Source organism: Nilaparvata lugens, chromosome 1, assembly GCF_014356525.2.
Source record: "Nilaparvata lugens isolate BPH chromosome 1, ASM1435652v1, whole genome shotgun sequence".
NCBI lineage: Eukaryota > Metazoa > Arthropoda > Insecta > Hemiptera > Delphacidae > Nilaparvata > Nilaparvata lugens.
This window is the reverse complement of record NC_052504.1, coordinates 89,492,922-89,619,106: the sequence shown is the minus strand read 5'-3', so window position 1 is coordinate 89,619,106 and position 126,185 is coordinate 89,492,922. Positions and strand designations below refer to the sequence as shown.

At 33.2% G+C, this 126,185-nt stretch overlaps 3 protein-coding genes across 5 annotated transcripts; 1 reads left to right on the top strand and 2 right to left on the bottom strand.

The window, feature by feature from the left end:
* The first annotated feature begins 5,255 nt into the window (after nucleotides 1-5,255).
* On the top strand, nucleotides 5,256-78,174 carry LOC111061484. Its single transcript, XM_039445013.1, has 21 exons — nucleotides 5,256-5,358; nucleotides 28,402-28,577; nucleotides 30,526-30,698; nucleotides 31,489-31,828; nucleotides 32,922-33,080; nucleotides 34,784-34,912; nucleotides 38,459-38,670; nucleotides 40,789-40,895; nucleotides 42,112-42,416; nucleotides 44,159-44,409; nucleotides 48,775-49,054; nucleotides 50,039-50,251; nucleotides 50,549-50,918; nucleotides 66,428-66,575; nucleotides 67,783-67,915; nucleotides 68,863-68,973; nucleotides 70,208-70,455; nucleotides 71,314-71,533; nucleotides 71,634-71,762; nucleotides 73,263-73,415; nucleotides 77,455-78,174. The coding sequence occupies exons 2-21, from the start codon at nucleotides 28,473-28,475 to the stop codon at nucleotides 78,172-78,174; spliced, it is 4,506 nt and encodes a 1,501-aa protein (XP_039300947.1). The 5' UTR covers nucleotides 5,256-5,358; nucleotides 28,402-28,472.
* An 11,084-nt stretch (nucleotides 78,175-89,258) lies between these two features.
* On the bottom strand, nucleotides 89,259-99,504 carry LOC111061482 (lipopolysaccharide-induced tumor necrosis factor-alpha factor). Of its 2 annotated transcripts, none has more exons than XM_039419557.1 (4): nucleotides 99,116-99,504; nucleotides 97,358-97,449; nucleotides 92,926-93,085; nucleotides 89,259-89,871 (listed from the first exon to the last, which is right to left on the bottom strand). In XM_039419557.1, the coding sequence occupies exons 2-4, from the start codon at nucleotides 97,434-97,436 to the stop codon at nucleotides 89,769-89,771; spliced, it is 342 nt and encodes a 113-aa protein (XP_039275491.1). In that variant the 5' UTR covers nucleotides 97,437-97,449; nucleotides 99,116-99,504; the 3' UTR covers nucleotides 89,259-89,768. The 2 variants fall into 2 exon arrangements, with proteins under 2 accessions (XP_039275491.1, XP_039275490.1); XM_039419556.1 differs by having other exon boundaries at nucleotides 98,919-99,494.
* Nucleotides 99,505-101,544: 2,040 nt separating this feature from the next.
* Nucleotides 101,545-116,451, bottom strand: LOC111047963 (gamma-interferon-inducible lysosomal thiol reductase). Of its 2 annotated transcripts, XM_022333803.2 has the most exons (6): nucleotides 116,293-116,418; nucleotides 111,952-112,161; nucleotides 108,457-108,589; nucleotides 104,923-105,084; nucleotides 102,927-103,073; nucleotides 101,545-101,752 (listed from the first exon to the last, which is right to left on the bottom strand). In XM_022333803.2, exons 3-6 carry the CDS (start codon nucleotides 108,457-108,459, stop codon nucleotides 101,672-101,674), a joined length of 393 nt encoding a protein of 130 aa, XP_022189495.2. In that variant the 5' UTR covers nucleotides 108,460-108,589; nucleotides 111,952-112,161; nucleotides 116,293-116,418; the 3' UTR covers nucleotides 101,545-101,671. The 2 variants fall into 2 exon arrangements, with proteins under 2 accessions (XP_022189495.2, XP_022189496.2); XM_022333804.2 differs by lacking the exon at nucleotides 111,952-112,161 and having other exon boundaries at nucleotides 116,293-116,451.
* Between the last annotated feature and the right edge of the window lie 9,734 nt (nucleotides 116,452-126,185).

Genomic DNA, 126,185 nt, shown 5'->3' with positions numbered 1-126,185 from the left:
CACCATGTGCAATCTCTGATAAACTCTTTCTAATTATCAATAAATCTGGGTTTTTTTTACAATTTCTTAGACTTTTTCATTCAATATGAATAATTACCACAATATCAACTTCTCAACTACACAAAAAATGATATTTCAAGTTGATTGTACAGAATCGAAACCAAACAGAGGGTCTGTATGGGGTGTGGGAGTCATCAGCCAGTAATGTTGCTGTCCTCCAGTAATGAAACAGATTTGTTGCTGCAGTCGTCATAGGGCAGCTAAGATTAATGAGCAGAAAATCTGCGGTAGAGAAAAGGCCGGTCGGTTAATCAGACGCGTTGCTCTGCTGACTGATGGAGAAGAAGGTTGGAGAAAAGGAGGTAGAAGAGAAGAAGGCAGAAGAGATGAAGGTGGGAGAGAAAAAGGAGAAGAAAAAGAAGAAGAAGAAGAAGAAGAAGAAAGAAGAAGGAGAGGAGAAGAAGAAGAAGGAAAAAAGGTGAAGGAAACAAAAGAAGAACAAACAGAAAATGAAAAAACAAAAGGATAACAAGAAAAAGAAGATGAAGAACGAGAAGCAGAACAAGAAAAATAAGGGAAGTCAGAGGAAGAAGTTGAGAAGTGGGTGAAAAAATAAAATTCATATTCTTATTTATTTTTAGGAAGAAAAAGGGAAATCATAAAAAACAAGTTGAATAACGAAAGAAGATATGAAGAAAACATAGAATAACAAGAAAAGAAAAAAAGAAGAAGATCAAGAAAAAAAAGGAAAACAGAAGAATAAGAAGAAGAAATTCAAATTTAGATTTTTATTTCTTTCAAGAAAAGAAGAAAAAGAGGAAGATTAAAATGAGAGCAAAAAAAGAATGATAAAAGCAACAAGAATATCAAGAACAAGAAGAACAAGAAAAAATTTGAACAAGAAGGATGATGAGGAGGAGTAGGAGTGAAAGATGAAGAAGGAGTAGAACAAGAACAAAGAGGAGAAAAAAAAAGAAGAAGAGAAGAAGAAGAAGAACAAGAAGAAAATAAGTGGAAGAAACAGAAAAACAAAAGGACTAGAGCAAGATTAAGATGAAGGCGAAAAAGAAGGAAAAAAGAACAAATTAAGAGGATTAAGAACAAGAAAACGAGAAGAAGTTAAGAAGAAGAAGAATGAGAAGGAGGAGGAGAAAGGAAAGAAAAAGTTGAAGAAGAAGAGAAAGTAGAAAAAGGAGGAAAAGATAAGAAGAAGAAAGAGAAGAAGAAAATAGAAGGAAAACAAGAATACAAGATATAAAACAAAAGAACAAGAATATCAAGAGCAAGAAGAACAAGCAAAAGATGAAGAAGAAGGAGAAGAAGAGAAGAAGAAGAAGAAGAAGAAGAAGAAGAAGAAGAAGAAGAAGAAGAAGAAGAAGAAGAAGAAGAAGAAGAAGAAGAAGGAAAAAAGGTGAAGGAAACAAAAGAAGAACAAACAGAAAATGAAAAAACAAAAGGATAACAAGAAAAAGAAGAAGATGAAGAACGAGAAGCAGAACAAGAAAAATAAGGGAAAGTCAGAGGAAGAAGTTGAGAAGTGGGGGAAAAAATCAAATTCATATTCTTATTTATTTTTAGGAAGGAGAAGAGGAAATCAATATAAAAACAAGTTGAATAACGAAAGAACATGATGAAGAAAACATAAGAATAACAAGAAAAGAAAAGAAAAAGAAGAAGATCAAGAAAAAAAGAAAAACAAGAAGAATAAGGAAGAGTCAGAGGAAGAAGAAATTTCAAATTGAGATTTTTATTTCTTTCAAGAAAAAGGAAAAAAAGAGAAAGATTGAAATGAGAGCAAGAAAAGGAATGATAAGAGCAACAAGAATATCAAGAACAAGGAAAAATATTGAACAAGAAGGAGGATGAGGAGGAGTAGGAGTGAAAGATGAAGAAGGAGTAGAACAAGAACGAAGAGGAGAAAAAGAAGAAGAAGAGGAAGAAGAAGGTGAAGAAGAAAAAGAAGTGGAAGAAACAAGAAAATCAAAAGTACTAGAGCTAGATGAAGATTAAGGCGAAAAAGAAGGAAAAATGAACAAATTAAGAGGATTAAGAACAAGAAGAATTTCAAGAACAAGAAGAAGTTAAAAAGAAGAAGAATGAGGAGGAGGTGGAGAAAGAAAAGGAAAAGTTGAAGGAGGAGTGTAAGTAGAACAAGGAGGAGAAGATAAGAAGAAGAGAAGGAGAAGAAGAAAACAGAAGGAAAATAAGAACAAAGATATGATACAAAAGAACAAGAATATCAAGAGCAAGAAGAAAAAGTGAAGAAGAAGAAGAAGAAGAAGAAGAAGAAGAAGAGGAAGAAGAAGAAGAAGAAGAAGAAGAAGAAGAAGAAGAAGAAGAAGAAGAAGAAGAAGAAGAAGAAGACGAAGAAGAAGAAGACAGTCGTGTACAGACTAGATGATGAATGGTTTGATGAGTGTTAGTTGTGAGGCAGCAATCTAACCTCTAACGAGCTGCAGCCTGTACACTATCTCCTAACACGGCCGCGTTTGTTTTGGAAGTGCATCGCACCGAAACGCGTTTGTCTCCGATTGCAGCCGCAGATGCCGCGGTTTTCCAGCGACGCGTGCAAACGCGACTCTGCAGCGACAAATATGCGACCCGAATTCATTAGTCAAGCTCAAGCCGACTGCAGACTGCAAACTGCAGCAGACAAACACGGACACCCGTCTTGACAAATTCTCATCAATATTATCGACCCGACCCCGGCGGTATAGTATGTTGTCAAAACTCTGAAAAAATGAATACTCCCTATCAGATGTGTCCTACATACGTCACGGTTTACGTTTGTTGTTATGAGTTCATTTTCGGAAGAGTTTGGAGGGCAGAGGTTCGAAAGGACCAGTTGAAGCTAGGCCCACTTCATTAAGCTAGCTGAAATCATTAGTTCATAATTAAGAAGTAGGCATTCAGAGAGGTGAATGCACAGAAGAACACTAGTGAGGTCCACGTTATAATGACAGTATTTGATCAACTTTGGTTTGCTATCCTGTCTATCATTCTACAAATGATAGTGGTACTATCCATTTCTAGGTCCAAAACGATGCCAATCATGTTTTCCAGTTACGTTGAAAAGTGGCCATTGCTGCATGATTACAGAACGCAAAGAATCACTTTTCCGCTCTAGGCGGGAAAAATTTTCTGCACTCCAGATTTGCAACATGGCAACGCAAAATACTTAGTAGGTTATAGGAGCAACAGTGCAGCAAAATCGAAATGAAGTTGGTAACAGTGACTGCTGTGGCTGCTATAGTGAGCAGAGGTGCAACCAAGCACAACGCGCACATTATTACATTAGATATTATAACCAAGGACAACATTTTTATTCAATTTGACAATAAATTAAGGTTTTTATCAATAATAAAATTACACAGAAAAACATTTGATGGATTTCAGGCAATTTTACCCATAATTACCCACTTTTCATATTCAATGGTAACTGTAGGAAAAACTTAATGTGAAATATGTGCGCAAAGTTCCTCTGCTGCACTCAAGAAACCAAGTAAACGTTTCTTTCGGTGCAGCAAACTGTCACTTTGCGCACTAGTTGCACAAATAACTATTTCAACAGTGTAGAAATATAATAAATTAATTCAGAGAATCGGCATCGCTATTTTTCTATCTTTATCCACTGCCATTATAACGTTGACCTCACTATAGAAAAAGTACTTTTTTACAACTGTGCGTAAAAAAAGAATTTACATACTCAATTCTCATCATAAAACAGCTTATTTCTGAGGATAATCTACTTTTTCGCTCGCTAACCATCCGCGCATGCGTAGTAAATTCTCTTTACACTCGCAAATCATTCGCGCATGCGCAGAAGAGTTTCTTTACGCTCGCCAATCAGCTGATGGTAAGCAGCTCGCCAAAAGGTCAGATCTTAACCTAAAAAGTCGGTAATTGTAACTCCGCCGATATAAGTAATTTAAAAGGTTTGGGCAGTTTGGGCAAATTTTGTATGTAATTCGCGCGTAATGCTTCTTTATCGCTTTTGCAAAATTATCACGCGACGCGAAGCGAAGCGAAATGTTCGCGAAGCGTCGCGTGGTAACTGTTTTGCGCGAGCGATGAAGTCGCGCATTACGCTCTTAATACATAAATAGCTATTTGCGTTTCCCCTTTGTAATAGTGTACAGAAAATCATTTCACTTGAATGGGCTACTATTATTAAAAACATGAAGTAACCTTCTATCTAAAATATTTCAAACAACTAGTTTCGTCAATTTTCAAGTTTAAATAAAAGAATAAACCAAAAAATTAGAATGGCCGAAGTAGGTTGAAACTAATTGTTTGAAATGTTTTAAAGTTTAAAATGTTCTAAATACAAATGTACCTACTTCATGTTTCTATACTGTTTTTAATAATTAGAGTACAGAGCTTTGGAATATGATGAATCTTCAGGAAGTTGCTCTCATCCCAACAATGATGATGATTGCCCACCTATCAAATTCACTTTCAAATATAAGTAAAGGTTTCAATGAGTACAGAATTGTTCGCAAGGGAGGAAACATTTAGTTCTCAGCTAACAGTGAACTCAGTTTCCCTATTAGATTACTAGAGAATTACGATATTTACGATAGAATGTAACGCTGAAAAAAACACAAAAAACATGTAATATTGTGAATACACAAGGGCACTCTCAGTATAAGTTGAGTCACTGATCGACAGAGTTCTTACTGTAAATCACTATCATTATGAAGAATCAGTGATCTTTAGAACCATAGGTCTAAGGCTGGGCATACACCGGTTAGTCAAGACAAGACTAGTCATGTTTAGTCACAATACTTTACATAGTTGCTTATGAAGACGTGTCTAATTGCAATGACTAATCAGTGTGAGTTGCGTCACAAGCAGCAATGTAAAGTATTTTGACTGAAAGTGTTTGATCATGTCTTGTCTTCACTAACTGGTGTGCACCCAGTTAGTCTAGACAAGACATGATCAGACACGTTTAGACACAATACTCCACATAGTTGCTTATGACTAATTTAAGACATGTCTAATTGCAATGACTAATCAGTGTGAGTTGCGTCATAAGCAACTATGTGAAGTATTGTGACTGAACGTGTCTTATCATGTCTTGCCTTGTCTTGACTAAAGTAACTGGTGTGCGCCTGTCCTAACACTTTGCAGTAACACTAGATGAGAATCACAGATGTGTTGTATCTACCTCCTTGATTTTAGCAATTTCTCAGCTGTCAAAAATAAGATATTTGTTTCAAAAGTTTATAATATTTGCTTGTGATGAGACGGTTTGTCAGTTTGCTAATTCTGTGAATGAGGAACTGTGTTTTGGTGACGAAAATTTGAAATACAAAATCGTTTTTAATATTTGAATACTTCATGCTCATCAAAGTAAGTGATTTAAATATTCTCATATTAGTTGATAAATGCTATGGAGTATAAATATACTGTTCCGTGTTCACAAGCATGATATAAGTTTTAGGTTAGGATTTGATTTGATTACTATTATTGAATTTATTGTATAGCTTCAATTTTATCTACTGAGTACTGACTAACTAATCCTAAAGGTCTCGATACAATGTCAATCAACTTCCACTTTTTCTCACCACTTTTCAAATTCTGAATTTATCGAGTTTCTTACATTTTTTTTACTGCACACTTATTTATTGTACATTGCACAATTATTTTCAGTGAAGTTTGTTAAAAATATAACCACTGATAACCACAATAGGCAATCTCATTCCTTTACTCTACCCACAAACGTCTATTTACGTTTCGCTCTTTTATTGTAGAGCGCTCTTGATCACATCGTAGTCGGCAATCGATATGTGGTATAGGTATAAGTTAGTTATTTTTGGGGTTATTTTTAAGTTAGTGTTTTTGGGTTCAAATTTTAATAAATTAACTTGATTGATTCAATATGAAGTGATAATTAAGTGTTATATTTAAATATAGTTTAGTGTTTTAATTTTTCTAAATTCAAAATGTTTAGCTTATATATACAGTATTTTTGGACGAAAATTGAACTTGAACGTTTTACAGTAGAAACATAACCGATTTTTTGGACATTTTATTAATTTATCAAAATTTGGGAATGGAATAGATTTGGGCCAAGCCTATTGTTCCTTCCTAATCATATTTATATGATTTGTGATTCTGTCCACGAATAAATAAATAATAATAATTTTCTAATGCATAATGTAATCTAACAAAGACTGATCATTCTCAAGGTCCAAAGTATCATGCATCAACCCTTCCATCATCCTACTCAAATTTATTTTTATTTCCTCCCAATTTTGTGCTGCTGCCCACTTTCACAGTTTACAATCGACGTTACTGGGTGTTCAGACATAAGCAATTATGATAAAAACCGGGAGTTAAATGGTGGGAAGGCCGATAGAAATGGCCTCTTGACGATTGCGTGCGGTTAAGTGCGGTCTGTCTTTTGTGTGCTGAAGGATGATGGGGAGGGTAGATGGAGGAGGGTAGAAGGTAGATTGAGGAGGGTGGAGGGTAGATGATAATATCGAGGCAGCCGTCACAGTCGACTACCCTTTTATTACGCAATGTAATCGTTGGTGGTAGGGCTGGAGACCCTCCTTCTTCATACGTCAATGGCCAATGGCCGATTCGACCGCCATTGAATTCCTTTTTCACCACCTATCCTGATATTGCTATAGCCTCATTTTCCTGAATACACAAACTAAATATACAGCTCTTTAGTCTACTCCTCGATACATGCATACATGAATAAAATTCATAAAACTTGACTGAGTATTGAGAATTTATACAAATACGTGAAGAGGTTTTTGATTTGATGGATGAATGGAGTGCTTATTTAGTATTTTAAATTCTTTATAGTTATTAAAAATTGTGGTAGCTTGATACTTCAGAATACTCACATTGATAAATTATTAGAATATAATTTCAGTTCAGACTGATATTATTCATCATCTCATCTTCACTTCAGGGATTAGGTTTATGATTAACCTGTTCCGGTACCCATCTCTTTCTTGGCCTCCCTAAATCTCTTTTTCCTGTAGGTCTATAGTTTTAGACTTCGAGGGGCATTCTTCCAGGTGGCATTCTATCCAAATGACTGCACCAGTTGCGTCTATTTGGAATAATTTATTTCATGCAGAGGAGCAACCGATAAAACCTGTCTCATATCAGTATTTCTGATTCTATCAACTCTAGTTCAGCCAAATACACTCCTTTGGAACCTCATTTCAGCAGCTTCAATTCGATATTAGAATTTCATTTTTCAATTAAATAAAATTAAATTTAGAACAATCAATCTGCCTTTATGGTTGTGAATATAATGCCAGTTCATAAAACTCTTGAGACTCCTGTATACAAGACAAATAACATTATTGATTAGTTCATCTCATAGTGCACTTCAATAATCGCCTAAAGCTCTTCCCAACATAGATGAATCCCATAAATTCAACTTATTAAACTATCCATAGATAGTTTGACATCTTGTGCTACCGTACTCCCGGTCATAAAAAATAAACATTCTAAATTGAAATGGATTTCATTCACCATGGTTTTCTCTTTGCTAGTATTGATAAACCTGCAACTGAGCTGTGTTGATATACCTGCAACCAGTTTGCTCGTATTGTCAAACCAGTAACGCAGTGAATTTCACCAAAATTTAAATACTGTATAGCAACAAACTACGATATTTATGTACTTTTGAGATGTGATAGTCTATCTTCTGCTACACGCAAACTGTCGCGACGCAATGTTCTCATTACGATTTCAGATCTTCTGTTGAAATGATATCAAACAAAATAATATTTTATCTTTGTGTTTGCATGACATATGGTTGAAGCGGTCAACGATCCGATGCCGGCAACAAAAGATGAAAAAGCTCTATGAATATAACGGGAGCTGAAAATCAATTAGTCAGACCTCACTAATACCACGCTGCTCTTATGACAAAGACAGAGAACAGAAAAAGATTGTGTTTTATATATGTGTTTAGAATAAAACATACCAAACATATGTGATATAGCAGGCCGGATGTTGCTTACAACTATGATATATTGGACTTTTCTCTCTTCCGGATCACACCTGGATCCCTGGATCCCCAGCCAACCGCAACAGATCATTGTGCCCCCACCTCCACAATCGATCATCAACCCCCCCCCCCACAGGGGAGTATCGTTCACAGCCGTCTGTTTGACACCCTTAATTGGAAATATTGCCCTGAAACTGCCCGCCAATAAATATCACAGGCCAAAGAGTGTCAGCTAGCACACTTCAAGTCGACCCCTTGACTAATAGTCAAACGTTCAATTTCAAGCGTCATAGACGAGATTAGGCAACATTTGTTTCCTCGTTCACTTGAGAGCCCAGTCCATTTTTTTTTGTTTCTAGTCTCTTTTTGGAACACAAATGTTTCATTCTGCCTCATGCTCGATTCTGTATGTTGGTGGCAAAACATAAACCTTGATTTCATTCCGGGAACATGTTTCTGGAAACGTTCCATATGACTTTTCAAGTTCAAACAATGAACATTACGAATTTGGTTTGAAGAAAAAAATGAAAGTTCACTTTGAGGATAGTTCTGTGGCTTGGTGCAAAAACAACCAATGTCAATTTTTTTTTTGAAAAATGAGTTTAATACTCTATACGTCACTAATATCAATTATTTTCAGTTCCAGAAGTGCCAATGTCCTATCTCAAAGAAATAAAAAGTTATAACATGTATACTACCAATGCCATGATTTATTTCACTTATTCACTTATCCACTTATTCCACTCTCAGAGTGCAAAATCTAATGAATACATATATTTTAGATTGTCATTCATGCCAGAACTCCATGCTCCGTGCCAGAACTACCAATGTCGACTTCTGCACTTCTAGCACTCGCATTTCCGTATCGAAATGCCGTAGTTCGAAAATACAAGGTGAACTTTCAAGCTGATTTGGGAGAAGGTTGTTATTTTGACATAGGCAGTTGTTGCACCAAGCCACAGAGATATTAAGGTATTTAGAATTTCTCATCTAAAACCTGATAAGTAGGTTACTGTTATGTAGTGACAAAGGTTGAAATAAAAGAAGACACTTTAATCGTATACAAATGTTTAAATATTAGAATGATTTCTATTTCATTATAACAAAAGGAGATTAACAACAATCAGCTTGTCAAAAAATAATCAATAATCGTTCCTTGGAATAGAATCTGTAATTGATTCATTTCATTCTCTCACCTCCAAAAATATTTCAAGTAATTGCGTGAAAGTCAATAAATTAACTACACGCATAGTTTCATCAGTACCTACTTATAACATCAGGCTCCAAACTAGAATAAGCACGTCATGGACAATCACTAATTTCTGTCATAATCATATTATGGTACATCATAATAACATGTACCGTTCATAATCAAGATATACTCATATTAATGACGTGAAATTTATGGGTGTCTATGGCGTCATTGTAATTGTGGGGCCTGATGTTACAACCATGGATAATGGTTCTATCATCTAACCCTGCATTGAGAAAATACTGTCCACTCATCTTAGGCTGGAGTTGAACTAAACGAGCTTAGAGCTAGAGCACAAATTCTGGGGTATGAAACTCGTGGAAACAACCCGATATAGGCCTATGAGAAGCATGATGAATAATGTCTCCAAAAGTGTATGAATCCGATGTTAGTTACATGGCTTCAGAGCTGTTAAACTGGATAATCCAGATTCTCAATAATTTTTGTTCAGAACATTCGATAATTTGGTCTAACCTCAGCCTTAGGCTAACTACACATACACATCGATTTCTGTTCGTACGGTATTTCGCCGTCCTTATAAATTCTATTAGATTGAACAGATGATTTCAAACAGATTATGTTTGTCAAGTTCCGTTTAATCTGATAGAATTCATAAGGGCGGCAAAATATCGTACGAACAAAAATCGATGTGTGTGTGTGTGCGGGGCTTAAAAGTAAAACATACGATCGTAGAGCTATAACCCTTAAAGAGCACGAACCCTATAGTACAGTATAAAACTCATAACAACCCGATATATGAAGAGTGTATGATTTAAAATGGCTGTATCCAGATTTGTATTAACTCAGTGGAAAAATTTAGAAGACTAGAAGAGTGTGATCAAAAAAGAAAAATAAGAGATCCAGTTCAGCAACGAAACCTAACAATTCATCCCAATACAATACGAGTTTTCTTGTTCTAACCAGCGTAGTATCTCTTTGAGTAGTCGCAGTGGAAGTAGGCCATCGTCTGTTCTTTTCTTTGCCGGGAAAATGATGGATTATGAAAGGAAAATAGGCGGTTTCTCAATGACTACAGCTGCGGCGGACCGAATCTGAAATCGGGTGGCTGTTGCAGTTGCGTCACTGCGTCAGTCGTCAACCGCTGCGGACTGCGGGCGACGTCATGACCAACTAACTATAACTATACTAACTGAAACTATAACTAAGTAGCGCTAAAATTCACTATATTCACTATAACTACATAAACTCACTGTAGGCTACTACACTTGTCTACTACGTTCACTATACTATACAAAACTATAGCTATTCTTTGCTATATCAACTAAAATAGACAAATCTAGTATCATACCTTCTAACATTCACTAATCATGGCCCAGAAGCTATATAACTACAAAGTATTCACTTTACTACACTCCATTACATTCACTAATCACTATAGCCCAGAAACTATACAGAGTGGGTGAAAAGTCCGATAACGGCTTAATATTTCATAGACAAAGGTTATTTGACGGTGGGTTTGATTGGGGGGGATCCTACTCAAATTGAAAATACTACTTTACTATGACTTCAAAAATCTGGTCCGCCATCTTGAGTCCATATTGAATGCAACTTTGATTTTTTAAATAGGAAGGTGGTCATGCGATACATGAATTCGATACGAAATTTTAAGAAAAAAATTGTGAAAACCGCACATCGATATTTCAAACCGTTCAAAAGATATTCATATTATTAATCAATACTGTTCAAAGCAGAAAAAAGAGAAAAAAGTCCGAGAACGACTCAGTATCTCATAAAAGATTGTGATTTCATGGTGGGTGTGATTGGGGATCCTACTCAAATTGAAAATACTACTTTACTATTACTTTAAAAATATGGTCCACCATCTTGGATCCGCCATATTGAATGCAACTTTATTTTTATAAATAGGAAGGTGGTCATGCGATACATAATTTCAAGAGAAAATGAATGGCGGAAATCGCATATCGATATCTCAAACCGCTCTGAGGATATTCACATTATTAATCAATACATGCATATCAGAAATGAAATACATGAGTGGTATTGATTAATAATGTGAATATCTTCTAAACGGTTTGTGATATCGATTTGCGGTTTTCGCCATTCATTTTTTCTTGAAATTCCGTATCGAAATCATGTATCGCATGACCACCTTCCTGTTCAAAAAAATGAAGTTGCATTCAAAATGGCGGATCCAAGATGGCGGACCAGGACCTGTATCAAACAATAATGCTAATAATAATTACAAGTGTGGATATTCTGCGGATGCTATGAGGTAGGAGCTAATTCTATAAATGAAGCCTTTAAACTATAAATGTCAGCATCATATAAAAATCAAAACATATCAATGATTGTGGAATTTATCACGTTGCTGACCAATGATAAGAAAATTCCTCTGTTAGGACAGATAGTATTATAGGCTTCAAAATAGGAACATCCACCTAGGAATTATTGTTTATAATGTGAGCTGTCAACAAGTCCAATAACTTTAGAGGAGAAGTAGTAAGTATTATTTTGCTGAGAAACACTTATCATCCTGAAAATATGCAAAGCCTCTTCTCAATGTGACATGCACGACTAAAATGCTTTGATGCCACTGTTACTCAGTGGACGTTTTTCTTTTTCAATGGCTTTCTTTCAAAAACTACTTGGTTAATCATTTAAAACTGAGATCAACAATAGAGTTTCAGCAATTTCCCATCCCGGATTGTTTGAAGTGTCACAAATATTGCATTGAAACAATACATAATTTCAGTAGGCTTCATTCATTAATCACGATGTCACTCAGTCTTTTTGTTAGCGTTATCAACAACAATACTGTTTTCGTAGTAATTTATCAACTTTGTGTCGAAAAATGTAGTTTAGGAACAAAACATAAGACCAGTAGTCCTTAGCTGCAGTTCATTACTCAATCTATCAACCCCAATTGTTAAAGTGTCGAAAATATTGTATTGAAACAAAACATGACTCCAGAAGGCCCAAACGACACTCCATTACTTACGGTGTTAGTGCCGTAATGTGTCTTTTTGGTAGCTCAATCTGAGAGAAAGGAAAAGAGAGAGAGTGTGAGATAGAGAGGAGTGCACAGAAGGGGTCCCAAGATGTTCCCACGAGGGATCCCGTCGCCGTTCCATTGAACAAAACAGAACAATAATTTACAACCACCCGGGAGATCGAATCATTGTTTTCTCCGTGTTAAATACATCCGCAAGAAGTGAACGAAATAAAAGTTTCCACAGCTCCCTGGGGCTTCTGGGCTCCTAGGCAACTTCCACTGAGAAGTCAGCAGTTAGCAGCCAATTGAGGAGAGCTCTTCACCTTTGACAAGACAATGTCTGTCCCGTGATTCTCGAGAATCACCGTCACCTCAGTCTCGCATCCGTTCCACTTTGTCGGCCGCTATTAATTATTATCCTTCGTGCCTTTCTAGGAAACAGGAAATTGAGTTCCATTGTAATAATTGGAAGTTGGATGATGAGAAACTTACAGTGTATTCGAAAACAGTGAACTATTCAACACTTCAAAAATGGGAAATTCCGTTGGAACAATATAGAGAGCGGGTGAGAATTGAGACATAAAAAGAATTTTAGATTACATAGAAAATGTTCATGAAATAAAATAGAAAACTTCAATAGATTTTCCATTTGAAGTTGTCGAATGAACAAGATATTGCCAGTTTCACAAAAATGTTTCTCAACTTCAGTATGGGAGAGTTCCACAACTTCTAGTGGTCTCTTGGGCTAGCTCCGTTAATAATCAGCTCCAAGCTTCATTATGCATGGTCAGGATGAAGCTACGGGTTGGATTTTGAACCCTACTAAAACTAGAATCAATGGCCCATATGAATAAAACCACAGCAAATGCTCATGAGCAAAAGCATAGAGCATAAGGTTTTGCTCATGAGCAAAAGGTAGAAGCAAAAGCATTTGCTCATTTTTATATGAATAAGCTTTACCTTATACTCTTACCTTATGCTCCTGAACTCTGGAGCAAATGCTCACGTATTTTAAAGATTTTTCATCAGCTGATTCTCTTTCGTAGCCTTAATTTGTATTTATAGCTCACGGAAGCGCTAAATATGCAAACAGGGGGCACCGCTTGTGATTGCGTCGTCTGCTCTGTTTTCTATTTTATGAATACAGTTTTAGGCTAGTTGAGTTTAGAACTTTGAAATAATAGCGTGAAAAAATGTCATCTCTATAATAATCTTCAGCATATTCTTATAATATCAATAGCCTTCTTATAATCGTCTACACTTCATATAAAATGCCTATTAAATGCCTATTTCCTATTTTGTGATGGCTATCTTTATAACAGGTGGCTTTTGTATTTATTCTTTTGTAGAAATAATGGTGATATATTTATAATGGTTGAATCTAAAAAGAGTTTTATAGTTCTACACTATTGGTTGTGATAGTATTTGGTATAGTTTCTTCTTCCTCATACGAATTAGTTGAGCCATTTTACTATGAGCAAAAGGTGATAAGCTGCTCTAGACTGGACTTAACTTTTTTGAAGCATTTGCTTCAAAAGTTGAGCAAATGCTCTAGTTTAATCATACAATTTTGAGCAAAAGCTTTTACTTTTTAGCAAATGCTCAAACTATTTTTTTGATGAGCATGAGCAAAAGGTTTTGCTCACGTTATTCATAGAAAATGAAGCAAATGCTCCATATTTTAGAAGTATGAGCAACTTTATTCATATGGCCTATTGTCATTGTCGTACAAAATATAGGGACTACTCAGTGAGGGCTCACTGAGGGCTACGTATGATCAGTCTCTGAAGATAACTTTTTAGACTCTCATCACTCATCTATACTCCGTACAAATCTTCTTCAGACTTGGAGGAAATTTGCGGCCCAGAGAAATGGAGGGAGATCAACCAATTGCAGTGATGGATTAAGTCATAGGTGGAAGCGTAGTTGTCAATTTGTCAAAAAGAGTCAGTCGAGTCTGTGATTGCAGAGAGGAAACTTCGTAAGTTTAACATGAGCGCTTGAATAACCACTGGAAATTAGAAAACGCTGGCCGGTACACAACGGCAACATAGCCGCCGTTGTATGCCTTCTCTGCTGCGCATGTCCATCCCAAGTCTGAAGTTAATTTGAACGGAGTATAGTATGAAGTTGGAACTCATCCATTCGAAATTTTATTATCTGAATAAGAAACGGTAAGATTGATATTCTCTGTCCGACGGATGAATTTGGTGGAAATTGCATATAGGAATCGAAAAAAAATCGAGGTTTTTGAAACACTCTCTACAGAACTTCAGGCTTAAAATGTCAAACATTTTGTATCAGAGTTATCCAATACTCTTCATGTAGTTTTGTTTGGAATTGATTAAAAAAAAACAGTCCTTTTTCATAAGCTAGTGAATTGTGACTATTTACCGTTTCCATGAACTGCGATGAACATAGAATAGAAAAGTTCAGGTTTAGAATGCCAACATTTTGTATTAGAGTTGTCCCTTACTCTGCAAAAAATGTAGTTAGTTTGAATTGATTCAAAAAACGGTCTTTTATCATGAGCTAGTGAATTGTGACTATTTACCGTTTCCATGTACTGCAAATGAATATAGAATGGAATAATATATTCATTACTTGAATTTCTTTACAATGATTACATAACATAATATGGCGAAGTTTGAACTGCAATATCGACTCCACTATTCAATCGCGATGCAGTGGAGTGAGAGAAAAGAATATAATAGGTCCATGTGCTAGGTGTTCTTGAAATTCGATTTGATGTTAACGTTATAGTAATTCCTCACTTTCTCTGTAGAGAAAATATAGAAAGAATACAATAGGCCTATGTAGCCTAAGTGCTGGGTCTTCTTGAAATTTGATTTGATGTCAACGTTGAAGTGATTCCTCACTTTCTCTGTTTGGCTAGAATCAATCCTAAACTCGATAACACCCCACTTTCTTGCGAATAGGAGCCAGCTTTTTTTGAGTGGTGGCATATTGGTTTTTTGTTGGACGGCATCTCCTCCTTACCTGGAATAGCTAAGTGCATTATCATCTCGACAATCATTAGCGTCATCATTGGACCAGAATGCCGATCACTTCCGCCAAACAGCCACAAAAAAGAGAAAGCCACGCTCATTATTCACGTAATGATAAGTTTTCTAGGTGAAAAAATAATTCGCTTTCCTCGAAAAACGGGTGGTGACAGACGTCTGACAAATGGATTGCACTAAATGTCAACTGGACATTTAACGGGGGAAATAAATGCTGTAGTAGCCAAGTAGCCAGTGGTATTGTTTGTTGAAAAATAGTCCAGTTGAGAAAAACAATGAATGCGCATCACTAGCTCCCCTTGGCTCCTTTCTTCGTATAAGACGCCCGTAGTGTGGAGTCAGAAGACAACGTGGGAACGTGGCCTTCCTCTTTTCAACGGGACAGTTACTCATTGTCCGATGATTGTATTGGTGCACTCCTGTGCGTCGTCAACTTATAATGCCTTACAGCCATGCTCTTTCAATTCTTTTTCTTTTCTTCCTGCGCACTTTGAGAATATTCTATGTGCTCCTTGTTAATCTCCGGTCCATTTTGGTTGGTATGTGTAGTGACATCAACTACGTCACTTGAAGCAACACACATTCGAAGAGTTTGGCTCCCTGCACACTCGTGTCGCTTTAGTTGTATTTTTTGTTAGAATAAGGAATTTCACACAGAATTCTACAAGAATAAATTATTAAATGTTTTGAAAACACAAATTTGAATTGTCAACCACTTTTTATTATTAAAAAGGACACAAATTTAAATTGTCAACCACTTATTATTAAAAAGTGATTGACAATTTAAATTCTTGTTTTCATGTTTTCATTATGGAAAAGTACCACAACATCACTCACAAAACACAACTGTACAGTAATAAATGTTTATTCCTCCCCCCAAAAAAACTGAAACTACTACATCAATTTCAGAAAATATAGATAGATTACAATTACATAACTGAAAAAGGAAAAGATATGTAACATACCTAAAAAAGAATGATCAAGAAATCAAAATAACGTTATTCATAGAAGAAAAAATTTTTTTTACAATACAATCAAATAAATGAAACGGAAATAAATTACGGTCTGAATCCTCCTTTGTTACAATTCAATATTATTTATTTATTATTCACAATGGAGACAACGGGTTTCCACAAATATGTCTCCTTGACAATAAAAATTGTACAGATACAAATGTAAAAAAGAAAAATAAAGATAAAAATAATATGAACTTATTCAATAATAACTAATACAAACAACAAAAATACCACCTAATTCAAAAATGGAAAATACAAAGATTTCAAATACTTATTAAAAAAGTAAGAATAAAACAAATTGAGAATTATTACATGGGGATGATAGTTATGTTTTTGAGTTAAGATATTGTTGAATTCACTTCACTTTGGGATATCGCTTATAAAGCGGGTTACAAGTTACACTGATGATTGGATAGTTGGAATTCAACGTTAAAATCTATATATATATAAAAGCGAAATGGCACTCACTCACTGACTGACTGACTGACTCACTCACTCACTCACTCACTCACTTACTCGCATAACTAAAAATCTACCGGACCAAAAACGTTCAAATTTGGTAGGTATGTTCAGTTGGCCCTTTAGAGGCGCACTAAGAAATCTTTTGGCAATATTCCAACTCTAAGGGTTGTTTTTAAGGGTTTAAAGTTCGTCTTTTAGCATGTATATTCTTCTTCTCCCAATCTCTTAATCATAATTGAAATTTCCATATCATATGTTACTATAGAACTATAATCTAGATAGAGTACCTCTTCGAAACAGTTGTTAACTGGCAACTAAATTAATAATTTTGTCAGGTTAGTATTCAGTTGAGTTGAATTGTTAGGTTGGCACCAAGTTGAAGATTTAAATGCATTTATCGCGGAAAAATAATTGATTGGGCACTGCTACTTCAATCCTGGGAATATTATATTACTAGCCGTCAGGCTCGCTTCGCTCGCCATATCCGTTTAGCCAGACGTTTAGTCTGAACCCCCGACTGGATTGTCCTAACATATGATAAAATGCTCAAATGAAAAAAGGAGGCGAGCGAAGCGAGCCTGCTGATATCATTCTTGGACGATCCAGTCGGGGGTCCAGGGGGCGGAGCCCCCTTGCTTGACGGATATGGCGAGCGAAGCGAGCCTGACGGCTAGTTCATCATAAATCAGCTGACAAGTGATTACACAGATGTGTGGAGAAGCCAGCCGAGCGAAGCGAGCCTGACGGCTAGTAACATATAATTATCCAATCAGTACTTTTCTAGAGTCTAAACTTTCAACGCTATTCCTAATTCATTGGATAGTTGGAATTCAACGTTGAAATAACATATATCCAATCAGAACTTTTCTAGAGTCTAAACTTTCAACGCTATTCCTAATTCATTCTATATGTGATTAATTTTCTGATTACTATACTTGAGTGTGAATTTCAATCATCAAGTAGGATTATTGTTTCTGCTGAACTAGATGTGTTGAATAGTACCGCCCATGAGTGTTGTCGTTTGTGAAGGACTACTATAACAATCTCGACTGGTACGTGAAGTTGAAAGGCCTGAAGGTAGTTACGTTCCAAACCACCGGAATTGCAATTCGTATTTACTATCATGGATTTCAGGTTCTTAGTACCATACTGTAATAATTGATTGAACGAGATTTCATGAACTATTCTTCAAAATTAACCAAACACAGCTTTGTAAAGCAATTATACTAATGTTATCGGGCAGCACGGAAAATGAAGTCAATTGTTGGATGACACAGTAAACGAATCTGTTGAATTCAAATTATATAAGCAGTATGTTAACTGTTTATAGTGAATGAATTGTGACTGAGGTATCAAACTGATTACTTGATTACTAATTCAATTGAATAAGTTACAAGTTTTAAATTATATCAGGGGTAACCATCACCCCTTTTCACAAGCCCATTGATGCACGCCCCTGAATTTAGAAAAAAATATTCAGCTTCATCTTCCCACGATAAAAAGTCGTCAGTAGTCGTTTTAGGATCAACTCACACTTACGCGACTTAGGTCGAGAAGAAACTCGACTTTAGTAGAGAGCATGTGTTTCCAAATGGTGACGTCGCGGAGACTAGAATCGACTGGTCTGAGTGTCACCATTTGGAAACACATGCTCTCGACTAGAGTCGAGTCTCTTCTCGACCTGAGTCGCGTAGATGTGAGCCTTAAACATTTCAATAATTGAAAGTTTCAAACATTTCATAGTCTCAACTTAGAGATAGATGGTCCTCGGAGTAAGTGAGTGAGGAAATGAGAGACCTCTACAATAACCCAGACATTGTAAGAGAAATAAAATGTAGGAGATTACAATGGGCCGGGCACGTGCTCAGGAGAGGAGAAGAGTCCAATTTGAGAAAAGTTTTAGCACCCAACCCTCGAGGAAGGAGACCCAGACAGAGATGGTGGTAACAGGTTAAGACTGTCATGGAGAGGCTTGGAGCGACAGAGAAAGATGCTGAGGAGCGAACTACGTGGAGATAGTTTGTTGGTGCGGCCAAATATCAACTATAACTGCAATGTCATAATTATATTATGAGTATAGTGTTTTATACAATGAACGAATAAATAAATGAATAACTGAACTATAACTAAATGTAAGTTAGTCAATTTAATTTTTTACAGTCGAGTCAGTGAAAATTTTTCAAGTTGATATCAGTTGTATAGGCTACAAATGGAAGCTTTATCCATGTTGAGTTATTAGATGGAAATCAAACAAGGACGATACAGGAACGCCATGAGAGTCGATTGCCTCCCCGCCTCGCCGCCCCGTCCGGCAAGGATTACAGAACAGGCGATGACCAGCGAGGTGTGAAGGTTTGTAACATGTATTCAATTCGAAATGGAGCCGGGCCTCTGGTTGGCTGGTTGTGTGCGTCTCCACTCGACGGACCTCCGTCGCCCGCAGCCGCATTCCCGCGCACGGGCCGTCACAGTCCAGTGACCGACGTCACAACCTGACAACGCTGCCTCCTGTATCACACAATTACACTACCAACAAAACAACGACAGAGAGGCGAGTGGGAAAACGCGAGTTTTTCATCGGTATACAACACTTTCATTCTCTTCAAAACCACCTCGCTTTTTGTCACATTTACTGAGAGAATCGATCGATCGACCCCCCCCCTCGACTAGATTCAACCTTCGTGTCGGTGGAAAAAATATCAAGGCTACATGCAGACCATGCCGATCAAGGTAAACTTGACAGACGAAAAAATTCAGTTCAATTTATTTGTTGTGCATTCGAATTAAATGGAACTGGGGTTTCTTTACAGGAAGTTATGTCTATTGATGGTAATATGAATCGACAGAAACGCAGCAGCTTGTGGAATAAAATGAAGAATCTACCTGAGATTGCGTTCTGATCTACCAGAAAGTGATAAGAATAATTGTGTAATTTGCTCTGCCAGCGCCACATTCTCGTCAAGTCACTTGCTAAGTCGCTCGCTGTTCATTGACCGAGCGAAGTGAGGTCTAAGATTCAAGACGACGGTTTTGCATTTCTCTTTATGTTTCTATATTTGTTTATATTTATGTTTATATGTTCCGCATTTACGGCGAAACGCGGCAATAGATTGTCATGAAATTTGACATGAATTTATATTCCTTTTTAAATTTCGCGTCGGCGTATATATAAGGTTTTTTGAAATTTTTCATTTTAATGGTAATACAAAAGGAGAAGGAGTCTCCTCCGAACGCCAATATTACTGTTAAATCAGACTATAGAATTATTCATCATAAATCAGCTGTCGAGTGGATTATTAATTGTATGCAATGACGCATGCAATAATTGATATCTCAATGTAACTTGATAAAAAGTCAGCTCCTGTGTGGAATATTAATTGCATACCTCATTGAATGCAATTTTTATGCACTAATAAATGAACTATTGATTGCATGAAATAGCGCATGCAATTGATAACTAAGATAACATAGTATTGTCTCTCGATCTTTCTCTGCTTTGAACTCGGCCTGACCTGTTGCCAGAATGTCTTTAGCTTTTGATGTTAGCATTTTTGATACACCAGCCCCAACAGACGTTTTCACACCGATATCTCGCCGACACGACATACAGACAGGATTTACTCTGATGGACAGTATAAGACGAGGCTTCGGTTTATAACTGCGCGAGGTCTACTGTTCACAGAACTACTAGGACGGATTGAAGGTGAGCGGTGGGATACTTGTAGCCATCCACACTCACGCGCTCGTCGACACTTGGCGAGAGTGTAGAAGCGGCATTACAGTTGCTGATTGGAGTGCAAAATCAGTATCAGCGACTGATGAAAAATGAATGAATGATGGAGGAGATTTTATTATGAGAGCCTGAATGGGATGACAACAGGTTATAAGATTTATCGAACATGACGCGACCCCGTCCACACACAATCCTGAGTGAGAAGTCAAATCTACTATTCTGAATCTACCAGACTAGAAGAATGACTAGAAGAAGAACATCTTCAAATCCTCTCCGTCCTTTGAGATAACCTTTCAGGCCATTGAGTATAATATCTCTCCTCTAATTGTTGAAAACTCGATAGACGTTATTTTGATCTCACTCATCACAAATCAGAAAAACTATCCATAAAATCCTTTGAGGGTAAAGATGTGAACAATTTAGCAGTCAGTTTCAACATAATCAAAGCAAAACACTTGAATAGTTCATTTATTCCAATTGAAGCATTTCTAATATTAGTCATTGCAAGTCTGCCAATGATTGATATGATGTAGGATAAACGATAAGAATCTGTTATCTGAGCATTGAGAGCGACAATTCACAAGAACTGTATACACGCCATTCAACAAATTCACATTCTGATTCATATTTTCTCATTTAAATTCACATTCACATTTCCAAGATGGAAATAGCTATTAGAACAATATAATATACAAAAGGTGTGAAGGCTATTTTCAAATAGTTTTCTCTTCCAAATCAATCGAGTGGTACCATAATGGCTATTAGACAAAATTTCAGCTCAGTTGAGGTCAGTGATGCCAACATTTGAGGAGCGATAACACACCACAGCCGAGACGAAGCGGGCAGGCCAGCCTGTGGACGCATGTGCAGCAAAAGCAACGAAAAGTGCCCCCGCTAAACGCCACCAAGCAGCGTGAGAGAACTAGAACAAATCAATGTGCGACACTAGTCAAAGCATCGTTCTATGCTAATAATTCGGCCTTATTACACCTTGCCGTTCCACACTTCACGGCTTCAACCTCCGAAATTGAGCGACCACTAACTACCTCGTACTCGTACTACTCAACGCCCTCCGCCTCATCTTCACCCGAGACCGCGAAAAGACCAAGTCGAAATCTTATTTAACCGGCATTACACGCGTGAAACAGCGTTGTCAACGCCTTATTTCCATCTTCTTGTCGGGTGTCATTCAACAACTGTGATAGCTCAATAACGTGGACGCTTAATCAGCCGTTAACTGACGGCTCATTAGCATAGAAACGCGGCACGAGCTTAGAAAATTCGGGTGGAGAGATGAAATTAAATGAAAATATCCTTTATTAACTTGAGAGATGAGATATGACAAAAGCGTGTGAAATTCATTGTTATCAGGAACAGTTTGATAGAGTTGTGGAAATTGCTGAAAAAATAGTTAATGAAGATTAATATAATAGAATACGATTTAGAATAGTATTCATTTTTATGAATCAGGTGATTATTCTTTTTAAAAAATTCGAATCAAAATTGAATCCCACTGTTGTCGTTGAACGAAGTTTGATTAAATTGTACCTTTATTCGGTACTGTGTCATTATTAACTGAATTCGGGAGAAACATAGCACAATGCCTGCCTTATTATTTATTTTATAATTTGATCTACTTATAAAATATGATTATATTATCCTTTCTCAAACTGATTAAAAATACAATATTTTTAATCTTCTATTTCATTAATTTCAAAAGAGGGTACTATAATTCTATTTTATAAATAAATATAAGTATCTTTGAATTCATATAATAATTTCATTCACATTTAGTGTAATTTGTACAATGAAAAAAGTCTGAGGAGGGGAAATGTGGCGATGAAGGCGAAAAACATAAAATTCATGAAGATACTTTCAATTTCAATTCAACATTACAAAAATGAAGAATTCAATAACAATTATTGGGAATTCTCCTACATACTATTATAGTTTTCAACACTTTTCAAACTTTAGAAACTTTACTTATTGCAGCTTTCAAACTGTGCCTGCACTGTACATTTTCGAAGTGATAATGTATATGAGAAACTGTGACATCCATAATTATGACACAAGAAATAAGAGTAAATTTTCTGCACAATACCATAGGACAGCTCAGTATGAGAGAAAGCCTTCTCATATGGGTATCAAATTTATAAGTAAACTACCGTCAGCTTTGAGAGAAAATGGGAATAAGGATATTTTCAAAAAGCTATTGAAAAAATATCTAGCAAGCGGGGTATACTACAGTATCCATAAATTTATGGATGGAGAAAATTTTTGGGAGCGTTAAATTAATATTGTCATGTACATTGTATAATGTGATGTATATAGAGGAGCTGGGTGCAAAAACGACCTAAGGCGGCTGAGGTCGTTTTTGCATCAAACGGTTAAAATCATTCTCCATCATTTCAAGCACATGCCATCAAAATCTCATCGCTGTATCTTGAAAACTGACCAAGTTATACGGAATTTTCTGTCAGCATGCTGGCAGACTCTTCATATAATCAGTGCTGAACGTCAAGTCGTTGACTCTGATGGCATCGCAGCACTGCACCTACGGTTTGCTAGGTTATGCTCCAGGTTATTATGAGTATCAATCTTAATAGTTGAATAGTTTATTATTCTAAACAATAGATCAATAAAACGTATTGAATATATTTGAGAGACATGACTTTCTGCCTTGAAACTGTTGATGGATGCAAAAAAGACCTCAGTGGACTTATTTTCTATGATAAATATAAAAGTAATAAAAACTATTTATTCATCATTTCAGTAGCAAAATATTGAATTTTCATTGATATAAACACTTCAAGAGATTGGGTGCGATAATATTGAGAAAAAGTATGAGAAAATCTTTACATGCAATTTTCTCAAAACTACGTTTTGTGACTGAGGTCATTTTTGCACCAAACTCCTCGTTTATTTTGTATTCTTCTATTTTTTTTTTGACAAGTAGTCCTTCTTGACAATAATTTCCTATACTATTTTAAGAGTCTCCGGGAAGAAAATTTAATCAAATCAATCAAAACTTTTCTGAAAAATTTTCATAAAAGGGTAACCTTTCTTGAAGAAAGTCAGTATTTCAATTATCTCAGAACTCTCCTCTGGTTAGACACGCACTTCAAATGGGCGTTGCGTAGTATGATGTGTTTGAAAGCGCAAATGTAATGGCATTCTATTCTAGGCAGTTAAGCAGCAGATATAAGAGTGGTGTGGATGAGCCAACGTCCCGGTAGGTCTGATCTGCTGCTGAAAAGAGAGGAAAAAGAGAAGAAAATGAATGAAAGAGTGAGAAGGGACGAGGGAAAACAGAAGAGGACGAAAGAGAGAGGTAGAAGGGAAGAGGGAGTAGAGGGTTGCGATTAGTTGCGGCTCTGATAAACGGGTGGTTGCTCTTTAGACAAATTGGTTCGTATACTTATTAATATCACCGCAATTTCACGCAGCACCTGACGGAGTTTTTCGTTTTGACTTGCCACAGCCTGGTGCCGTATCTACAAACCTCCCTGACTTATTCTGAATGTGTTTAAACGAAACACATCTATCGACACCACAATCAAAAATCGACACCACTATCGACATGTACGACACCACTATCGTTAAAAATCTGGTGTGGTACACTCAAACAACTTTCCTTGCTCATTGATCTATAAGCCTCATTATTAAACGAGTATAATTTAAGGGAATAACATTATGTCGATTGGCGGCTAAATAATTAGAACTACTATTGTTCTTGCTTTCAGAGTATACATTTTCAGTTGTTTGAATTATGAAATTTGAGGATTTTTTGAAAGTTGTCAAAACGGCTGTTCTACAAATAGAATATCGACATGTGTTCTTTTGAAGAAACTGCTCTACTACCTACCTACCTCACGCACGAGAAGGAGTTCACAAAGTAAGTTTCTCAAGGGTGGGGTGAAACCCATGTTAGTTTCCCAGGTGGGAGACTCATGCCAGTAAATAGAGCTCATATATAACCATACAGGGTATGAATTTGAAAAAAATCGGCCCAGTCATTTTCGAGAAAATCATGATAGAAATTTAACAAAATTCATTCTTCTCAGGAATATTACGGAGCTCCTGCAATTTCCCCAGAAATGAGACTCATGTCAGTTGATGAGGCTCATAAATAGCTATCTAGGGTATAAATTTGAATGAAATCGTTATAGCCGTTTTCGAGAAAACCATGAAAAATATGGTTTCTTAGCCATTATCCGCCATTTTGAATAGAGTTTTGTTGAATTTTTTATTGTCGGATCCTCATGGTATAAGGACCTTAAGTTGAAAGTCAATCGGTTAATTTGGAATGGAGTTATCGTGTTCACAGACACACACACACACACACCCACACAGACCAACACCCAAAAATCATGTTTTTGGACTAAGGGGACCTTGAAACGTATAAGAAACATGAAATTAGGGTACCTTAAATTTTTTTGGAAAGCAATACTTTCCTTACCTATGGTAATAGGGCAAGGAAAGTAAAAAACACTACTTGTCTCTGTGAGAACTTGTCTTTGTGAGAACTTGTCTCTGTGACACGTATCCAATTCATTTCAGAGCTGCTTGAAAAATGCACTTCACTACTTCAAGAATTAAGCTGCATTAGCGTTTTTAAGTTGAAGTTGAAGATTATAGTTAGCTTTGTTGAGGTTAAAGATTATAATTGTTTGATATGCCTATGAAGTTTTAAACCGAAAACGTTGTGTGCTGCTCGAGTATCGAGTCAAGTTTACTTGTTCAAGCAAACTTGAATGAACTCTCTTGTGAGCATGATTTCTTGATATTGTACTTGATTTCTAAAATCAAGTGTTGTTTTTAAGTGAAAATGGACTAATTTAAAAAAAAGTAAAGTTAAATAACCCTTTTTCGGAATTTTGAGATGTTATCTAAATTTGGGAGAGAAATAGTACATGGAGCATCCTTAGCTTTTCTTTCCCGATCAGTGCTTCATTGTAAAAATTATAAATGAATATAAAGTTGAAATTTTAATCAAGCTTGTTAGAATTTACGGCACTTTATTTATTCTGAAGACTCACCAACTAATAAGTGAGTACGACAAGTAAGTGCAACTACTCGATAGTACGGTAGTACAATCATCGAACATGGGTATTACAGGTGGGGGAGGGGGAAGAAGTTTGACAGAGAGGGCTTCATTGAAATTCTTGGTGGGAGGTGATCTCCAAAACAGATCTTGAGAGGGAGAGCTCCAAAAAAGTTCGGAAAAATGGAAAAGTATTCGAAGCTACGTTCAGACCTCTGCACCACGAACAAGCGCATTTCGCTTTCCATTAGCTACTGCAAGGCTCTTCATATCTTCTGTATTTGTACAGGAACAGTAAGATAAAGCCATGTATAATAATCATAGCATCAGCTAATGGAATGTGAAGTACGCGTGTTCGTGGCGCGGAAGTCTGTACGTACCTTATCATGCCACTTGACCTTTTATACAAGGATACGTAAAAATTTTCCAGGTTCTACTCTTTGTTTCTAGAAGTTATCTACTCAACTACATATCTATTTTCTGTTCTGAATACGTTAAATTTTCATCTTTTTCCATTCATATATAATTATAATGCAGTGTTAGTATGCAATGGGTCTTGCAAGACCTGGCAATACATTGCCATTTGTGATAAAGAATCAATTTTCGGGGATGTGCGTCATTGGCCAAGAAGGGAGGTTGTCAACCCTACATAAGAGTATCTTCCTACAACATATTTTTCTTTTGGTGTTTAAGAAAAGTAATAATATTGAGTACCAATGTAAGTCTATTTACATTCAAATCAAATCAAATCAAATGCATTTATTGCGAAAAAGAAAACAAACAATAATTTACTCATACACATACATACACGAGAAAAAATGAAAATAAATTGTTCATAATACAATATTACACATACATGAGAGCAGAAATACCCAATTATAAAATTTCTAGGCATCACCAGCAAAAAGAAAAATCTTTGCCCGTATTCAAATTGTATACTTTATTCTATAATATGAATATACCACGGTACAATTCACTCATAAACCTATATTTAGGGAAATAAGTACTCCTAGAAAGGTACAAATACTTTTTCATATTATACTGTTTTCAACGAAAGTTTCAATTTACATTCTTCGGAATAATATAGAGGTTTGTAATAACGGCACCCAGCCGCCAGCCGCGACTCAGGCACACTTCGACCCCCTTTCTGAAAGAGGGGTCTCCTCCTGTTCCCCCCCGTACCCTTCACCATTAACACTCGATTCGCTACACACCACCAGCCTCCTCCCCTCCTCCCCTCTTCTGTTCACCCTCACCTAACGCATAACAGACGACCACCAAATCTCTTTTAGACGTCGTCAAATAGCTCTAAAAACAATTTATTTATTGCCACTAAAATAATTACTGAAGAGCTCAGTATTATGGTTGGATAAACAAACATCCACTGGGAGATACTTTCTGGTAGAAAATGAGAGCAATGAATCACATCGAGAGTTGGAGACCAACGATATATGATATTTTTATGTTGATTGAAGTAGTTTCTTAGAATATATATGAAAGACTTCCTCTGCAGTATAACCATTTCCTGTTCTACTGAACGTCTAGTTCTTGCACTTACTAGGTGCGTGATCTTCTCATCACTGAAAAATTGCAACTCAGGAGTACCTGGACCAATGGTTGGTTGACTCACTCTCTCTCTCTCTCTCTCTCTCTCTCTCTCTCTCTCTCTCTCTCTCTCTCTCTCTTTTGGTAGAGAGTTAGTGAGAAGGATATTTTTAATATTCTTTCCGAAGAATGGACATTGATATGTCCAAAGCTCCGCCAATTTATGTAGATGCATAACAATATTATCTATAGTTATTCCAAATTGCTTTTTTCATATCATATATACAGTTCAATAATTATTTTCTCAGTCTATATTATGTAAATTCATGTATAATTTTGCTGTATTTTAAGTTGTTATATATAAGTGTATAAGCCAGTATATATTGTAATCTACATAAATAAAGTACTCAATCAATCAATCTCTCTGTGTGTAGTGGTAAAGCTAATATTGTGGTTATTTGTACGAGTATATTCAATGATTTTGAATCACCAAATCCACTCATTCATCAGTATGATAATTATCATCATCATAAAATACAAATACTAATCCATCAACTTATACATTCAATATAGCTTTAGCTCATGCTGTTATACTCATAAATTAGCAGTTTATTAAGTCTTTTTTCACTAGTTTTATAGAAATTAATAATGGCATGTGAAGTCTTTCATTGTTTCTGTAAATAAACAGATTCATGCCTTCCATTCGGTGAATAGATGATGAATTTCTAATCTTTGAAATTCTCTAGGTCTTTTAAGACAGGTTTTATAGGTTGCTCCTCTGCATGGAAGAAGAATACAAAATAGACGCAACTGGTGCAGTCATTTGGATAAAATACCACCTGGAAGAATGCCCCTTGAAGTACAAAATTATAGACATAGAGAAACAATAGCATAAGTAGATATCCCATGGTATAGGGCGTTTATGTCGCAACGTTTACTGTTATCTCAAGCCAATAGTTCATGTTGTTATTCTTTCCCGTGAAGCTGTGTGACACTGGTAGTCTCTCATATTGTGCCGTTCATACACTCTCACCTCAACAAAACAGTAAAAATCGACAATAATCGACAGTAATCGGCTTGAGATAACAGTAGAAGTTGCGACATAAACGCCCTATACCATGGGATATCTACTAACGATATTGTTTCTCTGTTATAGACCTACTGGAAAAAGATATGTAGGGAGGCTAAGAAAGAGATGGGTACCGGAACAGGGTAATAAGCCCAATCCCTGAAGTGAAGATGATGATGATGAAATTCTCAAACAAGTAAAATAACCGTACGAAATTTGGAAGATTGACTTAAAGATTCGAATTTATTTTTATTAGTTAATTACTGAAAAAATCATTCTTATTTTTCTAGGAGTGAATGGTGGACTCGGTTTGTTCCCATACTGCTGCGAGGATTTTGAAATATCCAACAAAGATAAAAAAATGACTTTGAAACGGAGGTCCAGGATTTCGACTCCCGCCTGTAATCACTACCTTAGGAAGAACATTTCACTCTCCAAGAAACTTGAGAGTTTCAGATTATTGAGAGTGAGTATGCTGATCTTTTGTGACACTATTCGTTTTCTAGCTTCAATATCTGTTTGTTGTGAAGGATGGAAGCTGAGGTTGAATTATCGTTTTAAGAAGGATCAAGTGGTATAATCAAATAATCATCGAATTGTATTTTTGTTTTCGAACAATATGAAAAATCTCTTGTCACCAAATAGTCCAATTCAATATTCATAGATTGCGTGTCCACACTGAGAAAATGTTCGACAAACATGTTCGTTGAAACAGTTTGGGCAAATTTTATTATGTTTGACAAACAATGTTTGCCCGTGGCCAGTGTGGACGCGTCACCAGACAAAATATTTGTAAGTGGGGAGAACAGGTTTTATGTTTTAAATCTGTCAACACTGAAAATGTTTGGAAAAACTGTAATTTCTTGTTTGACAATTAATGATTGTCCAAACTTTTTAAAATGTTTGTCCATGAGCTCCTCAACAAACATGTTTGCCGAACATGTATGTCGAACATTTGTTCAGTGTGGACATGGCTTTTTATTCAATTGTCATACATATTATTAGGTTCAATAACTATACAACTATTCTATAACAATCTATTACTGTTCTCTGATTATACAACAGTTCAATTGATCTTCGATGAATAATAATGTTTCTAAATGTTCAGTTTATAAGTATCCTAATGAATTTAATGTTTTTTTTTATTAGAAAATTCTGTATCGTACCTACTATTATTGGGTTCAATAGCTAACTGCTCGCATATAGCTATTCTATAACAATCTATTATTGTTCCCTGCTTAATTGAATTGCTGCAATTATTCGTCGATGAATAATAATGATTTTAAATATTTAGTTTACAAGTAGCCTAATGCATTCAGTGTTTTTTCTTATCAGAAAACTCTGTATCGTATTTTTGGGTTCAATAACTACTCGTTATTCTATCCTATAACAACCTTTCACTATTCTCTGATTATACAGCAGTTCAATTGATCTTTGATGAATATAGTTATTTGTGCAACTAGTGCGCAAAGTGACAGTTTGCTGCATCGAAAGAAACGTTTACGCCCGAGCCGTAGGCGAGGGCGGAATGGTTTCTTGAGTGCAGCAAACGAACTTTGCGCACGTATTTCACATTAAATTTTTCCTACAGTTATCATTGAATATGAAAAGTGGGTACCTAATTATGGGTAAAATTGCCTGAATAATGTAGTAGTGTTTGAATGGCGAGGCGGCTGTGTGGTGTGTGCTGTGGTGGCACTGTGCTGTCGTTGTCCTTGGTTATAATATTTACTTAATAATTAGCGCGTTGTGCTTCGTTGCACCTCTGCTCACTATAGCAGCCCACTCACTGTTACCAACTTAATTTGATTTTGCTGCACTGGTGCTCCATATAACCTACTAACTATTTTGCGTTGTCATGCTGCAAATCTGGAGTACGCAAAGTACTCACTTTGCGCACTAGTGCGGAAAAGTGATTCTTTGCAGCCTGCAATCAGTGCATAAATGGTCACTTTTCAGGGTATCTGTAGGAAAATAATGTTTTAAATGTCTAGTTTACAAGTAGCCTAATTCATTCAATGTTTTATTCTTATTAAAAAGCTCTGTGACGTATCTACTATTATTGGGTTCAATAACTACTTGCATAATATAACTATTCTATAACAATCTATTAATGTTCTCTGATTGAGCTCCGTGAACTTGTAGTGCACAAGTCCGAAAAAAAATTGACAATAAACTACGAATTTTGAGTCAAAATATCCGAGCTTGTGCACTGCAAGTTCACGGAGCCCTCTGATTATACAGGAGTTCAATTGATCTTCGATGAATAATAATGTTTTAAATGTTCAGTTTACAAGTATCCCAATGCATTAAATATCTTTCCCTTATTAGAAAACCCTTATTAGAAAGAGTCTAATAGTTATTATTGTAAACTGTTTCTTGATTCAACATCTTGAAGTTAATCGATATTTTAGGAAGCTATTGGGAATGCAAAGGCACGAGTGGTGATTGGACACACTCAATGTTGTCACACTCAAGTCGTCAAACCATTGGAAACAAGACGAGATGATAGTATGATGAGACCTCCTCCACCTCCACCCACCCTTTCAGGAGACTTTCAAAGTCATCAAGTCCAGAATAAACTTGAGTAAGAAAAATCTAAAAAATTAAATTACAGTATTTTTCTGTATGTAAATTCAGTATTGTATTTTTGTAATTTGAAATGGAATTTGAATCTCTTCTTCGAGTACCTTCTTCATTGCGGAGGTTGGCTATCATCATGAAAGTTCTCATTAAACAGAAAATTGGACCTTGAATAAAAAATAAACAGTAAAATCTTTGATCTCCAACAAGTAGGTCTTGTTTAAAAATGATAAAATAGATCAAATCACCTTACCAAATTTCCAACTGCAAGACGAATCAGGGAGGTTGATAAATACATTTCCCCCCACAAAAATATACTCTCGATCACTTATTTAAAATTTACTAAAAAATGTCTGGAAATAAATATCAGTACAATGGAGATGAACTCATTCTCCATTACAGGAATAAATTAATAAGTTTGATATTGAATCGAAGTACAGTTTTGATTTTTAGATATTAGATTCAAGATAATTGTAGTTACTATTTTTAGATATTATGTTTCAAGATATTGTAGTCTTGATTCAAAAGAGATATTACTTTCTTCTCACTCGAAGACAGAGAGGCCCGATACGATAGTTTTTAAATACAGTCTTGTCGTTTCAGTTTTGAATATTGTTTCAGATTTTTTGTAGTAATGCAATAGTAATGCTTTTGCTTGCACCTGCAATTGAATACTCCACGTTTGAATTGGAATTTATGTTTTACAACTTAAGATCTTCCCACTCTAGTCTCTAGACACTTGTAGAATGAATATTGTATTATATAATATTATGATTCTGTATATTCTCTTTGAGGAAACTGGAGTTGACCAAGAGAAAGAAGCAGTTTGGGAGAAGGATGGAAATCATCGAACGTTTACTCTTTGAACAGAGATTGAAAAGAAAATTCAATCCTCTAGTTAAACCTCAAAGGAAAATAAAACAGAAATCAGTATCACAGAGTATTAGGAGACAGATTTCTGTTGTGAGAGAGCGGAAAAAATCCAATGTTTCCAAAACTAAATCTTCATCTAAGACTAACATTGAAGAACATTTGAACAGTCTCTTGTTACTCAAAACAGACGCACAGAAACCAAGAGAGGATAATCTCTTCGTATCAAATTCCACTATCAATCAAAATTTGGCTATTCATAAGGTATTGCTATTGCATCAAAAAAATAACTCGAATAACATAACTAATAATTATGATGCCAACTGAAACTCAAGTTCATCATTGTTTATTTACATAAGTATTCTCAAATTCAATTATTTGGTATAGGAAGGACTTGCCATAACAACAGTCGTAATAAGTATACTGATAATTAATTATTCCTTGAGACAGACTCAATATAAAATATAGACATGATTCAGTGTTTTCCATCATACAGAGTTTTTTGTATCACGGCTTACTAATTCTGTTTAGTAATTTATAATTAATATAGAGGAAATAATTGGTTTATACATGTTCTGGATTCGAAATACATGTTTGACGCGTCATCACATTTGAACTACTGCACTGATTAACTTGAAATGTTGCATAAAGATTCTTAATTTACTAAGAATGGATATAGACTTATTTCATCTCAATATTAATTGATTTGATATTTGAAATAAAGTTATTTAATTTTGAGTTGATTTCAGAGTTTACGTAACAATAGAAGCCTAACCAATCAGTGCTTTCTCAGAATTAAACCGTAGCTTAATTGGCAGCACGTGTGATAGTACATTCTATTGATTGCTAAATGTAACCTTATCTACATTGAATGTAAATAGTTACATAGAATAGAACATTATCATTTATCCCCAAGAATTCTCGCACTACATAACTAACATTATCAACAAAAGTTTGAAAGTTCAAAATACAAAATTTTCAAGGTATAAAAATGTATTTAATCGTGATTCGTGAATGATGTGCAGGCTCGAGACCTATCAAGCTTATTTTTTTGCTGAGAATTTTTTTGCAACTATGATAATAATTATGTACGTAATTTTGTTAAAATAATAAATGATTATTCTTTTTTTTACGTTTAGTCTACTGAACATGAGGAGATTGCACTCTATATCAAAATTTCCCCGGTGCATAGGTTACCTGCTTGTACATGATAAAAATAAATGTGTCTGGATGATTCATACATTTTACGGAATTGAATGTTCAAGTGAATATTCACTTATATTAGAAAATAATATATAGACGAGACAATAGGAAACTATGCATTCTTTAAACCTTATTGTGATTGTAATTCTTTCAGGCCATAAGACATGATTTTGAAGAAATAAATAGAATTTCTCCTGATGAAGAAATTATGAAAAATATTCGATTCTCTGAATCATTTGTGGAGAAAATCAAACAAGGGAAATTACTATTGGATAAAGGATGGGTTACTAAACCTTCAGAAATTACATTCAAGGTAATTTCACTCTAAGGTAAGTGGACTTTAATATTTCAAAGATGGATTTTCTTCTGCTGGAGAAATAAGGTGAAACCTTGTTCCCGTTTCCTTTGAGCAAGCCAAAGTTATTCATATAAGTACAGGGTGTTTCAGAAAAACGGGAAATTTTGAAAGTTGAATAATTTCAAGAAAAACAAATCTTTAAATAAAGTTTTTCATATCATTCAATAGTAAAAATAATGCCATTTTAGAATAAATAATACCATAACATTTATTTTTTGAAGATGACATTTTGCAGGTGTGTTCCTTTTCTACGCAAACATATTCCTGTAGTCTCTTCATCACATTGTCCATGGTTTGACGTAACATTACAACTGGAATTTGAAATCGCTTCTCGAATCTTGGCTTTCAATTGTGCACCAACGGAAGAATTGAAAACCAAGATTCGAGAAGCGATTTCAAATTCCAGTTGTAATGTTACGTCAAACCATGGACAATGTGTTGAAGAGACTACATGAATGTTTGCGTAGAAAAGGAGCACATCTGAAAAATTTCATCTTCAAAAAATAAAATGTCACGGTATTATTTATTCTAAAATGGCATTATTTTTACTATTGAATCATATGAAAAACTTTATTTGAAGATTTGTTTTTCTTGAAATTATTCAACTTTCAAAATTTCCCGTTTTTCTGAAACACTCTGTATAATGATTATCATATTTGAAAGAGATAGAAGTTATAGTTGAACTCATTACAGTAGGAACATAAAAATAGAGAATCTCTACAGACTATTAAGTACGGTGCCGGCTTGAAAATATCTGCTTGAAGAATTCAATTTCAAGCTCTAATACACTTACTAAATATGCATGTGATCAACTTGACACGTTCAATTTTTCAAGAATTAATGAGGTACTAAAGTGTAATAAGAATTGAGACACGAGCATTACAATTATGGAATTGCAAACGCTTTTTACCAGGCTCTGAAGATGAAGATTTCTGCAGCGACTACAGACTGAAATTTTCATTCAATCAATCAATTTTATTAGAAAAACATTTTTACATTGTTGGGTCCTGCTGAACCCGTGGGTTTTTTAGCAGGTGCCAGATCAAAACAAAAATTCCACAACTCAAAAACATAGATTCCCTCAACATTGGAAAGATGAATTCAAATACAAATTTATTTGTTCTTTGTACAAATTCATCCATACAATCACATAATATTCTCAAGAATAGAAGTATTATAATTGTACAAAATAACTTGAAGCTCACAAGACTATACTCTGTCCAAATAGGCATGAGCTCTGAAGGATTAGGCCGACCCTTTTACTACTCACACACACAAGCGCAGTCTCCTTTTGTGTGTGTGAGTAAAGGGACAGTTTGTCTTCCTGTATACTACCACAGAATACAATTAAAGAATAAATTATAGAAGTTTTCTCTGATACTACGTAGTATACATACTATATCAATGGCGCAGGTAGGCCGGGCGTGTGTGCCTGCGCGTGGGGGAGCGAGGGTCGGCTTAATCTTTCAGCGCTCATGGCAGTCTGGACAGAGTATAATGTTCTGATCTTGAGCTTGTATATATGAGCTTTAATCACAATGTATATATCACTCTGGAACCAATAGAAACAACTCTACAATATAATGTAGGCCTACATGTATGAAAATATGAGTATCCATGGTATGAGAACCTGTCATGAGTAGATGGTTGTATTTCAGTATGAAATTGATGATCCGATGGCAATATACAAGAGTAAAATTGTGATAAGAAACACCGGAAGATGTTTGGCTTACTGTGGATTCGCTGAAGTTGATTGCAACATGCTTGTACATCCAAACACGTTTACAGTAAGTTTGACGTTTAATTGAAATTCTTGAAAATTTTGAAATTTTATAACAATGAATTGTGTGATGGTTTTAATAATCGTATCACAACTATTCATATGGGCTACGAGCATCATACTAAAAAAAATAGAAATCAATCAAATTATTCTATTAAGTCTAGTAAAGTCTATGATACACATGTCATCACAGAATACAAATATAGCACAGAAGGCCAGCGGAATAGGACTTTCTGTTCACTCGTAATTGAGTAGTTCCTTTGCCAGATTTTAGATAGCGCGCAGAACCTATAGAATTATAGAAGTTTTCTCTGATGTCATCTAGTATCCTAATATTGTTAGTATATCTTTGATAACTTGTGCAGATTGCACAAAAGCACAAAAGCCTGTTGAATTTCAATCGGTTGAATTCCACGAGAACCAATCAGAGAAGCATTCTGCTCAAGAAAGTCTTCTATGATTGGTTCTTTTTTAGCATTTGATCATGATTAAAATTAAACGGATTTTTTGCAACCGGGCCTATTCAATTACTATGACCCAGTTGCACAAATGCCTGTTAAATTTTAATCATGATTAAATGCCAGGTGATCCAATCAGAGAAGCCTTCTTTCCAAGAAAGCCTTCTCTGATTGGTTCTGGTGGCATTTAATCATGATTAAAATTTAACAGGCTTTTGTGCAACCGGGCCATTAAGTTACAATAAATTTAATATTATAAGGTATACAATATTATAAAGAGTGTTTTAGAAGTAGTGTCGAACAATTTAGGGTATTTATTCCTGGATGATAGGAGACTACAAATGTTGTATTTCAAGTGTCAAATACATTTTGACAAGGTTTAACTTATTTCGGATTATGTGTAACCTTCTAAATTTGTGAGAGAAATAGCACAAGATTACCTTATTTTTTTTCTCCCTATCAATTTGATGATATGTGCTTATTGTACGATTCAATAAATAATATTTTTAGTTTGAAAATACAGTCATGTAGAACACAAAAATACATGAATCTTAGTTGATATTACAAGTAAATCAGTCAAAAATAAATTTTCGAATCGTCAGTATATGCACATTTATACCGCAGGGATGCCCACATGAGGGGTGGTCGAGGACGTAGACAGCCTCCTTGGATTTGTTGGAAGGGACTTGAAAACAATTTTATTTTCGGTGGAGGGGGGGTGCTAAAAACCAAAAAAGGTCAGCAGTGTTCAATAAAACGACTGACAACCTTTTTTGCGAGGGTGCCTGCCTATTTTTGGCAAGGCTGGAACTTGAAAAAATTTAAAATTGGGACATTCAGGAGGGGTGCGTCATTGGGATTTTGGGCTTGGGGGGCACCCCTATATATTATCGTACGTGCATATAATATACAGTCGATATATTATTGTTGATATATTATAGTCGACATATTGTTAGTTGATCCAGAGATGAACGAATATCAGATGAACGAATTCGCTTCTCTATGGTTGAACAAATGAGAATAATCTGCCACTCATTTGTATGGCATTAATTAATAGTAGAATCACTTTCTCATTAACTATCCTTAAAACCTTTCTCAAGAAGGGAGGATGTGAGCCTATTATTGATTTCAATCTATCTTGGAAAGATTTTTAAGTCCGTTTTTTATTCATTCACTATAGTGAGGTCCACGTTATAATGGCAGTGGAGAAAGATAGCAGAGCAACGTTGCCGATCCTCTGTCTTGTCCAATGCCTTCTATAGACGGTAGCTGATACAGGTTTATTGATGTAATATTAACGGTTCGTTCTCGTCTAAAATAATCATTTATATTTTATCAAGCAAGAAATTATATTTTTCAATAGTTTCATAATGAATTTTCCCAATTGAGATGAAATTTTTTGATCACTAGTAGTTCTGTGAACAGTAGACCTCACGCAGTATTCTCATCCACAAGTACCTGATTGAAACTATAGACTATATATGGAAATACAGCAATAGACTGGCTTCTCCACACATCTGTGTGATCACTTGTCAGCTGATTTATGATAAATAATTATTCTATAGTCTGATTTTACTCTAATATTGGCGTATGAAGGAGGCTCCTTTTTCCTTTTATATTATTCTTGAAATGCAAAATTTCCAAAAACCTTGTATATACGTCGACGCGCGATTAAAAAGGAACATACCTGTTAAATTTCATGAAAATCTATTACCGCGTTTCGCCGTAAATGCGCAACATATAAACATTTAAACATTTAAAAATTCAAACCTTCAAACATTGATGCCCCGTTTCACCAACCTTGGTCAAGGCATTTGAACATGGTTAAAGTCTATCAGCTGGTCAAATCAGAATAATTCGTTCCACCAACACCAGCTACGTTTAACCACGGTCAAACCAATGGCTAATTTTGACTGCCGCCAAACGGGCGATCAAATATTTTGAACGCAGTCAAAAGACTGGCTCGATCAATTTTTTTGCTTGTTTGTAGGTTACCGTACCATTTATGTTTTTGACGCAATGAAAAATTTCAAAGTTTTTAGTGCGATTGAATTTAGTTGTAGTAAGTTATTTATTAGGTTTGTTCTCGGAATCTTTTAATTATTAGTGAATTATTATAGTATACAAAATAAAGGAAGATATTGGAAAAGATTTGCTTAACTCTTTTATTACACAGTAGGCCTATGCTATTCAATCCTTACATCAACCAATGTATCTCACTAGAATTGGAATGTTCTTTTGTTCATTAATAATTGTCAAAAATGATGGTGATTTGTAAATTCTTTGTACGAATGTATTCAATTCATATTTGAAATATTATTATAAATTAATGTAGATGTGTGATTATACATAACGTCTGTGCCAGGGGGGTATATAAGAAGATGGCCTAGGGGGCCTGCCCCGAAATAATGAATATGAAAAAAAATTAGTACAGTAATTACAAAAAAAGTACAGTACGGTAATATGAATTTTTGACGGCCTGACGATAAAGTAAAAAGAGCATTCAGCGCAAATTTCCCTCTGAATATGAGCAGCGAAACTGATATTGAGTATCATGGAGTGTTACTATATTCACTATATTACAGAATTAAATTTGGATTTTCGTTTAATAATAATTAATAAATCATTAGCATTTGAAAAATTGCAATATCTCAGTAATTTCTATCCATAAAAATCAGATGTAGCCAATAGCAAGCCAGCAAACATGTTGGCCAACTTCAGAAAAGTACAGCTACAAGAGTTGACCATGTTGATCGACGGAGTTTTGATCAATCCCGAGGTTGGTGAAACAGTTGTATGTTTGAACGTGTGATCAAATTTCGACTATGGTCAATTGACCATGGCTAGGCTATATTTGATCGAGGTTGGTGAAACCGGGCATAAGAGAAATGCCAAACCGTCGACTTGAATCTTAGACCTCACTTCGCTCGGTCAATTAATTATTAATTCAAAGCCGATCTGGCAACAGAGCAAAGCGAGAAAGAGATAGCGCTATCCGCTTTGTTGAATGATAGACAAGAATAGCAATACCATTGCTAATCAAACACTGCCATTATAACGTGGACCTCACTATAATAATGTATATTCATTTGCAGGGTATCAATGACATAGAGCGTATTTATCCTGGGATGTCTCTGAACTTTGAGCTAACATTTTGCACACATGGTGAAATTAATGGCGATCTCCGAGCAAAAGCCTACTTTCTAACAAGAAGAGAGGGTCAAGGAGGTTACATAGAAATTCCAGTCATTTGTCATCCGACAATTTGTGTAGATCTACAACCTAGTGTGGTGACAACTAATATCCAGTTAGTATATTTTTCACTCTCTCAATCATATTAGTAGTAGTTGTATATTAGTATAGTTAAAACCACTCCACTTATATGGGCTAATTTGTACAAATTAATAAAAACAATTAAGTTTGTAGTGTGAATGTTGATGTTGTGGAACTTTTCCATAATTGAATAGACTAAAAATGTTGTCAAAAATCCACTTTAACTAAATAAAAATTAATATTTTACAGGAGCATGCTTTCGTGTGTGCTCACACATCATCAGCTGTAAGTTAAAGTGTAACTAATAAAATAAAATAAATACTAAAAAAATAAAAATCCACTTTAGTTAAATATAAAAATTAATATTTTATTAGTTACACTGTAACTTACAGCTGATGATGTGTGAGCACACACGAAAGCATGCTCCTGTAAAATATTAATTTTTATTCAAAGTGGATTTTTGACAACATTTTAAGTCTATTCAATTAATAAAAACAATATAACAACTTGTAGTACCCTTTATTATTGAAAACTTTAAAATATTTCAACGACTAGTTTCGACCATAACTTGGGTCATTTTCAAGTTGAGATAACATTTCTAATAATAAAGGGTACTACAAGTTTTTATATTGTTTTTATTATTAGTATAGTTGTATATTAATTAGTGTATAAGTCAGTACCGTAAAACGGGGTGAATAGGGACAAAAACTGGGAAAATTTAATTTTTTCTAATAACCTCTTTCTTATTCAATTTGTATAGTTCTACCTAATTTATTCTGATAGAGGGGATTCTTCTGTACACATAGAAATCATCTATTCAACTTGATTTCTATGCTGTCGGCAGCTGTGCTTCTTGTTGCTTCTTTGAACAGATAGAAACGTAACCTGAAAATTTTTGTCTGGACATTTGAACTGTTTGTAGTCATAAGCTAGAAGTATTTTTCTATGAATTCTACTGATTCTAATAAGTAATAACACATAAAATATGTGAGCTTTAAATGGTATTTATTTAGTCTAGATTTTTTTTTATCTTGACCATTTGTATGTTGAGGTGGGGTGAATAGGGACACTGCCTAAAACTTGTGTTTGCTGGTTCTATAGAAGCTTAAAGACTTATCTGGAAGTAGTCAACGTTGTTAAGGAGGAGAAGGAAATTGGGTGCGAGTTAAATTCCAATATGACACAGGGGTAAAAGTATTTATTGGGAAGGTTGAAGAAAAAGTTTCTGGTGATAAGTTCATGGGATCATTCCTTCGACAAAAAAATTCCGTGAAAATGCAAAATGTTTATATTTTTCCAGATTTTCCACATGTCTGCAAATTCAATAATGATCAAGTTTTAATTCTGAAAGATCCCTCTAGTAAGAGAGGAAGATATTTTTTCAATGAAGAGCTGATACAATATTGAACTCTGTTAATGACTTAATTATGGATTTCATTTTTTATCGAATATTTTTTAACTTCAAATGTATTTTCTTAGTTTATTTTTATTTAATATATAATTAAAAATATTTCATTCTATTTATATTCTATTAATAAGGTCCTTTGTGTCCCTATCCACCCCGTAATAGGTCTGAAAAGGAACTTACATGCTATACACACTTGCGTCCCCATTGACCCCACCATTGGGGTGAATAGGGACAGCAATAAAATAGATAATAATGAAAAAGAGGGTGGATGCAATAAAAATTGTTTAATCCAAGAGATACCTATACCAAGAGTGGAAGCCATAAGTGGATCACACACAGAATAAAATAATTTTTGTGTAACTTATGAGAAAAAAGTGTGGAAAACTGTCCCTATTCACCCCATTCTACGGTATCTATATGTTGTAATCTACATAAATAAAGTATTCAATCAATCAATCAATCATTTCTATTATTTGAATGAAGTATACTTTTTCAAAAGTATTCAGCACTTTTTATGAGTATCATCATAAAGTAGGCTATTATATTATAAAGTATCATTGCACTTTATTATGATATCATAGAATGCATCCCAATGGCACACAAAGTCAAATATATGAAAAAGTAATATTTTTGCCAGGGTAAATTCAGATTTATTTCAGGCATGGGTATAAACATTATACGAATATTAATGGAACAAAATAATAAGTGATGATAATTTTATAAATTATTATTTTGAAGTTTCAGAAAAATGAATTACTGGGATGATCCAACTACGAAAATAGTATTCCTTATAAATCCTGTAGATACACCTTGTGATGTGCATTTTGAATCAAATTGTGATAATCTATTAGGTGAGTTTTACTAATAGAAGCCTGAAAACAGTAGTCTATAGGCTAGTGAAATGGTATCACAATACCTCTCATTAAGCTTAATTTATTGTTTAGTTACACTTATTTATTGTAAAGTGTGAATAAAAGTCATTTATCAATCTATCTATCTAAGCTCATTGAGGAGGCTGTGAAAATATAGAAAATTTCAAGATACTTTATATGTTAGAAAAGTTACGTGTGTAATCCTACCACATAATAGTTTCTGAAAAATGTTTTTAAGGCTGTGCAAAGGCTGAAAATAAACTTCCTACTGGTGATATTTTTCAAAGTTTTTCGATTTGTATATCATCAAGCTATCAAAATGAAAAAGTTTTTTCAGGAAAACATTTTTTTCTAATCATTACTTTTAGACATTATGAGTGACTGAAGTTTGAATTTTTGGGACAGAATATCTCAAATTCGGTAAGATATAAATATAAATCCATGAGATTTAGAGGATGGATTCTTCATGGTACTGTTGATCTAGTAGAACAAAAATTTTATAAAAATATATATTTTTAAAAAAGTTATTCAATTTACCAAAAATAACTCAACTAAAAGTTATTTTTGGTTATTTTTAGTAAATTGAATAACTATCTTAAAAATTAATATTTTCAGAAAACTTTTGTTCTACTAGATCAACAATACCATGAAGAATCTATCCTCTAAATGTCATGGATCCATCTCTTACCGAATTTGAAATGTTCTGTCCCAAAAATTTAAACTTTAGGCGCTCATATCTCAAAAAGTAATGATCAGAAAAAAATGATTTCCTGAGAAAACTTTTTCATTTTGATAGCTTGATGATATAAGAATCAAAAAACTTTGAAAAATATCACTAGTAGAAAGTTTATTTTTAGCCTTTGCACAGCCTTAATGTGTTAAGTAGTTAGATGGATTGGAATGAAGATTGTAAAGGTTTTATTATTAAAACACTTATTCATTTGTATCAGTTTATTAGACATACCGTAGTTATTACATCACAAGATACAATGAACATCTACATTATTTATTAGCGTTGTTATGCCGCGCAATCTGCCAATGCCTTATGTATCATGAGCATGACATTCATATATTACAAAGATAATATTATTACTTTTTCATTAATAGTGAGATCTTAGGTCTTAGAAGCGAATTACCTCTAGACATATATTATCAAATAAATTAATCATAATTTCAAATTGTTTTGATCCCCCAGAGAAATTCAGAGAGAATCTGAGAAGGTTGAACAAAGACAAAAAGAGCTTTGATTTGGACAAGAACTATGGCAAGAGGATAAAAACCGAAATCTCAAAAATAGTAGCCAGTTATATATTCGACTACATTTTGTATAATATTTTTGAACCAATACAAACAGAACCCCGCTACTTTGCTGAAATACCCAAGAAATCAAAGTTACCTCTCACTATAAAATTCACACCACAACTTGTGAACAAGGAGGATTTTATCGTGAAAAAAATAAACGCGAATTTTTCCGTCAAGAACCAGGTCTTCCTAAAAAATGTGAGTACTGTATTAATATTTCATTCAGTGAAATTTGAGTTGATGTGAACAGGGAGAGTAATTTTTCATACCGTATCATAATTTATCTAATCATCTGACTCCTAAAAAGTAAAGGATAGCAGATTATTCTGGCGATCATTTCATCAAGGTTGAATGTAAATATTTATAGAAAAAATTAATGACAATAATAATAATTCTTATTGATGGATTGTATAAAATATTATTTTAAAAATTCAAACATAACGTTATCTAGTCATCTGACTCAAATTACATGACAATAATAATAATTCTTATTGATCTAGTCATCTGCCTCCTTATAAATAAAGGATAGCAGATTATTGTGGCGATCCATTTCATCAAGGTTGAATGTAAATATTATTAAAAAAATTAATGACAATAATTATAATTCTTATTGATGAATTGTATGGAATATTATTTTAAAAAATTCAAACAAACGTCATCTAGTCATCTGACTCCTTATAAATGAAGGATAGCAGATTATTGTGGCGACCCATTTCATCAAGGTTGAATGTAAATATTATAAAAAAATTAATGACAATAATCATAATTCTTATTGATGAATTGCATGAAATATTATTTAAAAATTCAAACATAACGTCATCTAGTCATCTGACTCATATTACATGACAATAATAATAATTCTTATTGATCTAGTCATCTGCCTCCTTATAAATAAAGGATAGCATATTATTGTGGCGATCCATTTCATCAAGGTTGAATGTAAATATTATTTAAAAAATTAATGACAATAATTATAATTCTTATTGATGAATTGTATGGAATATTATTTTAAAAAATTCAAACATAACGTTCATTGATAATTTGCATACAAAATACGAATACGAAAATACTAATAACAAAACTATTGGAAATCTCGTTGATGAATTGCATCATTATCGTTGAAAAAAAGTGAAATAAATGATATAAATTATTCTCATTGATGAATCCCATCTCAAGTAATCTGTGTGATGCAATCCATGCATTCTATTCCCATTTTTACATATATTTTTTCTCCATTATCCACATAATTTTAACCCTATAGAGACATACTTACTTGATGCTAACACAGTAGACACACTGGAGTGTTGAACACCCCAATTTAATTTCGCATTAGCCCATACTTCATCATTTCTTATCATTTTTGTTCCAAGTGCATACAGAAATCGAAAGTAAAGCACTGCTTATCAATATTTATACTAATTTTTGAAGTACGTATGTTCCGCCTAAGTGTTGGAGCTCCTAATCCGGTTTGAACGAATGGCTTGATCATTACCAATGACAACTTTATCAAAAACTCACGTCTCTTATTTTATTGTTTCGAATCTCAAGTTGTAGAAAATCATAGCATTTATTCCAATCTGATCCATCATCCCATACCACATTCGTAGTGACAATACAAGTAAATCTTTGTAATAAAAGTGTTTGATAAAAGTCCTACGTGGAAGACACTCTGGGGTGTTAGACACCCCAAACGAAGAACAAGATGAGCTGGTGACCTTGTAGAATGCTATTACTGACTGGAAGTGGTAGAGAGTAGTTGACAATACTACAAAACTTATTTAGACTGGGCAAAAATTCCCATCTGTTTGATATTGTCAACTGCAGAACAGAAAAAAAATCCCTGGGGTGTAAAACACCCCAGTGTGTCTCTTTAGGGTTAAATTTAAAATGTTTGTAACATGTTGCTTTTTCTGAGGTGAAAACTTTTTCATTCATTTCAGGAAATAACAGTTCATGCAAAAACTGAAGGCCTCCCAATAGTGATTGAGCCGCACCTCCTTGATTTCAAAATTGGACTGGTTGGCGCTTGTCCAGTGCAAACTACATTCTTTGTTACAAACATAGGCAAGATTGCTGTCCCTCTGAAAGTGACAGTTGATCGGGACTTGGGGAAGTTTGTTACTATAAGACCCAAGAACTTCTCCGCAATTGCTGGGCAGACTACTTCAGTTAGTGTGTGCTTGCAGATAGGGTGAGGATGATTCATATCAATTTCAATTAATAGAAACAATATGAAAACCTTGTAGTACCCTTTATTATTAGAAACTTTAAATTTAAACTTTTAAACATTAGATTTGTACAAAAGTAGGCAGCCCATGTATGTGAAGTGTTTTTAATTTCAATTATTATCGCTATGCTGAAATACTTCAATGTTTCACTGTAGCCTACCTATGATAAAATTTTCAGTTTTTGAACGTAATGCCTCAAACATATTCCTTTATTATTTATTTATCTATTTATTGTGTAGAAATACTTAACATGAGGATGACAGGCACAACAGGCTCATGCCCAGAACTACCCCATTTCCAATTTATACTATACTGTCCAAATCAAAATGTTGGTTATGTCACTTTCACTTTTCAAAATACAATTAACACTCTTCAATACTCAGATAAACGAGCAAATTTTGAATCAAATAGATACTATTGAAGTCTAGAATCAAAAAATCTAGAACAGTATTTTAATAAATATTCAAAAAGTCTAAATTTTGAATGAAACTAGAAATTTTTGAGCTAAAAACATCACACTTTGATGTTTATTGATTTATTTATTCATTATATTATTGATTGATGATTATTCATTTAATAATCATTACATTACTTCAATGTTTTGGGAATAATCCCATTTGATAGGTAATTATGGTGCAGATAATGTGAGAAATCTGAATGCCAGTATGCAATCAGACCTCAACTTATTATCTCTTTGGTTTTCTTTTAATAAATTGAAACTCAATGCGGATAAAACAACCTACATCAACTTTTCGCTCTCTGTTCATTTTCCTTTGAAATCCCGCTAAAATACCACAATATTAACTGTATAAATCAAGCTGATTGTGTTTGCTGTGAAATATTACAGTCCAGCAAAGTAAAATATTTGGTTGTGTTGATGGAGTAGGCCTATGACCTTCTGTGGAAGGAGCATATTCGAACATTGAAAAATAGTCTAAGATTGCTTCTCCACCGATTTTATCATATAAAAAAATTATGTTCTAATTCTGTACTGAAAAACATATATTTCTCCTTAGCTCACTCCATAATTTCGTATGGTATTTCATGTTGGGGATGTACCTACATTACCCACTTGAAACCTCTAATCACTCTACAGCGATCCTTGCTCAGATTCATTCAAGAACCTCCTGCTATACGTGCTGACCTTTTCAGCGGTCTAAGCATTTTGAGTCTCCGATCTTTATATATTTACAAGGTTCTGTTACAATTTTATTGGGCCAGTGGCAATCAAGGCAATACAGTAGATTTTGCTGGGCAGGGGCCGTTGACTCGTGAAGCTGGACAGATATAAGGGTTCCAAGGCCTAACTCAACTTTTTTCGCAAATCGTTTCTTTTTTGCAAGGTAAATTCTTGAACAGGTTGCCAGGGGAAATTTCACTTGTAGTTTGCCAGGGGAAATTTCACCACATCTGTTTAAACGTAGATTGAATTTTTTTCTAATTGCTATGCCCGAACAAAATGTAGAGAGCATGTACAACATTATTGTGTAGTATCTGTTTTGTTTTTTTCTTTGTTTCAAGTTTCTCATAGTGTGATAGACTTCACTTTTATGGATATTGTATCGTCGCTGTAACTTAAGACAATTTTTCAAGTACTTCATATGTTCTTAATGCTCAACTAATATCATGGTCTGTTAGCATTTAAGAGATGAAAAATTTCCGATGTTCAAACCTTCAAAGTTCATTCTTGTTAAATTCTGAATATATATATTTTTTAATCGGTATCATTTGAAATTCATAATTTATATGTATGTATTCGATACTCCCATATGCGGTCAGCTCGAAAGAGCTTGTGTAATGTGTCTACATACTTTATGTATGTAATATTGTAATAAATAAATAAATTTGTCAGTACTAATACTAATAATACTATAACACTAATTTAAAAAATTCAAATTTCAAATTTATTGTTTCATTTCCATGATGTATACAATATGATATCAAACAGTAGACATGAAAATTGCCATAATGAAAATGAAAATCAGCACCAGCAAAAGTACAACTTGCTTGTTGGTGGGAGTCCATCCTAATACTAAATTTAACTAGTTTATTAAACTGAATTCAACTAATTTTAAATAAATTGAATATTTAGCAAAAAAGAAGGAGAAAATAAACCATAAGTTGAAATATACTTAAAAATAAGTTAATACTTGAAAATTTTAAGTATTAACTTATTTTTATCAGTTAACTTAACAATTATTTAATAGTTAATTGAATAGAGCAAACAAATAATACAATATATTCAGAAAAAACAGGTTTTTGCCCAAAACTTATATTATAGGATACATTTCTACACTATTCGTTCAACCTTTCCTTCATTATAGAAAAGATCCCAAAAAATATATAAAATTATATAAGCCAATACAAACGTCATATTTCTTAAATCAGAAAGTTATAGAGGGAACACAGTTGGCTTTGATGTATCGGTGTATATTATTTATTTATTTTATTTTCATTTTATTTCAGTATATGGTTCTATAAACTTTATTTTTGAGATTTTTTTATTTTATTATCAGATTATTAAATTTCAGATATGAATTTATCCAGTTATTTATTACAAGAGAAAGCAATACAAGTTGGAAATAACAGAAATGATAGCTAAAAATTACTTTTTCGCCCCACTTGGATGTAATGAGCTGGTTTACGTGCGTCATATGGAGGCCGAAAGTGATTGTTTTCTGACCAGGCCGGTAAAATTTTTACGGCCCTAGGGCTGTAAAATAACCTTGAAGTCAGCTGATTCTGATTTGATGTGAACGTGTTTACAAAATAGTTTATGAAACGGAATCAGTTTATGCTTCTAGAATTGAATAAAGTTTTTGCAATAAGATACTATCATTTCATTTGGATGAATGAAATACAAATGAGATATTATAAACTATTCAAATTCAATTTTCAGAGTATAATAGAATCTAACCTCAAACATCCTAGTACAGCGTTTATCACGGAACATGGTGGATAAACGGAATCATTTTATGCTTCTAGAATTCAATAAAGTATTCTGTAATAATATACTATCATTTTATTTGGATGAATAAAATACAGATAAGATTTATATTATAAACTATTCAAATAATTCGATTTTCAGAGTAGGATAGAACTTCTAACCTAAACTTCCGTTGACATTCAGATTGGCCAAATTTCAAGTGTGCTAAAACAGCTGATCAAAAACTTTTCATTATTTGTGTTTATCATTCAATAATTAAAACATTTATAATAATATCATCTTATTGTCATTTGGAAGAATAAAAAGTATAAACTCAACCTCTCACATAATTGAACATAATCTTTTAGGTTATTTAGACAAATCAGAATAAAAAAAAATACTTGGACAATTTCCTGATATTCAGATTACCGTACCTAAGATTTGCTAGAGCTATGACCTTCCTGTTTTGCTTTCGGAAGTGCCTAATAAACAATTATTCTTATGTTTACATTGTTTATTTTTCTGTGTGGCGAAAAATAACGTTCTCACCATGGGCAAAAATGTTTTTCCGGCTCTCAATCTTTTCTAGTCCTCGGCCTACGGCCTCGGACTTGAAAACCGATTTCGAGCCAGAAAAGTCTCATTTTCGTCCCTAGGTGCGAAATATACTATTTCGCCAAACTGTACAGAAAGCAGCTGTTTTCCAGTCCCTACATGGATCTGAAAGATATTGCTTGCAGACGACTCTCGTCTGATGTCAGAACAGGTTTCTTTCCGGCTAAGGCCGAAAACTTTTCATTATTTGTGTTTATCATTCAATAATAATTAGAACATTTATAATAATATCATCGTATTGTCATTTGAAAGAATAAAAAAGTATAAACTCAACCTCCCACATAATTGATTATTATCTTTTAGGTTATTTAGACAAATCAAAATAAAAAATAAAAATTCTTGGACAATTTCCTGATATTCAGATTACCTCAGAGCTATGACCTTCCACTTTTGCTTTTGGAAGTGCTTAATAAATAATTATTCTCATATATATATATATATATATATATTATATATATATATATATATAATATATATATATATATACATATATATATATATATATTGTTTATTTTTCTGTGTGGCGAAAAATAGCGTTCGCACCACGGACAAAAAATGTTTCACGGCCTACGGCCTCGGACTTGAAAACCGATTTCGAGCTGGAAAAGTCTCATTTTCGGCCCTAGGTGCGAAATATACGATTTCCTGTAGAAAATGTTGTTGAAACATTTATCCATTCATTATTCGAGGATGAATAAGAAAAATATGATTTTTGAATACTACTCCACTAACGAGCCATTTTCAATCCTTTTTGGTCAAATGTATTATACATTTTCATGTTTATCAGTCCAGGTTTCGAAGAAGCTGCAAACAGATTCATAGACCGAGTTATGAAACTACTCGAGTTCCCAATCTACATCCATCAGGCTTCTGTCCAACATAAGGACAAGATCACGCCTCTCACTCTTCCTGCAATGGCAATTTTGGCAAACTCTTTTGCACTGGAGGTCTCTGAGAAATCCATTGACTTTGGAACTGTTCGCCTCTCAACATCCAGTTTACGCCGATTGAGAATTGTCAATCGGTCGCCATTGCTTCAGTTTTATGGTTTCCTCAATGTGCCGGATGTAATGCCAATTTTACATTTCATGAATTATTATTCAATAGAGATTGAAATTCTAGCTCTTAATAGCAAAGCTGCACCTATATATTACAACTATCGGCTATCCACTATTCATTGCAACAAAAAGTACGTACCGTACCTACATAAGCCCTACGCAAACAAAAATGCAAACTACTGTATAGGCCTACATCAAATAGTTGTCAAATAAGAAATAATCATACAAAAATAGCTTCAATAATAATGTTTTGCAGATGATTGCTGAAATATTATAATAATTATAAAACACAATAAAAAATTATCGAAAGTGCCCTCTGTTTTATTACAACACTATAGTGAGGTCCACGTTATAATGACAGTATTTGATTAACTTTGGTGTTGCCATCCTTGTCTATCATCCAATAATACAGGTAGTACTATCAATTTCTAGCTCCACAACGATGCCAATTATGTTTTTGACAATGTAAAAATATGATGAATAAGGACAGAGAATCGGCAACGCTATTTTCCAATCTTTTACGCTATTATCCACTGCCATTATAACGTGGACCTCACTATACTGGTATCAACTCTTCAAGCCATTTTGAAGAGTTGAAACTAAAATTAGTAGTACTATATTGCTATAAAATGGAGGGTACTTTTTACAATTTCTATTGTGTTTCAATAGCCATTAGACTCTCAAAAAATAGTAAATATTATTATAAACTATTAATGTTAATTTTTAGCCTGACATGGGCAGAATTGAAAGCATAGAAACTCTTTATTTGTGTAAATAACTTCAATTTAGGCTATCGTACCGTACCTCTTTGGAATACCACGAAATGAGATTGTTTTCTTCTTATGTATAACCTATAAGTTACTCTATTAATGATTGTGAGATGCGTTTCCACTGATACATCAACATATTAAAATTCATTTATTATTATAAACTGTGTAAATTTCAATACTCATCATTAAGCTCTTAAAAAAGAACAGAATGTTATATTTTTAGAGTATCATGATCAAACCTGATTGTGGATTTGGATATATTTATCCCGGAGAAGCTTTGACTGTGGATCTGATATATTCACCAGATTATGAAGATATAGCCTGCAGTGATGGACAGAAGTTCATAAAAAATGTCATTGTATTGTATACAGTGTACAGTGCATCACACTTCAAAAAGTTGCATGCAAAGATTGCAAAACAAGAGAAAGAGAACAAGGTATGAATTTTTTATGTTAGCTTTATCTTCATACAAAACAATAATAATTTACAGCCTATAATAAATGATACAGCAAATATAATATTGTATAGCCTGATTTGTGTTCAAAAATATTTTGTGATAGCATATATAATTTTTCGAGTCGAGCAATGAATTGAAGTCATTCACAATGAGAGAGCTGGAAGGTATTTCACCTGATATTTTCAAAATTAAAACAATAGATGATTCTGTAAAAGGCTCTGAATTTCACCCTGACTCTCATGTATCATGTTCCACTCTCTCTCTCTCTGATTTTAGGAAAAACAAATGACTGAAACTGAACCAAAGCTTATTATTAACACTGATCTGGAAGAGATTGAAGAGGGACAAAGAGATGATATAAGTTACAAGAGAGACTCCCCAAGATCTACTAAGAACTTTGAAGAAAACACGGATGTACTTCCAAAAAATGACAGATTTGATGAAATAGGAAAACTTGATATCCTCGATTTATCATATGAGGCCATAGAGAAACATTTTGGGTCATTTGTCTATTATAACGTGATCCATGGTGGTGGTATATCGACTAATTCTACTATCCCTAGTGAAATTCCAAATCATAATAATTATTATTATTCCCATGAGACTGAACTCATGACTACAGTGGATGAATTTGAAACTTTTGAAGGTGAGCACAATTTGATATGAATCAGATAATGATTAATTTACCGTATGATGATTATTAAACGAGAATCTATATAAATGATGGAAAGAATCGTCTTAAACGTATATGCGTGGGATAAGAAATAAAGCGAATCATCACGTCTCAACTGATAAACTTGAACATTTTGCTTTAAGATACTGAGTATACCGAGGATGGACTTGGACTTATTTTAATTGCCAATTATCAATTGATTCTAATTAAATAATTAGAACGAATTTATTCAATTTGTGATTCAGAGTTTGGGTAAATATAAAAGCCTAACCAAAAAGCGCTTTCCCAAGTAACTGTAGCTTAGTTGGTAGCGAGCGCGATTCTCAAAGGTTGCGGGTATATTTAAATATAACAGCTGGTGTTAAATTGTAAGATGTTATTCCTTGAACAACAAAATTTTAAAGTTGATTAAAAATTGTGAATTATTTGAATAGTTTCTTTTTGATTATAGACAAATAATATTTAACGTCGTCAAATAACCGTTGTGTATGAAATATTATGCCAGGTCTACACGACAATGATATTAGCGCTAACCTGCCAGGTTTGCGCTAAGTTTGCGTCGTGTAGACGGGAGATCGTTGTAAATTTCTGACGTTTTAAGGATTGTGCTTTCTTTGATCAATCTCAGCCACGTTTGCGTCAATTTTTTTAGGAAACGATTATGTCTCATCTCTCCATCAAAACCTGAATCGTTTCAAAATGAAGATAGAGATTTCGCGATTTCAGATTCGGATTCAAAAGCTGCGAAGTCAAAAATTGTGTTCAAAACATTCTCTCCAAATTCCTTTGTCAATTGGTATATTTTTGCATAACTAAAGGAAGATCTCACACTCAACACTGAAGCTGCTGCAACAGTCGTGGGGATGTGCGTAAACTTGTGAAATTATACAACAAATTGAAGAGAATATGATGCTCTAAAAGCTTATGATCAGCATGGATTCCTCCTCTTCCCATCGATATTAAAAAAGTTATAAGAGCAAAAATAGCAAAAATCGAAGGATAATGTTTTTTTCGAAAATGTCACATCTTTTAGAGCGGATATCTCGAAAAGTAGAAGAGATATAAAAAAATTGTTCGAGGATAGGGAAATTATGTTTGCCGCATCATCACTTCTGAACTACTGAACTGATTTACTTGAAATGCTGCTTATAAATTTTTAATCAACCGAGGATTCTTATAGGCCTATTTTCAATTCTTCTGGATTTCATTACGTCAAGTTTCAAAATAGTCCCTTGCGAAGAACCGGTTATCTGCTAGTCGTCAGGAATAAAGCTATAATAGAAACAGATGTTACTTTTTTAATTTCGACCATATGATTTGATGATTTTTTATTTTTTTTATGAAATCGTATGTACCATTAATGAGATTTGAACATTAGTTCTGAAAAATCTAGAAGGAAAATTTAAATTTGGGCTTCCAGGTGCACGAGATTGATATTTTTAGAATCTTTGTTCAAAATTTGGAGATCTAAATCATTCCCGTTTTTCCGGTATGCAATCCACAAGTTGACATGTTTTGATGCGAACAAACACAACCCTACTTTCTCTTATTATATAGAAGATTACTAGCAGGTAACCAGGTAACCCGTGCTTCGCAAGGGTCTATTTAAAAACTTGACAAAATGAAATCTAGAAGAATTGAAAAAAGGCTTATAAGAATCCTCGGTTAATTAAGAATTTATATGCAGCATTTCAAGTAAATCAGTCCAGTAGTTCAGACATGATGATGCGTCAAACATAATTTTTCTATCCTTTACACGTGTATACGTGTTTAAGCCAGTTCTTTCCTTTATTATAGTATGATATCTATCATCTTTTATACTATAATAAAGGAAATGAATGAGAATAAATTTTGAAAGGTTTGAGATATCGATGTGCGGTTTTCACCATACCTTTTCTCTGGAAATCCTTTATCGGAATATGACCGCATTTCAATTTAAAAAAAGATGTTGGATTCAAAATGGCGGTTCCAAAATGGCGGAAAAAATTTGGGTGCGACGGAAAATCTGTTTTTATCATTCGAAAAGGATACCCAATCATACCTATCTTCTAATTCCCCTTTCAAGAGAAATGTTCTGCTGCTTCCACAACAACTGGAAGCATGACAAATAATTGAAAACTTGACAAACTGAAAACGTTCATTTATTCAAAGACATATTATCAACTGCATTGTTTTCATATTGCCGATACAGCATTGATGAAACTATAGACGTTTATTTAGCATTTTTTCTCGTAAAACTGTTCTAGCTGAAAAATTAATAATCCATACCACGTGTATGCATTTCATTGCATCAGGAAAACGAAGTTTCAAAACTATGTTTATTCTAAACAGATGTTTTTGAGATAATTTCTTTGATGCAGCTGATTCACATTCACCATATTATTATTATACAGAGTTTGTGAAAATGGAAATATTTATTAATTATCAAAACAATACTATTATTATATCTATAATAAAAATATTATCATTATTATTAAAAACATTTATCAAATATCAAAACAATATTATTGAGGTTAAGTAGTATCAGGTAGAAAGCAATAATAGAAACAGATGTTCCTTTTTTAATTTCGACCATACGATTTGGTGATTTTTTTATTTTGTTATGAAAAGGTATGTACCATTAATTAAATTTCAAAAATTAATTCTGAAAAATCTAGAAGGAGGATCGAAATTTGGGCTTCCAGGTGCACGAGATTGATATTTTTAGAATCTATGTGCAAAATTTGGAGATCTACATCATTCCCGGTTTTCCGGTATGCAATCCACAAGTAGTTGACATGTTTTGATGCGAACAAACACTATGGAAATCCTGTATCGGAATCATGTATAATATGACCACCTTTCAATTAAAAAAAAAGAAGTTGGATTCAAAATGGCGGAAAAAATTTGGGTGCGACGGAAAACCTGTTTTTATCATTCGAAAAGGAACCCAATCTAATACCTATCTTCTAATTTCCCTTTTAAGAGAAATGTTCTGCTGCTTCCTTACAACAACTGAAAGCATGACAAATAATTGAAAACTTGACAAACTGAATACTTGATGTAATCCAATATTGTAGAATTTGAAATAGGTTTATAACCATTCTCGGTTAAGCAAGAATCTATGTGCAAAATTCCAAGTTAATCAGTCCAGTAGTTCAGACGTGATGATGCGTCAAACATAATTTCCCTATACTTTACACCTGTATACGTGTATAATCCGTGTAAGGCTAGCTTCACACGGTGGCGCGACAGTCGAGGCCTACGACCGTAGAGGACTGTTTTACAGTCTCGACTGTCGGGAGTGTACGAAAATTAGAGTGCCTCAACTGTCGCCTAACGCAGGCGACATTTGAGGCCACTTTTTCAGGAGTCCTCTCCCGTCATAGGTCTCGACTGTCGGGGCTGTACAAAAATTAGAGTGGCCTCAACTGTCGCCTAACGCAGGCGACATTTGAGGCCTCTTTTTCAGGAGTCCTCTACCGTCGCTGGCCTCGAATGTCGCTGGTCTCGACTGTCGGGCCTGTACAAAAATTAGAGACTCGCTTGCAGCAGGCAATAGTTGCAATACTTATTCATAATATGGAAGGAATAATGGGATATTATTCAATTGCTGGTAAATCCATACAAATTAAATGATAATATTCTTTTGGTGCTGTCTACCATTCTGGAGAGCCTAGCGCAGGCGACAGTTGAGGCCTCTTTTTCAGGAGTCCTCTACGGTCGCAGGTCTCGACTGTCGGGAGTGTACAGAAATTAGAGAGGCCTCAACTGTCGCCTAACGCAGGCGACATTTGAGGCCTCTTTTTCAGGAGTCCTCTACCGTCGCTGGCCTCGAATGTCGCCGGTGTCTACCGTCGCTGGTCTCGACTGTCGCTGGTCTCTTCTGTCGTTTGCCTTGTTTGACTTCGACCCCTTCACACGCTTTCGTTTTCATTCGGTTCGGTTCGTTTTCGGTTCGGTTCGGCTCGGCTCGTTACCGAAAACGAATGAGGCTTTCATACATGTCAGGTTTTAATTCGTACGGTTCTACTTAGGTATTTTCTTCTCAAACACAGCTGTGTTTGGATTTTCACAGTTCATGCTGGTATATTAAATATAACAGTTGGTGTTAAATTGTAAGATGTTATTTCTTGAACAACAAAATTTTAAAGTCTATTTAAAAATTTGAATTATTTTAATAGTTTTTTTTGATTATGTTAATTTTGGAAGTTCAGAGAGAATATTTTTCAATTGAAAATTTGTTCCTTGTTTTGACAGATGGTATAAAAAACTTCATCTCTTCTCTTCATTGATGAAATCATGTAATATTCGTGGAAAAAAATTAAAAATTCTCCCTAAGTTTTAATTTATATCTTTCATATTTTTTTAGCAAACTATTCATTGAAAAAAATGTTTCTGTGAACTAACAGAAATGAATTGACCATATGATTTTGACTTGGAAAATTTTGAAACATAATTATGATATCAAATAGAATAAAAACAAAAAAGGCAAGCATTTGTAAAAGACTTTGTTTTTTCCTGTTTCCCCAGCAAGGAATTCGAATATAATGAAACCTATTCGTGTCGAGGGGGCGATCGGTGCTATGCGGTTGCCATTCGGTACCGAATTCAAACCGAATCATCTTTTCACACTTATCGGAATTTGCCGAAAACGAAACGAACCGAACCGAAAGTGTGTAAAAGAAGCCTCTCGCTAGCAACAAATTGAAACCTGATGGAATTTATTAGAGTCAAGTGGGCGTTCGGCTCTATGCGGTTTCTATTCGGTACCGAATTCAAACCGAATCATCGTTTCACACTTATCAGAATTTGCCGAAAACGAAACGAACCGAAAGAGTGTGAAACTAGCCTAATAAAGCAATAATAGAAACAGATGTAGATGTTCCTTTTTTAATTTCGACCATATGTTTGATGAAATCGTATGTACCATTATAATGAAGTTTGAACATTTATTCTGAAAAATCTAGAAGGAAAATTGAAATTTAGGCTTCCAGGTGCACGAGATTGATATTTTTAGAATCTATGTTCAAAATTTGGAGATCTTAATCATTCCTTTTTTCCGGTATGCAATCCACAAGTTGACATGTTTTGATGCGAACAAACACAACCCTACTCTCTCTTATTAAATAGATTATAATAATTATGCAATTTTATTTTATAGTGCGTACAGATTTTCGCGCCGCGAAAAATCCGACATTCCAAGTTGATCAGCTGAGTATATCTGTATTCTTACAAGAACGGTAAGATACAGATATTGGCATCAGCTGATTAACAGGGAATGTCGTATGTTCGCTGAGCGTAAATCTGTACGAATCTTAGGACTGAAGTAATCTTTCCTATGTAAACGCTTCCACAAATCTCTGGCGAGAGGTAGCAACTTAAAAGTCAGTAATCAATAACAAATGCAATGTCAATTGCATTGAAATCCATTTTGTGAGCTCCCTACTTATAAAAAAAAGTTTTTTGATGGTAAAAATTAGCACATTTTTTCAAGAATTCGATTAAAAGCAATGACAAAAGTTGCACTGACGGAAAATTTAGTAGAGAAAAGCTTAAAGTAGTTGTACAAAGTCACGCTAGATAGCGCTGGCAGCAAACACGATACAAACCACTGTGATACTGTATCATTTTGAGCAGCAACAGAATGCAGTTTCTGAAGAAGAAGAGACTAACGGCCGGTTTCCGAGCTCGGGATCTATAAGTTCTGGACTTACAGAGTCCAGGACTGAAATAAGCTCTCGGGTCTAAATTGACTTTCTGAGTCACGATTTTATCTTCTAAACTCCGGAGTCTATCAAGTTCTCGACCTATTTGAGTCCAGGACTTTAACGCAGAAAACATGAGGGAAATTCACAATATTTTACTGTTGTATTGTTGGCATTATAGCAAAACGGAAACAGGAAACAGCTGATTACAGCGGGACAATTCAAATGAGCATGCTCTCCAAACTATTTTGTAAAAATACGTTTCGATTTCTTTGTAGGTCTATTAAAAGCAAAGCCTTTGAAATGTGAATAAATAAACATTTCATTTTATGTTATGTTATTATTGATCATTGATCCTAACCAGTCTTAGTAACCAGTGGTGCCAGTGATTTTGGAATAAAAATTTCATTAGGCTATTGAGTTTGAAAACGTAATTTGTTTTGAAAAAACTGGAGAAATAATTTACTATTATTAATATATGTTGAATATGACATTGATTAATAACATTCAGATTGGAATATAAATTCCAAGGCAATCCTTGTATTATTTCGCTTGAACATTTTTAGGTTATGTCAGAGTCGTAAAATGAGGTTAGTTTTCACACATAATTCTGATACAATTATATTCCAAACTTGCAAACTATAAATAAATTATGAATTTAGATGGACTAATCCAAATAATAGTCTATAGGTTCCATGACATCTATTTGGCTTTTTATCTACTCCAAAACAATAACTGAATTGTGTTTGCTTAGTTAAGTCTAGAACTTGAATTTAAACCCAACCCCAGTCGAGGGTTTAAAATCACGCTGTTTCAAGTCCTGGACTTAAAGATTTCTGATAAATCCTTTACTCGGAAAGAGGCGAGAATCTAATTCAAGTCTTGGACTTATAAGCCCTTCACTCAGAAAGCGAAATTATGAACTCCAGGGTCTAACATGATCTCTAAACTCCAGAGTCTATTTAAGTCCTCAACTACGTTAACGCTCTGACTCGGAAAGCCAATTTTCTGACTCAAGAGTTTAAAACCAGTTAAAGTCTAGAACTTAGCTGAATCCCGAGCTCGGAAACCGGCCCTAAAAAACCAGACATCCACGATACTGTAATACATACCTATTTCTTGAGAATTAAATTCTATATTAAAACAATGGTTGAAAAAAAAACAATATCCACTTATATTTTAACTTGATAGCTATAGTGAGGTCCACGTTATAATGGCAGTGGAGAAAGATAGGAGAACAACGTTGCCGATATAATGTGAACCTCACTATATAGTTGTTTCTAATAACTGATCCCCTTCTCTTATTTTCCTTCTCTTTTTGTTTATTACTTTCTTGATAGTTTTCCATTTATTTTTTATTTTTCGCCTTGATTTTTATTGATTCTTTTCTCATTCTATTTCATTCCTTTTCTCTCACTGTTTTGTTTCCTTTAGTGAGATCCACTTTTCAAAATCAGTGGATAAGATAGGAAGGCACTGTTGCTAATTTTCTGTTTCCTCCGCCTTCTATCCCGCGGTATATCATCTGATCTAATATCAATTATTGTTAATAATGTTCAATCCTATTCAAAATATCTATAATTTCAACTGATCAACTTAAAATTTTGCTTGAAGATTCTGAATCTACCGAGGATGGTTATAGGCCAATTTTAAATTCTTGAAGATTTTAGTACGGTGGGTCAAGTTTTAAATTAGACCCTTGTGAAGCACGGGTTACCTGCTAGTCATAAATAATTTATTGCTATAATGCTGAATATCTATTTGAATAAATATGCAATATTCATTCTCTTCACAATATAATGCATAAGTAGGCTACGGCACTGAGAATAATATGTAAGAATACTTCTTATGAAATCTTATAATAATACCAGTAGGTAACCCATGCTTCGCAAAGGTCTATTTTAAAACTTTGAAAACTGAAAACTTGACGTAATAAAAATTCGAAATTTGAAAATAGGCCCTTAACCATCCTCTGTTAATGAAGAATCTTTATGCAAAATTTCAAATCAATCAGTCCAGTTGTTCAGACGTGATGATGCGTCAAACATAATTTTCCTACATAATTTCACGTACGTGTATGAGCCAGCTCTCTCCATTATTAAAGTAAAGATGATGGATATTATGGATGATTTATCAATATCTTTGAATGAGAATAACTTTTGAACGGTTTGAGAAATCGGTGCGGTTTTCACCATTCATTTTCTCTTGAAATTCTGTATCATATGACCAACGTAAGTTTTCTGTCTTCTAACTTTGTCATACAAACCTTCAACCTTCAACATTCAACCTTCCAATTTAAAAAAAAATGAAGTTGAATTCAAAATGGCCATTTTGAATTCAACCTTCCAATTTAAAAAAACATTCAAACTTCCAATTTAAAAAAAAATGAAGTTGAATTCTAAATGGCGAAACAAAATTTTGATGCGACAGAAAATCAGTTATTTTTATTCGAATAGGATCCCCAATCATACCTATCATCTAATGTCCCTTTTAAAATAAATGTTCAGCTGCTTCTATACAACAACTGGAAGCATGACAAATTGAAAACTTGACGTAATGAAATCTTGAAGAACTGAAAATGGGCATATAACTATCCTCGGTTAATTAAGAATCTTTATGAAAAATAACTTTGTGCATTTATTATGCATGTTCAAAGCCAATAAATTGAGCTCAAGTTATGGATGAAAGAAATAGGTAGGTGACCTACTATAATTAATTCAGAACGTGTTTCCACAACATACGTTTTACGAGAAATGTGATTGACGGAGTTTTCAAATATTACAATATTATTCTTCTCTATTATAGACTATATAGCGTTTAGATTTCATGACTTTTGATTATTGTGACAATACACTTTCAGATGAAACTCGACCAATGGAGACCATGACAGTATACAGAGTGGGTGAAAAGTCCGAGAACGCGGCTTGATATCTCATACACAAAGGTTATTTGACGGTGGGTGTGATTGGGAATCCTACTCAAATTGAAAATACTACTTTACTATGACTTCGAAAATCTGGTCCACCATCTTGGATCCGCCATATTGAATTCAACTTTTTTTTTAAAATAGGAAGGTGGTCATGCGATACATGATTACAATACAAAATTTCAAGAAAAAATGAATGGCAAAAACCGCTTATCGATATCTCAAACCGTTCAGAAGATATTCACATTATAAATCAATTCTATTCAGAGCAGAAAGGAGAGAAAAAAGTATGAGAACGGCTTAGTATCTCATAAAAGATTGTGATTATAAGGTGGGTATGATTGGGGATCCCTCTCAAATTGAAAATACTACTTTACTATGACTTCAAAAATCTGGTCCGCCATATTGAATGCAACTTTATTTCTTTAAATGGGAAGGTTGTCATGTGATACATGATTTCGATACGAAATTTCAAGAAAAAATGAATGGTGGAAACCACACATCCGTATCTCAAACCGTTCAGAAGGTACTCACATTATTAATCAATATCACTTATGTATCTCATTTCTGATATGCATGATATTGATTAATAATGTGACTATCTTCTGAACGGTTGAGGTATCGATATGCGGTTTTCGCCATTTATTTTTTCTTGAAATTCCGTATCGAAATCATGTATCGCATGACCACCTTCCCATTTAAAAAAATGAAGTTACATTCAATATGGAGGATCCAAGATGGTGGACCAGATTTTCGAAGTTATGAGTCATAGTAAAGTGGTATTTTCAATTTGAGTAGGATCCCCGATCATACCCACCATCAAATTACCTTTGTGTATAGGATATTAAGCCGTTCTCGGACTTTTTTCTCTCCTTTCTGCTTTGAATAGTATTAATTAATAATGTGAATATCTTCTAAACAGTTTGAAATATCGATATGCGGTTTTCGCCATTTATTTTTTCTTGAAATTCCGTATCGAAATCATGTATCGCATGACCACCTTCCCATTTAAAAAAATGAAGTTGCATTCAATATGGCGGATCCAAGATGGCGGACCAGATTTTTGAATTCATAGTGAAGTAGTATTTTCAATTTGAGTAGGATCCCCGATCATACCCACCATCAAATTACCTTTATTAAGCCGTTCTCGGACTTTTTTCTCTCTTTTCCGCTTTGAATAGTATTGATTAATAATGTGAATATCTTCTAAACGGTTTGAAATATCGATATGCGGTTTTCGCCATTCTTTTTTTCATGAAATTTCGTATCGAAATTATGTATTGCATGATATCCTTCCTATTTAAAAAAATAAAGTTGCATTAAATATGGCGGATCCAAGATGGCGGACCAGATTTTTGAAGTCATAGTGAAGTAGTATTTTCAATTTGAGTAGGATCCCCGATCATACCCACCATCAAATTACCTTTATTAAGCCGTTCTCGGACTTTTTTCTCTCTTTTCTGCTTTGAATAGTTTTAATTAATAATGTGAATGTCTTCTAAACAGTTTGAAAAAACTGGAGAAATAATTTACTATTATTAATATATGTTGAATATGACATTGATTAATAACATTTAGATTGGAATATAAATTCCAAGGCAATCCTTGTATTATTTCGCTTGAACATTTTTAGGTTATGTCAGAGTCGTAAAATGAGGTTAGTTTTCACACATAGTTCTGATACAATTATATTCCAAAATGAACTTGCAAACTATAAATAAATTATTATGAATTTAGATGGACTAATCCAAATAATATAGGTTCCATGACATCTATTTGGCTTTTTATCTACTCCAAAACAATAACTGAATTGTGTTTGCTTAGTTAAGTCTAGAACTTGAATTTAAACCCAACCCCAGTCGAGGGTTTAAAATCACGCTGTTTCAAGTCCTGGACTTAAAGATTTCTGATAAATCCTTTACTCGGAAAGAGGCGAGAATCTAATTAAAGTCTTGGACTTATAAGCCCTTCACTCAGAAAGCGAAATTATGAACACCAGGGTCTAACATGATCTCTAAACTCCAGAGTCTATTTAAGTCCTCAACTACGTTAACGCTCTGACTCGGAAAGCCAATTTTCTGACTCCAGAGTTTAAAGCCAGTTAAAGTCTAGAACTTAGCTGAATCCCGAGCTCGGAAACCGGCCCTAAAAAACCAGACATCCACGATACTGTAATACATACCTATTTCTTGAGAATTAGATTCTATATTAAAACAATGGTTGAAAAAAACAATATCCAGTTATATTGTAACTTGATAGCTATAGTGAGGTCCACGTTATAATGGCAGTAGAGAAAGATAGGAGAACAACGTTGCCGATCCTCTGTCTTGTCAATGCCTTCTACATAGGCCTACGGTAGCTGATACAGGTTTATTGATGTAATAAAACTGTTCATTTTCGTTTAAAATAATCAATTATATTTTATCAATCAATGAATTATATCTTTCAAAAATTTCATAATGAATTTTCATAATTAAGATGAAATATTGTGTTAATTATTTATTCTACATCGTTGAAAGACGATCTGGCAACAGGGCAAAGCGAGAAAGAGATAGGATAGCAATACCATTGCCAATCAAACACTGTCATATTATAACGTGATCCTCACTATATAAGTTAGTTGTTTCTAATAACTGATCCCCTTCTCTTATTTTCCTTCTCTTTTTGTTTATTAGGTACCTACTTGATAGTTTTCCATTTATTTTTTTCGCCTTGATTTTTATTGATTCCTCTCTCATTCTATCTCATTCCTTTTCTCTCACTGGTTTGTTTCCTTTAGTGAAATACACTTTTCAAAATCAGTGGATAAGATAGGAAGGCACTGTTGCTAATTTTCTGTTTCCTCCGCCTTCTATCCCGCGGTATATCATCTGATCTAATATCAATTATTGTTAATAATGTTCAATCCTATTCAAAATATCTATAATTTCAACTGATCAACTTAAAATTTTGCTTGAAGATTCTGAATCTACCGAGGATGGTTATAGGCCAATTTTAAATTCTTGAAGATTTTAGTACGGTGGGTCAAGTTTTAAATTAAACCCTTGTGAAGCACGGGTTACCTGCTAGTCATAAATAATTTATTGCTATAATGCTGAATATCTATTTGAATAAATATGCAATATTCATTCTCTTCACAAATATAATGCATAAGTGGGCTACGGCACTGAGAATAATATGTAAGAATACTTCTTATGAAATCTTATAATAATACCAGTAGGTAACCCGTGCTTCGCAAGGGTCTATTTTAAAACTTTGAAAACTGAAAACTTGACGTAATAAAAAATTCGAAATTTGAAAATAGGCCTATAACCATCCTCTGTTAATGAAGAATCTTTATGCAAAATTTCAAATCAATCAGTCCAGTTGTTCAGACGTGATGATGCGTCAAACATAAATTTTCCTACATAATTTCACGTACGTGTATGAGCCAGCTCTCTCCATTATTAAAGTAAAGATGATGGATATTATGGATGATTTATCAATATCTTTGAATGAGAATAACTTTTGAACGGTTTGAGAAATCGGTGCGGTTTTCACCATTCATTTTCTCTTGAAATTCTGTATCATATGACCAACGTAATTTTTCTGTCTTCTAACTTTGTCATATGACTACCTTCCAATTTAAAAAAAAATGAAGTTGAATTCAAAATGGCGGAACAAAATTTTGAGCGACAGAAAATCAGTTATTTTTATTCGAATAGGATCCCCAATCATACCTATCATCTAATGTCCCTTTTAAAAGAAATGTTCAGCTGCTTCTATACAACAACTGGAAGCATGACAAATTGAAAACTTGACGTAATGAAATCTTGAAGAACTGAAAATAGGCATATAACTATCCTCGGTTAATTAAGAATCTATATGAAAAATAACTTTCTGCATTTATTAATGCATGTTCAAAGCCAATAAATTGAGCTCAAGTTATGGATGAAAGAAATAGGTAGGTGACCTACTATAATTAATTCAGAACGTGTTTCCACAACATACGTTTTACGAGAAAAGTGATTGACGGAGTTTTCAAATATTACAATATTATTCTTCTCTATTATAGACTATATAGCGTTTAGATTTCATGACTTTTGATTATTGTGGCAATACACTTTCAGATGAAACTCGACCAATGGAGACCATGACAGTATACAGGGTGGGTGAAAAGTCCGAGAACGCGGCTTAATATCTCATACACAAAGGTTATTTGACGGTGGGTGTGATTGGGAATCCTACTCAAATTGAAAATACTACTTTACTATGACTTCGAAAATCTGGTCCACCATCTTGGATCCGTCATATTGAATGGAACTTTTTTTTTAAATTGGAAGGTGGTCATGCGATACATGATTACGATACAAAATTTCAAGAGAAAATGCATGGCAAAAACCGCTAAACGATATCTCAAACCGTTCAGAAGATATTCACATTATAAATCAATACTATTCAGAGCAGAAAGGAGAGAAAAAAGTATGAGAACGGCTTAGTATCTCATAAAAGATTGTGATTATAAGGTGGGTATGATTGGGGATCCCTCTCAAATTGAAAATACTACTTTACTATGACTTCAAAAATCTGGTCCGCCATATTGAATGCAACTTTATTTTTTTAAATGGGTAGGTTGTCATGCGATACATGATTTCGATACGAAATTTCAAGAAAAAATGAATGGTGGAAACCGCACATCAGTATCTCAAACCGTTCAGAAGGTATTCACATTATTAATCAATATCACTTATGTATCTCATTTCTGATATGCATGATATTGATTAATAATGTGAATATCTTCTGAACGGTTTGAGGTATCGATATGCGGTTTTCGCCATTCATTTTTTCTTGAAATTCCGTATCGAAATCATGTATCGCATGACCACCTTCCCATTTAAAAAAATTGAAGTTACATTCAATATGGAGGATCCAAGATGGTGGACCAGATTTTCGAAGTTATGAGTCATAGTAAAGTGGTATTTTCAATTTGAGTAGGATCCCCGATCATACCCACCATCAAATTACCTTTGTGTATAGGATATTAAGCCGTTCTCGGACTTTTTTCTCTCCTTTCTGCTTTGAATAGTATTAATTAATAATGTGAATATCTTCTAAACTGTTTGAAATATCGATATGCGGTTTTCGCCATTCTTTTTTTCATGAAATTTCGTATCGAAATTATGTATTGCATGATCACCTTCCTATTTAAAAAAATGAAGTTGCATTCAATATGGCGCATCCAAGATGGCGGACCAGAGTTTTGAAGTCATAGTGAAGTAGTATTTTCAATTTGAGTAGGATTCCCAATCACACCCACCTTAAACTTAATTCTGAGTGTCGCAAAATCCTGTACTGGGCATCAAAAACTCTTTTTATTTTTTTAACAAAATATTGAATATTGAATCATGCAAAGATGGAACACACACAGTCATCACTCACTAAACTGAAACAAACACTGGGAAAGTGTCTATCTTCACAGTAATATTGTTGCCATAGTCTCAGGATCAATAGAAATAAAAATCTCAGTACCCTTTATGAATTATCTTATCACAACATGTTTCAACATTGATGCCATTTTCAAGTCACTTGAAAAGTGTACTGAGATTTTTATTTTTATTTCTATTTATATCACAAGTAGCCCTATACAGAAAAGAGATAAATCCCAGGATCAAATTTACAACAGTTGTCAAAAAACAGACTCATATGAGCACTGTGCTCAAAATATGTAAAAGGAGTGAACTGTTGTTATTTGTTACTGATTAAAGTGGTGAAGGTTGGTTATAAATAGAGGTTGATATCTAAGTGGGATTTAGTCGCTATAACGTTGGTGTATTGATAGTAAAATTGGGGATGGTACTTAGTATATTGTATACAGAGTGGGTGAAAAATCCAAGAACGGCTTAATATCTCATACACAAAGGTAATTTGACGGTGGGTGTGATTGGGGATTCTACTCAATTTGAAAATACTATTTTCTTAGGACTTTAAAAATCTGGTCCGCCATCTTGGATCCGCCATATTGAATGCAACTTAATTTTTTTAAATAGGAAGGTGGTCATGCGATACATGATTTCGATACGGAATTTCAAGAAAAAAAGAATGGCGTAAACCGCATATCGATATCTCAAACCGTTTCGGAGATATTAACATTATTAATCAATACCATGCAAATCTGAAATAAAATACCTGAGTGGTATTGATTAATAATGTGAATACCTTCTGAACGGTTTGAGATACTGATGTGCGGTTTCCACCATTCATTTTTTCTTGAAATTTCGTATCGAAATCATGTATCGCATGACAACCTACCCATTTAAAGAAATAAAGTTGCATTCAATATGGCGGACCAGATTTTTGAAGTCATAGTAAAGTAGTATTTTCAATTTGAGAGGGATCCCAATCATACCCACCTTATAATCACAATCTTTTATGAGATACTAAGCCGTTCTCATACTTTTTTCTCTCCTTTCTGCTCTGAATAGTATTGATTTATAATGTGAATATCTTCTGAACGGTTTGAGATATCGTTTAGCGGTTTTTGCCATGCATTTTCTCTTGAAATTTTGTATCGTAATCAAGTATCGCATGACCACCTTCCTATTCAAAAAAAAGTTGCATTCAATATGGCCGTTCCGAGATGGTGGATCAGATTTTCGAAGTCATAGTGAAGTAGTATTTTCAATTTGAGTAGGATTCCCAATCACACCCACCGTCAAATAACCTTTGTGTATGAGATATTATGCCGTTCTCGGACTTTTCACCCACTCTGTATGCATGTACTGTATAGTACAGTATGCCAGTATACAGTATTATAATTATTTTTTCTACTATAAACCATATATAGCGTTCAGATTTCATGATTTTTGATTATTGTGACAATACACTTTCAGATGAAACTCGACCAATGGAGACCATTTACAGTATGTCAATCGAATGCGGAGCCACTGTTGTGAGGCCTGTCATGCAGTTTTCCTCCCAAAAAGTAATAATGCCTGCTACACCATGTGGTTCGTCATCATTTGCATCGGTATACCTGCGGTGAGCCACAAAAATTACTGTTGTTATCAGGAGGAATGAGGAGTAAAAAAGAGAGGAATGTAGAGGAAGAGAGGTTATTTGTTCAAATAACACACTTGTAGGCCTACATGCTAACACTTGATTGATTGATTGATTGAGTATTTTATTTATGTAGATTACAATATATACTGGCTTATACACTTATATACAATAGCTTACAATACAGCAAAATTATAGATGAATTTACATAATATAGACTAAGAAAATAATTATTGAACTGCATATGATATGAAAAAGTAATTTGTAATATAATAACTATAGATAATTATATTGTTATGCATCTACATAAATTGGCGGAGCTTTGAACATATCAATGTCCATTCTTCGGAAAGAATATTAAAAATATCCTCCCCACTTTCTACCAAAACACTTGCAGTGATAAGTTACGTTTTACATGTGATTAAATGCAATTTAATTCATTAAATTACAAATCACATTATGCGTTTATACAGTGGAATTCATTTATTGACCGAGCGAAGTGAGGTCTAAGATTCAAGTCGACGGTTTGGCATTTCCTCGTTTAAATGTTTGAATGTTTATGTATAATATGTTGCGCATTTACGGCGAAACGAGGTAATAAATTCTCATGAAATTTGACAGGTATGTTCCTTTTTTAATTGCGCGTCGACGTATATTCAAGTTTTTTGGAAATTTTGCATTTCAAGGATAATATAAAAGGAAAAAGGAACTTCCTTCATACGCCAATATTAGAGTAAAAATCAGACTATATAATTATTCATCATAAATCAGCTGACAAGTGATTACACAGATGTGTGGAGAAGCCAGTCTATTGCTGTATTTCCATAAGGTCTATAGTTTCAATCAGGTACTTGTGGATGAGAATACTGCGTGAGATCTACTGTTCACAGAACTACTAGTTTACTACACATAAGAAACAAAGCTGGACTATAGTAGGCCTAATAAGGACTGTCAAAAACTCATTTGCCTCTCACTCTCAACGATTTTTATTCATTTTTTTAAGTATGAATTTTTCTTGTTTACAAGATTTATTATAACTTATCCATCACTATGAATAATTCAAGTTCATTCATTATGGAATAGTAGAAAATGGTCGCAATAGTCATTAAGCACTCATTACAGAAGGATGTGTTACCTGGCAATCCTTATGCCAATTTTGCCATCTTATTAAAAATTTTAAATTTTCCAGTGCCAGACAACCAGATGCATGTATTTGTGGTGAAAAATCGAAGAAAATAGAATTCTCGGGAAATTTTCATATTACCACTAACGATGAAAGTGTTAACGTCCAGCCAACTTCAGGGAAAATTCATCACAATATGGTAATTGATTGAACTGTTCAAAATTTTCCAATTTTTGTAGGCTTATATTGTCGGATTATATAAATAAATCATCATTCATTATTCATCAGTATCTGTTTTGTTCTACTGATAAGAGTAGTGTCATTAAAATTGAAAATTTGAACATCTTTGAAACAATAATTGTAAAGTTGGTATTAATACCAGTGAGAAAAGACTTGAAATTTAATAGATGTGCCTTTCAATAAAACTCAATATTGTGTGTTTTGTGTGAACAAGGATCACTTATTTTTCAATCTTTTTTTAGCACGTATTGGGTCATCTATGGAAGATATTGGAAAAATACTCTCATTTCAAAGTTGCATCATTTCATTCATATGCACCGTAGACTGCTTGAAATAAGAATTCCCAGTGTCCAAAACTGGGTTATTGCTTTTTTAATAAAATAGGTGAATTTAGAGATGAAAATAAGTTTAAAGATTGGGTTGACAACGTTTGTTTTAACATTAATATTTACATAGATCGCATATTTTAATGAGAAGTAGTTTCGATTTGTAAGTTTTGACTTTATTTTTGCATTTCTGAATAAATATGATTAAGTTAAGTGAGTGAATATTGATGTTGTGTAACTTTTTCGTAATTGAAGAAACTTGAAATGTTGTCAAAAATCTAGCCTCCTTTATTTTAATAAAAATTATTAATTCACAGGCTTATATATATTATTATTTTATGTGTGAAATAATACTTTTTATCAAAATAAAGTGGATAATTATTTTACAACATTTCAAGTCTCTTCAATTTCTGAATATCTTTAAGATCATATTCATCAATATAATATATGAATTTACAAATAGTGAACTCAATTCATGGACCACCATATACTGAAAACATTATTTTAGCCTGAGTATATCATAATATTATATTCAAAATTCAATACACTCTAACATACTGTATCCTACAATGTTTTTCAGAGTCAAAAATTATTCTTGGAATACAAACCAAAATTGGATAATGAAGCCATAAATCGGACAGCTAATGAACTTCAATCGGAAGCTGAGAATAAATTGATCGTCAAAAAAGATGTGAGATTTCTATCTTTCAATATTATATTTTCTATCATGACATTAGCATGATCACTTAGTTGAGGATTTTATATAAAAAAAACTTGCTCAAAAGTTGTGCAAGACTCTTTGCTACTACTATGATTCCACTCCGTCAAGTATCAAATGATATCATTGAATGTGGAGCAGAGATATTCGTCCATATTAGTTCTTTCGTTGTATGTTTTTATGAAAATTGGAAGGATTTTTTTGCATTTTGAATTGGATTATGGTTATAATATTATGCCTTCTCACCAGAAGCCAGGAGTGGATCCCACGTAGGTCACGAGTCTGTGGGTGGAGAGACCAAAACTCACCACTGCTCAGAGAAGGGCGGCCATTCAGGCAAAACTTCTCGGGAGAGGTGAGGCTTCTGACCCTGCAGAGTTTCGGAGGGGCAAAACGAAAAACCCAAGAGACCAGAGATGGGTGAAACTCCAGGCACAAAAATATGGGTCAAGAGGCTGAGTCGAGGGTGACCGGGTGCCGGGCGCCCTAGATACAGTTTGGCGTCCCCTCTCTCAGCGGAAGGACCTACAAAAAGACCAGGAGTGGAACTCAGGTAGGTCACGAGTTTTGGGTGGAGTGACCAAACCTCACCACTGCTCAAAGAAGGATGGCCATTTAGGCAAAACTTCTCGGGAGAGGTGAGGCTTCTGAACCTGCGATGTTTCGGAGGGGTAAAAAGAAAAAAGCCAAGATACCAGAGATGGGTGAAACTCCAGGCACAAATGTGGGTCAAGAGGCTGAATCAGGGGTAGCCGGGCGCCCTAGAGGCAACTTGGCCGCACCTTCCTCAGCGGTAGGACCTTCAAAGAAGGCCAGGAGTGGAACTCACTTTGGTCACGAGGACTAATCAGTCTGAAGAGACTGCCAAGCATATCACACTGGATTGCGACAAGGATTGCAATCAGGTGATGAATGAGATGCTAGTATAGGAAAAAACTTCTGGTTCTTGTGAAGAACATTGGTTTGCCTAACTAGCATACTACCAGAGACAAGAAATATATAACTTATGTTTATCCTTTATCTATGATACTACCTACTTGGGAACACAATAAGCTTCGGTTGACGTGTGGGGTTCTTTGAACCTTTGGATCCTTGAATCCGTCCCTTCAAAACAATAAACAATATGCCTTCTCTCATATCATCACACATAATAGATATCACTCGTCAATGTTATAATACTGTAATTATTTTGTGGTTGTATTTCAAGAAAAAAGGATCAAGTAAATCCAGACCTTCATCAAAAAAGATGAAAACTCAGAAGAAAGCTACTAGTACCTCCTCATCAAAACGTACTTCTAAGAAGGTGGTGAGAGTTGATGAAAGTAGATACCAAGAAGCAAGAGAATTTCTGCTGAAATCTTTTGAACCAATTAGAAAAACAGTGATAGTTCGCTGCAAACTTGAAATTTTGTTGGGAGATGATCACAAAATAAGAAAATCTGATCAGCAAGTTATGTGAGTAAATTCAGAGAAATAATTTTCATCATTATCCTTCTCGATAATCTGGGGTGCCCACCCCGCAAGGTTATTGGACCTTGTTATTTTTTCACCTTGGAATATCAATACGGTAATGAAATTTATGCAATTCCATTTGACATTCCCAGTGAATTATTGAGGTACTATCAAGCTAGTAGTTTAATATTCTAATTTCATGGTAGGCCTACATATTGATCTCTTCCTTTTTTCATTATATTTTCAAAAAAAATTCTAAATAAAAAACATTTTTGAATGCAATTTTTCCAGAAGAGAACTTTTATCTTGTCCATTCTTGACATTTTTATGATTCTGAATAAATTTAATCTCCATAGGTAATAGACTTTTTCTGAAAAATCAATATAGCGGAAGAACACATTTCTACCCAGACATCAACCACATTGTAGTATGAATATGCACCAAACTTGATATTAATTAAAAAAGTGAATCTATATTAAATAGCACTCGATTTACCGTCGGGTAGTATTGTGAAATACACAATACACTATTTCATGAAATTTATAAAGAAATCAAATTAGAATGCATGAGTAGATATTATTTCATGCAAGATTCCATAGCATGAAAAATATCCAAGCTTGTCCCATCATGCATAGTTATGAAAACAAACAAAATTCATGAAGGAATGTTTTGGGTCTAGGCTACTTAAAAATAATCAAGTAAGCTTTAGTTGCTTATCATATTATTATTCATATTTATAATATTGGCTGTTCAGTATATCAGTTGTATTTTTAATTTGTTTGCTCTTTTTCTCCCAGTAAACTGAATTGGAATAGGAGAATATCTTCGTTGTTCATGAGCCATTTATTGTTTCATCAACAGATTGGAGGAAATTGAATGTCACGTGGTTTGCACTGCAGTAAAGCCAGATTTCATTCTGAAAAGTACTGCTCGCAAAGTGGACTTTGGTTTGGTGGCTGAAGGAATGCGCAAGAAAATTTCAGTTGGAGTTGAAAATATTTCTGAGAGTCCTATATATCTGAAACTATCACATCTGAATCCCATTGGCAGCTTTTCTCATTCATTAAGGACACTTCCAATAGTAAGTTCATATTCACGATTTGAATAACTAGTTCTTGCTTCTATAGGATCAATAAAAGCTATAGGCTATCGGTCACTACTAACTTACATTATTTTTGCAGCAATGTAAGAATTTCAAGAAAATAAAAGGAGTAAACAAAGAAATGCATAAATGTAGTGTTCTCATAGACCCTGATGAGATTAATGAAATCAACATTACTTTTTCCTCAAATGAAGGACAATTGAATAAGGTAAAGTATGTTTCTCACAGTTTTATCCTGGAGTTTCATTGTACTTATATTATACTATATCAAATCTCATCAAATATAGGCATATGAGTAATGATACTTTATAAATTAGACTCTGGTTGCTATTTTACCTAATTTCTTAGTTTAATATTCATTCTAATGATAGATTGTTGAAAAAATTCTAATGATAGATTGTTCACGGTATTTTTAACATTTGGTGAGGACTACTCGTATTCGTCTGGAAATTAGAAATCCACGTACTTTTTTCACCCATTTCACTGACTTGAAAATTGCATTAATAAGTTGGAGCAATTTGTGAATGAAAGTTTTTAAAAAGCGTATTAGATTTGTGATTTCCAGATTGATTAGTTTTTATGCATGTAGCCTAAATTATTGTCAATTTCAATAATTATAATTAGTATTCTAATTGTTAGATCGGGGAGCGATTTTTTATGTTTCTCTGTATGCTCCTATATACACTGTCAAAGAAATAAATTCATGAATGGATACCGGTACTGAATTTAGTATAGCAGAAAAAATCGCGGGTTTATAGCTTATGGTCAGATTCAAGCAGAAAAAATATATACCTACAGTGTACACTACCTGAGCTTTTCCTCTATCCTATTATATTAAGCGAGCAATTTCTGTATATATATATGGTTATGTGGTTATATTGTTATATGGGTATATATTTATGCTCAACGGATCTCGAAAACGGCTCTAACGATTTTCAAGAAATTTGGAACAAAATAGGTTTATGATATGAAGATTCGATTGCACTAGGTCTCAACCCTTGGATAACTCGCTGAAGGACATTAAAAGGATAAATACGTCCTTGGAAAAACAGCTGGAAATTTTTTTCGTCTGTCGATACCGTAATGGATGAGAGTGAACGAGTGCATGTGTGTGGGATCATCCAGCTGATCTCACGAGAAGAAAAATTCAGCAAGAGAAACTTATTTTCGTTTATTTCTCTTTTTTTAGAAAACATGTTTACTTCAGAAATTTCAAAATAGTAACTAGAAATGCTGTTAGTGTAGAATAGTATATTAACAAATATTGTAGCAAACATACTATATCATTCTAAATCGAATTCATAGTATATCTATTTGTAATTGATGATGTGTTAGCTTTTTAAAGTGTGAATGAATTGTTATTTTGATGGATGATAGTAGCTTAACCTAGATTTTGATTTGGACTGTATTATAAATTTGAAAAGGGACAGATTTGGGCATAAGCCCAAACTGGGTGCCTCCTCATATAACTGTAAAACTAATTGTACAACTGAGAAAATTAATAAATAAATATAAACTATAAATTCAATCTTTCGTTACAAAATTTCTATGCTTTTACACTCCAGAGCAAAGCTCGGTCCCCTGATATTTAAAATAGATATGAGAACAATACTTGGATAACGCGCATCTCTGAGAATATATATAACACCTCCAATCTATATGAAATATTTGAATTTGCCAATTAATTATTATCTACTTGGAATTTCAGAGCCTGGAACGCCTCGATATTGAAGGTGGGAGAACAAAAGTTGTTCTTTTTCTAGAAGCACAACCAGTCGCAAGAGGAGTCCAGTTTAATCCCAATATTGATTTTTATAATATGGAATGTGGGTTTGGTGGCCGTAAGGAGCTTGATGTACTGGTAAAAAAACTTCAAATAATTACCGGTAGTTGGTATTGTAGCGAATATTGTTATGACCATTATTCTGTCTGATACTCGTTGAATATTTTACAGGATTACGATGTGCTGTAGAAACTAGATGCAAAGTAGATGCAAAAATATTCTATCATAAAATAGCTAGAGCAGTGGTCGCCAACAATCGATCGCGAGCTACCTGTAGCTCGTGGGGTAGTTTTTAGTAGCTCACAGAAATGCTCGTGTAAAAGAATGTCGGCCAGTTTGAATATAATCACTCTCCTAGTCTGAAGAAAATCAATGAGAAGCAGAATCCTCCACAGCACCGCAACATTAACAAAGAATAGGTTACAATTTTCTTCAGACTTGAGACAACAGTTTGAACAACGATTTCAAGATTTTAAAAGCATATCAATTTTAAAAGCATGGTACAATTCATCAACTCTCTTTTGTAGAGACCTATGCAGAAGATTTTGCAACTTGTGTTGTAGAACATTTTTGTGGAGGCTTCAGGCTTCAGTTGAAATGGAATTTGTGGATTTTCAATATGATCTGTCTCTCAGATCACTTTCTACAACTGGAAATATTGGCCCCAAGTCCCCAAAGAAAAATATCCAAATATTATTCAAGTTGCATTGAGGTTGAAAGCTATGTTCAGCTCTACCTACTTGTGTGAAGCATCCTTTTCAAGTATGAAATTCATAAAAAGTCTATATAGGAACAGACTGACTGATAAACATTTGGACAACTGCATCAGAATGGCGGCTACAACGTACACTCCAAACATCAAGAAAATACTTGTTGAACAAAAAGAGTTCCACTGCTCTCATTGAAATGTACATTTCAACTTTTGTTATACTTTTTGCTATGAGATAAGTAGATTTCAACACTCGAAATGTATCTTTATAGACAATAAAAGATACTTTGTTTATTCTAATATTCGTTGGTAGCTCACTAGAAGATTTATAAATGCTATTCTAGCTCACAGGTTCATCAGTTTGGCGACCATTGAGCTAGAGTAACAGTTTTGAAAATAAGCCTGTTGTCATTACAAAATTAATAACTATGATAATTAAATTGAGGTTGCTTTCCATGACGAAACACTATATAATAACTTTGCTGAAGTTCTGACACTGTGTTACTCGTAAATATTTGAAAAAACACTTACTTTTCTTGGAGTATGCCTCAGGATCAGGAGGCTGATGAAGCTCCTACTTCAGGAGTGAAATGCATTCCTCAATACTCCAACAAAAGTAAATGTTTTTTCAAATATTTACAAGTAACACAGTGTCAGAACTTCAACAAAGTTATGATAATTATTATATAAATTGTTATTAGTGGAGAGGTGTTCCACATTACCGTATAAGTACGACAATGCTATCCAAAATATGGTAGTTTCGTGATGATGACATTCATTCTTCATTCATTATTAAAATAAGTACATCATCAAAATGTTAGGGAAAGGAAAAATAAGGTAACCTTGTGCTATTCCTCTCCCAAATTTACATAACATAGTCCGAATAGGTTAAGTCTTGTAGTTCTTCAATTCACAACATTTTCAGTCCTCAAGTATTTTCACAAAGTAGATTTTCTAATTTAGATGCTTCAAAACTAACATAGAAGAAATATTTAATAATTTTTATATAATAGAAATATTTCACAACTAAAAATGAAAATGAAATGAAATGAATTTATTTCCAAAAATAACAAAAACAAAACATAATAATACAACACTTTACAGCATAGAGAAACACTAAAGAGATTTATAAACAGTGTAATAAAAAAAAATACATAATAATAAATGTTAATCTATGCAAAAGTACAGAACACTCAAAAGGAAAATATTAATACCTGCATAGGCGTTGAACCTGTGCGCAGATATGAGTCCTAAATATAGAATTCAATACGGTAGTAGTTAAAATTGAAATTGGGAAAAATAAATGAGAAAAAAAACCAACAACTCAGAATTAGCGGTTAAAAATATTAATGAGAGGAAAAGAAGAAAAATACTAAGAGAGAGACAGGTTAATCAGAAATTTTGATGTTTTTCTTTTTTTTTTAATATTGCATCTAATAATTAGATATTTTTATTCAATACATCAGACAGATACTAAAATATTATAATATTAGAATAAATAGTATAATAATAATAGTATAATGATATTATGATAGATAATAATATTAAAATAAATAAATAGTTGTGAAATATTTCAAATATTATAACTAAAATAGGAAATATTCACATATTAAAAATATAATTTTGAAGAATCACCGAAAAACAAACTTAATTCGTCATTATGACTATCTTGAAAATAAATTTGTTGAAACATCACCTTGTAAGAGTATAAAAGTTAAGACTAAACTACTACATTATGATTTATAGGACATTATAGTTGTGATATTCAACCGTTATAGCTATATCATAGAGCAGGGGTCTCCAACCTTTTTTTATCCAAGGGCCACATTGTTAATTCTAGGGAGGCTTGGAGGGCCAATAACAAGGATTACGTGGAATTTGACTTGTGGGACCATTTGCTAAAATCTCGCAATGGTTGATCGCTGCTTGTTTACAGCTAATTCTACACTTATTAAGAAATGGAGTGGCTAGTAAGAGAAGAGTACTGAACAGTTATTGTCAAAAATGCGTATAAATATATATTTTAAAAAATCTGTTGCAATAACTCTCGGCGGGCCGGATGCGGCCCGCGGGCTGTAGGTTGGAGAGCCCTGTCATAGAGGATAGATAGCATGAGCTAGTGGGGTCCACGTTTTATTGACAGTGAAGAAAGATAGGAGAACAGCGTTGTCAATTCTCTGCCTGCTACTGCCTACAATTGAAGATGGCTGATACCGGTTCATGTGATGTAATATTAACTGTTTACTCTCGTTAGAAATAATCAATTATGGTGTTCATTTCGCCAAGAAAAAATATTTTTCTATAATTATAATTTAATAATAAATTCTCATAATTGAGATTGAATATTTTGTCAAGTATATTTCTTTATTGTCAAGAAACGATCTGACAACGTTGTGGAGGTAGACAAATATCTGCTTTGTCGAATGATGGACAAGGATGGCGACTCCAATGTTAATCAAATACTGCCATTATAACGTGGACATCATTAGGCCTATGCAGAAAGCCTGGTGCTATCTTTTCTCTATCGTTATACTTAGAGCATAATAATATACACTATAACAATATAACACGAGGAGGCTCCTGGTTTATATTTTTGGCTTCCAAATAGCAGTCAGGGGCCTCCTATATAGTAACTAGTCGTCAGGCTCGCTTCGCTCGCTATATCCGTCTAGCAAGGGGGCTTCGCCCCCTGGACCCCCAAGAATAAGATAAGCAGACTCGCTTCGCTCGCCTGCATTTCTCATTTGAGCATTTTCATCATATGTTAGGACAATCCAGTCGGGGGTCCAGAATAAACATCAGACTAAACGGATATGGCGAGCCTGACGGCTACTAATATAATATTCCCAGGATTGAAGTAGCAGTGCCCAATCAATTTTTCCGCGATAAATGCATTTAAATCTTCAACTTGGTGCCAACCTAACAAAATCAACTCAACTTAATGCCAACCTGACAAAGTTATTAATTCAGTTGCCAGTTAACAACTGTTTCGAAGAGGTACTCAAATTATAGTTCTATAGTAACATATGATATGGAAATTTCAATTATAATTAAGAGATCGGGAGAAGAAGAATATACATGCTAAAAGACGAACTTTAAACCCTTAAAAACAACCCTTAGAGTTGAAATATTGCCAAAAGATTTCTTAGTGCGCATCTAAAGGGCCAACTGAACATACCTACCAAATTTGAACGTTTTTGGTCCGGTAGATTGTTAGTTCTGCGAGTGAGTGAGTGAGTGAGTGAGTGAGTGAGTGCCATTTCGCTTTTATATATATATAGATGTGCAACGGTTCGTTCTCGATGAAATTCCTCCATTCAATAACTTGACAAATGGGCACATTTTTTGCAAAAATATCTGAATTCAAATGGTCTACTCTAGTACTAATAGATTTTAAATGTTTTTCAGATAAGTAGTACAAGTAAAGGTGTCCAACATATCTCTATCGAGAGAGAATATTTGAAAGCAGTTCCATTGAACATTTTACCACTTAAAAATGAAAACAAGGATGAGAAAGTTAAAACTAGTTCCAAGCGTCAAGGAAAAACGCCTGAAAGTTCCAAAGCTCAGAAGAAAACTTCTTCCAAAGGAAAGCCAGGAAAGAATATTCATCAAAATTTGAACAAAGAAGAAAAAGACTTCTTTGATAATTATGAAAGTGAGGAAAAATACGAATTTGAAGACTTTTTCTCACTAACATTCAATGAAGTAGAAAAAGTCAAGTCAAAGAAGGGGAGAACAGAATCTAAAGAGAAAAAGAAGAAAAATATTGAGCCGGTGAAAACTAGCAATGATGGAGAGGAACCAAAAGATATGAGTAAGATAGATCTACATCCCTTGGGGAAATGTAGGCTGGTTCCTATATTTTCTGTGAGGGAAATAGAACAGTTGCACAATTCTGTGAGGAAAGTTACTGAGAAATCCATTTCAGATAAGCCAGACTCATCGAAAGATGCTAAGTTTTTGGATTTGTCAATGCAAGAGCAGAAATTAAGTTCATCTGATGATGTAGACTCGATCACCTTCTACAAAAACATGGTGTTTGTAGCAAAGTATAAGATTGTACTTGGACTTCATACTCCAATTATGGATCTATATTTTGTTGGAAAAGTAGTAGGGAAACGATGAAAACTCAGTTATAATCATACAAGAATGAAAAGCCATGTAAGCTGATAGAATTCACATTCACGTGTTTTTGCAATGATAAATTTCCATTAGAAGCTTTCAAAGAATGTTGGAACCATAATGTATTTTCAATTGTTCAAAGCTCTGACACAAATCACAGTGAAATACTGTAGTGAAAAAACAACATAGGTGTAATTTGTTTGATTGAGGAAAGAAAGAAAAATATTTCAAAATAATATTCTGTTTTTAAATATACCCAGCGTTTAAATTCTAACTGCTATCTCATTAACTACCATATTCAAAAGAATTTATTGCTGAGAAAATTACAAATTGCTCAATACATTTTGCAAACTTGTTTTGATATTCAAACTTCTATGTAGCCAACATACTCAATAATAATGAGTAGCCTACCGTAGCTTTGTGTAATCTCAACACAATAAATTACAGGAACAATGATTATCTCATCGTATGTGTACTGCAATATTTATGTTTCCTACTGAAGAAAAGCAAATTATTTTATTTTAGTAGTTGATATAAAACTATAGTCCTATATCACATATTGATATTTCATTGTTTTCGACACAAATAATTATAATGTGATTCATTCAATTTATATTTTATAAGTGATAAATATAATTTCATATAACCAGTTTATAATAACTTCAATTATATGGGCTACTTTTGTTCAAATTAATAAAAACTTGTTTTATACCCTCATAAAGGATACCTACAAGTTTTATAAACCATTTTATATTAACTCTTTATTGCGATAATCGATTATTAATTTATTCTGATGTTCACACTTCACAGAGGTCCTCAGAGTTTTTTGAAGAAGTATGAATAATGTACTCTTTAATTATCCTTTGATAATTAATTACTGTATTATTAGAAATTGGGATTTCCGAATGAATCCATGTAATAATAATGGTAAACTGCCATCCAAATTAATCATTATTATTTAATAAATTGATAATAAATTATCAATTTAAATTAATCAATATTAATTACCATCCAAATTAATCATTATTAATATTAGATTTAAAAAGTCCTAGGTGGAATACACGGTTTCTTTTCCTGACTTTGTTTTCTGTTTTTAATAAGAATTCAGTTTTTCTCTCTTCGCTCCATTTTGTTTTTACTCATAGCGCTTATTGAATGATTAGGTACAATTTGACTTCTTATCAACTTGACAAATGGGCACATTTTTTGCAAAAATATCTGAATTCAAACGATACGGTTCGTATTCAATAACTTGACAAATGGGCACATTTTTTGCAAAAATATCTGAATTCAAACGATACGGTTCGTACTCGATGAAATTCCTCAACGAATCCATTCAATAACTTGACAAATGGGCACATTTTTTGCAAAAATATCTGAATTCAAATGGTCTACTCTAGTACTAATAGATTTTAAATGTTTTTCAGATAAGTAGTACAAGTAAAGGTGTACAACATATCTCTATCGAGAGAGAATATTTGAAAGCAGTTCCATTGAACATTTTACCACTTAAAAACGAAAACAAGGATGATAAAGTTAAAACTAGTTCCAAGCGTCAAGGAAAAACGCCTGAAAGTTCCAAAGCTCAGAAGAAAACTTCTTCCAAAGGAAAGCCAGGAAAGAATATTCATCAAAATTTGAACAAAGAAGAAAAAGACTTCTTTGATAATTATGAAAGTGAGGAAAAATACGAATTTGAAGACTTTTTCTCACTAACATTCAATGAAGTAGAAAAAGTCAAGTCAAAGAAGGGGAGAACAGAATCTAAAGAGAAAAAGAAGAAAAATATTGAGCCGGTGAAAACTAGCAATGATGGAGAGGAACCAAAAGATATGAGTAAGATAGATCTACATCCCTTGGGGAAATGTAGGCTGGTTCCTATATTTTCTGTGAGGGAAATAGAACAGTTGCACAATTCTGTGAGGAAGTTACTGAGAAATCCATTTCAGATAAGCCAGACTCATCGAAAGATGCTAAGTTTTTGGATTTGTCAATGCAAGAGCAGAAATTAAGTTCATCTGATGATGTAGACTCGATCACCTTCTACAAAAACATGGTGTTTGTAGCAAAGTATAAGATTGTACTTGGACTTCATACTACAATTATGGATCTATATTTTGTTGGAAAAGTAGTAGGGAAACGATGAAAACTCAGTTATAATCATACAAGAATGAAAAGCCATGAGCTGATAGAATTCACATTCACGTGTTTTTGCAATGATAAATTTCCATTAGAAGCTTTCAAAGAATGTTGGAACCATAATGTATTTTCAATTGTTCAAAGCTCTGACACAAATCACAGTGAAATACTGTAGTGAAAAAACAACATAGGTGTAATTTGTTTGATTGAGGAAAGAAAGAAAAATATTTCAAAATAATATTCTGTTTTTAAATATACCCAGCGTTTAAATTCTAACTGCTATCTCATTAACTACCATATTCAAAAGAATTTATTGTTGAGAAAATTATGAATTGTTCAATAGGTACATTTTGCAAACTTGTTTTGATATTCAAACTTCTATGTAGCCAACATACTCAATAATAATGAGTAGCCTACCGTAGCTTTGTGTAATCTCAACACAATAAATTACAGGAACAATGATTATCTCATCGTATTTGTACCTTACTGCAATATTTATGTTTCCTACTGAAGAAAAGCAAATTATTTTATTTTAGTAGTTGATATAAAACTATAGTCCTATATCACATATTGATATTTCATTGTTTTCGACACAATACAAATAATTATAATGTGATTCATTCAATTTATATTTTATAAGTGATAATATAATTTCATATAACCAGTTTATAAAATCACTTCAATTATATAAGCTACTTTTGTTCAAATTAATAAAAACTTGTTTTATACCCTCACAAGTTTTATAAACCATTTTATATTAACTCTTTATTGCGATAATCGATTATTAATTTATTCTGATGTTCACACTTCACAGAGGTCCTCAGAGTTTTTTGAAGAAGTATGAATAATGTACTCTTTAATTATCCTTTGATAATTAATTACTGTATTATTAGAAATTGGGATTTTCCGAATGAATCCATGATAATAATAATGGTAAACTGCCATCCAAATTAATCATTATTAATTCAATAAATTAATAATTTAAATCAATCAATATTAATTGCCATCCAAATTAATCATTATTAATATTAGATTTAAAAAAAATCCTAGGTGGAATACACGGTTTCTTTTTCCTGACTTTGTTTTCTGTTTTTAATAAGAATTCAGTTTTTCTCTCTTCGCTCCATTTTGTTTTTACTCTTAGCGCTTATTGAATGATTAGGTACACATTTGACTTCTTATCACCTTAACATGGAACACTTCAAGGAAAATCGAAAAAATACACAATTAAAGAACAATAAAAATGGAATATTTATTCAATATACAAAGATGCAGTATCTCCAATAAACGGCATAAAAATATAATCTCAATAAACTGAATACTAAATCCAAAATAAGTTATTGTTTGAAAACAAAATGTCTTAATATAATGAAAATACAACAGTGATATAATACTAATCGAAATTGATTGAAGGATTGAGGAGGCTGTATAACTAGTTTTCATAGATAACTTATAGCTAGTTTGTGGAGGTTATAGGCTCGTTAAAGCTAGGACTGAAATAAATTGTATAATCATTGACAGAGCCTCTAATATTATTTTCAAAATAACTAACTAACTTATAGCTAGTTTGAGGAGGTTAAAGCTCGTTAAAGCTAGGACTGAAATAAATTGTATAATATCATTGACAGAGCCTCTAATATCATTTTCAAAATAACTCACAGGATTTACATTGACCCAAAACATCATTCAACACAATGCATTTGTTAATTCAAGAGATTGTCATAGTATGTATTTCATAATACCATAAGAATAAAATATTAAAAACATTATTGCGATGATTATCCTGAGATGGTTGATATTTAAACTGAAATCAAAATACATTCAAATTTAAAATCAGCAACTTATCCTGATTGGGTTGTACAAAATATAATACATAAATTTACAAATAAAACATCTAATAATGAGTACTGTGTACTCTAAAAAGAAACTCAAATTGGGCTATACATAGCTTGAATTCTTCAGCATCCCAAACTGACAATGAAATAGGTAAAACTGGTTTGAAATATTAATGATTTCCTATTTACAATAGCAGACATAATATATTGAGAGTAATGTAACAATGTTTAAAAATAGCTTAAATTTAGCTAGCTTGAAGATCTGCAGTGCCTATCTTAAATGCAGTTCAAATATAGTTTGACACACATTTTGATCGTTGTTATATTTATCAATGGTTATACTTTTCGAATACATTTATTATTGCAAGATGCTATCAACCCATGATAACAGATATAATATACGACAGTAAAGGCTTATCAACGTAATCACACTGAATAAAAATATTATTATCATATATATTGTTTTGGTAATCCACTCTTAGATTGATATTGGCAATAGATGGATAAAAACTATTTAACTTGTGTTGTACACAGTAAAGTAAGTTTTGCTTCACTGACGTAAGTTTTCTTCTGTAAAGCTAATAGTTGAATAGTTTTTTCAATTACATCAATCATGTGAATACAACTCTGTTGTTACTTGAGTAATTTTAATAGTGATTAATATATTATTGTTAATGTCCCTTCAATATCAACTCAAATAATACTTCTCAAATAAAATATAACATCTCGTAAAATACTTTTGGAATAAATCCGAAAACTAATACTTTTCAAATAAAAACACACATTACGTTTACTCCACGAATAATACTTTAAGGGAGACTAAAAATGTTTATCTTGATTAAATGAGGACAAAACACTCTACGGGATACATTCTTAAATTTCATGGGACTTCAGATAACCTAGAGTTGGCAAGCACAGGTTATCTAAGCCTATATTTTTTCATAGAAGATGAATGATATCATCTATTATGAAAATAATAGAGTGTAGATTGAGAATAGAAGATGAATGATATCATGTATTATGAAAATCATAGATTCAATAGATTGTAGATCGAGAATAATTGTCTAAACGGAACATACAAATCCTAAGTGGTCCAGTATAATGCACCTGGCATCTCATTCAGTTGTTTATTTCAAAGCGTTTTAGTTTCAAGGGAAAACGAAATTTGCTATCAAGGCACTATACATTAAAAGAACATAACAATGATGCATATTATTGCTCACATTTGTTTCTAAAAACTACATCACAATAAAATACCGGTATCAAATCAAATCATTTTTCAAGAATACACAACCAAAGTCTACAGTACACAGTAAGTCTGTCTTTACAAAATCAACATAAGAGATTATTGTAAATGGATTTTCCACGTCACAGATCTTGTAAATCATAATACTATCGATTATTCAGTAGATTAAAGAGATAAATATTGGTTTCTGCAAAAACATAACTTTTCTCAATGGGAAGTATATAATGATATCTAGTTGACATCAATGTCCGGTCCCACAAAGAAAAGCTCAGGTGAAAAATTACAAAAAGCATTACACATAAAAAATAGAAAATTGATTCCAGGATAGATCTAGGAATAAAAACACAATTATTGTCTAACAAATTATTGTGATGTTGATTTCAACTGCAGTTACAAACTTTGTATAATGACAAATTATTGTCTAACAAATTATTGTGATGTTTCAACTGCAGTCACAAACTTTGTATAATGACTATTCGGCAAATAATACCAGTTCCATTATTATGAAAAAAATATATTGTCTAACAAATTATTGTGATGTTGGTTTCAACCGCAGTTACAAACTTTGTATAATGACTATTCGATAAATAATACCAGTTCATTATTATTTTACAACCATAATATCTTCAAGAATGAAAAGGTTACTAAATCATAAAACTCTACTGACATTACTAAACTAAAAGAAAAATAAATCATATCTCTTCAATCACAACAAAAATCTACAGTAGAGCAACAAATTATTGAGATGTTGGTTTCAACCGCAGTCACAAACCTTGTATAATGACTATTCGACAAATAATACCAGTTCCATTTTTATTTTACAACCATAATATCTTCAAGAATGAAAATGTTACTAATTCACAAAACTCTACTGACAATAGCTAAACTACAAGAATAATAAATCATGTCTCTTCAATCACAACTGAAGTCTACATTAAAGCAAGTCTGTCTTTTCAACTAAAATAATATATTATAATAAAACGAATGTAAATAAAATTTCCACTTCACCGGATAAATTCTAAATTATTTAGTGATCGATTAATTCAGTAAACTACAGAAATAGTTTATTTATAATCTCAAAAATCATAAGTTTCTAAATGAAAAGTACTTATTGCTGTTTGAAATTTATTAAGCGTCATAGCTGAGGTGAGAGTTCACAAAAGGCACTATAAATTTTTGGAAATAAAAATTAGAATAAAACAGGAGTTATTGCTCACAGGATAAATCTATAAAACCTCACGCGTAAAATAGTCAAACAAAAACATTGTCTTATATTTAAACTCGTACGCACATTTTTTATTGTTAGTGTTGTCATATTGACCATATTGCTCTTTGATGAATAAGTCTCGTATTTCTGAATGTAATATGTATACACATACTGAACATGCATAGCATGGCGTTATGAGTTATTAGAGTATCTAGCGTATATGAATAATAAACTCAATTTTTGTGTATAGCGGTTATTCCAAATTTTCATGACAAGGTCCCTGCTTGTATAGAAATCAGAACTAAAGCTGTACAATAAATAGCCCAAAAAAAAAAAACATTTTTGGAGATCAATTTTATAGCATGATCTAGGACAAAAGTTAGAAAACCCATTTTGATGGAGTAGGGAATATATTTATAGGAATGATGACTAATTCAATGGAGAGATACAATCGTTTGGACTGAATGTGCAAAATAAGCACTGGAATAATTTTTGATCATCGGCAATACACCTTCCTATAAATTCAAGTAAAACTTGATTAAAATTCTGAATATTATCAACACACTATATTAAATGAATGATGATCCAGGATCACACAGGAATGGAATGGTCAAGTTGATAGATCGAAGTGGAATGTAAGTTATTCAGGTGAATCTTGTTTAGAATAATTGAAGTCAGGAATAATTCAGAGTTATTATGAACAAGGGGACAATCAATTTATGCTCATACACTGAATAGATTAGCAATGAGCTTGGATCACACAAACAATGTAACGTGAAGCTGATAGATTGATATAAAATGTAACAATTCAAGTAAATCTTGATTATAATAACACTCTAATAATTCGAGGAGTGCCCAGGAGCTTCATTTCAAATTTTCATTTCTTTTATTTTCAATTTATAGGAGGCGAATCAGATACTAACATCCAGCACTACTTTTTCTTTGTCTTGACAGGTAAATCAATTACTATCGAAGAACTATTCACGTACTTCATCAAGAACGTACCACCTCAGAATTAATTATAATCCAATTTGATGATTCGGTACTCAATATAAATGAGCCCCCTGAACCAAGGACTTCGGCCGTGTAACTGCCATCCGGATGATGTTCACCTACTTTCTTGATAAAATACACGGGTGACGGTGTTCCGTCGGAGCTAGCGCTTGAATCGGACTGAGATGGTTCTTCCATGGGCTGAAAATCATTTGTTAGTGGCTGCATATGGATTGAAAATGCATTTGGATCTGATCTATGGTAGTTTTGTTGAACGGCTTCAGCAATTGCTTCGAATGGTTTCATAAGTTTGGCAAAAGAAACAGTAGAATCTTGAACTTCCACAAGCGGCAACGCTCCTGATGCCTCGTTCATGTCATACACTTCAGTAGAATTGACCACATTGGTCGCTGATTGTCCTTCGGATGGTAACACTGCTCCATCCAGGTTCATCTCATTAGCAGTATTCATCACACTGGATGATGGTTGTCCTTCCAACGGCAACCCTGCTCCGTTCCTTTCATACATTTTAGTAGGAGAATTTACCTCACTGGTAGATGGTTGTCCTGTTGCTGTTGACAACCCTACTTCGTTTATATTGGTAGATGGTTCTACGGAAGGCAAATCAGTTATAATAATTATAGCGCTCAAGGTAATAATAAGTAAGCGCTCAAGGTAATGTGAGCGATCAAGTAGATGAGGCAGTTGAACAACCAAGTGTGAACACAGATGATGGTGTTAAAGTAAGCACCAAAAGTAATGTGAGCGATCAAGTAAATGAGGCAATTGAACAACCAAGTATGAACACAGATGATGATGCAATTGGCGAAGAATTAACCGCTCCAAGTAATGTGAGCGATCAAGTAGATGAGGCAGTTGAACAACCAAGTATGAACACAGATGATGATGCAATTGGCGAAGAATTAACCGCTCCAAGTAATGTGAGCGATCAAGTAGATGAGGCAGTTGAACAACCAAGTGTGAACACAGATGATGGTGTTAAAGTAAGCACCAAAAGTAATGTGAGCGATCAAGTAGATGAGGCAATTGAACAACCAAGTATGTCTGGAACAGTCACTCTTGAAGATGAAACCGACAGCAAAAAAGTCGCAATCGAAGCGCGTGTCAACAAATCGGTGTCTTTTACCTTCAAAATATTTTCATCAGGCAGTAGAACTACTTTTACCTTGGTCAATGATAATATAACTGATGACATTGCCAATAATAGACCAATAATTGGTCTATTAATAATAAGGCAGTTGAACAACCAAGTATGAACACAGATGATGATGCAATTGGCGAAGAATTAACCGCTCCAAGTAATGTGAGCGATCAAGTAGATGATTAATGGTGAAAGATTCATTAACTTCTGTGATGAATATGAACTGGTCATTGGAGGTACAATTTTCCCTCATAAGAGATGCCATAAGGTTTCATGGGTCTCCCCTGATAATGCAACAGAGAACCAAATAGATCACATAGCAATTAGCAGAAAATTCAGAGGATGCCTTACAAACGTTCGAAACAAGCGAGGGGCAGATGTAGGAAGTGACCACCATCTGATTATGGCAGAATTTCGCATGAAAATCATGACATGTGCTCAGAAATTTGCTAAAAGAGGGAGAAAGTTTGACCTTGGGAAGCTTCAAGAGAACAGTATCAGAGGTGATTTTCGACTACAACTTCAAAACCGCTTTGAGGCCCTACAGATGACACCCAATGTAGATATAGCATGGGGAGAGAAACAAGAAATCTTCACTAAGACAAGTGAAGAAGTTCTTGGATATAAGGACCCCCAAAAAAAGGAGTGGATGTCAGAGGATACTTGGAAGGAAATTGCAAGACGAAAGAGTTGAAAGCAAAGATGAATCAAAGCAAAACCAGGCATCAAAAGACTCAGGCTCAGAAAGACTATGCTATATCAATGAGGAATGTTGAGAGGAAAGCCACAAGGGATCAAAGAGAGTGGATAAATGAGCAAGCACAGAGAGCAGAGGAGGCGGCCAGAAGGGGAGATCTGAAGGAGCTGTATAGTACCACCAGACTACTAGGAAAGAGAGGCTTTCGCAAGAAGAGACCCATCAGAGACAAAGAAGGCATGTTACTTGCATCACAAGAGGAGCAAATGAAAAGATGGGAGGAACACTTTGAAGAAGTGTTGAACAGAAGAGGAAATGCAGGTGAAGAACAGGGTTTTGTTCAAAATAGAAATGCAGCTCTTGATATTAATGTAGACCCTCCAACAAGAAACCAGATCATTGAGGCAATTGAAGTATTGAAAGCTGGAAAAGCGGCTGGTATTGACAATCTCCCACCAGAAGTGTTCAAACTAGACTCAGAGCTAACAGCAGAGATTTTGGAACCCCTTCTGAAGATGATCTGGGTGAAGGAAGAAATACCAGAACAATGGAAAAAAGGCCTCATTGTGAAAATTCCAAAAAAGGGAGACATCACAAAATGCGACAATTGGAGAGGCATTACCCTTCTGTCTATTGCAAGCAAGGTACTGGCCAGAATAATCCTTGATAAAATAAAACCTTCAATAGATCTGCAATTGAGGAAAGAACAGGCTGGATTTAGAGAAAACCGAAGCTGCATTGATCTCATCAACACCTTACGAATCATCATTGAACAAAGTTTGGAATGGCAGAGCCCCCTGTACTTGACCTTCATAGACTTTGAAAAAGCCTTCGATTCAATTGACAGAGAATGCATGTGGAAAATTTTAGAAATATACGGCATTCCACCAAAGATCTTGAACCTGATTAAGGGCTTGTATGAGGGGTACAAATGTCAGATAATGAGGAGCTCTGGCACAATACAGGACAGACACCCATAGACATTGAGATCAGAAAGAGGAAATGGAGGTGGATAGGCCATACTTTGAGGAAAAGAGAGGGAGCAATTGAAAAGGATGCCTTGCAGTGGAATCCCCAGGGAAAGAGAAAAAGAGGAAGGCCAAGGATTTCATGGAGGCGAACAATAGACAGCGAGCTTGGGAAGGTGAAGAAGACATGGCGAGAGGTGAAAAGATTCTACTGTTTCTTTTGCCAAACTTATGAAACCATTCGAAGCAATTGCTGAAGCCGTTCAACAAAACTACCATAGATCAGATCCAAATGCATTTTCAATCCATATGCAGTCACTAACAAATGATTTTCAGCCCATGGAAGAACCATCTCAGTCCGATTCAAGCGCTAGCTCCGACGGAACACCGTCACCCGTGTATTTTATCAAGAAAGTAGGTGAACATCATCCGGATGGCAGTTACACTGCCGAAGTCCTTGGTTCAGGGGGCTCATTTATATTGAGTACCGAATCATCAAATGCCTATGAAATTATGGACGTTCCATTCGTGGATAGCAATGGCTGACCTCTATCATGCGTACTTCCAGTTATACCTAACATCGCAAGAATCAGCCGATTCTCAAGGAATAATCATCCAACTGCCACAGGACCTCCTGCCGTACAAGAAAATTGTAAGGTTTTTAATAAAAAGGTTTTTCGTATAAAAAAGGTATATGAATTCAGATGCTTTGTAAGACAGATTGAAGTAAGATTTGCACACTATTAGACAATATTGTAGATTAGAGTGCATGTAGCAGAATGGTGCTTTTTCTACATGTCTAATGTGTGCACTTATTACCTGATCTCGTTCTACAAGCCATCTAAATTTTTTGTAGTGTTGTGCATGCGCATGTGCATATGCATGTGCATGAATGCTCTAATAAGCATAGTTTTTCTAGTTTGTAAACAACCCAAATCATGCTAAATAATTATCTCCCATAAAAAATCTCACATTACTAACGCCCCAAGTCTAATTTTTTGTAGTGTATAGTCAATCCATAAAAATAATTTTTAACAAGTGTATCATATTATATTAAGTGTAATAATGTCATGAAAATTTCATTTTTCCTGAATTATTCAGGAAAATCCAGAATTATTCGGAATATCATTACGAAACAATTTATACCTGAACAATGGATCAAGATCACAAGAAAATGGAATGAGCTAAATGAGAGATCGCTGTCGCTGAAGAATGGAATAGTAGGTTGTTGAAAATTTTCAGGAATGTAGATGTGATGTATCAATGATGTGGCCGATACCAACCGAAGAAGCTCAGCTTAGGTTGTCGAGTCGCGATCCTGGGCAAATAGATGAAAATTATCTACTGACATCAGTTGGTGTAGGTTCCTAAGTATGCTCCACATGATGAGCAGTAATGCATGGCATCCTGACACGTATCTATGCAGTATGGATAGAGGGCGCATGGCCAGAATCTGGAAAAAGTGAAAAATGAAGTAGATTATTTCAACATAACTCAATAAAATACAAGTTGTATATAGTTAAAAGTTATGAATGGCCGTTTTCACGCGTACCGATTTTTGTCCTACATTTACTCGCCGACAATCGGTGATTGTGTAAACAGCCAATAGCTGTCAACAAACTTTCTGGTAGTGCTCAAACCGCTCGTTTAGATTGACATGTTATGTTTTAGACAAGCAGTTCTACAGCTATAGTTCTACAGCCACGTTATAATGGCAGTGGAGAAAGATAGGAGAAAAACGTTGCCGATCCTCTGTCTTGTCAATGCCTTCTATAGACGGTAGCTGATACAGTCTTATTGATGTAATATTAACGGAATTATTCTCGTTTAAAATAATCAATTATATTTTATTAAGCAAGAAATTATATTTTTAAATAATTTCATAATGAATTAATATAATTAAGATGAAATATTTTGTTGATTAATTATTAATTCTAAATTGTTAAAAGACGATCTGGCAACAGAGCAAAGCGACATTGCATTTGTAATGCAATTGATGTTCTCAATTAGCTGCTGCAATAAAGTATTTTGACTTTTGACTTTTGAAGGAGATAGCGCTATCCGCTTTGTTGAATGATAAACAAGGATAGCAATACCATTGCTAATCAAACACTGCCATTTAAACATGGACCTCACTAGTAAACTGCTAGTTTCCCAACAAAAAAGACACCAGAAAAGTTTAGACTGCCGAATCTTTCGAGGTTGAGTGGTGGAGAGGACTTAAAAGTCCTAACTCCACATGATGAGCAGTAATGCATGGCATCCTGACACGTATCTATGCAGTATGGATAGAGGGCGCATGGCCAGAATCTGGAAAAAGTGAAAAATGAAGTAGATTATTTCAACATAACTCAATAAAATACAAGTTGTATATAGTTAAAAGTTATGAATGGCCGTTTTCACGCGTACCGATTTTTGTCCTACATTTACTCGCCGACAATCGGTGATTGTGTAAACAGCCAATAGCTGTCAACAAACTTTCTGGTAGTGCTCAACCGCTCGTTTAGATTGACATGTTATGTTTTAGACAAGCAGTTCTACAGCTATAGTTCTACAGCCACGTTATAATGGCAGTGGAGAAAGATAGGAGAAAAACGTTGCCGATCCTCTGTCTTGTCAATGCCTTCTATAGACGGTAGCTGATACAGTCTTATTGATGTAATATTAACGGAATTATTCTCGTTTAAAATAATCAATTATATTTTATTAAGCAAGAAATTATATTTTTAAATAATTTCATAATGAATTAATATAATTAAGATGAAATATTTTGTTGATTAATTATTAATTCTAAATTGTTAAAAGACGATCTGGCAACAGAGCAAAGCGACATTGCATTTGTAATGCAATTGATGTTCTCAATTAGCTGCTGCAATAAAGTATTTTGACTTTTGACTTTTGAAGGAGATAGCGCTATCCGCTTTGTTGAATGATAAACAAGGATAGCAATACCATTGCTAATCAAACACTGCCATTTAAACATGGACCTCACTAGTAAACTGCTAGTTTCCCAACCAAAAAAGACACCAGAAAAGTTTAGACTGCCGAATCTTTCGAGGTTGAGTGGTGGAGAGGACTTAAAAGTCCTAACTCCGCCTGATGAAAATTGTTTTTATTTTTTTCAATCTTGATGGTCCGTATAGAATGAGGATGAAGTTGGATTCCCACACAACAGAGATAGTGGAAATATAATTCCCATAAATTCGAATTCTATTATTCGAACTCGCTCGGCCAGGCTGAGTGGGAATAGGTTCCTATTAGAACTCGTGGAAGTTATATTTTTACTGTTGTTAGTTATCCAAACCTTTTTCAATATTTTTAATACTCAACATTCATGTTTTATAGTGGCGACATGTTTCGTGCAGGCGGCGCACATTTTCAAACCAAACATACACTGAGTTTGAAAATGTGTCACCAGCACGTAACATGTATTCACTATAAAACGGGAGTGTTGATATTAAAAAAAAGTTTTTTATTATAACTCAAGTTACGTATTTTTACTGTTCTCTGTCACTATAATGTGGGAAACCAGCTTGAGAGTGATAATTTATGCCTAAGAAATCTAACTTAATATTACTCAATATAATAATAACATTAGGCCTAATACGTTTGTTTCTTTTCTGATGAGCCAGTGTTTAATGAAATTTGAGTGTAATATATTTCAAAACATTAGACCTAATAAGTTTGTTTATTTCTGATTTTTCAGTGATTAATGAAATTTGAGTGTGATATTTCAATTTGATTTTGTTTTCAATTCATATTAATTTAAAATTATGTTTAATTGCCTATATTTTGGATCAAGAATAATTTGGATTCTAATTGATTTGGGCAATTTGAACATTTTCATTTAAAATGAATTTGGAGGAGAAATAGCTCAAGGTCAACCTCGTTTTTCTTTTCCAATCATAGGGGTTATTTTTACATTTTTTGCTGAGGATGATGCCCTCATGTACTCCAGTCTTGTGCGTGGGTACTGTGAAAATTACACATAATATTTATTGTGAAATATAAGAATAACAAATAGGAAATACACTAGAAACAACGATTTTGTGCAATTTCTTTATCTCAAATTAGGCTAACTTGACTTTTGAACCAAAGTTGGTCTGACCAAAAAAGACCGCTGATGATGATGCCACCTTAAGTTCATTAAAACCATAGTTTGACTTATTTATTATTTCAATATAAATAATAAATTTTATTAATAATAAATTATTTGTTTGTTTGTTGATACAATTGCAAATAAAATAATAAATTGTTTGTTTGTTGATACAATTGCAAATAATATGAATATGATTGGGAAAGAACAACAGGTTTGGCCCAAAACTATTATATTATTACCAGATTTTAATAATGAATAACAAGTTCAAAAAGAAAGGTTAATTTTTTACTCTTAAAAGTTAATGTGGGACTGGCAAAATCTCTTTCATTTCAACTTGATAACGAATGCTACTGACAGATTAAAGTCTCTACAGATCTACTGGACAATTAGATACGGTACGGTACTTACAGAAAACATAGGAGTAACGCGATAAGATGTGTGTTGGTATTTGGCCTGTACTTGACTCTGGTCTCCACTTCGGCGTGGCAAGACGGGCAGATCATGCGCTGCGGAAACGGTGAAAAGGTCTGCTCCACAACCACCTGTACTTGCGGTTGAGCTTGGGACGCTGCAAAATCACAAAATTACATAAATAAAAAACCCATCAAAATTAATATTTGATTGAAACTGTACAAATAAAAACATGTCGCAGCAAAATCACAACTTATATAAATGAAAACCCCATCAAAATTAATATTTAATTGAAATTTTATAAACAAAAGCATATCAAAATTAATATTTGTGCAAGAGGTTTCACGATTGTAGAGCACGCTGCAAACGGGGACAATAGTAGACGAAAGATTGGAGACGCTTCCAATCTCTTCAGCTTCAATCATTTGATAAGTAGGCAGCTTTCCATCGTTTTCTGTCCAGAGCTGTACTTTCCAGTTGGATGTAGCAGTGGACCCCTAGATCTTTGGTTACTTGCTTCAAATATTGTAGCCGGGGTCTTCCACGGCTATGTCCAATTATTATACCTTCCTAACTTGAATTCGTTGTGTCTAAATACATAGCCAAGCCAACAATGCCGTCTGTCCTTTAAAATACGCAAAAGAGATCGCTTTTCCTCAACCCTTTGAAATACTTCCTCATTAGTAATTCTATCAGTCCATTTCAACTTGAGCATCCGTCTCCAACACCATACTTCAAAGGCATTTAGTGCTCTTTCTTCTGCCTAACCAATAGTCCAGGTTTCTGAACCATAGAGTGCAATACTCCAAATGGAGCTTCTTATTCATCTTTTTCTAATTTGTAGCTTTGAGGAAAGGACATGCTGCTTACTGATGAAAATAGCCTTTGCTCCTCTTATACGACATTTAATATCATCTCTGTCCCTTCCATCTTCAAACGCTTCCATCAAGAGGCCGTTATTATAGCGTGTATTGGGTAACACAGAATTAAAAATGTCACGGACATTATTTTGAGTTCCGGACATTTCTAATTTCGCGCTCCCGCGACAGCTAGTGGAAGCTACTATTGACCCTGTGAGAAGGCTGCTCTATTGTTAATTTGAGTAATAGTAAGTTAGGTCTCGAAGGCATAACTTATGAAATATGGGTAAACAAAGATGAGTACGTCAAGATTGGGAGAATTATTTCCATATTAACATACAAATATTTCTCAAACATTCAATATACAGAGTGTCCCAAGAAAGTTGTGACATAAGAATACCATAGATTCTATGGAATTTGCAACAAGAAATGTTCAGTAAAATTTTCTCATATCAACTTTAGATTTCACGATATATATTATAGATTTTTCGATAATTTTAAAAAACATTCAGTGAAAATCTAATTCTAAGGATATGGTTAGAAAGAGGAAGAAATTCACAATAAGATTCATATACAGACTAACCTCTCTATAACGAACCTCCACTTAACGAAATCCTCTACACAACGAATTTTTACCTGGTCCCATGACATTTTAAAGTTTTGGCTGCTTATTTACCTCTATTTAACGGATTTCGGACCTCTCAACAACAAAGTTTTCTCTTGACTTCGTCATACAAAATGTAGTGTGTGTAGGAAGCAGACGGTCATTTTCAAGGAATTGTTTAATTTCAGCGGAAAGGTCAATAGACTAAAAATAATGGAAATTCAGGTAGGAAGAAGATAAGGTGGTAGACAGTCAATAGAGGTTGAAACACATGTCGGAAATCGAATGCAAGTTACTGGAAATTGAATTCCAAGAAGTTGAAATTTGTAGACCAGGCAGGTGAACGACTGGACTTTCCCATTCTTGCTTTTGTAACACATTTCAATGAGTGTGAATGAAATAGAAAAATATTGCTACTGAGTATGTACTTTGATTAAACTCCACTAATAGTACAAACCAAGCTTTCTGGAAATAAATTGGTGAGTTTACTTACTTATACATTCTATAATAATATCCAAAAAACCATGTTTTTTTTCTATTTTTAAACAGCATGAATTTTCAATTTCCATATTAATATTGGCCTGATAGGTGCCCTACCTACGTTCGCGATGATATGTTTTATGTACCATATTCATTCATTTACGGCCGTGATACGATATTACAAGATTCATAAGATCATTGCAGTTTTCTTGACAGAGCAACCTCTCAATAACGAATACCTCTCTGCAGCGACGTTATACAGAGTTTCGACTATAATTACTTTTCTTTGTTTGACGTTTTTTGAACTATTTATGAACGCTCAAACTGTACGAATTTTGCTTTGAACTCTACGAATGTACTTTTTTCTTCTTTGAGCGCTCATAAACCTAAAAAAGAGTCAAACAAAAAACAAATTATATGAGCCTTATTGGAAATTCCTTCTTCATTGCAACCATAACCTTAAAGTTAGACGTTGACTGATATTGTTCTAGTTATGTGAAGATTTTAAAAAAATCTCGAAAACCAAGGTCAGTAAAAGAAAAATCTACTTGACATTTTCTGTTTCAAATTTCATGTTTCAATGTTTAGAATCTATATGGTCGTCGGCTGTTACACCTTTCGTGGAACATTCTGTATATTGAATTAAAACGACTAAGAAATTGTCAAAAAACACCAGATTTTAAATCTGTGGTTTTTTGACAATTTCTTAGTCTTTTTCATTCAATATTGAATTAAGATATGAATAATTACCACAATAACAGCTTCTCAACTACACAAAAAGATTCTATATATTGGCCGTTTTAGAGCAAAGCTGTACTTGAATCAACAGTAAGTTACTCTGAGTCTCATGCTGGAGTTGGAGTTGAGAGGAAGTGGAAGTTTAATGGAAGTTAAAAGTAGGATTAAAGGCACTTAATATTAGCTTAATTATCTGAAACGGATTACTCATTCCATTGCAATGAATAGAGTAATTCCAATTGTAAGATTGATATTCGAACAAGAACGTTATCCCATTTAACATGAATCATCAAGGGCTATAAACTCAAGCGAGTGATAAGAGTTTTCTCAAGGTCATAAAATATCTCTAAGAGAAAATAAGTTTTCTATAGTTCGAAATTTTCCAACTATAGTTTTTATTTGGTTTTATGAAATAGTATTAAAAATGCATTTCAACTGATACCGTATATATTAGTAGTTCTGCGAACAGTAGACCTCGCTCATGAATACAACTTTCAATCTAATGAGAAGGGACAGTACAGTAAGTACAGTATATTGTGAGATTTGGCCATGACATCTATCATTTTCTCCATTGAAAGTGCTAGAGACACCGGACTTATCAAGGAGGTACCTTTATATCGTCTCCATATTTACAATATTAACATATATTACAACTTTTCTAATAATTGATTACAAGAAATCGGTCAACTGACGGAAAAATGGAATATGCGATGAATCGTCTCACAGACGATGGTGAGACGGAAAATGATTCTAAATAAGATGGGTTTGTTGGTGACAATGACAGGAGGTTGCTAATGATGTTTTTCATGAAAAGTGGATTCAATCAAGACCAAATAAGGAACAAATAAGGTAACCTAGAGCTATTCCTCAAATAAGGTAAAAAGAACAAATGAGGTAAACCTAGTGCTATTCCTCTCCCAAATTTAGATATGGTTACACATAGTCCGAAATAGGTCAACTCTTGTAGTTCTTCACTTCACAAAATTTTCTGTCCTTAAATATGTTTACAAAGTAGATTTTAAAATTTAGATGCTTAAATATTTATCAAATGATTTCTTCTCTCTTTTCAAGTATTTTGAACCCACATTCTCTATAAATGTATAATTATTTCTCCTATTGAGTGAGTTTTCTCATTTTGATAATTTTTTTTTTCAAAGAAACTGGAATTTGGAATCGATGAGCAAATAGGAAAAATGACATCATTTTACGTTTTGAGTCAATAATTTATTGAATGAGGCATTAAAATGTGTGTCAATGTGCCTAAAATTAATCCTTAATACCTTTAATACCTTCTGCTTCATCCATTACCCACACTTGTGAGATAGATGGCGTCAAAAAATCAAAACATTCAACTTACAAAAAACATTCAACAAAAACTGTAACAGTTGAGATGGTAGTGATCCAGTGCTCGCTCTCTCAGAAAAATTCAAATCATCACCCATAAATTCATTTACACTGTAATATACCTTGTCACACATTAGCTTCCGGACGGTTCTCCTAAAGGCGGCCTTATCCAATAACTCTGAATAAAAGAATATCTTTCGAAAGAACAATATTATTTAAAAAATATCAACTAGGTAATTACTCAAAACTTTTTTGAATGGTCTCTGATGTACCTATAAGTAAAATTTACACATTTGAATAATTCTCATCAACAACATCTTCATTACATTAAACTGTAAGATTTTAGAATAAGTTAATTGCAATTTTGATTGGAGTACTTCAATTGTAATCGGCAAATACTCACGATGTGGAGCTGCTCCAGGTTTACCAAATTTCATTGCTTCATCATAGGTTGGGGGAGGTGCTCTCTCAGCCATTGTCATTAGGGCTGTTTTTCTGAAAGACAGTAACTTTATATAAAACATGTTGATTTTCAATTGAATGGAATTTGATTGTTTTACTTGAATTTTATCAAAAGTTGAGACAATATTATTTCACATAGACTACAAGAAATTATATATGCACTACAAAATGATGAATAATTTGATTTCTATAAGTCTAATCCACTTCAAAAGGACTCACTGAATTAATACCAAATGGAAAATGTTATTATTGAAATCGGTGTAAAATTGAATGAGATAACTGTAGTGAGGTCCACCTTATAATGGCAATGTTTGATTAGCAATGGTATTGCTATCCTTGTCCATCATTCAACAAAGCAGATAGCGCTATCTCTTGCTCGCTTTGCTATGTTGCCAGATCGTCTTTCAACAATGTAGAATTAATACATTTCCTATTAGGCTACATTTTTATGTTGTGGTTTGTTATGTTTTATTATGCTGTTCCTAATGTACCTGTACATGATGATGAATAGAAACTTTTTCAATTCAATAATTAATTTAAAATATATTTTACCTTAATCATTAAAATTCATTATGAAATTACTGAAAAATATAATTTTTCTCGCTTAATAAAATATAATTATTTTAAACGAGAATGAACAGTTAATATTACATCAATGAACCTGTATCCGCTACCGTTTATAAAAAGCATTGACAAGACAGAGAATCGGCAACATTGTTCTGCTATCTTTCTCCACTACCATTATAACCATTATGGACCTTACTATAGAAGATAATAAAAACAGTCTCTGGAGAAATAACAAAACGCGTCTAAGTTACAGGCTCAATGCCTTTTGAAGGCATTGATCGTTGTTTTACACTTACCAATTGTTGGCCGACATTTAGAATTATATTGTTCTAATTGGCTGAGAATTAGCCAATTCAGAGAAGAATTCTGAGTGTCGGCCGATAATTGGTGAGTGTAGAGTGTAAAAATGGAGAACGTCATTGATGAAAAAATATTTTTTGAACCAATCCTCCATGTTAATAATTGATTTTTATTATTATTGATTTTCTATTTATATGCTTCTTGATGCTTGAGGGCATTAATGACTTCAAGATAAAGCATTATTCTATGGACAGATCTTCCATGTTCATGTAGTTCTATAATTCTTATGTTTATATAGTCTAGAATGACCCAACTAGATTACTACTAATGCAATTAGTATGAGTATTGATTATCTATTATTACAACAAAAAAACTACGGTTGTCAGTCAATACCTAGTTGCGTTGAAAATTGGTTACAAGGTCAACAAGAAGATTAAAAATAACATAACCTAACTTAATCGCTCTACCACCTGCTGATTGCTGTTTGCATGCCAAAAAAGAGTAGATAAAAAGTATTTTGTTGAATAGAAAACAAAGTTTAATTATCATAATAATCGTTGGACAATGTATTATAACAATTACATTTTTAAAGAAGTTAAGATTTAAAAATTGTTAGGAAAAAATAGCCTACTTACCACACAAATTAGAACAGGTAATGATAAAAAGGTTCTAGTTGCGCAACACTGGCAATATCTAAATTTATTCCAAAAATAATACTTTATTCCAATATATGATAGTGAGAGTTAACGTTCTTCAAATAACAATAAACCAATAAAAACAACACTTGCTAGTAAAAACTGAAGAAGTGAGCAACAAACACTTTTTGATGTACCTGAGACCTGAGGAACTATTCAGCAAACAAACTGATAATTTTCACTGTTCTATTTCTGCAAAGTAAGTCAAGTGACGTCTGACGTTTCTTATTGAATGACTAATAACATGATAATTCACGATTATTATGATGAACTTTGGTGGGGAGGATGACGTTAACTATGACGTATATGATTTAAATTGCTCAATTAAAGTACGGTACGATAAAACGTATTTATTAATAGAACGTGTTTCACTGATAAAAATCAACAGTTGAATGATTCCATATATTAAAAATTACAATTTATTGTAGCTTTGATCCATCTAGGATTAATAATAAATATTATTTCACTAGCTGACGAAATGACAGGTGAGTTTTGTAGATTCGTCTCTAAAATCATCTGTTCACGTTAGAGATGTGTCGTTCGGTCATGACCCGTTCGAATTGAACGGGTCATTAAGGTGAACGAGTGATCCGGATCACATTTATTCAAAAAACCCGTTCATTTGACCCGTTCATCAACTGAGGTAAACCCCTGTTTTTACTGTCTTTACACATCAACTGTGGTGAACCCTTTTTTTTTTTTTTTTTGCTTGTTTATAGGAAAGCTATAGAAAATTAACCGTTCAATTGAACGGGTCTTTTTGAACGGGTCGCGGCAGTGAACGTGAACGACTGACCCGAATCAGTAAAGTGATCCGAACTTCCCATCTCTAGTTCACGTCACGTTCACCTCATAGATGAAGTGGTAATAGAGTGCTTGACTCCATATAATAAACTCGCTTATTGTCAAAATTATAGCATATTAAACTATAGAAAATGAAATATCATCATAAGAAGTGGGAAAAATTGCACTATGAGAACAAATTTATTTTTCTCGATCAATTTCAAGGATTATCACAAAATGTTATATACAACCTACAATGGTAACTCTAATATTTTCTGGTCGAAGAGTCATATCGCCTGTAAAGATAGAGCTGCTCACCGATACGCCACACAACTGCAGAGAGAGCCTCAGTGCTTGTTCCACTTGAAGAATGCAACAAAATTTTTGTTGTTTCTTGTCTAATTTATTATTGTTTTCTTCACGACGACTCGTACACAGGGGACCAGGGGTGCCCAGCTCAATGACGCACTCTTGCCAAATTTGGAGTCTTGTCATCGAATCTATAAAGATTCGTGTCCTGCCACCTGCGCACCCCCAAAAATTTTCAACCCCACAAAAAGGACATCAATATTGTCATTTTATAATATTCAAAGTTCAAACATCACTAGGTCTATACGGTACTGATTTGGCTTTTCTCAAGTCTTTATCTTTTCACTCCCGTAGCAGATCATGGAGGTTCTGCTAATATTATATAGTGAGGTCTACATTACCTACCGTATAATAGCAGTGGAGAAAGATAATGGAGCAATGGATAGCAAAGATAATGGATAGCAATGGAGAACAGCGTACGTTACGGTACCCGATTATCTTTTTAATCCCCCCCCCAAGAACGCAGTCTGCTTCCAAACTCCTCCCCTCAAATTTTTTTGTCATCAATGCTTTAAAAAATACCCATTAAAAAAGGTTTAACACGAAAAAAACATGAAAATTAAGTTCTCTGGAACTACATCAAGTTAAAAATTATTGATAAGGTACCTAGGTACTGGAATTTCCCTACCGGTAACGAATATTCCAGAGATATTTAAGAGACTGAGTGACCTCTGTGTCTATTGAGTACTGAGTCGCTTACTAGGAACTAGTAACTGAGTCGCATATAGGAAATAGGAAAAAGTAGCTAGCTGCTAAATAAAGTTCATACGTTTACTACAAAAATAATAATTAATTTTAAAAAGGGAACTTGATGAGAATGACATAAATGTCGAAGCTAGTCGTGTTTTATTAGAAATATTACTATTTGTACTAGTTATTATCCAAGATTGAACCTTCAAGTAGCCTTATTAAAATAGGTACTTCATAAGGAAATATAAAATATTCCACCAAAGGTACAATGAAATGTGTTTGGCAATTCAATTATACATGTGCACATATTATGTATGTGTACATATATCTAAAGTAGATCCAATGTAAAGTCTATCGGTAAATGTATAATATAGCTAGGAATACTGTACTATACATTGGTTATTTATTCATATCACAGCAGTCTGTCCTCCACAGTCCAGTGAAGCATGTATACAGTAACATGAATAAAACGTTATCACTCTTCATTAAAGGCTACATGTTCAGTTGTGATTTGCGTGAAAAAACATAAAAATACAGTAGACCTACCTACTGTATCTTTGAATGGAGAAATTTCATAACAAATACCAAGACAATTGACAAATTAAATTGACATAGACAGATAGGCTACATTTTTATGGGATGAGGTTGATATTTGTTTCTATGTCATATTTTTATTGGCTACGGTAGGGTACATATTATTAGTAGGGTAATCTATTCAATAAAATCAACATTCACAAAATGTTTTATTTGAGTTCGTATTCCTTAAACATATACAATTTATTTATTATAATCTATATTCACTATACTATCTACAATTTGATTTGTACTTGGCACAGAGCTTAGAATTTCTTTCAGCATGCTTGAAGATCCATACACATGACTTTGTCAAACCCTCCTCTTTCCACCTCCATTTGATAGAGATCATTGTAAACCTGTGAAATAAGAAAACATTCATGAAAAAAACTTGAGAAAAATATCTTTAATTGTCGTATACGGTACTCGATAAAAATCTACAAGTGATAAACTTTCTCCTAAAATGTATTCATTTATAAATACAGGTTAACCTATCAGTATCCAAAATCCAGAGATAAATAGATTTCCATCCATAAAAATAAACAATCTTCGCGAATTTTCAATTCCATTCAAAAAGTTCTTTATTCCTCATAAAAAACAAAACAATAAATGATTTACAATCTGCTGTCAGTTCTACATACTCTTACATAAGAATAACATTTTGTACGATGAAAAACTCAAAGAAAATAGTTGAAATCAAATCAAATAGTAAGTGATCCTCAAAAAATCTTAATCCTAGTTTTGATAATAATTGAGATTCATATAACTTATCAGAATTGAATTCATCAGGGAAGAGTCGTGAACCGACAGTGCAATTCATTGGATACATTCAATATTCAATTCCTGGTATAAAATAACTTACATACTGGACATAAGTTATTCTTTAAAATATTAAACTGTGATTAATTTCATAGGAACCAATCAGAGAAGGCCTTTTTGATAAGACGGCTTCTCTGATTTGTTCTCGTGGAATTAATCTTTTTTGATGCTCACTTATTTGGAAAAGAGTGGGTTATGTATTAATCGTGGATAAAGTCAATTATTAATGAATCGTGGTAAGGTGTTAATGGAAAAATTTGATTTATTTCAGATTCCTTCATGAGAATATCAGAATAATAGATTTAAAAATGATTGGATACCTTTACTTGATTTATAGTTGGATAATGGATGAGGTTTCACATTAAAGATGGTGAGTGACTTTATAAATATGAAAATTTCATATAACTATTTCTAATATTTCGTCAATATCTATACTGTCATAAACATTTTAAAAGAAAATGTCACATAAACGAAACCTTAAACCTTATTTATTTATTTAATTCATTTATTTAAATAATTGTAATCATATTCAAATATGACAACGGCTCACAATATTTTACAAAATAGTTTTGTAGTCAACCAAGCTCACATTGTAATCAACAAAACTCGCATCTAATAATATACAGCTACGGTACTAACTTTTTACTGAAATCAACATAGAAACCACTATAATTTGTAATGTTTTAACTAATCATCCCATTTGATAAAACTGACCTTATTGAAGACCACCGTCGGCACAAAACGAGGCCCTGGAGTCATTTGGCGGGTCATTCGTTCAGCCTCCAGCTGCAAGTCTTTGCCCATTCCGGAAGTTGTGCATGACACCACATCAGACCAACTCACTTGCTGGAGCTCAGCGCACTGCAATTGCAAAATTATATATTTCACATGCATTTATTATGTTCATGGAGAACCTTACATAATAACATTTCACATAGTTGTAGCTGAACAAATATCCAAATTGTTGACACTTAGAATTGTAATATCATATTTATTTTCATCTCCTAGATTGACACCAAGAAAAAAATTCTCACAATCACAATATTATTGATATCGTGTAGCTAAAGATAAATCCAAATCATTGGCACTTTCGAACTATTATAATATCATATTTATTATTTTTCATCTTATCTAGATTGACACCTATCATTGCTATAAAATAATATTCAACCATTGTTCATCACAATGTAAAAAATTAAAATAATAGCTAAAACTATTGTAGCTACTAAAATTTAGTAGCTTTTATGATGCTACTTAATTTAGTAGCATTTAATGATGAATAGATTGTACATTTCTCATCATTCTAGAAAAAAATGACCTATCAAAATTTTAAAGAAGAGATCAAACAATGTATAGGCCTACCTACTCATTTTGTAACTAATTGAGATAAACATGAAGCATCACACAATTAGGTAATTATAATGTATTTTATCTATATTATCTGTGAACTACTTCATCTATAATATTTCATACAGCCCTCATAGAATCTAATTTTGTGTAATAACTATTACTAATAATCTTTTAACACTATCTTATACAATGAAGATGTGTATAACTTTTAAAATTCTTATTCTCTTATTCTGAGTATTGACAATGAATCCCATACGATCCGAAAGCATAATTCAGTCAGTGATTAAATATTCTATATTTTTCACAATATTGTTAATATAAGTCGTCATTCTAGTGTCAAAACTTGATGTTATTATTCGATCTCTATATATGATGCTTGGAGAATCCCCCCTAGGCCAGAGTTTATTTATTTATTCATTTTTTTGTATAAAATACTATAATCATAATACAATTATGACATTGGAGGAAAAACTAGGCTGAGCCTGTACTATTTCTCTCCAAAAATTTTGATAAAATGGTCATGTTGTCCAAAAGATAAGGTTATGTAATCACACACTGCTCCGTCACTTGATTTTCGGTCCAAGAATGATGATTTAAACTTTTGAATTTTGAAGGTTGATTTTATACTCCAAATAAATGAATTACAGAATGTATCACAATAAATTAAAAACTTTAGAAATATTGCATAGAAATATAGTTAAGACAGAGATCCTATTATATTCTATTCAGGAAGCTATTTGACCAATTAAACATGAGATTTCTAATCATTAGTTTAATTATTTGTTCAATGTTCAAGTTTTTCATCCAGAACCTTCAGTTCGAAAATTTGGAAGAAAACCCACTACTAATAACCTTTTAACATTATCTTATGTGATAAAAATGTGTATAACTTCAAAAATTCTTATCCTATGCATGTTAACAATGAATTCCAGACGATTTGAAAGCATACTCCAGTCAATGAGTGAATATTTTATATTTTTCACAATATTATTAAAGTGTGCAAGACATCATTCTTGTGACAAAACTTGATATGTTATTATTCTCTATTCTCTTTGATGATTAGAAAATCTTCTATAGGTCAGAATGGAGGCGGTGATTCTATTCTATTCAGGAAGCTATTTGACCAATCAATCATGAAATTTTCAATCATTAGTTCAATTATTATTTTGTTCAATGTTTAAATTTTTCATCCAGAACTTTTAGTTGTAAACTTTGAAAGAAAACCTGGACTAATGAGACAGTTGATGTAGAATTGTCAATATTTTATGTTTATTTAGTGCCGTTTACACAACAACTGTAGCCTATATATACGTCCCTGTATTTATTTGTCGCTGGGTAAATTGTTGTACAGTCTATTTACCTTTTGTACATGGTCATCAAATGCGGGCATCTGCATACGACAGGCCACGTACTGCAGTTGCTTGGCACCTTTCCCCAGGTTGCTCAGAACACAAGAATCAATCATATTTTGTCGGCACTCTTCAGGTCCATGCTGGCATCGGAATCCACCGTCCATTGTACTCTGCCAAATTAGCATTTTCAATTAAATTCTGATTCATTCTTCTATCCAGCTTACAATATTTCAATAAAAACAGTATACAAATGTTAAGATACCTTTAGATATTAGCTATAACTACTCGAGGGATATATAAAAATATATATACTGTATAATATACATTTTTATATTATAAAAAATAATACATTCCAATTTATTACTATAGTGAGGTGCACTATCAATGGTATTGCTATCCTGGTCTATCATTCAACGAAGCGGATAGCTCTATCTCTTACTCGCTTTGCTCTGTTGCCAGATCGTATTTTAACAAGTCAAGTCAAGTCAAAAATAAGTTTATTTCCAAATCTTTCTAAGATTATAAATGTTACATACAGAGCTTAAAATTAAACAATATACAAATCAAAAATGATACAAAACGTGTTTATAATACTATCATACCTAATGATTTACAATGTAACATTTATAATTATATTGTAATTTCACATGGAAATGTGTCTACATATAATCTACATAATAGGTGTAAAACCTGTGCGTAGACACGAGTTGCTGTTTTGAGCAAAATATAGAATTAATAAGGAGCGAATGATTCAATATAATTCGGCTAACTTACTACATAAGATAATAATAATTAACAAGAAACTAAATATGATAAAGAAAATTATACAGAGTAAAAAGATTATACAAATTAATTATGCAATGGAAAAAAATGTTCAAGGGTAACATAAATGATGTACAATTCTAACGGCTATGACTTCAGATTCCCAGCACCGCGATAGTAGACAGAGCAGCAGCACTACAGTGAATACGGTATTATTAGTAATAGTCAACAATGATTGATTAGAAAATATTTCATCTAAATTATGAAAATTCATTATGAAATTATTAAGAGATATAATTTTTGCTCAATAAAATATGATTGATTATTTAAAACAGAATAAACACTTGATATCAAATCAATAAACCTCTGTATCAGCTACCGTCTATAGAAGGCATTGACAATACAGAGGATCGGCAACGTTGTTCTTCTATTTTTCTCCACTGCCATTAAAACGTGGACCTCACTATAGACTGCAATATATTCCTAGCAAAGTGAAGTGCAAAGTTTATGAATAATTATAATAATAACTTATACCATAATATAAATCATTATACTAAGCATTCGAAACATGTTAAAATAGAGGATGGTTTTAAAGAGGCTTCACAATTTACAACAACTAAATAGACAACAATTATAATGAAAGTGAACATTTAATCAATCATAGTTATTGTGGAAAAATACTCAAGTAATATATTATAGTATTTATGCGATAGTCATAAATTTATTTATTCATTTCATTTTCAATGACAAAAATAAGTAGGTAGTGGAAGAAAAAACAGGCATAGCCTTAAGTCTAATACACTTTTTAAAAATATAGTCCAAATTTACAGGTTTTATCCAAAAATTTAATTCTGTTAATGTCAAAGGTTTCTCCACACCAAGAACAATCCGGATGAAAATATTTTGAATTTTAAGGTCTTATAATAAAGTCAGTGAACACAATTGAATTTCAAAGTTCCATTGGAATATCAAAATTTATTTGATTAAAATAATTATTTCAACTAGCTCATTCTGATCAATTATGCAGTAAACTTATTAACTATATAATTTTGCTTGAAATTAATTTTGTAAGAAAGTATCAAATTAATTTCATGATCACAATTTTGTGTCCAATATTCCCGTATATTATTGCAGGTTTCAAACAATTATTGTTGAAAGCCATCATTGTTTTTCAATATTTTAAATTGAAATTTCAATAATTTGTTATATTTGTGTCTAATATTACCGTATATTATTACAGATTTCAAACAAAATTGTTGGAAGCCATAATTGATTTTTCATTTTTAATTTGAATTTTCAATAATCTGTTATATTGATCAATAAACCCTTATCATAGGCCTATCATTTGTTGATTTATCAGGTCTTAGATCCGTAAGAACGATCGAAGGAATGATAAGGAAGGATCAACAATATGGAAGAGAAGCTTTATTGCTCATCCTAGACAATGAGAGTTCAGACAATTGACCTTCAACTGAGAAGATTTATATCATTTTTCTCACGGACAAAATAGTTCAAAAAAATCATCACAACAGACTGAACACTACTGTTTTAATCCACTACCTTACTCCAGAATTCAAATCACAAAACATTCTGCTTATAAACTGGATAAGCAACTCGCCATTATCTAAGATTCGCATCTATCAATCAACTGTTATAGAAGATGGGACAATCAAAAAATATTTTTTGCTTTTAAATTAACTTTTGAGATTTTCAATTTATTATAATGTCCATCTTTATAAGGATATGTAATTCTACGAGCATATTTCTCAGGAGGATCAATAATTTCAGAATAGTAAATACATGAATTATTTTTTCCAATGTTGGAAGAGATTCTCATCAAAATTATATTTTGACGCTAAAATCACCAAGAATGATTGAATTGTATTTGAGTCTCATTGTTATGTCAAGGAAATATAATTTGGGTTATTACCTGTATAATATGTTATTCACTCTCATTCATGTTCTATCTTCAAATTAATAATAATTCTCTCCATTTATTTATTACTGTTATTATAATTAATAACAGTTGTTCCGTTTGTGAATAAATAAATAAATGGAGAGAATTATCATTCATTTTCAAGATAGAACATGAATATGAGTGGAATAATATTATTTTATGACTACAGAATAATGTAGCACCAGTGGGCTATTGTAAATATTTATGCTCATACGAGAGGAGGTACAGTTCTGTTCAAAGATATCATAGAATAATTATTATTTAACGAAAATCCAAATTGAATGCTGTGAATTAAATGTTGTCAATACTGTATTTGCAGTAGAAGAAGTCTTCGGGGGGTGATTAATAGCATTCAATTAGGATTTTTGTTTGATAATAATATTAATTCATAGAATTTGAATAAATGAAATATCTTAGTAGTTTCCATCTTTATAGTAGGTATAGAATGTTTATTAGTCTAGTTTCATTGAATACTTGTAGACCTATTTAGAATAGACAAGTAGTTTGGAGAAAATATTGTACATGAACTAATGATGCATGTAAATCAAACAATTATTTTTCCAGCTGAAGATTTCCTGCTCAAATCGTTTCTGGTTACATTATTTTCAACGGTTTTCTGATAAACTACACCTAATAATATAAATAGAAATAACAGATTTTTTTGAATTATTTTATCACAACATGTTTTAACATTCATGCCATTTTCAAGTGATGATCACTTATTGAAAATGGAATGAATGTTGAAACATTTTTATTTCTATTTATGTTACAAGTAGCCCTATACAGAAAAGAATAAAAAAATACAACTACTAATTCTACTCACCATTGACTTTCCCCAAGGTATGAATTCAATGTCAGCTTTAGCCTCATACTTTGGCCACCCCCGGAGCAATTTGATTCATGATCAAGTTCTGGCTGTCCATACAAAACGTTGTGTAAAATACATGCACGCTCACCTAAAATTGAAATATAAAATATGAATAATTAATTATGCAGTATTTTAGATTTATAATAAAATTGGAATAGTATTTTTCAAGAGAATATAAAAATATTAACCAATCAATTCAATGTATGGTATTATTACAATTATTATTCATTTATTTATTCGTAGATACAATCACAAATCATATTATAAAAATATGATTGAGAAGGAACAACAGGCTATATAAATATATATTCAACTCTATATCGTTCGATTGAACAATGAAAGTTGTCTTTTTCTGCCATTGAGATTATTTATGAATTATCGAATTGATTGACTTTAATTGGCATGAGTTTCACTCCTTAGAAGAATCTCTAACAATCAGCCGCTCTTATATAGCTCAAAGGGTTGAATGAATGCTCTCATTATTATTTATTTATTTGTTCATTTACAACAATATGGGAGCATACGGGAAACCCCCCAAAATTGCTCCCTAATAAAAAAATTACAATAATCACTTTACAAAGAAATTGAAAATTGAGAGAAAAAAACAAGGAAAAAACTATTTCATATTAGTGAAGAAAAAATGTTATGAGAAGCTAAATATACTGAAAACTATATACTGCACGGTGATTATAACTTTTCTTAGGGTACTTTCCTAAGGGAATAGAGGGTAATAGGGGATAAATAAGGAAGGGTAAATAAGGGATAAAGAGGGTACTCTTTTAAGGTACTTTCCTTATTACAACTCTCTTATAGGGTCATGACTGATTCCTGGAAAAATCAAAAAGCATTCGCTTCACTTCTGCTTCATATAATTAGTGAATTTTGAAATTACAGATTGTCTGTGATTTTAATTCTACTACATTTTTATCAGATCAATATATCCATATTCTAACTTAGAATAGATGAGAACTTACATAAAAACACTTTATTCACTGTTTTTATTAATGAAAACTTACATATTCCACTATCAAATCAATATTTATTAAAACTTTAGATTAGATGACATCATTCTAACTTGATTTATGTTACCTACTTACACACACTTTTATACTTCTCTACTCTTCGTGCCTATGCGGTTTTGACAAAATTAAAATTTAATTAATGTTATACTTAATGTTATGATAGTGGCACCAATTATTTCAGCTTCAATATAGGTACTAAATTGAGTAATTATTGTAGATTGTTAACTTGGTAATGAAACAGTTTACTATCAAATAAAAATACAAAGAAACTGTCAAAAACCACAAATTAACTTAAGTTTCTAAGTATCAATAAATCTGTGGTTTTTAACAATTTCTTAGTATTTTTATTTAATATAAATAACTACCACAATATCAACTTCTTAACTACACAAGAAAAAAAACAGTTTACTATTTGACTATTGTAGCAAAGCATTTAATTCTTCTGAATAGTTGGATAGTGCAAAAAGCGTTGGATAACATTAGATGATAAAAGAGTGTACATCAATAATATAATCTACGACTGAGTCATTGTCAATATTGTAGAAACGTTCCATAATTGATTAAAAACACAAGTATGTTGTCAAATTCTACACAGTTTTATTCGGTACACGACCATGGTTTCCTGACCACACCGGTCACATTTTCAAGTTGACTGAAGTCAAGTTGACAGTTGACGAAACCATGGTCGTGTACCGAATAAAACTGTGTAGAATTCTACAACATATTAGTGTTTTCATTCAAATATAATCTACAATGCATGTATACAAGACAGGAATGTGCACTTATTACAGTAGCATTCAAATGCATTTTGGTTCATTATGCGGAAAATTGTCATGAAGCTATTCAGTTCTAATAGGTGATTTCCAGTTGCACCCAATTTCTAGTATGGAACATGGCAAAAGTGTCATTTTGTTGTTATTTGGGGGAGCTTTATCTGCAAGTCACCGGTGCTTTTCAATGGGATGCAAGCTGTGTGTGAAATTGATGTAATATATTTTGAACGATGTAATTATGATGATTATCAATGCCGGTGGGATGATAAATGCATATTTAGTTCAGGCAAAAATTGTGTACCGGTAAATACTTGAAGAATAAATTGAACGTATTCGGAATTTTGGAGGGGATTTATTGTAACCATGTATAAGAATAAGGATCGTTGGGGAACTAAGGATGAAAAAGTGAGAGCCCAAATTTATGTATGATTTTATTATATTGTACGATCAGTATAGTCCAAGCAACACTTATTAATTATATACAATACCTTTGAACATACATAGTCTAATATATTTGTATTATTGAACTGGGATGATAGATTTATATAGACGACATTTTACTTTGAAATTTATTCCATTTAGGGAATAATAAATTCTAAAAACAACTAGATAATGATAGTTAATGATCAACGATATTTTAAATTCAGTAGACTACCAAAAAAATATTTTTTCTCTTTTTTAATGCAAATAATAGCCTATCCATGAATATGGTTCATTTAGATGGTTCATTTTATAAACATATTCTCTGTGTTTTATAACGTCTCACACCTTGATTTGATGAAAGAAAATATTGATTGGAGTTCTAACAGATATGAGGAAAATCATTATGTAATGTCGAGATGGAATATAAGGCTCTCTGTTCCTTACTTCTATTATGTCGTTGTATCTATTGTAGATTTTTTAAAATAGCCTACTCACTTTTCTTTTTAGGGCTACTGAAATTATTCAAACACAAAAAGAGTTTTTAAAATTCATGAATTCAGGGCTACTTTCTTGCATTTATAAAATATATAATTATAGTATCCTTTAAAATTAATAAAATAATAATAAATTGTGACGTTTCAATTTGTATTCTTGTTTTATTATTCTATTAATTTTGAAGGCTACTATAATTCTATTTTATAAATACAATAAGAGTTATCAAATAGGTACCCTTTTTGTTTCAACTCTAGTTTTCAAAAGGGTGAATATATATAATAATATAAGTGTAAACGATTTACACTTGAAAATTGGTCTTGAAGCGTTGAAACTAGTTGTGATGGGATAAAATAAAAGGGTAGCCTACTTGGCAAATTTTATTGTGTTTGAGTAATTGTAGTTGATATGTAATCTTGAATGATTGATGAAAGTTCCTCTCAACATCATTTTCAAACACAATAATTATTCTAAAATGTCATTTTATCAGATGCAATCAATTGTTACTCTCCTCTGAAAATGAGAAGATCAGACAATATAACACCTCTTACTTAGATGATGAAATGAGTTGATAATATTGATGATACCCACCAAAACAATGGCACCTAATTAGTAAACATTCACATGAACGGTACGGTAATGCTTCCACACCAAATTGTTAGGTATGCTCCTCAGTTACATAACATTATCATTCAGATTAAAGTGCTGCTCATCGGTGATCTTTGGCCCTGAATACTTACCTTCTCTTTAGGCATATCTGGATTGTTCATAGGAGTAAACATATCAGGATACCCATCTTTTCCTGGCATGGAATTGAACATGGGAGGAGTGAACATGTTTGGATATGCATCTTTTCCTGGCATGGGATAATACATTGGCATGTACGGCATTTTTCCTGGCATAGGGTCGTACATAGGCTTGAACTGTTGTGCATTTGATACTGAACAACGCTACAATAGAAATGACAAACAATATAAGAGAAGCGTTTCCTTGAAATGAATCAATCGTGGGCCTGTATATGTTTATATATGATTTATTATGATAATACCAACATTTTCATTTTTCATCAAGATTTTTTTAATGTATTTATTGAATCATTATGCATATAGCTGCAGTATAATGAAAAAGTATCCTCTAGTATAATGAAAAATTAAATTACTTGTGAAATACCGGTGAGTAACTTGAAAACAGAGAAGAATAATAAATTAATTCATCCAGGTCACCACTCTATCATCTATGGAAATTTGTAGTAAAAATTACCATCTATGGTAATATAGTAAGATTATTCTAAAGTGAAACCTTTTAAAATTAAATGGAAGAATTCCTATTCCTAGTAAGAATCTAAAAAACTATTTGTAGATTTTATTGGATATTACTGATGTTATCTAATTTACTGTCATCACAAATCATTGAATTACAAATCATTGATTGGATCTATATTGAGAATTTCCTGACTATGGAATATTGTAGGCTTGTAGCAAACGTATTAGATTTAGCCTACCTGCTTCAACTGATCTGTTTTATTTATTATTGTCTATTGTATTTGTTGTACCTGTGCAATTTATTGTATGTTTATTCAATGTGAATTGTGACTAGGCTATAATATGTAACTTCTATGTTCAACTGGCCCAATAAAAACTTGAAACTTGAAACTAGCCTTTTTCAAAAATTATATTGAGAATAAATCTTTTTGAAATGAATATCAAATCTGATTGTTGATGTGATGATCGATAGTACACAGGATGACAGGATAGTAGAGTGGAAAAGAAGAGACAAAACATCATGGTTAGCAATGATGATTCTCATGATTGTAATCAAATTTGAATTCAATGAACATTCCAGAGTTACTATCAATGAACAATTGCGTTGTAGTAATTAGTTTAGTATTTGCCGGAGGCATGAATGACTTGCTACTCGAAGAACCGTTAGCGATGAAGAACAGAGCATTCTTCTAGCAGAATGTACACAGACCATGAGGTGATGCAAGAGTTATCAATCTTCGACTAGGTCGACTAACAATGCTTATTGAAATCTGATTCGTGAAGCATTATGTTATCAAGGTGGTTTTTAGAGCTGCGATTGGTTATAGGAACCAATTGAAAAACAACCAAAACAGTAGTCATAGATGACAAGTTAAGATACAGAAGGAAATTGATGAGAGATTGCATTTGTTCAAATGCTAATGAAAGAATAATAATTATCAAAAAGTGTGAAATAAGAATGAATGAAAATTGAGGTACAATCGAACATGTCAGGGAGATACTCCTAAAAAATAAAAATACTTTTGGCAGCAACACATAATCTTTTTTTTCATAATATTTTTTATTTATAAAACACTTATTGACATTGGCTGCTTTTAAATTAATAAAACAAAATAAATCTTATAGCACTCTTTATTCTTCAAAAAACATTAAAATAGTTGAACTATTAATATTGGATTACACCATACATTGAAAAGAAGAAATTCATACATTTGAAAAAAATAGAAATGCTAACCTTTAAACAAAAGAAAAATATTAACTCAAATCGATATTATAAAATTGATGAGTATGAATCATTTGAAAAAGTGAAGAATTCAACAGATATTGAGTTTAATGAGAAAGAGAATGAATTACTTTCAAAAGCTTCAAAATATAACATCAATTTGGATAATAAAACGAATGTAATTGAAGAACAACTTTTTGATATTGAAACCTCAATTAGATTCAAGAAGAGAGAGATCCAAGGTACTTTGAGGAACAATTTTGCGCAGGAACTCGGAAAAGATAACAATCTTAAGAAAAAGGAAATTTTGGTAAAATCAAAAGAAGATATGAAAATTTATTATTAATTCAATTTCAAAAAAATTAATTAATTGATTAAAGCTATGATAACAAAAGCAGATAAAGGAAACACTAGGTACGGTCATCATTAAAGAGTTCAACTATTTCAATGTTTTTTAAAGAATAAAGGGTGCTATAAGATTTATTTTGTTTTATTAATATTTTTTATTTGTTTATCAGAGATTGATAATGGTATGTAATAACCAAAACCGGTCTTTCTAAGTATCAATAAATCTGTGGTTTTTGACAATTTCTTAGTCTTTTTCATTCAACATAATCTTTCTATAAATAAAATCAGCTCAGTTTCAGTGGCGATTATTGTTTGATGGATTTTGATCCATTCCATAGTAAATGAAAATTCTGATTCCATACATTTGTGGTTGAATATTATTAAACGTTTTTAGTATTGATAAAGTCAGTGTGATGAATAATGCTCGATACCTACTGCGATCTAACGCAGTTTTGGCTCATCTTGGAAAGACTGTTTCCAGGACAGGATTTGCGAATGAAACGAAGGACCAATCGCAGCGGAGGTGAATGCCCTAGCCCCTAGCCCTCTGACAGATCTTTATAACTTACATAAGAGTAGGTACCGGTACTTCAACTTGAACTATAAATTTAATAGCTCAGTTTACACCTTTATTACTCAAGCTGAGCTTTACTGGATCCAAGAACTATGCGATTAGTTGTCAGTTTGATTCTCAACTCATCAAATCTAGATAAACTAGATTTGTAGAATATTAGAATACTGGGAATCTTGAATAGATTATCTACAAATGTTATCTTCACACTGGCTAAATTGTCTTATTCCATAACCACTCTGCTAGATCCAGATAGATTATTTACAAATTTTATCTTCAAACTCGTTGAATCTTCTTATTTATTTGGAATCTTGAATAGATTATCTACACATGTATGTTATCTTCAAACTGGCTGAATCTTCTTATTCGATAACATTTATTAAGACTACTCTTTGCGAGATCCAAAATAGATTATTTACAAATTTTATCTTCAAACTCGTTGAATCTTCTTATTCATTTCTTCTTAGAGTATTCTTTGCTAGGTTCAAGACCTGAGAGATTTTTTCCTGAATTTGAATATAAATTATTCGAACTCCTAATCCAATGATTAAGATACTCAAGCTAAGCTTTGCACGGCTTGACTACAACTCTTTGCTCAAATTTGCTAGGTCTAAGAATTGTGAAATTTTCTCCTGAATTCAACTATAAATTATTTGAAATCCATCAAATTGTCTTTATTTAGGAGTACTTTTGAATATAAATAAAAAATATAAATCTCAGTACCCTTTTTAAATTATTTTGTCACGACATGGCTTGATAATGGCATTATAGCCGAAACATGTCGAGACGAAATAATTTAAAAATGGTACTCAGATTTATATATGTTAACTCCTTATCCAATGATTAATTAAGATACTCAAGCTAAGCTCTGCAGTGCTAGACTACTCTTTGCTGAACTTTTCAGGTTGTATATCTTGAAGATTTTTCATGAATTCAACTGGAAAGTTATTTGAACTTCTCATACAATGATTTCGGTATTTACTCAAGCTAAGCTGCGATTTACGAGAATACTCAAAGTTAGCTAAGCTTTGCAGGGCCCAATAACTCTACGATTGATTTTGATATTCTTTTGAAAACTAGTCCGATTTCCTTATGTATTTAATTCAAATTCATTTTATTTTCAGAAAGTACATTTTACAATATTCCCTGGAAATTACTCCTCTAATATGGAACAATTCCATATTAAGGATTTGAAAATAAGGATTTTTCATGTATTCAACTGGAAAGTTATTTGAACTTCTCATACAATGATTTCGGTATTTACTCAAGCTAAGCTGCGTTTTACGAGAATACTCAAAGTTAGCTAAGCTTTGCAGGGCCCAATAACTCTACGATTGATTTTGATATTCTGTTGCAAACTAGTTCGATTTCCTTATGTATTCAATTCAATTCAAATTCATTTTATTTTCAGAAAGTAGCCTACATTTTACAATATATTTCCCTGGAAATGACTCCTCTAATATGGAACAATTCCGTTTTTAGAGGAGGATAGGATTTAGGTTAGATTTTTCCACAATTCAATTCAAATTCATTTTATTTTCAGAAAGTAGCCTACATTTAACAATATATTTCCCTGGAAATGACTCCTCTAATATGGAACAATTCCGTTTTTAGAGGAGGATAAAAAGCTTAGGATTTGTGTCAATACAACGATATTTGAAACGAGGAGTATGATTACCTTGTCGGCAGCGGTCTGAGCCAAGGTGGCTGCACTCATTAGGAGTGCGTGTAGCACCACAGCAATAACTGGAGCGCCGGCATTGAGATGCATGGTGGCTGCTGGCAACTGAACTGAACTGAACAAGTGAACTGGTAACCGCTAGTGGTGACTGGTGACCCCACCAACCTTGCCATTATATGGCGGTCACGTGGCCACAGAACCTGTTCACTGTCAAGTTCATTAATTAGAAGCAAATCCTGCGGAGACTGGGAGACTCGTCCCCGCCCGTAATTGCTGGGTCGCGCGCCTTCAGCCGGAAGGACTCTGTCCAAGTCGGAGGAGTCACTGAGGACAGCATGCGTTGCACTTTCAAATGTCAGCATTGATTGAGAGGGGAGCTTTGGTTTTATCTATAAGGAATGCTGACCGTTTAAAGATTTGAACAGTTAAAACTGTGGACAGCACGAGCTCTAGAATTATTTTTGACCAAAACGTAGTGAGGTCTATGTTTTAACTCGAATTTTCTTTTGTCTGTCTGTATGTAACGCAATTACGGCCAAACGCGTTGATAGAATTCTATGAGATTTGGCAGAAATATTCCTTTTTTAACTGATGTATACACAAGTTTTTTTAAATTTTTGCATTTTAAGGATAATATGAAAGGAAAAGGAATTCCCCCATACTCTGATATCACTATTTATATATCATCTACTTTGAAGATAGGATTAATCAGACTATAGAATTATCCATAATCAATCAGCTGACAAGTGATTACACAGATGTCTGGAGAAGCCAGTCTATTTCTGTATTTCTATAAGGTCTATAAATAGTTTCAATCAAAGACCTTAAAGAGGTATGCATCTTTAAGGTCTTTGGTTTAAATATTTTGTTTTGCAGTCATGGTATTACATTATTATGCGTGCCCATCAGTATCAATATTCTCACATTCGAGAAAAATAATTTTATAGGTGATTAAAAATAATCAAATGAAATGGAATAATGATGGAGAGATGATAATATTTTTTGTGATTGTAAAAACTTAATTTTCATCAGATGGAAAGATTATCACGGAACTGGATGAATTATATCATGTGGAATACAAATTCAAACGTGAACTGAGTTTCTTAACATTTGAAACAGGTGACATCAGGTACTTGTAGATGAGAATACTGCGTGAGGTCTACTGTTCACATAACTACTAGTACAATGAGATTCACTATAATCTGTCAGCATTAATTGGATGACAAGCATTTGTGCTTTATATTATTATATTATATTACGGTATATAATATTATATTATTTTATATTATCATTATACTATAATATACATCTATTACGCATACTGACCATTTAAAGGTTTAAACAGTTCAAACTGAGGACAGCACGGGTTACAGTGAGATTCAATTTATACTGTGAGCATTAATTCAAAGGGAATGATTGATTTTACCTATTTGGAATACTGACCGTTCAAAGGTTTAAACAGTTTAAACTGAGGACAGCGTTCTAGAATTTTTGGCATTCTGATATTTCTGTATTCTGAACTTTTGGAATTCTGAATTCTGATAGTTTTGGCATTCTGATATTTCTGTATTCTGAACTTTTGGAATTCTGATAGTTTTGGCATTCTGATATTTCTGTATTCTGAACTTTTGGAATTCTGAATTCTGATAGTTTTGGCATTCTGATATTTCTGTATTCTGAACTTTTGGAATTCTGAATTCTGATAGTTTTGGCATTCTGATATTTCTGTATTCTGAACTTTTGGCATTCTGAATTCTGATAGGTTTGACATTCTGATATTTCTGTATTCTGAACTTTTGGCATTCTTAATTCTGATAGGTTTGGCATTCTGATATTTCTGTATTCTGAACTTTTGGCATTCTGAATTCTGATAGTTTTGGAATTCTGAGATTCATTACAAACTCTCAGCATTGATTCAAAGGGAAGCATTTTTGTTATCTATTATAAAGGATGCTGTTCTTCTAATAATAATTCAAACTCAGAATAGCACGCGTTCTAGAACGGTTAGAATTCTGATACAGTGAGATTCACTCCAAACTGTCACTATTGTTTAAACGGGTAGCACTGTTGTTATTTATAAGGAATGCTGAAAGCTTGAAATAACTAGTAGTTCTGTGAACAGTAAACCTCTCACAGTTTTCTCATCCACAAGTACCTGTTCTAGTTGATTCAGTTGAATCATAATTTACTCTTAAAATCTGTTTTTTGTTTTCTCCAAGATCAAAAACTCACTTATGTTAATCTACCTTGATGTTAATAAACGCAGTTCACGTTTGGATTTGTATCCCATATGATGATTTATCCAGTTTCGTGATAATCTTTCCATCTGATAAAAATATTTCTCAACTATTTCAAAATTAATATTATTTTCAATCAAGAATGTTATAATTCCTTCAGCATTATTCAGTTCATTTGATATTTTTTATTTTATTTTCAATCACCTATTAAATTTGTTTTTTAAATGTGAGAATATTGATACTGCTAGGCACGCATCATAGAAAATATTGAAACTCTACCATATAGAAATAGACACTTCCAGACATCTGTGTGATGCATGCAATGAATAATCCACTTGTCAGCTGATTGATTATGAATAATTCTATAGTCTGATTGATCCTATCTTTAAAGTAGATGGAATATAGTGATATCAGAGAATGGAGAAATTCCTTTTCTTTTCATATTATCCTTAAAATGCAAAATTTCAAAAAATCTTGTCTATATATAGACGCGCAGTTGAAAAAGGAATATTTCTGCCAAATCTCATAGAATTCTATCAACACGTTTGGCCGTAATCGCGTTACATACAGACAGACAAAAGCAAATCGAGTTGAAACATAGACCTCACTTCGTTCAGTCAAAAAAAATACCACTAAGACACTTGGACTCCTATGTCAGAATTAGATCACGTGGGATTCACTTGTAAATGTCAGTATTGATCGAAAATGGAGCATTGTTTCTGTTTTTAGGGATTCCTGACAGATTCAACTGAGGGCAGCACCTAATCTAGAGCTCTCTGTTGAAATTCTGGTACAGTGAGATTCACTTCAAACTGTCAGACTTGTTTGAATTAGAAGCATTGATTATGAATATTAGGAATGCTAATAGTTTGAACTGGGGATAGAACGCGTTCTGGGACACACTGCGGAGTTCTGTTAAAGCGAGATCTACTTCACATTGTCAACATTGATCCAACGACGGAAACCAAAAACCTTATAGATGCATAGACTCCCATGCAGCGCTAGTGTCGTACTTGGAATTGAAATCGGCCATTGAGGGGGCAATCTATAAGATTATTACATACCAATGCCTTTGTAATCTATAGTATTGCAAATATATAGATATAATATCTCGTGCTAAAATACCACAATGGCGGCCTTCAATTTCAAGTACGAGCTATCATTGGGAAGGCATGGGCATTGTGGGTCTATATCTCTTTAAGGTCTTTGATGGAAACAATTCATGTTTTTCCTTGCTGAGGATGATGCCCACATACGCTCCAGGCTTCTGTGTGCTTTAGGTGGGTTCCAAACCACTGGGAAGCGATCACAAACGTCAGACTCATTCCAGACTCGTGAATGTTATTTAGAGGAGTCAACTCTACAAGTGGTCACCCTTCCGAAGGAAGTAGCAGACGCATGAATCTAAACTCATCTAATCGATAGCTTATTTGCGCAACCACAGAGATAAACCCTTCCCGATGAGAATGCTGACATGAGTAATTAAATGCTGACAGTTTAAACAGTTCGAGGTGGGAATAGCTTCAGAGTAGTGTGAAGTGGAAATGTAATTATTATTATTTATTTATTTATTGAGAATACATTACATGAAAAAATTCCACCCGAATAGGTTTACAGCTAAACGCCAAAACAAACCTCATTCACACAAAAAGTATGACAAAAATGATTTAGAAATAATTATTAAGAACTTAAAATTAAAAAGCAAGACAAAACTAGATAAACAAAACAGAAAATAGTACGTACGGTACTGTTATAAATAAAATAGAAATCTAAGTACCCTTTCTAAAATTATTTAGTCACAACAAGTTTCGGCTATATGATGCCATTAATAAATAATTTTATAAAGGTTACTTGGATTTCTATTTTCATTTATATTCAAGAGTAGCCCTAAAGAAAAAAAGATTACTTACTGTTAGTACGTACTTATTGGTACCTGTATTTACTCTTGTTTTAAGGGCTACTGATCATTAAAACACGAAATTAAGGGTAGTTTCGATTATATTTATTGTATTTTAGTACCTCTACTCGACTTAGGTTCTGGTTATATTGATTCCAAAGAAAACCAATCCTTCTTTCTTAGGGTTTATAGAGATACCCGTATGAAAACAATTCAAAATAGTTTAATTTTTCATTACTCTCAACTCTAGAAGTAACAAATTCCTTCTTAGGTTTTGGTTATATTGATTCCAAATAAAACCAATCCTTCTTTCTTAGGGTTTATAGAGATACCCGTATGAAAACAATTCAAAATAGTTTAATTTTTCATTACTCTCAACTCTAGAAGTAACAAATTCCTTCGTTATAGAGAAGAAGTATGAAGACAATTTAAAGGAAGAATCATTACTCTGAAGGAATCGGCATGGATTTCAACTTGATAATACAATATCTTCCGCTCCAAGTTTTTGCAATGATATTTTTCCCAGTTGGCAAAGAGTACTCAAGCGTTTGTTGTGAAGTTACAACTTTGCCAGAGCAGACATAATTCATTGGCATTCCCCCTTTCAGGCCGGCAGTTGGTCGTGAGTCTGTCTCCTGAGACCCTTGAAATGTTCAATTTGAGGTTGCTTCATACTTGGTAGTCTTAGCAGAAGTGTTCCAGCGTTCCTCCAACTTTGTTCCACTTCATGTTCCATAAATGTTCTATGAAGGTGGCATGTTTACGTCACAGAATGTTGTAGTACCGTTCAAACTATTCAAGGGAACAAGTTCTGTCCTAATATACTGCTACTACAAAACTTGATGATTAAGCATTGCTTTTAGGAGTGTGAGTCTAGGTGGGTCAAATGGTCAATATATCATTCAATCATACAAATAGAATGGGAATATTGACTTGTTATCTCTACCAATTTGTTTAGACACAATATAAGGCACAATTATTAGAATAATTCATCTTTCATCGTTGAATAAATAATTCTCTAGTTATTACTTCGTTGATATCGTTGTATAATTCTCTAGTTATTATCAAATTGTTCCATTAGGAGGCTTTTGAATCAGCTATTTTAAAGACCTATGTGTCCTCAGCTATCAAGTGTTTTTGCTATCACACGTTGTGATAGTTCATGACGATATATAGATGTTGATGACTAATAAGGATAATTATTCATAAATTGATGGATTCTCACATATCAGAATCCAATACTTCTGTTTATATGTTTAGATGTTTGGATGTTTGTATCTCACCGGATCTCGAAAACGGTTCTAACGATTCTCACGAAATTCAGAACATAGTAAGTTTATAATATAAAGATTCGATTGCACTAGTTCTCATCCCTGGGAAAACTCGCTGAAGGACATTAAAATGATAATTATTATTCATCCTTGGAAAAACAGCTGATAATAATTACTCCGTCGTCTGTTGGTGATGGAAGTGAGTGAGCGAGTTCATGTGTGTGGGACTGTGTCAAAATTATGACTCAGCTGTTGAACTTTTGTAATCATTCAATCAGGTACTTAGTGCCGGATGCAGAAAGCCGCGTTATTTTCAATCCTCATTAATTCCAGTAGATCCATCTTTTTGAAATGGTCTTCTCTGATTTAGTTCACGTGAAGTTAATCAGGATTGAAATTTAACCGGCTTTTGTGCAACTGGGCCTTTGTGAGGGAAATTTTTGCATTCCTCAGGGAATTAATCTCAATTTACTGTGATTAGATAGAACATTTCTGTATGAATGTTATTATAATTTCTTCTTTCGTAATAAATTTTTTATGCTTTTGTACTCCAGAGCGAAGCTCGGTCCCCGATATTCACTATAAATGTACGTTGCGGGAGAAAATATTATTCGTTCACGTTCTGATGTGACTTATTTTATGTACTTAGCCTGGCCTAGCAAGTATGAATAGTCTTATTAGAGCTCATGGAAATGATATTTTCACTGTTTTAGATCACTGATACTGTTACGTGGGAATACAGCTTGACACTGTAAAATGACGAGGTCAGTAAAATATTGTATATTTAGTGAAATACAGTATAAAACATTGATAACAATATAATTCTATGAATCTTCCAATGCCATAATTATTGTTACCGTATAAATTCTTATCTCAGTAGAAATTATGCTTACAAGGAGAAATAGTATATTTCGCACCTAGGGTCGAAAATGAGACTTTTCCGGCTCGAAATCAGTTTCCAAGTCCGAGGCCGTAGGCCGAGGACTAGAAATGATTGAGAGCCGGAATAGTATATTTCGCACCTAGGGTCGAAAATGTACGTTTTCCGGCTCGAGATCGCGGTTTTCAAGTTCGAGACGAAGTCGAGAACTTGAAGCATTTGAGAGCCGGAAAACATTTTTGCCCGAGTTGCGAACACTATTTTTCACCACACTAAAAAAAACTTCCCAATATAAAAGAAATTGAAAAATAAATAGAATTCAAACAGCCTATTTTGATAGTTTGAATCTTGGTTATGACAACTTTTACTGTCAATTAATTTCAATATTACTAATTAATTTACAATAGTGATCATATTTTTATAGACTACTATTAATATTTCGAATAATTGTTTGAATTTTTATAGCTCGCGCTTTGTGCCCGGTGCAATATCTCATTGATAGATGGATAAATAGAATTTTCATTACTATTTTGAAATAATGTGATGAAAAATTAATATAATTGCATATTTCACAGTTTTGTCTCAAAATATATCTAAAAAATTGATTGAAATTCATATTACGGTAACTAATATAGAAAAATAGCTAATAAAAGTCGAAATTCATCGACAAAAAAAAATGTCATTGACCGAGACTCGAACCTAAATCATGTTTGTTATTCACTGAGCTTTGAGTTCTGATGTATTACACCTTTATGCTCTCGGTCATTGCATATTGTTGAACATAAGGGCCTGACTGATAACACTTAGCATACACGCAATACTGTTCTGTAAACTAGACTTCTAAAAAAGTTTACTGCACTCCTAAAAAGGTACAAGAGACTTTGGCTCATGACTTATATTATTAAAATTAATATTATTATCTGTCTCACAATAAAATTTTCACTCTGAATTAAGTCAGGTAACGTATGTAGGCTACTATAATATAGTGTATAGCAGCAAATTTGAAGCCAGTTTGCCGGCATTTTCACAACAAAATATTGCCCTGAAAATAGTTAAATCATAGAGAAAACATTCGAAGATTCAATCTTGAGTGGGCCTAATGTTTTCTCTATATGGTTTAATATTGAAGAAAAATTATCTAAAATTTTTAATAATGAATTACGGGAAAATTACTAGGAATTTTTCAGTCAAGGCTGAGTTTCACCAGTAGGCTTACCTTAAACTTCAGATCTCTGCTGTATTTTCTTATTATTGTTGTTGATTGTATTGCATTAAGAAGTGGAATTCGATAATAAAAAAGAAACAATTATTACTCTACCTCACTTTTAAATATTGATACAATTATTGTACTTTGATTTCAAATTCGATTCTTCACTTTTAAATACTTGCGATACGTACCTTTCTGACAATGGACAATGCAGCAAACATTATATTGTTGAGGCTATGGAGATATCATCGTATTCTATTGTTTGATATCAAAAACACAATAATAAATATCAAATTATGAAACAGTAATTTATAAAATATATTATAGACATAATACCGCGATTCACGATACATAATATATAGTTTATTACAGTCGTTATGAGATTATCTCTCTATGATTTTTGTGAGATCGGACACGATCAGCTGTTATTCAAGGTCATTTTACAGCCCTAGGCCGTAAAGTTTCACCGGCCTGGTCGGAAAAGAATCACTTTCGGCCTCTATATGACGCACGTAAACCAGCTCATTACATCCAAGTGTGGCGAAAAAACATTTTTGCCCATGGTGAGAACGTTATTTTTCGCCACACATAAAAATAAACAATATAAATATGAGAATAATTGTTTATTAGGCACTTCCGAAAGCAAAACAGGAAGGTCATAGCTCTAGCAAATCTGAGGTAATCTGAATATCAGGAATATTGTCCAAGTATTTTTAATTTTATTCTGATTTGTTTAAATAACCTAAAAGATTATGTTAAATTATATAAGAGGTTGAGTTTATAACTTTTTATTCTTCCAAATGACAATAAGATGATATTATTATAAATGTTTTGATTCTTGAATAATAAACACAGATAATGAGAAGTTTTTTGATCAGCTGTTTTAGCACACTTGAAATTGGCCAATCTGAATGTCAACGTCAACAATGCTTGTTGTCGACTTCGGAAGTTTAGGTTAGAAGTTCTATCCTACTCTGAAAATCAAATTTGAATAGTTTATAATATATATCTTATCTGTATTTTATTCATCCAAATAAAATGATAGTATCTTATTGCAGAATACTTATTCAATTCTAGAAGCATAAACTGATTCCGTTTCATAAACCATTTTGTAAACACGTTCACATCAAACCAGAATCAGCTGACTTCAAGGTTATTTTACAGCCCTAGGGCCGTAAAACTTTTACCGGCCTGGTCAGAAAACAATCATTTTCGGCCTCCATATGACGCACGAAAACCAGCTCATTACATCCAAGTGGGGCGAAAAATATGTTTAGGAAACTATATATTTAAGGCACAAGCAGTTTGCTCATAGAACGTCCTGATCTAAATGTATTGATAGATAAAACTTTCAAGGTTAGCTGAGAGATTTACTACGTCATTGAATGATGGCCAATCACGTGCGAGTGAATTCCAGGCGCTCACAAGTCTACGCCCACACTGACTCTTATTGGTTGATCACTGTACTGTGTAGAATCCGATTATGTCGAACGATAAAATTGGATTTGTTGAACCCCAATTCATGAACAGATCAAATAAGATCGAATCAGGTTACTTTATTCATTCAGCTTGGATATTTTAGCGAAATGTCCAAATTTTGTAAACAAAAATTCTTGAATAATCTAAATTTTCCAATGAACCTTTGAAAGTATTTGAAGAGAAGATCCCAAAAATCGCTGTCCTTAAAGCTTTAAAGCCACGTTTACATCAAAGTTGTCAGCTGAGATTTCAACAAATTTCGTTGCCAATTTAGAAAAAACACAGCAACATTCATCTGAGGAGAGCAAGGTATCAAACCTACTATTCCGTTATAGTAGCCCTTAACTTATCCTAGAATATTTTTATTTCAGCAGGATGATAAACAGGAAGCAAATACTGTAATTCTAAATAATTATGAAATACTAAATTTTTCAAAAAAATAAAATTAAATAAATGTAGATTCATTTAATTTAATAACCTCAACCAAAAAATAATGAATAAGAAGTAAATTAATCAAATGAAAATAAGCATATGTTCTTATTCAATGATATCAACTTGTTTATTTATTTTTGTCATAGTCATTCAATTTCAGCTGTTTTCCATGCATGAAACCAAGCCGGTAAACAGCTGATTGCAGGACGAATAAACATATGATTCTCATTACTGCATACTGTACTGTAATGAGACCATATGTTTTCTTTACAGTCGAGTATGTTTCCTAGTTCCGAAATAGGAACAGCAAAACTGCTACAATAAAACACCTTCAGCGCTCCAGGTGGAAGCAGTTTTGTCAACTACAATCAAGAAATTCCTAATTCGAAACTTGCAAACTAGGTTATGTTTATAGAATGCTTTTAGTAACTTCAGCACAAGCAGGTAATTTTTTCTATTTCTCAATATTATTCTTCTTCAGATTATA

Bases quoted from the DNA above. Each gene is read 5' to 3' on its own strand.
- LOC111061484 (XM_039445013.1), top strand. From the start codon at position 28,473: ATGACTTTGAAACGGAGGTCCAGGATTTCGACTCCCGCCTGTAATCAC. The intron at 38,671-40,788 runs GTTAGTATATTT...TTGAAGTTTCAG, and splicing joins GTGGTGACAACTAATATCCA to AAAAATGAATTACTGGGATG. The intron at 40,896-42,111 runs GTGAGTTTTACT...TTGATCCCCCAG, and splicing joins AAATTGTGATAATCTATTAG to AGAAATTCAGAGAGAATCTG.
- LOC111061482 (XM_039419557.1), bottom strand. From the start codon at position 97,436: ATGACAATGGCTGAGAGAGCACCTCCCCCAACCTATGATGAAGCAATG. The intron at 93,086-97,357 runs GTGAGTATTTGC...GTGATTTTGCAG, and splicing joins ACCTGGAGCAGCTCCACATC to CGTCCCAAGCTCAACCGCAA. The intron at 89,872-92,925 runs GTAAGTACCGTA...CACTTTTTCCAG, and splicing joins GCGTTACTCCTATGTTTTCT to ATTCTGGCCATGCGCCCTCT.
- LOC111047963 (XM_022333804.2), bottom strand. The intron at 103,074-104,922 runs GTAAATAGACTG...TTGCAATTGCAG, and splicing joins TTGATGACCATGTACAAAAG to TGCGCTGAGCTCCAGCAAGT. The intron at 101,753-102,926 runs GTCAGTTTTATC...CTTATTTCACAG, and splicing joins CGACGGTGGTCTTCAATAAG to GTTTACAATGATCTCTATCA.